Here is a 121896-nt window from a genome sequence, read left to right on the forward strand (position 1 = left end):
CAATGTTTGATAGTATAGTAGGAAACTTATAGTTAATAATAATTTATTATATATTTCAAAATAGCTAGAAGAGAAGAACTGTAACATTCCCAACACAGAGAAAAGGTAAATATTTGAGGTAATGGATATATCAATTATCTCAATTTGATCATTGTACATTATAAATAGGTATCAAAATATCATGTCACCCCAAAATATGTATAATTATAATATATTAAATAAATAAATAAATAATGGTTACGATGGTTAAATTTTGTTATGTATATTTTACCATGATAAAAAATAATACATTTTAAAAATAATAATTTGTTAGAAAATCAAGGAAATGTAAACACTGGTTAGCTTTTTGATGATATTCAGAAATTACCATAAAATTTTTTACAAGTGGTAATATGACTGTAATTACACTAAAAAATATTCTTTCCCTGGTAGTCTTGGTGGTTAGGATAAAATTTTTAAAAATTCTTTATAACTTAAAGATGCATACTAAAGTATTATAGATGAAATTATATCTGAAATTTGTTTCAAAATAATCTGGTTGGGGTAAGGAGAGAAAGTAGCTGTGGTATGAAGAAATAAAATGAGCTGTGTGTTGATATGTGTGGGTACACAGGGGTTCACTATGTTCATCTCTCTGGTTTTATATGTGTTTGAAAATTGCATAATAAAAACTTTAAAATTTATTTTAAGATACAGATTGCCCTAGAAGAAAGCTGAAGAGGAAGTGATTATGGTAGAACTACACCAACTCCATAAATAAAGTCTTGCCTAATTCAGAAATGTGCTAGCCACCTGCCAGCTGCCGTTGTAGAGTAAGAGGAAAGGACCAGTGACTAAGCAAGGAGAATTGTTCTATCTTATACTATTGAGGTATGTCCTGGGCCTGTGCTAGGTGCTTTGTATGCATTTAACTCAAATGTTTTTTTTTTTCAGAGATGAGGTCTGGCTGTGTTCCCAGGCTGGACTCAAACTCCTGGGCTCAGGGGATCTTCCTGCCTCAGCTTCCCAAATAGTTGGGATTATAGGTACACGCCACCATGCCTGGTTGCATTTAAATCATTTAATTCTGGCAATAACCATATAAGATTGATACTATTATGATAATATCCACTTTACAAATGGAAAAACTGAGGTTCAGATAGCCACTCATTTGATAAGCAGCAAAGATAGGCTTTGAACCATGTGGTCTGGCTCTGGACCCCATTCTACTAATAAGAGCAACATAAACAGCTCTTAGTAGATGCCAACCCTTTTTTAAGTGCGGTCTATTAATTCATTTATTGTTCACAACAATAACTCTATGAGGAAAATACTCATATGAGACCCATTTTACAGACGAGAAAATTGAGAAACAGATGGGTGAAGTGACCATATAGGACCACACAGCTGGCAAGTGGTAGAGCCAGCCTTTAAGCTGGGGGCTCAGGCTCCAGCCCATCCTGCCATCTCTCACATTATTAACCTCTGGGCTACCTGGGAGCTATCTGTGCAGGCCCCTGCCTTCCTTGTTTAATGAACACTTATTGAACACGTGTAAGAGGCAGTCCCTGTTAGAGATGCTGGGAAATGATGATGAATAAGACACGTTTCGGTTAGCCTTCCAGTAACTTACAGTCTCCTAGCCCCTGAATCTCTGAGGAGCTATTTGGGAGACGAAGCATAAACTCAGAAGCTCATGCTACCTTGTTGGTACTTCCTTGTTTAAAGTTGAATTGGAAAGAGCACTGCACCATCAGCCCAGGAAGGGGGCTTCTGGACCTGAAAACTTCAGAGGAAAGGCTCTGAAGGAAGCTGCCTGTGGATCCTATTGTTCCACCACTGGGGCCAGTTGGTCCGTTGCCTTCAGGATACCATGCTCATTCCTGCTCTAGAATCTTCTCTCTTTCCTGCTGGCTTCTGTTCAACCTTCACCTCATCTCTGCTTCACTCCTCTGAAATCTCAGCACTGTTACTGGTTGCACTAATCTATTTAGTACATAATTATGTATAAAGCTCAATTGTTACCTAACAATTTTACTTTGTATATCTTGCCTCTTCACTTAAATTTTAAATATTTGCAAGACAGAGACTAAGTCTTTTTTTTTTTTTTTTTTTTTTTTGAGACAGAGTCTCACTTTGTTGTCCAGGCTAGAGTGAGTGCCATGGCGTCAGCCTACCTCACAGCAACCTCAAACTCCTGGGCTCAAGCAATCCTCCTGCCTCAGCCTCCCGAGTAGCTGGGACTACAGGCATGCGCCACCATGCCCGGCTAATTTTTATATATATATATCAGTTGGCCAATTAATTTCTTTCTATTTTATAGTAGAGACGGGGTCTCGCTCTTGCTCAGGCTGGTTTTGAACTCCTGACCTTGAGCAATCCGCCCGCCTCGGCCTCCCAAGAGCTAGGATTACAGGCGTGAGCCACAGCGCCCGGCCGAGACTAAGTCTTATATGCCATTGATATTCCCCCAGCAAGCCCCAAAGCATGATGTGGGTGCTCACTAAAAATTCTTTGAATGAATAAATTGCGTTTATAATAATACAGCGTAAGTTAGATGGCAATACACAGAATGAGTTAGAGCGGGCCAGGCGAGGTGGCTCACGCCTGTAATCCTAGCACTCTGGGAGGCCGAGGTGGGCAGATTGCTCAAGGTCGGGAGTTCGAAACCAGCCTGAGCAAGAGTGAGACCCCGTCTCTACTAAAAATAGAAAGAGATTAATTGGCCAACTAACATATACAGAAAAAACAAGCCGGGCATGGTGGCACATGCCTGTAGTTCCAGCTACTCGGGAGGCTGAGGCAGGAGGATTGCTTGAGCCCAGGAGTTTGAGTTTGCTGTGGGCTAGGCTGACGCCACGGCACTCACTCTAGCCTGGGCAACAAAGTGAGACTCTGTCTCAAAAAAAAAAAAAAAAAAAAAGAATAAGTCAGAGCTTCGCGTGCCACAAGCAAGGTATTTACACTCTTTATGCCTTAGTTTTCTCATCTGTAAAGTAGGGATAACTGTTTCTTTCTTTCTTTCTTTCTTTCTTTTTTTTTTTTTTTGAGACAGAGTCTGGCTCTGTTGCCCTGGGCTAGAGTGCGGTGGCATCAACCTGACTCACAGCAACCTCAGTCTCCTGGGCTCAAGCGATTCTCCTGCTTCAGCCTCCCTAGTAGCTGGGACTACAGGCATGTGCTACCATGCCCGGCTTGTTTTTTCTATATATATTTTTAGTTGTCCAGCTAATTTCTTTCTACATTTATTTATTTATTTTTAAATTCTTTTATTTTTTTTTGTTGGTCAATTAATTTATTTCTATTTTTAGTAGGGGGGGGCAGGGGCATCTCGCTCAGGTTGGTTTCGAACTCCCCACCTCAAGCAATCCAGCCACCTCGGCCTCCCAGAGTGCTAGGATTACAGGTGTGAGCCACCAGGCCCGGCCCTCTTTCTATTTTTAGTAGAGAGGGGGTCTCACTCTTGCTGAGGCTGGTTTCTAACTCCTGACCTTGAGCGATTCTCCAGCCTGGGCCTCCCAGAGTGCTAGGATTATAGGTGTGAGCCACAGCACCCGGTTAAATTTAATTTTAATGTTAAAGAGTTGAAGTTTAATGCCGGGCGCGGTGGCTCACGCCTGTAATCCTAGCTCTCTGGGAGGCCGAGGTGGGCGGATTGCTCGAGGTCAGGAGTTCGAAACCAGCCTGAGCAAGAGCGAGACCCCGTCTCTACTATAAATAGAAAGAAATTAATTGGCCAACTAATATATATAGAAAAAATTAGCCGGGCATGGTGGCGAATGCCTGTAGTCCCAGCTACTTGGGAGGCTGAGGCAGAAGGATTGCTTGAGCCCAGGAGTTTGAGGTTGCTGTGAGCTAGGCTGACGCCACGGCACTCACTCTAGCCTGGGCAACAAAGCGAGACTCTGTCTCAAAAAAAAAAAAAAAAAAGAGTTGAAGTTTATACATTACTTTAGAGTCATTAGAGGTGTGATGAAAAACAGCGATTTCCTGCCTTACCTCCCCAATCCAGGGCCTGAGGCAACCACAATCAGCTAGAACAACCTCTTGGTTATTTGAATCTACTTCTTTCCTTTTGCGAAGGATAATTCCTAACACTTGCTCCACCATGTTCCCCCCATTTTCCCTAGTCATATCACAGTTTTTGTTAAATCAATATTTAGCATTTATGTCATATGACTGTGTAAATATAGTTCGCAGCTAATTATGCTTTTCTTCCTATATGGTTTTCTGTTTTTCCTAATGTTTTTTAACTTTTAATATTTAATGTTTTTATACTATGCAGTTTTTTATGCAAAAAAATTTAATGTTTTTTAATTTAATGTTTTAAAATGTGTTTTTCCTAGTTCATAATTGTCTCACTTTTTCATTTACTTCATTGTTTTGGGGTACTTACTACTAAATCAACCCCAAACGTTTCAATAAACATATAAACTGATCAAATACATTAAACAACCTATTGGTTTTATTTTTTTCTTGGACACGTTCTTACCAGAACCCTCTTCTTCCTGTTCTAACCTGGGTGAGTTGTTCTCTGAACTCACCACACTCCTGTGTCTTTGGGTTTTTCTTTACCAATAAGTTGGAAATTTTCTTGAACTCTTTTCTATGTGGGATTTCCTATCTCCAGTATCTCATATTTTCATCTTTCTTGGTTTATCCTTGTTTTTTTTGGGGGGGGGGTGGTGTACACCTTCCAGTACTTGCTGAGAAAAAGCATGGAACAAATAAAATTTTTGCTGTCCAAAAGCATAGCAGAAAATGTTTTTATTTTACTTTCTTCTATAGGCTGGGGTTGTGATTTTAGTTTTAAAACTATGTTTCTTCTGAATTTTAAAGGCATCTCTCAATTTCTTCTGTGGAAAAAAACAATGCTAGGGCCAAAGGGATGGCATTTCCCAGCTGGGTGGGCCCCCTTAATTTCCCCTTTTATCATCTACCCAAGTGCAAGACAAGCTGGAAAAGGTATTCTTTTACTTGGGAATGTTACTGCCCAGATTAAAAGCAGGGTTCTGCCTATAAGGAAAAGGGGGAACGTGGATATTGGGTAGGCAGTCTCCATCAGAGTTGTCAACATTTTGCAAATAAGAAATTTTCACATAGAAATCTGGGATTTTAGCTTTTCTTGTAAAATTCAGAAGATGGAGCTGACATTTGGGACCAGGGAGAAGGGAAGGTTCAGTTGGGTTGGAAGCAAAAGCTACCTGAAATGGACAAGGCTCCTGAAATCTGGGCTGAGGAGGGAGCAGGGAGTTAATGTCGAAGGACTGAAGGAGTGATTTGGGAGTTTGCATTCTACTCTGATAAAATTAATGTTTTGAAAGGACTACTCTAGTGGAGGATGAGTTGAACAAGGGAAGACAGAAAGAACAGGTAGAGCACGATTACAGAGATCTGGGCAACAATGAGCAGGGTCCAGACCAGCAATGTCAGTAGAAATATAACATGAGCCACAGATGTCGTCTAAAACTTTTTAGTAGCTACATTTTAAAAAGGAAAATGAAACAGGTAAAATTAATTGTAATAATATATTTTATTTACCCATTATATCTGAAATATCATTCCAATATGTAATCAGTATAGAAAGTTATCAACAAGATATTTTACATTCCTCATTTTACTGTCATTGAAATCCACTGTATGTGGTATTATTTTACACATACAGCACCTCTGAATTCAGATGTTCACTTTTCATCAGAAATATTCGATCTGGGCCCAGGCATGGTAGCTCACGCCTGTAATCCTAGCACTCTGGGAGGCCGAGGCAGACGGATTGCTCGAGGTCAGGAGTTCAAAACCAGCCTGAGCAAGAGCCAGACCCCATCTCTACTATAAATAGAAAGAGATTAATTGGCCAACTAATATATATATAGAAAAAATTAGCCAGGCATGGTGGCACATGCCTGTAGTCCCAGCAACTTGGGAGGCTGAGGCAGGAGGATTGCTTGAGCCCAGGAGTTTGAGGTTACTGTGAGCTAGGCTGACGCCATGGCAGTCACTCTAGCCTGGACAACAAAGTGAGACTTTGTCTCAAAAAAAAAAAAAAAAAAAAAAATACTCGATCTGTATTTAGATGGCATAAAATTTATAGTTGAAAAAGTAGATTCACATTACCAAGTTATTCTGTACATACTAAAAAATTTTCCAACAACTGAGTCGAGTATATTGTGTATGTCTATTTTAAAATTTAAGTTAAAACGAAATTTAAAATTCCATTCCTCAATAACACTTATCACATTCCCAGTGCTCAGTAGCCACATGTGGCCAGTGGCTTCCATATTGGGCAGCACGTTCCCGACGGGGAATGAAGACAGAAATAAAGGACCCAGTTTGAGGCATATGGCGCATACAAGACGCTCGTCAGATGGAGCACTTCTGACAAAACCTGTCTTAATCACTGTCTCAGAACAGCACGGCATTTATCCCACTTGCCACATTCCCTAGACCTGCCAGATCCTTTTACACCTCCTGTCCCTTTGCCTCAAATGCTTTCCCTCTTCTTTTTGCACCCAGAAAATGTCAACTTACCTTTCAAGTCACCATTCAGATATCACGTCCATGAAACCCACCCCAGGCCCCTTTGGCCTGGTTCATTGCCCCCAACTCTTTGCTCTATTTCAGGTTTTCATAGATCTGAAATGTCTCTGAGCTTGAGGACAATGTCTTAATTGTCTCTGAGTCCCTGGAACATGGCCTGCTGCCCTATAGGTCCTCAGCCACAGGTATTTGTTTTTTTTTTTTGAGACAGAGTCTCGTTTTGTTGCCCAAGCTAGAGTGAGTGAGTGCCATGGCATCAGACTAGCTCACAGCAACCTCAGACTCCTGGGCTCAAGCAATTCTGCTGCCTCAGCTTCCCAAGTAGCTGGGACTACAGGCATGCACCACCATGCCCAGCTAATTTTTTCTATATATATTAGTTGGCCAATTAATTTCTTTCTATTTATAGTAGAGACGGGGTCTCACTCTTGCTCAGGCTGGTTTCAAACTCCTGACCTCGAGCAATCTGCCCGCCTCGGCCTCCCAGAGTGCTAGGATTACAGGCGCGAGCCACCTCGCCTGGCAGGCAGCGACATTTAAAAAGGATATACTGAGCCTTTGGAATTCAATTTTTGCTTTGTCTATTTGAGTGACACTAGATGTGGCCCTTCCAAATAGCAGAGTTCAAGGATGGCTTTTAACTTTCAGCCTCCATACATAAAATCTGCCTGGCGCAGGTTTGTATAAAATATTCATCTTCTTGGCCGGGCGCTGTGGCTCACGCCTGTAATCCTAGCTCTTGGGAGGCCGAGGCGGGCGGATTGCTCAAGGTCAGGAGTTCAAAACCAGCCTGAGCAAGAGCGAGACCCCGTCTCTACTATAAATAGAAAGAAATTAATTGGCCAACTGATATATATATAGAAAATTAGCCGGGCATGGTGGCGCATGCCTGTAGTCCCAGCTACTCGGGAGGCTGAGGCAGGAGGATTGCTTGAGCCCAGGAGATTGAGGTTGCTGTGAGCTAGGCTGACGCCACGGCACTCACTCTAGCCTGGACAACAAAGTGAGACTCTGTCTCAAAAAAAAAAAAAAAAAAAAAAAAATGTTCATCTTCTTTAGGCTTGATATCAGTGCATACTACAGCACTAAGACATACATTTGAAATTTATACGTGTGTCTTTTTTACTGTTGCCTTTTATGAGGACTGACACCAGCATATAGCAGTTCTTGAATGACAACCACAAGGACCTCTCAAAATGCATTAGTATAAGGTATTCATTCCATGGTTACTTACTTGAGCAAGGCGCTGTAAAACTGAGTGAGAGCACGACAAGACACACCTTCACTTCCCAGGTGATGAGGAATAGATTATTATAGGTTATTAACTTGTGCACAGTCAACTTCACAGTGATGGAGTGACTGATCCTCAGTGTAGCCAAATCCACATTGGTTACAGTCTCTAGATGGCAAGAAGTGAAGTGAGGCTTAGATTATCTCAAGTGGGAGGGAGGCAGTTTGACAACATCTATTAAAATTGTAAGTACACATTTTCTTTGATCCTCCAAATTTCTCTTTTAGGAATTTATTATATAGAATGTTTGTATAAATACATAAATGTGTGGAAAAGGTTGACCTTTTGTATCGTTGGTTGTTATCTTGAAAAGTTGAAATAGCCTTCATATTCATCACTATCAGATTGGTTAAGTAAAATATGGTATATCCATACAGTGGAATAGTATGCAGATGTTGCAAAGAATAATTTATATATATGTATCTCTATGATTTATTGCTGAATGAACATAGCAAGTTACAGAACATACTGTATTAAAATAAACATGCCAGAATATTAAGCCAAAAGTTTTAATAGTTAGTGGTTATCTTTGAAATATCAAAATGGAGGAAAAGATGGACTTTCACTTATTTTTAAAAATTTTGTTTAGAGTCAGAGTCTTACTCTGTCACCCAGGCTGGAGAGCAGTGGTGCAATCATAGCTCACTGCGTCCTCCAACTTCTGGACTCAAGTGATCATCTTATCTTGCCTCAGCCCCCACGTAGCTGGGACTACAGTCACACACCACTGTGAGGCTGGTGGCGGCCCCCTCCCTTCCCTGGATCAAAAAAGAAAAGGCTCGTGAGACCAGACCCGCCAAGGACAAAACTGCCAGGCCCCGCTGAGAGGATCCACACCCAGATGTCCACCTGGATAAGAACGTTTCGGCTCTTGGATTCCACAAATACCTCCAGCCCCTCGTAAAATCCCCAGCTCTTCCTGTCAAAAGTCCCTAGCCAAACCCAAAGGGAATAAAAGGCCTCAACCCCTTCAAACAGCGGCGACTTCCGGGGCCCCCCTCTCTTGGGGCCCCAGAACCTCGTCCATGATTGTATAATAAAGCCACGTGGTTTGGCCCCCACTCTTTCTCTCTCTGTGTCTGTCTTTTCTTTTCGCCGCCGCCGAAAAACCTTACAACCACCATGTCCAGTTAATTTTTCTTGATTTTTTTTTTTTTTTTTTTTTGAGACAGAGTCTCGCTTTGTTGCCCAGGCTAGAGTGAGTGCCGTGGCGTCAGCCTAGCTCACAGCAACCTCAAACTCCTGGGCTCGAGTGATCCTTCTGCCTCAGCCTCCCGGGTACCTGGGACTACAGGCATGTGCCACCATGCCCGGCTAATTTTTTATATATATATCAGTTGGCCAATTAATTTCTTTCTATTTATAGTAGAGACGGGGTCTCGCTCAGGCTGGTTTTGAACTCCTGACCTTGAGCAATCCGCCCGCCTCGGCCTCCCAAGAGCTAGGATTACAGGCGTGAGCCACAGCGCCCGGCCTTTTCTTGATTTTTGTAGAGATGGGTCTTGCTGTGTTACTCAGGCTGGTCTTGAACTCCTGGCCTCAAGCAATTATCCCTTCTCAGCCTTCCAAAGAGTTGGGATTACAGGTGTGAGCCACCACACCCGGCTCTAGACTTAAACTTATACCAACATAAGTTTCTTTATTGACATTTGTTAAATAAGTATGTATCATATTTATAATTTTCAAATTATATTTTTAAATACATAAAAATATCAGGAAAATAAAGAAACAAGAAAATGCCTCAGCAGCAGAAAATCCAGGCTTCATAGAAAACAGTAATTCCAAGCAATGCTTTGTATGAAGCAGTGGCAGTTCAGTGACCTGGCCATCTCATTCTGTCCTCTGAAGCAGAAGCCTTCTGTACCCTGCCTTAGTGTCATGCCCATACTGCTAACTCATTTTCTCAGATTCAGTTTCCAACGCCTTCTCTCTGGTTCATATTCAGAATTTCCCAAGATAAGGGACCTGCTCAGCTTGGCTCCTCATCATTCAGTCTGAATTACTCCTACAGAGGAGGGTTCTTACACCAGGCCACCTCATGGGCTGATATCTGCTTTTTACAGCTCATTGGCATTGGTAAGGTTGCTTCACAGTACAGTCCATGTGGCGAAGCAAGGTGACATGCACAAAGAACACTCACATCTCAGAAGGAAAATATGGGCAGGGCATACATGTAGCATGACCTAAACCATCTACTCTTTTCTCTATCTGGTTTTACACATCTAAAAAGAAAGATGGAGAACAGAATCAACATTCATCTAACAGTTATTTTGTCATTAAGAAATCCAGCCAAGAACCTCTTTTAGTTTTTTTTTTTTTCTTTTTTACCCAGAGTGTACATTGGCATGGACAAGAACCTCTCTTAAAGATGTCCTTTTCAGTGACATTTTCCAGGTGGGTCAGTTGGGGTTCCCCAGATCACCAGTTTGTACCATGCATGCTTGAGATAAACAGTAGAATCTAGAAGCAACTTTTCTACAATACTCGAAGTTTTCTTTTCACCGAAAGATTAATTGATCGAGGAAACAAAACGGTGCTATTACTTTTGAAATGATGACAAAAGTCACAGTATTTGTAAAGAAGAAAATGCAGCTAAAATTTTTATAGAATCTGGGATTCCTGTGATGCTGGATTCTTGAAATATTTCAAAGCATAGTCTGGGCACCTATTTTTAAACCTTAAAAGGTAGGTCATTCAACCCCTACAGAAGGAAGGGAAGAAAGCAAAAGAATAGGTGCACCCAAAAGTTCTGAGAGGATGAAAATGTCCTTTAATACATTTAATTTAAAAGTAGATATCTACAGGCAACTAGGAATATTGTTAGTCTTTTCTTGCTGACAAAGGGGCCATCTGTTTTTGAAAACCTATATAAGATGTGTATACATTTGCAACACTTCCAAGCAAGATAAGGTCCCTCTTTCCTGTGGAAAGTAGTGCCAATATGGAAGGCAACCTATGACATCATTCATTTTTCTGTGCCTCAAAGCTGGAAGACCAATTCACTATGGTATGTCTGGTTGAGCTGTTGGGTCATTGAAGCCTTATTATTATGCAAAGACTGTACACATCTTTTGTTCTCAGTGTACCCCTCTCAGTGTCTAATGTGATATTATGTACTAAGATTTCAATTTACATTAAGCATATAGATATTGAATATCTATCTTGTGCCAAGCACAGTGTTAAGCACTAGAATATCAAACTTAGTAAGATATATTCCCTACCCTAAATTTACTCTTATCTATTGGGGAAAGCAACCCTGATAATAACCAACTATAATGCAAGTACAATATGTGTTTATCAGAGATATGCACAGCCTGCCACCTAAATCCAGTTAAGGGAAGGATTACCTTATTTCATCTATTCTTAAATGCACACGAATGTCTTTGAAATCTGGATGCATCTCATTATTATTGGCATGTTTTTTCCTTAATAATGGATAAAATAATGGTGCATCTTACAATCAATGATATTTCAATTAAACATGTTGATTGTATATCAGGGTCACACACAAAATAGGGGAGATTCATAGAGAAAGAGATTCTTGAGGCTTGGTCTCTGAAGAATGAGCAGGAGTTTTGCTAGGTGAAAAAGTAATGTTCTACGGTGGAATCCATCGCCTATATGCCTGTAACCTAAATCCTAACCTCAGAGACTTTGGGCTGTTTTTTGCTTACCAGTGGGAGTGTTGTGAGGACAAATAGCAGCTAACACTTATTTTGTGTATACTGCATGTCTGGCAATGTATTAACCGTTTAAACTTAAAAACAACCCTGGGAAATAATATGCCATTATTATCTCCATTTTAAAGATGAGGAACCTATAGAGGTTAAAGTGTCTATGGTTTCATAGCAAATAAGTGGTGAATTAAAACGTAGGAGTCTGGCTATAGCTCTTAATCACTGACGTGAATCTTCTAAAATGAGTATTTATAGGAAAGCCTCTCTTTGTGAATTGCAATGCATTGCACAAAGGTTAGCTCTTATTTTATGCAAGGAAGAAGGCATTTCAGGTTAAGGGAACAGTATGAGAAAAGCCCCAAGAATTTAAAGCATTAAGGAATTTCTTTTCACTAAAGATTTTGAGGGAGAGGAAGGGTTGAGGCAGGGCAGGAGTACATGAGTCAGGAAGCTAGAAAGTTATATTGATACCGGATTATAAAATGCAGTATAAAGCATTTTGGATTTCAGACTTCATCTATAGGTTATAGAGAACTGTCAAACATTTTTGAACTGGGAAGTGATTCAGTCATGTCTGTGATTTAGAAAGATGATACGCAGCAGTGGGGAAGATGGGTTCAAGTGGAGCAAGACTACAGGCAGGGTGACCAGTTAGGAGGCTGACTCTTCAATGCAGGTCAGACAACAGAAGCATGAATTTGGGCTGCAGTAGAGGGGATGAAGAATAGGGGGTTCATACTCAAAAGACATTTTAGGTGGCGATCCAAGCCAACTCAGATGAAGACAAAAGTACCTTTCCTCCAGTAGCTCAGGTGAGGGATGGAAGCGTGACTTCAGAGGCAGTTCAACCAGCCAATACGGGAGTACAGGGCAGGGATTTGACATCCATGGACTGCCAGATAAACGACAATCCCATGGAGATTGTTACTGTGGTTGTTGTTACCAAATACGCACAGCAATGGTTTAATCGTGAGCACGTGTTGCCTGTGTCTTTTGCATGCTAGCTAGAGTGGCCATGACAATCTTGTGGCTAGGAGATGGCCTGGAAATTATGGAGTGGAGTGGCCTAGGTTGGGGGCAAAGACCTCAATTTCCAGAGGAGTCTGATGAGAATAGGTTCCACTGACAGCCAATAGTAATTGAATGTCTGCAGTGCCACACAATGGGGACCCGTTTAAAGAACTGAGAGAAAAAGGTAAGCTCCTCAGTCAGCTGGGAGAGCGGAACATGATCACTTAGTTAAGTACTTTAAATAGCTGTGAGCTAGGCTGACGCCATGGGCAACAGAGTGAGACTCTGTGTCGAAAAATAAAAACTAAAAAACACCCCCAAAACACTAGAGAGCCCTTCCTTTACCATCTGACCCCATGGGGCAGTGAGATGGTGCCTTTTTTTGTGTGTGTGAGAAAGTCTCCTTCTGTCACCCTGGGTAGAGTGCAGTGGCGTCATCGTAGCTCACTGTAACCTCAAACTCCTGGGCTCAAAGGATCCTCCTGCCTCAGCCTCCTGAGTAGCAGGGACTACAGGCACGCGCCACCACACCCGGCTAATTTTTTCTATTTTTAGTAGAGAAGACAGGGTCTCACTCTTCTTCAGGCTGGTCTTGAACTCCTTGCCTCAAGCGATCCTCCCGCCTCAGCTTCCCAGAGTGCTAGGATTACAGGCGTCAGCACCACGCCCAGCCGAGATTGTGCCATTCTGTAACACCCTGAACGTGCCCCGTGGATCCTAAGGGAGGCTTTAGCGGTGTCCCCTCAGTGACATACCACGAAACTCCAGGTGAAGGACACCGGTCGGGCAGGGGGGAACTAAATGGGACGGAGACTCCAGGTAGTGCTGGGCAGACTCCCAGGAAGGGATGACCTGTTCACTCCCTGGGGAGCTCTTTATATTATTACATGTAAACACACTCTTCCTCATTCGTCACAAGTGGTTTGTTAGAATCAGAAACCAAACAAGATGTATGCATTATATCGGGCTGTTATATCTCTTAAGTTTCTTTTAGTCTAGAGTCCTTCCTTCCTCCTCACCTGGATTTTAATGCCATAGACATAGGGAAGATGCTAGTTTAGTTGTCCTATATTAGTATCCTACATTCTGGATTTGCCTGTTTGCTTCCGGCTGGTGTCATTTAACTTGTTCCTCCTTTACTTCCCCTGCCCTGACCTTTTGTAAATGACAGTTAGCTCCAGAAGCTTGATTAGATTCAGGGTCAATTTCTTTGGCTGGAACAGTTCATGGTGGTATAGCTATTGGTAATTTAAGAGAACTTCCTACAAAATGCAAGCAGTGTTGGCTTATTCCAGGAAGCATTTGAGATCTCTCCCAAAGATTCACCATGATAGGGAGTAAAAATAGTTCAAGAGTCCAGTTACCAGCTTACTAGCTTCAACCTTTTTTCTACTCGTTGCTAATATCAGCCAGCACTGATTACCTATTTTTGTCATTGTCCAAAGCAGAGATAATAAACTGAGGGCCTAGCTGAATATGGGATGTGCACTAAGGCAGTGGTCACCATCCTTTTTGGCACCAGGGACCGACTGTCTCATGGAAGACAATTTTTCCACGGGCAGGACGGGAGTGAGGGGCCGCAGTGTGCAGAGGCGGGGATCCATGGCGACGCAGGAGCTGGGGAGCAGCTGTAGAGATGAAGCTTCACTCACTCCGGCCTGCTCACCTCCTGCTGTGAGCACCGCCCTTCCTAAGTTTTATGGAAGACAAGTTTCCCACGGATGGGCGTGGTGGGGGTGGGGGCCGAGGGGATGGGGGTGGGAGGGCAGGGAGTTCAGGCGGTGATGCGTTGCCGGCTTCTTAACAGGCCACAGATCGGTACCAGGCTGCAGCCTAGGGTTTGGGGACCTCAGCACTAAGGAGCAAGTAGATATGTATCATTCTGGTTCTTTGCTGCAAGCAACAGAAATGAACTGCCTAACTTATTATTGAAAGTACTGTATTAAAAAAAAGGCTGGGCCGGGCGCGGTGGCTCACGCCTGTAATCCTAGCACTCTGGGAGGCCGAGGCGGGCGGATTGCTCGAGGTCAGGAGTTCAAAACCAGCCTGAGCAAGAGTGAGACCCCGTCTCTACTATAAATACAAAGAAATTAATTGGCCAAATAATATATAGGAAAAATTAGCCGGGCATGGTGGCACATGCCTGTAGTCCCAGCTACTTGGGAGGCTGAGGCAGGAGGATCCCTTGAGCCCAGGAGTTTGAGGTTGCTGTGAGCTAGGCTGACGCCACGACACTCACTCTAGCCTGGGCAACAAAGCAAGACTCTGTCTAAAAAAAAAAAAAAAAAAAAGGCTGGGTGCAGTGGCTCACACCAGGAATCCTAACACCTTGGTGGCAGAGGTGGGAGGATTGCTTGAGGCCAGGACAACATAGCCTGGGCAACATAGCAGCACCCAGTTTCTGAAAAAAAATACTCTATTAAAAGGATATAGGATGGATTGTAGAATATATGGGTAGGCTGGAGAACCAGGTTCAGAAAGGAACAGAAAGCTCAGGAAGCTATTCAGTAGATACCAAGGTCACCCCACAGGAGCCTACTGGATGGGAAGCTGCTTCCACCACCAACATCAGACACTCTTGCTTTTTGCTGCTCCAGAACATGCTTCTTGAAGGAATTATAAGTAACCCTTTATCTTTGTGTTACTTGCTCAAGATCCAGAATTCTAGGCAGGAGCAACTAATCTGCCAGCGTGGCCACATGTCCACATCCTGCTCCAAGAAGGTTGGAAGAGGGGGTATGTAGACCTTTTGGCAACTGTAGTGGGACACTTGGCCTCCCCTTAAGGCTCATAAAAGGGGGAATCAACCCTAATACGAAGGGCATTTGAATGCTGTGTAGCCAAAAACCTGGACAAATATGCATGGGGTGAATTGAATTATTGGTTGGGCCAATTCAAAGGACATGTGAATAGGAATCAATGAGGAGAAGGTAGGTTTACAAACATAATTGCAATCAAGATTTTAGGTTAAACACCTGCATCTGATGATCTATAATGGTTCTCAAACTTTGGCATGTGTCAGAATCACCTGGAGGGCTTTTCTGATTCTGTGGATCCAGGGTGGGGTCCAAAAGTTTTGTATTAATATTTCTAACAAGATCATCCCGGGTAATTCTGATGCTGCTGCCCTTGGGGCCATTGATGACCACCATTAATCTAGGTTCAGATCAACAGCTCTGTTACAAATCCGATTGAGATATGTGTGGAAGTTATAAGTGTAATTCAAGATGCAGATGGGGGAGGGGGTGAGATAACCTCTGAGCATTCTTCAAGTCCTGTGAGTCTACAGTCCAGCACTATCCTGTAAATATAATCTCTTTTCTGTATGCCATTCAGGTTCTCAAAGATAACTATTGTGCTTCCCCAAATTAGTTTTCTCTGAACTAAAATTCGTAGTTCCATCAACTATTCTTCATGGGTCATGGATTAATTCCACCCATCACCCTTGTCACTTTCCTATGGATTCTGCACTGATCATTGTTGTTCCTGTTAACACATGGGGCCCAGAGTTTGAAATCTGTGCCAGATGGAGTCTAACTATTGCAGAGCAAATATGAGGAATTTCCTCCCTTATTTTGTTTCCTAGTTGTCTACGAATTTCATTCAGAAGCTGTATCATATTATTGGCCTCATATTGAGGTTCTTATCCATTAAAATACAAAGCTGGCTTTCCTTCTACTTCCCTGTCTCCCTCCCTTCTTTTCTCTTTTTCTTCCTTCCTTCCACACTTCAAGCCTTAATGCACATATCTTCTCATTGTACAATTGATTATGGAAGCTTATGTTTAGGATTTAACATTCATCCCTGTTACATTTCATTGCTTTAGACTTGGCCTATCATATTGCCTATTATAATTTTTTAATCTTAAATTTCTTATTTGCTATAATTATTGTGGCTTGAAACTTAATGACAGCTAGAAGATATGATCAGCACAATACAAATATCTTTATTCATTCATTTATTCAATAAGTATTTATAAATCTTACCATATTATGGTCACTACTCTGGTACCAAGCACAAATAAAACAGTGACCAGCACAAGACTAAGAACAGAGGCCTATTGCATTTACTTCCAGAAATACTTTGGCTGCTAACTGACACTTTGGAGAATATGGTTATTTTATCCGTTATCACTTCACCTGAATCTATTTTCACCTAGCATCCTTGGCTCCATTTTGTTTAGGAATGTGTCTTCAGGCTTTTGGCACATGCCTTGATAAAATCGGATCCACATTGTCAAGCATCCCACCTTTTTCTAGACTAGGAGATTCTGTGTTTCAAATAACACTGTGGGCCATGATGTGGGTCATCCGAGTTGGGCGTGCATCCCGGCTTTGCACTGATTCCTCTGAGCCTGTGGCAGGTCACTTCAACTCTCAGAGCTTTAGTTCCCTCCTCTCCAAGAGGGCAACAAACCCAATCTTGCAAAGTTGTTATAAGGATTAGATATAATATATTTAACTTATTCAGTACATACTACTTTTTGAATTTGCATATGAAAAAATATTGGGAAGAGTAGGATTTCCTTTTAGGGGAAATTAGATACTTTTTCAAATCCTATATAAATTCATGAGAGTTTTACTTCAGGCATTGACAACTCAGAGAAAAAGCATATGCAGAAATGATTATCAAATAATTTTTCAAATATTTTATTATTATTTTTAACCTCAATGAAACTAGTTTTCTTCTTATTTAAAATACACTATAGAGCCATTGTAGTTATTTCCTTCATAATCTGTAGCACAGTTTACTGTCATTATTGTATTAATATGCAATAGAACACTTTCCCAAGGCTCAGAGAAAATGAGCAGATTTTATTTTCTCTGGGCTTCATATGTAAAATAAGGACTTTGTATAGGATTCCAGAATGATTATATGCTATGCCATTTTTCTAGTTATTTTAAAAAGAAGGTAACCAGACACTCTCAAAGAATTTAAATATTGGCATGTGGTTTTTAAAAAGTAGAGGGAAAAAACCCTGATAACTGTATCTAGAGGGGGCTATTAGGTAAGTGTGGGGTAAGGGAGGGAGGCTATCTTTTCACTGTATGGCCTTTGTATCTTTGAGTCTTGTATTATGTGCATATATTACTGATTCAAAAAATAGTTAATCCTTTTTAAGTAGTGGAAAAAGAATTTTAAATAACACTATCCTTTTCACTGAAAGCTTCTTTTTATAAAATCTCAAAGCCTTGAATACAAAGAAGGCAAACTAAATTCCCTGAGAAGTCTCATTCACGTCTGATAATATATGAGTTAAACCAGTTAAATGAACCACATGAAAATAGATTCACTTCATAACAATTTCTAAACTCTGCCTGCTGAGCATTCAAATGAAAACTAAATTGTTTCTACAAAGGTGTCCAATTCATTGCAAAAACTTTACTGAGAACACCACATTTTTAAACAAGAACACTTTTTAAATTTTTTTATTTTTATTTTTTGAGACAAAGTCTCACTCTGTTGCCTGGACTAGAGTGTCATGGCATCAGCCCAGCTCACAGCAACCTCAAACTCCTGGGCTCAAGCAATCCTCCTGCCTCAGCCTCCCGAGTAGCTGGGACTACAAGCATGCACCACTATGCCTGGCTAATTTTTTCTATATATTTTTAATTGGCCAATGAATTTCTTTCTATTTTTAGTAGAGATGGGGTCTCGCTCTTGCTCAGGCTGGTTTCAAACTCCTGACCTTGAGCAATCCGCCTGCCTTGGCCTCCCAGAGTGCTAGGATTACAGGCGTGAGCCACCATGCCTGGCCTAAACATGGACACTTTTAAAGTACAATGAACTGGACAGTAAACTAGATTTAGATATTAAAATATCAAAATCTATTTTAAAAAAACATAGGCCCGGCGCGAGGCGCAGTGGCTCAACGCCTGTAATCCTAGCACTCTGGGAAGCCGAGGCAGGTGGATCATTTGAGCTCAGGAGTTCGAGAGGAGCCTGAGCAAGAGCAAGACCTGATCTCTACCAAGAAATAGAAAGAAATTAGCTGGACAACTAAAAAATATATATATATATAAAAAATTAGCCAGGCATGGTGGCGCATGCCTGTAGTCCCAGCTACTCGGGAGGCTGAGGCAGAAGGATCGCTTGAGCCCAGGAGTTTGAGGTTGCTGTGAGCTAGGCTGACGCCACGGCACTATAGCCCAGGCAAAGAGTAAGACTCTATCTCAAAAAATATATATGTATATATATTTTGGGAAACTGTATACCTTTTGTGATTGTATACTTATTTGATTTTTGTTGACAAAATTGTATCATATGAACAATCAACAATTAACATAAATCCTGAAACAAGATTGTACACAAGAGAGACATTAAAAGTAACCATTTCTGAGGACTTCTTAGATTATTTAGTTTTACAATATTAAACAAGAGTCCTTCAGTTTGTAAAACTTCATGGAAATACTTAGGAAATGCTTAAGTCTTGAGGCATTACACAACACCGCAGCAGTTTTCATTGCTCCAGCAACTGCTGTGGAGCGGACACTATGACAGAGATTATATTAGGTGATTTGAGAAATGTCAGAAAACTTAAAGCCAAAATCCTTGCCTTGAGGAGTGAATAAATACCTGAGCATCTTGGGAGGCAGAGGCGGGCGGATTGCTCGAGGTCAGGAGTTCGAAACCAGACTGAGCAAGAGCGAGACCCCGTCTCTATTAAAAATAGAAATAAATTAATTGGCCAACTAATATATATAGAAAAAAATTAGCCGGGCATGGTGGCACATGCCTGTAGTCCCAGCTACTCAGGAGGCTGAGGCAGGAGGATCACTTGAGCCCAGGAGTTTGAGGTTGCTGTGAGCTAGGCTGATGCCATGGCACTCACTCTAGCCTGGGCAACAAAGAGAGATTCTGTCTCAAAAAAAAAAACAAAAAAAAAAACTGAGCATATAATAATACTTGAGAAAGTCCATAAGAACCTGCAATGTACTAGAACCAGAAATTTGAATCACTTTCTGCAAATATTTCTTTTTTTTTTTTTTGGGCTTAAGCAATCCTACTGCCTCAGCCTCCCGAGTAGCTGGGACTACAGGCACCTGCCACCATGCCCGGCTAATTTTTATATATATATATATTAGTTGGCCAATTAATTTCTTTCTATTTTTTATAGTAGAGACGGGGTCTCGCTCAGGCTGGTTTTTGAACTCCTGACCTTGAGCAATCCGCCCACCTCGGCCTCCCAGAGTGCTAGGATTACAAGCGTGAGCCACCGCGACCGGCCTAATATTTCTTAAATATAATGAATAGACATGGATTATGAGCAGACACTTAATGGAAAATGACTTATGATTTTTTTTTATTTTGTTCATATGCCCAGAAGAAAATGATTTTTTTCTTGTAATATTCATATAAACCAATTTTCTTTTATGAGATTTAATGCTAAGCAAATATAGTTGCCCATCCCTCTGCCCATCACACTCACAATTTACTTGGTGTAATGCTATTATAATACCTCCTTTGTGAAGTTCCTGACACAATAGTGGGTACTCAGCAAATATCAGATCTCTTCCTCCTTCCTCACCAACCTCAGCAACCAAGGTTTCCTCACTCCTGCCCTGAAACTGAAGAAACTATATCAGTGTCTCCTAATATGGCAGTTCAATAGCAGACATTAGAGAAGACTGTACTTAGAGAGCCACTTGAGTAGTAGGAGGTGGGCCAAATCTGTTATATATTTTGGCATTCAGGGAAAACTCAAAGTCATAGGCATAACCTCAGACCACCCAGAAAAGCTCTATGGGCCCTTGATCCAGAAAGCAACCAGGTGGTCTCCCAAACATGGCAAGGGTTCTGAAATCATTACAAGTGGTTTTAACCCAGATCAGTTGGATATAGATGTAAGAGCCAAGGACTTCCCCTGTAGGTGTATGGGAAGGTGCTTCCTTATAAGCCGTGTTGAGATTAAGCAGGCAAAGACACACCTGTTCAAAGCTAATATTCTGTTAAACAACAACCAGAGATCACTCATGAGTTTCCAGCAGATGTCTGAGGACTCCCAGGGGCAAAAGGCCCCAACTGAAAGGCCTGGCAGTTGTTCAAATGCCGCATTGGGTTATTGCAGCAACTTCCAGCCGCTCACATTGAAGCAGCCCAAGTCAAAGAGTTCTAGGGGCAGTGAAGTGATCCTTTAACTAACATGCTTCTTCCAAACTCCTTGGAATTTTTTTTTTCCAGGACATGAAAAAACTCAGAATAATAAAAAATAACAGTAACTACCTTTTACTGTGGGCTGCTTGTACCAGACACTGTAGAAGTGCCTAATAAGCTACATCAACTCACTTAATATTTCTTCATAATAATCTGCAAGGAAGTATTATTGTTGTCATTTTACAAATGAAAAAACTGAAACTCAGAGAGGTTAGGTAATTTGCTCAAGTTCACATAGCTAACAAGTGGCAAACAAAGGATTTAAATTCAGGACTGATTGACATGAATACCCATGATCTTTGCACTCAGCACACAGCTTATATTCAGGGTTATAATGTGCTTGGTAAGGCAAGAAATCTTTACTGACACAGGATTTTTTTGAGGATTAACTAAGAAAACACATGTAAACACACGGCCTGTTGCCTGACATACAGTAGGACCTCAGCAAATACTTATTTAAATCATTATTTTATATCCTGGAACATGTGCAGTAGAATGGGACAGGCGCACAATGGTTTTCTATAGTGTTTTTAGTGGGTTCTAGGGACAACTATTATATATTTAAAAATAGCAACACTCACATGGTTCCATAGTAAATCAGTTGGCCAAGTTAAAAATAGATTCTAAACATAGCAAGAGCAGAAACTCAATCTAAGCTACCAAGTCATGGAAAGCGATGACAGTGGTTGCAGCAGCAGCAAAAAAAAAAAAAGAGCATTCATAAACTGATTATGCATTTGGATAAAATTATCCACCTCCATTTCAGGTTCACTCTATTCCTTTTCTACAGCAGAAAACACACATATGCATGTATACATGCACATAGGTATGCAAATAAACAAACTAAGATGATATATTCCTATTTGTCTGCAATAACATCATTTACAAACCTATTAATTTTGAGGCTTAGGTACTTATTAACACATACTAGATACACTACAACAATGTGCAGTTCCTTAAAATCTTTAGGTGGAATATTTGGGGTGAACACATGCCTAGACAGGTGGATAACTAGAAAAGATGGGGGACCAAGCTACATTCATAACTGCTCCCTCTGTGCTCTGTAAATTTACAGTGGCAGCCTTAGAAAGTTGGGTTAACGCTCTGTCATTCTGTCATTTGAAACCCCAGAATGCAAGATAAAAACTCCAATCACAGTGGCAAGGACACTTTCCCCAGAATCACAAGTGGCTCTCAGGAAAAGGCATGGAGCTGAGGTTCTCCTTTAGTTTTCTACTTTTAAAATGTTGTTTGGAGCACACAATTACTTTTCTCTCAGTTGCCAGGGTGCTTCAGCTGTGGGCATGATTATTTAGGGAGGAAGCCATGAGATATGTATCCTTAAATCACATAATCTAATTCCATGTACATCAAGAAGGGAATGACAGATGAGTGTGTACTGTAACTTGAAGTAATGCCATATAACATCAAACAAACCTTTCCATAAAAATACAAATATAAAAGCAGATATATTTGAGGAATAAATTTTTTGGGTACCATATAAAGAATGTTTTAAAAAAAACTACAGTGCTCACTTCAGTAGAACATATTGTTACACACAAAATTGGAATGAAGCTGGGTGTGGTGGCTCATGCCTGTAATCCCAGCCATTTGGGAGGCTGTGGTGAGAGGATCACTTGAGGCCAGGAGTTTGAAACCAGCCTGAGCAACATAGGGAGACCCTGCCTCTTAAAAAAATTATAAAATGAAAGACTGTGGTTACACTAATGCAAGATGTTAATAGATAGGGGAAACTGGGAGGTGCTGAAAGGAGGTATATGGGAATTCTACTTCTTGCTTAATCTTTCTGTAAACATAAAACTGCTCTAAAAAATAAATTCTAATAGTAAAAACAAAGAAAGATATTGAGACATAGTACTGTTTAAAAATTGGATCATATCTATCTGAGATCTCTCTCATCCACTCTATTTTAGCACAAGTGTTTTGCTAGGGGCTATTAAGAAGCATTAAAGGCCAGGACAGCTCAAGGTTGGAAAGTCTGGCACATTTATGATTTTGTACAGAGATGAGCTTACAACAGACTTGGAGGGCATATAGGTGTATAAGCTTTGGATTGAAAATAAAATTTGTCTTTAACATTATCAAGATAGTGATCCTATTTTACATATTTTGATCCTCAAATTCCATTAGATCCTCAAATTCTATTTAATCCTCAAATTCTATCACTTATTAGGTAAGTGATAATCATGGAAAAGATTACAATTATCATCCTAAGCTTTCAAAGCATAAATATTAAGTGGTAAAAATGTTATACCCATTTTAAAGAAATGGAGGTATACAGGTCTAACATTCCTAAATGATACCAAAGCAAAAATAGAAATAAAATCCAGGAATCTAAAACCTTGGCTTTCCAATCATGCTGTTCATTATTAAAGAGATCATTTTAAAAAAAGATAACTAGGTCTGGCGTGGTGGTTCACGCCTGTAATCCTAGCACTCTGGGAGGCCGAGGCGGGAGGATTGCTCAAGATCAGGAGTTCGAAACCAGCCTGAGCAAGAGCCAGACCCCGTCTCTACTAAAAATAGAAAGAAATTAATTGATCAACTAAAAATATATAGAAAAAACAAGCCAGGCATGGTGGTGCATGCCTGTAGTCCCAGCTACTTGGGAGGCTGAGGCAGAAGGATCTCTTGAACCCAGGAATTTGAGGTTGCTGTGAGCTAGGCTGATGCCACGGCACTCTAGCCCGGGCAACAGAGTGAGACTCTGTGTCAAAAAATAAATAAATAAATAATAATAAAATAACTAATATGAAGTAGGAGTTATTCTGCCTCAGCCTCCCAAGTAGCTGGGACTACAGGGATGCACCACATGCCCAGCTTGTTTTTTCTATGTATTTTTAGGTGGCCAATTAATTTCTTTCTATTTTTAGTAGAGACGGGGGTCTTGCTCTTGCTCGGGCTGGTTTCGAACTCCTGACCTTAAGCAATCCACCCGCCTCAGCCTCCCAGAGTGCTAGGATTACTCACATTTTAAAGAGAAGGGCATTAAGAAGTACATAAACCTTAATTCTGTATAGGCATAGTTATTTATGATTCAGTGAAGGTTTTATTCCCATTACCATTAATTTTAAAAGTATTTATTAAATTTTTGGTTGCACTTTTTTAAAAAAAATTGTATTTCCCTGATCATACAACAGCATGAAAAACATTGTATGATCAGGGTAAATACAATAACTAGTACTAAATTTAGTTATTTATTCTGAAATAAGACCTAATAGTACTAAGTTTCTAGTTAATATTTTTAGTTAAAGGTCTATGAATTCAAAAGCCATCAGACCCACTTAAGGCACTGAAATAAAGCAATGTGGCAAAAAAACTTAGTCAAATTGCTTAAATCCCTTACTCTTTACAAATAGGTGTAACCCACCACATGTTTCCTGGGAAAGATAACATTTGTCTATTTTAATGACACACTTCTATGGAGTTCTGGATTGCCAGTTTTTATTTTTTCACAAATTGTTGATACAACCATTGCTGGGTACGCTGTGGCCATGGCCAGGGTATAGTATACATTGTATGCCATTTGAAGGAGAGAATGCAGCTTTGGTGGGTTGAGTATTTCAGTTTGTGGGTCATTGATTTGGTAAACTTTGGAACAAAAGGGGATGAGTGACAAAAACCAAAACAAAACAGAAACTGTTAGCTGAAAACTACCAGCTCTAAAAGTATCTCAGCAAATACAGAGCAGCTATCATGTCTGTGTACCCTGTTGTACCTAACAGAATGCCTGGCACTTAGTAGGTGCACCATAAAAATTTACTGAATGCTGAGTGATCCTTCTAAGAGTGGAGACTGAGGCTGCAATGAACAAGTGTCCCCCAGGAGTTTGTGGCTGCCTTCCTTTTATTACTTGGGGAGGAAGGATTACAAATATGTAAGAGGAATGAGAGGGACTAGAGAATTAGGTAAATCCTTCACCAGTTAACCAGTTTTTTTTTTTTTTTTTTTGAGACAGAGTCTTGCTTGTTGCCCAGGCTAGAGTGAGTGCTGTGGCGTCAGCCTAGCTCACAGCAACCTCAAACTCCTGGGCTCAAGGGATCCTGCTGCCTCAGCCTCTCGAGTAGCTGGGACTACAGGCATGTGCCACCATGCCCGGCTAATTTTATATATATATTAGTTGGCCAATTAATTTTTTTCTATTTTTATAGTAGAGACGGGGTCTCGCTCTTGCTCAGGCTGGTTTCCAACTCCTGACCTCGAGCAATCCGCCCACCTCAGCCTCCCAGAGTGCTAGGATTACAGGCGTGAGCCACCGCGCCCGGCTTAGTTTTTTTTTTTTTTCTTTTCTTTTTTTTGAGACAGAGTCTCACTCTGTTGCCCAGGCTAGAGTGCGATGGCATCAGCCTACCTCACAGCAACCAAATTCCTGGGCTCAAGAGATCCTCCTGCCTCAGCCTCCTGAGTAGCTGGGACTACAGGCATGTGCCACCATGCCTGGCTAATTTTTTCTATATATTTTTAGTTGGTCAATTAATTTCTTTTTATTTGTTTCGTAGAGGTGGGGTCTCACTCTTGCTAAGGCTAGTGTCCAACTCCTGACCTTGAGCGATCCTCCTGCCTTGGCCTCCCATTTAAATTTTTTTATTTCAGGAAATTATGAGAGTACAAATATTTTGGTTACATTTTATATCTTTGCCTCTTCTTGGCAAGGGTTAGAGGCATGCCCTCCCCCTCTATAATACACAGCCAAGGAAACTATCATTAGAACGAATAGACAGCCTACAGTATGGGAGAAAATATTTGCTCTCGACACTCCGATAAAGGTCTGATAACAAGAATCTATCTAGAACTTAAAAGAATCAACAAGAAAAAATAAAACAGCTCCATCAATAAATGGGCAACGAAAATTAACAGAAACTTTTCAAAAGAAGACAGAATAATGGCCAGTTAACCAGTTTTGCATTGGCTTTCCCCTCCTACTCCCAAGCCCCGAGTGCAACTCACTTTTCCCTTCCCATCCAAGCCTTCCTAAAAATAACTTCTTTTTCTAACCTCTCCCTCCTGTCACCGCTATTCATTTCCAATTTCACACCTTCCCCTACCTCCTTGAAAATATAGCTGACCTGAAAAAAAAAAGCAGCAGGGGTGGGAGTTGGGTGGGAGGTGGGAGAATAGGAAGAAAAACCCAGCAAAACCTTGAAGATTTTTTACCTCTTTGTATTTGTTATTGCTCAGTGACATTCTCGTTGGCAATGGGGTTGCAGATTCTTGCTCTAGGGCAGTGACTTGGTAATGTGGAACTTTATCAAGGAGTTAGCTTCCAATTCACACACATGTTTAGTCTCAACTGTCTGTTATTCTTAGGCATTTTATTAAGTGGAAGTGGCCATAATCATAGGCCAGGCCTACATAGTCGAGGTCAGGCACAGCACTGAGTCATTTTCTGATCAATTTAAAAACTGAAAATGGGGGCCGGGCGCGGTGGCTCACGCCTGTAATCCTAGCACTTTGGGAGGCCGAGGCGGGCGGATCGCTCAAGGTCAGGAGTTCGAAACCAGCCTGAGCGAGACCCCGTCTCTACCAAAAATAGAAAGAAACTAATTGACCAACTAAAAATATATATACAAAAAATTAGCTGGGCATGGTGGCGCATGCCTGTAGTCCCAGCTACTCGGGAGGCTGAGGCAGTAGGATCGCTGAGCCCAGGAGATTGAGGTTGCTGTGAGCCAGGCTGACGCCACGGCACTCACTCTAGCCTGGGAGACTCTGTCTCAAAAAAAAAAAAAAAAAAAAACTGAAAATGGTATTGGAATTGTCTATAATATGAAATATAGTACAAATTCACTTTTTAGTATCTATCTGTTGATTATATACAGTAATTTAAAAATCCATATACTGAATACTTGTAACTATAACTATTTATTTATTCATCCCCAGGCTATGTTTACTTTGTCCTGTAAGAACCGCGTGGACTACCATTCATCTATGGAAACTCTGCGAAGGAAAATTAATTATGGAGGAGACACATGTGCCACATGCTAGGCACCCTCTCTTATCATCTCAGAGAGTCAAGAACTTTCTGAATCAGGGACCAGTTCTGCAAAAATTTTCTAAGATTCCATAATCTTTAAAACATTTCCATTTGCTAATTTTATTATTCTATCTCTTTCTCCATAGATCAGCAGTAAAACTCTTCAAATTTTAAAAATGCCTACATGATTGCCTTCAAGGGTAGCAAAGAAAGTGGGTGCTAGGAAGGGGGTGATCCAGCCTCCTTCACAGCACCCCTCGTTACCCCATTGGATGGTCAATGCCTCCTTCTAGAGGGTAGAGAACAGGCCAAGTCCCTGGGACTTGATACAAGGAGAAAAAGAAAAACCCAGTACGATTCTCAAGGAGAACCTCAGGGGAGGCTCTAGGGGCTGAGCAGTAGAGAGGTTTCTCTTCCCAGACAAGGAATTTTAGGATCTTAACTGTTGGTTTCCTCATCTTCAACATGAGAATATTAGTATATTTCTTTTAGGGCTAGCGTGACGATTACATGAGATAGTCCATGCAAAATGCTTGGCATATTTCTGTCAATGGAAAAAAGCCAAACTCTGTAAAATAATTTTTTTTTGAGACAGTCTCACTCTGTTGCCCCGGCTAGAGTGCTGTGGCGTCAGCCTAGCTCACAGCAACCTCAAACTCCTGGGCTCAAGCAATCTTTATGCCTCAGCCTCCCGAGTGAGCACTACAGGCATGTGCCACCATGCCCGGCTAATTTTTTCTATTTTTGGTAGAGACGGAGTGTCACTCTTGCTCAGGCTGGTTTTGAACTCCTTACCTTGGGCAATTCACCTGCCTCCCAGAGTGCTAGAATTACAAGCGTGAGCCACCGCACCCAGCCTCTGTAAAATAATTTTAAAGAGACTTATTCTGGGCCAGGCGTGGTGGCTCACACCTATAATCCTAGCACTCTGGGAGGCCGAGGCGGGCGGATTGCTTGAGGTCAAGAGTTTGAAGCCAGCCTGAGCGAGACCCCATCTCTACTAAAAATAGAAAGAAATTAATTGACCAACCAAAAATATATATAGAAAAAATTAGCCAGGCAGGGTGGCTCATGCCTGTAGTCCCAGCTACTTGAGAGGCTGAGGCAGGAGGATTGCTTGAGCCCAGGAGATTGAGGTTGCTGTGAGCTAGGCTGATGCCACGGCACTCACTCTAGCCTGGGCAACAAAGTGAGACTGTCTCAAAAAAAAAAAAAAAAAAAAAGATTTATTCTGAGCCAACCTAAATTTGAGGACCATGACCTGGAGCCACTCCCAAGAAGCCTTGAGCAAGTGGACTCCTTGTGGCTGGGTTACGGGTTGGTTTTATACATTTCAGGGAGATAGGGTTTACGGGTAAAGTCATCAATCAATATGTGGGAGGCATACATTGGTTTGGTCCCCAAGAGGCGGGCCATCTTGAAGGGTGGGAGCTTACAAGTTATAGGTAGGTTTAAAGATTCTTTGGCTTATAATTGGTTAAAGACATGAAGCTTTGTCTAAAGGCTTGGAATGTTTCAACATAAGGAGCTGTTATCAGAGATAAGCCACCAGACATAGATTTGTTAGGCCTGTTAATGGGTGACAAAGGATGTCCCAAAGAAGAGAGGGGGACATAACACATGTCTGACCTCCTTCCTCCTGGCAGGCAATTTAGTTTCAGGATATTCCTTTGGCTACAAGGGGGTCCATTTAGTGGGCTGGTTGGGGGGTAAGCCTTAAAACTTTATTTTATTTCACATTTCCTAAGACATATTTGTATTTACTAATACTCCAAATATTACCATCATTGGTCCTAGAGTCATTAAAGAGTCACCTGGACATAGTTCAAAGAAATTAAATCAGGCTGCAAATCAAGGGATAACCACAGATCACCTCCATATCCAAAATGGTGAATCATGTCTTTACCTTCATCTTACCTATGGGGAAACTGAAGTTACAGAGAAGAAGTAACACATTCAAAGTCATATAGCTAATGAGTAGTGGACTGAGATTCAACCCTGAGACTTCACCTCCTAAGACCATGTACTTGTTCTGTACAGCATCATCTCCTGATGTAAATGTTAACATAAATGAAACCTAATTTCAAAGACTTATTTTTGGAGCTGGAACCAACAAAACATTCTGAAGTCAATTAACAGCATAATTTTACACTTTTCTTGTGTTTTCCATTTGAGGGGGAAGACACTGGGTGAGCAATCATAAACAATTACTGAAGCCTTGGGTCAGCTGTCATCCTTCACCTTTAAGGTCTTGTTTAATGAATCGAGAACAGAGACTTAGCAAAAGTTGCTCGGCAATGCGTGTCCCTGAAAAGTGCTGCTGAGGACAGGAAGCGTTTAAGTAATGAATCAAATAGTGACTTGCTGTGTCAATGTGTGTTTTAAAGAGAAACAGAAAGAAACACGCTTTTGAGAGAAACAGGGGTGGGGTGTGATTTTTCCAAATGCTTTAAGAGCTGTGGTTTCAGGTAAGAGTTACTTGCAAGCTGCCCACAAGTGCTGCTGTCTGGCTTCCTGCAAAGGGTCTCCCAGGAAGGCCCAAAGGAGCTCTGGCACTGAACATGCTCCTGCCCAGGGCCAAGAATTTAACACAATTCGCCCTCCCGACTGAGAGGCCTGAGACCTCAAACTGCAGAAAGGCAGGAAGGAAAGAGAGGTGATAAGGCGAAAAAGCCTGCTAGATCATAGCAGGAGGGTAAGTTTCACCTCCTCCACTGCCATCCAAGAGTCAGTATCTGGCCGGGCATTTAGTTTAACTCTTTGTCCAGACAAGGACAAGGTGCATGCAATTATCTGGTTTCTTTAAAGACTCTAACAGTCTCTGCCAGATGCTTTGGTTGATGTTTTGAAGTAGTTAAAACAAAACAAAACAAAACAAAACAGAGAGGGAGGTGACTAATTCTGTGGAGAATTTTTGCCCTTAACATTCTATGATAAATATGCATTATAGTTAGAAAGAAGCGGTAAAGCACAGTGACTGCAATCAGAGCTATAATAGAGTTCTAGCCAGTTCTCTTGCCGGCTGTGAAAACTTAGCAAGCCATTTATGTGAAGATGTAGTTTTTTTCATCTGTAAAACAGGACTACTAGTATCAACCTCATAAGGATTAAAAGAGATAATGTATACAAAGTACCTCATGTAACTTAATAAAGAAGAGCTATTTTATTATCATAACTGTAATGAAACCATATCCTTATTCTGCTGTATTCTGATAAGGTTTTCCTTTTAAGATCACAGGGTCGGGCTACTCACCTAAGGGGAGGACTGGTGTCTTCCTTGAAGGGCTGGACATTCGAATGTTGATCACCCAGGGAAGGGGTGTGCCCTCAGGAAACGGATTAGACCAGAGAAGTAACTGCCTCCCTCTCATTGTCAAGGAATCTAGATACACCTCAAGGCCTCTCCTGCCTGATAAGGTTTAAAAACAAGGTGGAAACAACAAACTGAAGATGGTAAACTATGTCATTAGTCCTAAATTTGCTAAATATCCATGAGCGGGATCAAAAATAATTGTCTGATTCTGAATTTTTAAAAATCACTGTGAGAGGCCAGTCATAGTAGCTCAGGCCTGTAATCCTAGCACTCTGGGAGGATTGCTCGAGGTCAGGAGTTCGAAACCAGCCTGAGCAAGAGGGAGACCCCGTCTCTACTATAAAACAGAAAGAATTTAATTGGCCAACAAATATATATAGAAAAAATGAGGCGGGCATGGTGGCGCATGCCTGTAGTCCCAGCTACTCGGGAGGCTGAGGCAGGAAGATTGCTTGAACCCAGGAGATTGAGGTTGCTGTGAGCTAGGCTGACGCCAGGCACTCACTCTAGCCTGGGCAACAAAGCAAGACTCTGTCTCAAAAAATAAATAAAAATAAATAAATAAAAAAAATCACTGTGAGATTCGTAAGTGAAAAAATGCCTTAGCAGCATACAATTTTACAAGTTACTCAAGCGATAGCTCAGAAACAAAATATATTCTAAGGGAAAAAAATGGTTGTAGTTAGTTTGCCAGGATCCAAAGCAAGCTAACAATATTTAAAAAGAGTTAAGGTGGGGCAACTTCTGGGGCCCCCCTCTCTTGGGGCCCCAGAACCTCGTCCAAAATAAAAAAAAATTAAAAAAGAGTTAAAGTGTAATATAATAATCAGCAGTCAAGTTTCCATAACCAGAGAAAATTGAAAGTCAAGTAAATAGCATAATGCAGATGATTCACTCATTGGTATCATGGGCCTTTGTTATTTGGATAATCATTTTCACCTTGTGGAAAGTTTTCCAGGATAGTTGTACACATTTATGTCTAATCAGTGAATTAGGCAGTTGAAAAGTATGAATAAGCACCCAATATGTGCCCCAATTATGTATTATGGGTATATATATATATATACAAAAAAGGGTATATAGAAGCAAAGGCTCCTACCTATCTTCAAACCAAGGGTGGGTGGGTGCATTAATTAATGTGTTAAATATTTTTATTTTACTCACCCAGACCTAGAGAAACATTACCTATAGTGTTTTAAATGTGCTGTAGGAGTTCAAAGAAATAGAGATTAATGTGGTTTGAAATAATTTAAGTAATAGAAAGCTTTGCTGAATAAAGTTAGTAAAAAAAAATATGGGGGAGGTTGCAGAGAAATCTGTTCAACTCTTAAAATAATAATTTAATTTTTATTTATAAATGTTTATGTAAGAATTTCATTTTATTAGCATGAACTACCGATAATTTTACTGAGACAAAAATATAATGTATAAGGAAAATCTGTCTTGCAATAAATCTGAATATGGGTCTTTTAAAAAAGTGTCATTGGGAAGACTAACTCTTGTCTTAGCTTTTTTCATTTTTTTGATGTCCTTTGAGTCATACGAATTTTTAAGATATATGTTATTTCAGAGAGAAAAATTTCTCCAGGCACTGGGAATATATGGATGAAAAAAGCAGATCCTGTCCTCAAGGACTTAAAGTTGGGTAGGTGGAAACAAGTGAGCAAAGTCTTTGCAAATCAATAGGAGAGGCTATACGAGTTATGGGGCCACAGAAGAAAAGGTTGAGAGAGAAAGCTTCAAGGTTTCTTGCAGGACAACCAGGAGGGGACAAATGTGTGTCTGTGGGAGGGTAAACCTTGGGACAAGGAGAGAGGAGGGAAAGGCATTCCAGAAAAAGGAAACTGTGAAAAGGCAGTGAGTGAACAGTAAGCCTGACAGCAGAGGTTTCCTACACTTCTTTCAAAGTCCTTCATTATCTATATGGAGAGAGGAAGTCTGTAAAAACAAGTAACTAGACCACATTGACTATGAAATTTAGATGAATGCTAATGATTACTTTTCTGTTATTTTTGGGTATTAAGGATTTACTGTACACAATGTATTCATTTTATATAAGTAGCTATCTTCTAACATGAGTCATTTTGTGATGGTTTAGTTGTTTACATTATTTCAAATAGAATGCTGGTCACATCACGAAATAAACTTCTCCTATATAAAGAATACTTTTTTTTTTTAATAAAGAGGAATATGTGGTCAGTTTGCTTTAGGGTTTTCTGAGAGATTATAGTACCATAATTAATAAAATAAATATTAAAAACACTGCTAATAACATCATTAAATACTATACCTTGTATTTCTGTTGACAATTTATACTTTTACATAACATCAAGTCGTTTCATTAGTACACGTGTGCACAAAAATGTCATTTAAGATTAGTTTTAAAAACACTTGTTTGAACCACATTAAGCATTAGTCAAAGCTCTTTAAAAAGAAAATATTCTAGTACAGTAAACGTGTCCTTAAAATAAGACAAAAATTTAACATCATGCCATAGCTGCAGTTTCAGGAATGGATTTAAAACTTCCAATGCAACTTTAACCGGAGGTCACGTCAAATTTCACAACTAAGAACATTTTAATATATATAAAACTGAACACAACATGGACACTTTTTTGTTGCTATGAGAACCTTCTATTTTGTATTAGAAATTGCAGCCTTGACGACGCAATGTTTGCGCCTGTTTTGCACATGCTTTTCTACAGCTATTCCTCCCTTTTAGTAATAATAGTCGAGTGGCTCCGGTTTCCTCTTGCACCCGGCCTAGTTTTTCCGTTTTAACTCCAGCTGTCCTAGGCTGTGCTGTCGCTTTCTCTGGGAGAGGGCGGCGAGGGCAGGACGGGAGCGAACCGGGAGGGCAGGAGCCGGGCAGGCGCCGCCTCTCTGCAGCAGCCCGGGCCGCTTCCCCGCGCGGGGCGGGCTGTGAATGGGACCGGGAAGGAGGCCGGCCTGCGGGCTGGCTCCATCCCCCACCCGGAGCCGAGCTCTTCACGTAGCTCTCCGGCTGCTTTTAAAAAATCTGCAGTTTAAAACAAAGATCAAGCAACGCCACGTCGTACAAACAGGATAGGAGGGGGTGAGGGGTGTGTGTGTGCTGTCCCCAAATGGATCACAAATAAGGGAAAGAGAGGCTCGGAACCTTGTTATTTTAGTATTCTCCCAGGCCTAGAGAAATCCTGGCTCAGGCCTCGGTGCTGGGGGGGAAAGGGCTGGCAGCCGGCCGCAGGAGGGGGCTTCGGGTCTTCCGCCCGCGGAAGGGCAGTGGCGGGAAGCGGGGACTGGGCGCGCGCTCGGAGCCTTCCCCGCCCCCCCCCCAGGGTCTTCCTCCCCCGGCGTTCGGAGCAGCCCCTCCTCCAGGCCAGGCTGTTCGCTGGGCCCGAGCGGGCAAGGACTACGCGACCGAGGTCAACGTTAGGCATCTCCCAGGCGACAAGATGGCGGATGACAGGGACAGGGAAGGTAAGGCAGGAGCGCCTGCCCTCGCCGCCTGCCGCGACCCCAGCTGCACGGGAAGCGCCGGGTGGGGCGAGTCAGCCTCCATCTTGCGCCCCCACCTCAGGGAGAGGGTTGACTGAGGAGGGGCCCACCCTGCAGAGGAGGCCGCCCTATCCCCGTCTCTGCAGCCCCGCCTCTCCCTCGTCTTCCCCCTCCCGCGGCATCCTCCTCCCCACCCCGCGCCTCGGAGGCCGAGCTTCAGCTCCGGCGCGGGCTGCGGCGGAGGCGCCGGCAGGGGGGCTGATAATGGCGTCCTTGTTCTCGGTCACAGGGGAGCGGCCGCCGCCCACACACTCTCGCTCGGGGTCTAGGTGCCGCCGGCGCCAAGCGGGCAGCTGTCCAGGCTGTAGGCCCCGGGGGGCGGCCTGGGTGTGGACAAGTTCTGGCCGTCAGAATCTGGCGGGTCTTCTCCGGTCGCGCCGAAGCCCCGCCCGGGCCCACCCTGACGGCGTTGGCGGCCACCATTTTGCCTCAGTGGGGACGCGGGAGGACGGCCTTGAGGTCACAGTCGCTCCCTCCACGTCTCTCAAGACTCCGAAATTCCTTCCCGGCTGCCGTCCCGCGCCCTACAATCTGTCTGGTGTCTTGTCTTTAAAAAAAAGGTTTTTTTTAATAAAGACGAAATGGCAAAACCGAGCGGAGACGTGTTGAGCCGCTGTGCGCCGGCGGGGCCTCTCCCGTGGTCCCCTGGGGCACCCGCGGGCCCCGCGGGTCGCCTCCCGCAGAGGGGCACTGCGCTGCGAGGCTTAAGGTCACCAGATCCGAAGGATTGAATCGTTGCTGGCGCGGAGATGCGAAAACCTGATTATCTGCTTTATTTGCAAGACCTTTACGTATGATTTGAATCCTGATCCGTGGTTACCATCCGCTTCGTTACTCAAAAATAATTGTTTGTGTTTGGTAATTGGCAGAGTCACCACAAAAACCATAAAAGCCATGAAACGGTAAAGATGAACATCTTAGAAACAAAAATAATATTCCTCCTTTGTTTTCTTTCTGGAGTGCTCAAAACACCCTAGGAACATACCATTTTTCTCAGCATGGGACAAACTGTGGTCTGGTTAACAACTACTATTTACAAGGGAAGAAAACAACCCTGAGATGTTTAGTCATTAAGGTGATAGCAAAATCAGTGGGGAGACACATGAAACTGTGCCAGCGATTTACCTATTGATAACAGGAATACTATTTTTATATAGTATTACTCATCTGAGAAGCCAGTATTATTTTACAGGTGTTATCTTTACTAAGATGTCTTTATAATTTTGTGGTGTTATTTTAAAAATAGAAGGCACATACTAAGAAAAGATTAATTTTAAAACTTCCCCAGAAAACTGACTTACTTTTATTAAGTTAATATTTATTTTCAAGAAAAAGGAAAATTATTAGGAGATAAACTAACAATTATGCACTTAAAAGGATTTGGTTAGGTCAACGTGAGAATAAATGCACTGGAGTTTGGTGCAAATACATATTTTTAAAAAAGTAGAGAGCTTTCCTGATTTTTCATCTTTTGAAAAATAACTTTCAATTTAAAATAAATTAGTTCAGGGGAAGATACAGTTCTATCTGAAACCAAAGAAGTAGTACAGACTGTTAAAAGCTGGATGGCATTCATTTAGTTGACACATATTTAATGCCTATCATTTACGGTATTCTGCTTAGAACTTTGGAAGATCCAAAGGTGAAAAAGACATTGTCTTTGCTTCCAAGAAAGGTGAGAACAGTAAGAGAAATAAGACATAGACAAATGGGAGGGAATATTTAACTGGGCTGAGAAGCCTTTGTGCCAGACATTGTGCTAGATGTGTTATTCACCCTTGTGGTCTGTGGACAGCAGCCTGAACATCACTGGGAGCTTATCAGAAAAGAATCTCAGATCCTGCCCTACTGAATCAGAGTCTTCATTTTGACATATCTGCTAGTGATCCTTATATACATTAAAGTCTGAGAATGTTATGTGGTATATCTTATTATTAACAATTTTATGAATTAACTATAAATGAAGTTTAAAGGGCATGATGAAATTAAAGGTATTTAGTCAGAGGATAAAGTAAATATTTTGGTGATAAGATTTTTGTGTGGACATATTATATTTCTGTATTTGATTCTAAGCTCTGAAGTTTCAGAAATTACACCTAACTATTAATCAGAATTGATCAATAGCTGGGTGCCGTGGCTTATGCCTATAATACCAGCATTCTGGGAGGATGAGGTGGGAGGATCACTTGAGGCCAGGAGTTTGAGACCAGCCTGAGCAAGAGTGAGATGCCATCTCCTCATCTATACAAAAAAAAAAAAAGAATTGACCTAGTTTGGGGATTCACTCAAGCTAACTAAAATCATGAAAGACTGATCTACAAACCTGAATGATTTATTAATTTAAATAGGAATATGTTGACACATTGACTAGAAAGCTGATTTTGGCAATGTAATATACTATTTTATGAATATTAAGCTTTGGGGGAATCTGAATTTATATTTCAGAAATTGCTTGATAAGCATGAAGTCACACAAAAGAGAGGATAGTTTTGAAAACTATATCCATTACTCTGTAAGGTCCAAAAAGGCAAGGACACTTACACCAAGTATCTTGCAAAGTGTTTAGCCCATGGTACTAAATAAATATTTGTCGAATTCAGAACATTTTGAATTAATCAAAGACAGTTTTTGTTTTAGCCAAAACATTTCTAGCTAGTTCCCCAAAATCTATTCTATACCTAAAAGTTAAGTTGTAGTTTTGTGTACTACAAAACTAGTTTTAGGTCTTTTCCCCTTTTACCTTACAGGTAAATTATATATTTCTATTTCATCTGGCTCAACAAAACATTTTTTCACAATGCCAAGGTATTGACTGGCATGTCTTTAAAAAACAACAACTTTGCTATGTCTTCTACCTGCTACAAAAAAAAGTAATGAAATGAAAATAGAAAAAAAATTAAAAGAAAAAATTAAAAAATAAATAAAAATAAAAAACAACTACTAAAAAACCTCTTTGTATTAATACACATATGTTTTAAATGGTTCACCTTAACATTGAGATTTTTTTAAAGTTGTAAAGGAGGAATAAGTTTCTGAGTAGCCATCATATCCAGCTCCTCTCTTAACATTTAGGGATTAACTTTGATACAAGTATTGAGAATATTGGTAAGAAAAATTAACTAAATCTATTAGAGGGGCTACTATGCTCTGTTTACAAAATTTTCCATAAGATTATATACATTGAAGTCGTTATTTGTAGCATTTTTGTGCTCAGAGACAGTCTCCCTCTGTCATCCAGGCTGGAGTGTAGTGGTATGGTCATAAAGTTACCTCAGCCAGAACATTTTTTGTTTTTTCTTTCTTTTCCGTTTGTTTAAATGGAAGATTGATGCAGTTATTGATTCTTTAATCCTTAAATCTTATTATTTCTGTCTCCTAGAGGATTTTATATAGGATTGGGAGGATCTTCTGTTTGTAATTAGAATCACATCTAGGAAACAAACTGCTTAGGTATAAAATTCTAACTTTTGGCAGGCAAATGAGCTTTGGAAAGTATGTCAACTTTTTTAGTAAGCTGCAGATATTCAAAGCCACTCTAGGATTTACTATTTTTGTTTCTATTAAAATGTTCTTTGTTACATTGCATGCATTTTTTTTGTTTTTGGAGACAGAGGTTGAGCTCTGTCCCTGAGGCTGGAATGCAGTAGCACCATCATAGTATGCTGCAAACCCAAACTCCTTGAACTCCTTGGCTCAAGTGATCATCTGACCTCAGCCTCCCAAGTAGCTAGGACTTCAGCTGTGTGCCACCACACCGAGCAATTTCCTTTTAGAGATGGGGTCTCACTGTGTTGCCTACAGTGGTCTCAAACTCCTGGGCTCAAGGGATCCTTCCACCTCCCAAAGTGTTGGAATTACGGGCATGAGCTACTGTACCTGGCATAGTATTATACTCTTATATTATTAATATCCCACCCTCCCACTTCCTCAACCCTGCAAATATAATTATATCAAAATGTTGGTTAAGCCAATTACCTTATTATTACTATTTAAATCTTGTTCACTGTTGAGCTAAGTAATGCATTCCCATTATAATCCCTCTCTTATACTATTAATATTTAATTTCTCCTTTGCTCAATTTCCCATGTCATTATTACTATTTCTTTTCACATTCTCCAACTGAATTGCAAAACCTCCTGCACACAATTTTATACGTGGTCAAATACAGCAATTAGTTTACCTATAGGTGTCCTTTTTCCCTGGACACTGTCCCTGTCCCCCACCGCCCCCCACTACCATGGAGCCTTTGGCCCCGGTTCCTTTCTGGACCAGCACTCCAGGTACAGCTGCTGTCCTGAGGCTCCTTTCGCCTCTCTCCTGTGACAGATCCCTTTCTCCCTGACTCTGACATCCTACCCTTTCTTGGGTTACTCTCTCATTTTGGTGGAGCACAATCTCCAGTGGCTCCAGAGTCAGAGTGGCCAGGAAGTGAAATGTCTTTACTCTATCATTTGATTAATAGTTTGGTAAGGTAGAGAATTCTAGGTTGAAAAATTGTTTTTCCTCGAAATACTGAAGGCCTTGCTCCATTGTCTGCCAGTTTCCAATGCTGTTCCTGGGAATCCCACTGCCATTCTGATTCCAGAGTCTTTATATGCGAGACTTATTTTTTCCTTCTATAGTAACTTTCAGCATTTTCTCTTTATCTCTGGTGTTCTGAGATATTATGAAAATATGACTTAGCATAGATCTTTTCATTGATTTTTTTGGGTAGGCCCTTTGAATACAGAGGCCTGCCTTCCTATTCTGGGATTTTTTTTTTTCTATTAGTCCAGATAATTTTTAATTTTTTTTTTTTTTTGAGACAGAGTCTCACTTTGTTGCCCAGGCTAGAGTGAGTGCAGTGGCGTCAGCCTAGCTCACAGCAACCTCAATCTCCTGGGCTCAAGCAATCCTACTGCTTTAGCCTCCTGAGTATCTGGGACTACAGGCATGCGCCACTATGCCTGGCTAATTTTTTCTATATATATATTTTTAGTTGGTCAATTAATTTCTTTCGATTTTTAGTAGAGATGGGGTCTCGCTCAGGCTGGTTTCGAACTCCTGACCTCGAGTGATCCCCCCCTCGGCCTCCCAGAGTGCTAGGATTACAGGTGTGAGTCACCGCGCCTGGCCTAATTTTAAAATTTTTTTGTAGAGATCTTGCTATGTTGCTCAGGTTGGTCTTGAATTCCTGGTCTCAAGAGATCTTCCTGCCTTGACCTCCCAAAGATCTGGTATTAGAGGCATGAGCCACTGTGCCCGGCTTGGGGCATTTATTTTTATATATTTATTTATTTATTTATTTATTATTTATTTAATTATTTTGAATAAAGGCATTCATTTCATGGTCAACCTGTTCTTCACTTACAATGAATGTTAAAACAAGATATAGTAATAGGTTATCTCAGTGATATTATATAAATACAACTGTTAACCTCAATAGAAACAGAAACATAGAGAACAAAAACATGTCCCCTAACAATTATTTGTATACTGATTTAAGATTTTATAATTATATAGTAATTTAAAAGAAAAATGTAGCACCTTACAGAACTGAAGCTATTCTAAGTAACAGGTTGACGATATTCTTTTATGAATATCCTCCCTTAATGGCCTACTCACACTAGAACATGCTCTTAAAAAACATACACATGTATTACTTCTCAGTGGAATCCTTCCCTCCATATCCACTTTCCCAGCAGTCACCAACCTTTTTGGCACCAGGGACTGGTTTCATGGAAGACAATTTTTCCACAGACTGAGTTTGGGAAGGGGGGGTCGTTTCGGGATGATTCAAACGCATTACATTTATTGTGCAGTCAAGCCTCTCTGCTAATGATCATCTGTATTTGCAGCTGCTCCCCAGCGCTAGGATCACCACCTCAGCTCCATCTCAGATCATCAGGCATTAGATTCTCATAAGGTGCACACAACCTAGATGCCTCGCATGCACGGTTTACAGTAGGGTTCGTGCTCCTATGAGAATCTAATGCTGCTGCTGATCTGACAGAAGGGGAGCTTATGCGGTGATGTGAGATATGGGAAATGGCTGTAAATACAGATGGAGCCCTGCCGCTCACCTCCTGCTGTGCCGCTTGGTTCTTAACAGGCCATGGACTGATACTTGTCTGTGGCCTCGTGGTTGGGGACCTTAGTGCTTCCCTATTTTTAAAGGTCTTGGCCTTGGTGGTTCACACCTGTAATCCTAGCACTCTCGGGGCTAGGTGGGCAGATTGTTTGAGCTCAGGAGTTTGAGACCAGCCTGAGCAAGAGCAAGACCCCATCTCTACTTAAAAAAAAATATATATATATAATATATATTATAATATATTATATATTAAGATATTATATTATTATATATTAATATTATATAATATATATTAGATAATATATAACAATATATTAATTATATATTTATTATATATTAATTATACATTATATTATATATAATATATTATAATATCACATTATATTATAATATTATATATTACTATATATTATATATATTTATATTGATATAATATATTATAATATATTATATATTATATATAAATATATAAATATTTATATAATATATATATTATATATATATATAAATTTAGCCGGTCATGGTGGCACATGTTTGTAGTCCCAGCTACTTGGGAGGCTGAGGCAGGAGGATCGCTTGAGCCCAGGAGTTTGAGGTTGCTGTGAGCTAGGCTGATGCCATGGCACTCTACTCACGGTTAACAGAGCGAGACTCTGTCTCAAAAAAGTCTCATCATTTTAATGTCACTTCTACAAAACATTTAAAACGTATTTAGTATGAGAATTACAAATAATTCTTATTCATTTTCAAAAACATGTTTATCAGATCCTGTACTTGATAATACTTTGTAAATATCTAGTATAAATTGTGTAGATATTAAGAGTGTAATAAGTAATTTATGTTTTAAATACAGTAATAAATTTTAGAGTCTAAAGATGTGGGCTAGAATTTATACACTGCCTTTTTTTCAGATTGTAGTTGTTCATGTCACTTAATTTCTCTGAACTTTGGTTCAAAGAATTTTCTTCTAATGATGAAGACAGGCAGCTAAGTAGATAATGGTATAACAACGTGAGAAGTGCTGTGATGGTTGCATGTATACAATGATTGAGTGCCCTGGGAGAGTTACCTGATTCACACACCTCCTTTTTAAATTATAGCCTCCTTTTATTCCCTCATAGCTGTTTTTATTCTCTCTTCACATTGTAATTTGTAATTACCCGTGTGTGTTGTTTAATGTCTGTTTCTCCTTGTAGACTCTTATGTTCCAAGATGATAGGGATCATGCTTTTGTTTGCTTTTATATAACCAGAGCGTGGCACATAGGAGCTCAGTAAGTATTTGCTGAATGTTCAGTAAATGTTGGCTTTCTGAAGGAGATGACTCTTAAGCTTATAAGGTTTAATAGTGGGCCCAGGGAACAAGTAGGAAAAGGATATTTCAGGAATAGAAGAAATAGCATGCTTGAAAACATGAAGATGAGTTCTGATAATTGCAGAGACATTCAATATAGTTGGAATTTAGGGTTAGTTATGAAATGTGGTAGGATTTTTAATTTTTTTTTTGAGACAGAGTCTCGCTTTGTTGTCCAGGCTAGAGTGAGTGCCGTGGCGTCATATTAGTTATTTTATTATTATTATTTATTTATTTTTTGACACAGAGTCTCACTCTGTTGTCCGGGCTAGAGTGCCGTGGCATCAGCCTAGCTCACAGCAACCTCTAACTCCTGGGCTCAAGTGATCCTTCTGCCTCAGCCTCCCAAGTAGCTGGGACTACAGGCATGCGACACCATGCCCGGCTAATTTTTTGTATATATATTAGTTGGCCAGTTAATTTCTTTCTATTTATAGTAGAGACAGGGTCTCGCTCTTGCTCAGGGTGGTTTCGAACTCCTGACCTCGACACTCCTCCCGCCTCGGCCTCCCAGAGTGCTAGGATTACAGGCGTGAGCCACCACGCCCGGCCATGGTAAGATTTTTAATTTTATTCTTAATACACTGGTGTGGGATTAAAAGATTTTTAACAAGAGAAACAACATGTTTGTTATTTTAGAAAAATTACTTGAGTGAGTATGTTGAATGGATTACAGTGGGACAAAATTGGAATCCCAATATAGTGGTCCAGAAAGATAAGATCCCAAACCAAAGTAATGGAAGTCAGGAATAAAAAAAGGAGACAGAGGCTAGAGAGAGTTGATAGAGAGAATTGGTAGATTTTATTGGATATGAATGTTGAGTCAGGTCAGAGAAAGAATGAGACTCAGGTTTCTTGCTTGGGTAACTGAGAAAGGGGAAAAGCTAAAAAAACACTTGTGAAGGTCACAGTACAGAGACACAGGCCCACTAAAAAACTGAGATTTAATCATAAGATTATAGAATATTTCTCCTTACCTACACCCTGTCACCACATCAACAGGGATGTAGTACAAAAACAGTGGATTACAGCTGCCTGACCTGCAAGATGCAGACTTTATTTAAGGACAAGTTCTTAGGGAAGCCCACAGACAATAGGGAGACAAAAATAAGGATACTAGAGGAATCTGGCACCTACAGCAAACATTAAACGCAGCCCTACTCCTAGCCAGATTGATATAAAGCCTCACATTGATGGTTATGTTAGCTCAGTTCCTATTACCTGATGCATCGTATCTGGCTTCCAACAAAAAATTACAAGGCAAGAAAAACACAGTCTAAAGAGACAAAGCAAGCTTCAGAACTAGACTTATAAGATACATATTTTGTAATTATCAGGGGATTTAAAGAACGATGATTAATAGTTAGGGGCTCTAGGCTGGGCGTGGTGGTTCATACCTGTAATCCTAACCCTCTGGGAGGCCGAGGCGGGAGGATAGTTTGAGCTCAGGAGTTTGAGACCAGCCTGAGCAAGAATGAGACCCTGCTTCTACTAAAAAAAAAATAGAAAGAAATTAGCTGGATAACTAAATATATATATAATTAGCCAGGCATAGTGGTGCATGCCTGTAATCCCATCTACTTGAGAGGCCCAGGAAGTAGGGTTGCTTAAATCCAGGAGTTTGAGGTTTTTGTGAGCTAGGCTGATGCCACTGCACTCTATCTAGCCCAGGCAACAGAGCTACAGAGCTTTGTCTCAAAAAAAAAAAAAGAATGCCTTTGATGGGCCCATCAATATACTCAACATAGCTGAAGAAAGAATCACTGAGCTGGAAGAAGATATGTCAATAGAAACTTTACAAACTGAAATGCAAAGTGAAAAAGGAATGAACAAAACAGAGCATCCAAGAACCCTGGGACAAATTCAAAAGGTGTGAAATACCTACCATTAGCATACCAGAAGGAAAAGAAGTTAAGAATGGAGCAGAAGAAATATTTTAAGAAATGATGGCTAAGAATTTTCTAAAAGATAGGTAAAGCAATTTGACCACAGGTACATAGCTACTAAGTGTTTGTGAAGCATAGACTCACTTTCAGGTCTGCCTGACTTCAAAGCCAAGGCATCCTCTATGTTTCACACAGAAGTCAAGTGGAAATTTACATAAGGAAGAAAATAAAATTCACCCATGATCTTATTATTGAGAGCAATAGTTCTGAAACTTTAGTGTGCATTAGAATCACCTGGAGAGATTTTTAAAACATAGCTTCCTGAGTCCCTCCCCCAGTAGATCTGCAGTAGGGGTCTGAGACTTTGCATTTCTGACAAGCTACCATAAGATGAAGATGCTGTTAAAAAACATTGACCTAGTATCTAAAGTAAATTTTGCCATCTTAGTATATTTCTTTCCAGGCTTTTTTGAGGCAGATTTGTATTTTGTTTTGTTTTACAGATTTGAGATTATATTGGATATAGTTTTATCTTTGGCTTTTTTCACTTACTATTATAAAATTTTTTTCATGTAAGTATTTCTTGTTTTTTTTTTTCTTGAGACAGAGTCTCACTCTGTTGCCCAGGCTAGAGTGAGTGCCGTGGCACCAGCCTAGCTCACAGCAACCTCAATCTCCTGGGCTCAAGCAATCCTCCTGCCTCAGCCTCCTGAGTAGCTGGGACTACAGTCATACGCCACCATGCCCAGCTAATTTTTTCTATGTATTTTTAGTTGGCCAATGAATTTCTTTCTATTTTTAGAACAGATGGGGTCTTGCTCTTGCTCAGGCTGGTTTCGAACTCCTGAACTTGAGCGATCCGCCCATCGGCCTCCCAGAGTGCTAGGATTACAGGCACTGTGCCCGGCCTCATGTAAGTATTTCTTAAAAACATCACATATAATAGCTACATTCATTTTATGGACTATGATTTGTTTAAGCTTTCTTTAACTATTGGATATTTAGATTGTTTCTAAATTTTCTATATTATAAATAATGCTGCAATGGATATTCTTATAGAAGGATCTTTTGACCAACTGTGATTCCCCATCCTCTATTCTCTTTGGAAAAATAATTTAATTTAATCTTATCTCTGTTGGCTCATAGTAGTTACAGAGGATAATCTAATTTCCAAGTTCTGTAAGTACCTGTGATCCTTTTGTACTAATTACACTAATTCCTTTCCAATTTTTAGAAAGTAATCAAAGACATACATATTTGCCAATCAGAGCTTATGATAGTGTAAGATACATATTTGCTTATTGTCTGTCCTTTTATAGTGGAAACTCCATGAAAGCAGAGACTTGGTTTCATTTATTGCTAAATTCCTGTAATTTAGAAAATGTGTAGGATATAGTAATCACTATAAATATTTGTTGAAAGAATAACACATTGAGTAAAGAAATTGTCACCCTGTATGGTCTAATTATGGGTAAATGTAATTTTCTATTACTTTAAAAATACTGAAAAAAGCTCAGAGTTAACCCCATTACATTTGCAGATGCACTCAAATTGGAAATCACATATTTAATCCAACCTCATTATTTAAAAAGCTAGGCTGGGTGTGGTGGTTTATGCCTGTAATCCTAGCACTCTTGGAAGAGTGAGGCAGGAGAATCTCTGGAACCCAAGAGTTTGAGGCTGCAGTGAGCTATGATGACACCACTGTACTCTAGCCTGGGTGACAGAGCAAGGCTCTGTCTCAAAAAAAAATCCTAAAATGGCACTTCCATTTCAACATGGTGATTGGGCACACACGTTAGTTTTTACCCTTCCTGAAACCCTCCTAAAATGACAGTAAAGAAGGAATGAAAAAGGAATAGACATACAGGTACAAAGTGAATAAGAGAGGAGATAATAGTGGTTTGTAAAAAGACAAAGAGAGAACATACTACATATATATTAGGTCATTACATATGAAATGTCTGATTTCAAATCAAAAGTTTAGTTTATCATATCTCCAACAAGAAGCAGTGCAATTAATTAAAGTATGTGCCTAAACTATTGACACAGTTTTGCCATCTTAATGGTAGCTTATTTATGCCAGCAGCAAAGAAGCCTGGAGAGTGAGTGTCGATGAAATCTCAAAAGGTGTTTTTCCGAGCTTTTTAAGATGGAATATTTTTCCTTGCAAGGATTGGTCCAAAGCCTGGGAGAAGTGGCAGTCAGTTGGTGAAAGGTCTGGTGAACACAGTGTATGACAGAGTTTCCAAGTCCAGCCTCTGTAGTTTGAGCGGTGTGTTTATGCAACATGTAGTTGAGTGTTGTCTTGCAAGAGAATTGGCTTGTCTCTATTGACCAATCTTGGCTGCTTAATCAGAGGCAGCCTCATCATTTCATCCAATTGGTTGCAGTACACATCCACTGTAATTGACCAGGTTTCATGAGCTGTAGTGGGTAATACCAGTGCTGGACCACCAAACAGACACCATTAGCTTTTTTCGATGAATATTCGGTTTTGGACTGTGTTTTGGCACTTTATTCAACTGTTGTGCCAAACATTTGCAATTGTCAAAAAGAATCCATTTTTCATCACACGTAACAATATGGTGTAGAAATGCTTTGCCTTTTTGTCGTGATAGCAAAGAAAGGCAAGCTTGGAGACGATTTCTGTTCTGATGCTCATTTAATTCATGCGGAACCCATCTATCCAGCTTCTTTACATTGCTGATTTGTTTCAAATAGTCCAATATTGTTGGAATAGTAACATTAAACCTTGCTGCTAATTCATGCATAGGTTGAGATGGATTCGCTTCCACTACAGCTTTCAGCTTATTATCCACCTTGGTCTCAGGTCACCCACATGGCTCACTTTCAAGATTAAAATCACTAGAACGGGATGGAACTTCTTAATCAATCAACATACTGTGGGCTCATTAGCCACATCCTCCCGAATCCTCCTGAAACACTTTGTTGATATTTCAAGCTGTCTGTACTGCATTGGTTCCACGACAGAACTCATACTCTAAAGTAACACGAATTTTTGACTTATCCATGGCTTGACAAAAATTGCTCTAAAAATTTTTTGAAAGATAATCAGAAGCCAAATGATGCTTTTGAAAGAATGAGGATGTACCTTCACAATAAAAATAAAACAAAAAGTGTCAAAGTGAATTGTCAGAGATATCAGCAGTCTTAATAATTAAGGAAATTGGACATTTCATAGCTAATAACCTAATAAATGGATAGACTAGGGACAACTAACCTGGCAGAACCAAAGAAAATAAATGTAAGCCTGAGGAGGAGAGAGCCAACAAGAAACAAACCAATTTTAGCTTCTAAAACCCTTGAAAGGCTCAGGATTAGAGGCAGCAGGCATCTCTGAAGGCATGCATGTAAAGTGAGGCTAAATATAGGTTTCGATTAAAGTCGTAAGGCAAATGGTTCTCTCTCTCATCCCCTGGAGTAACCAGGTGACCACCCCCTTCCATCCATGCAGAAGACTGGAGGTTTACTTTCTGAGTCTTTTATTTTTATTTTATTTTATTTTATTTTATTTTTTTATTTTATTTTATTTTATTTTATTTTTTTTTATTTTTTTTATTTTATTTTATTTTATTTTAACAGAGTCTTGCTTTGTTGCCCAGGCTAGAGTGAGTGCCGTGGTGTCAGCCTAGCTCACAGCAACCTCACACTCCTGGGCTCAAGAGATCCTCCTGTCTCAGCCTCCCGAGTAGCTGGGACTACAGGCATGTACCACCATGCCCGGCTAATTTTTTTTTTTTGTATATATATTAGTTGGCCAATTAATTTCTTTCTATTTATAGTAGAGGCAGGGTCTCGCTCTTGCTCAGGCTGGTTTCGAACTCCTGACCTCGAGTAATCTGCCCGCCTTGGCCTCCCAGAGAGCTAGGATTACAGGCGTGAACCACCGCGCCTACTTTCTGAGTCTTTTAAATCGCAGAGCCTCAGGACATAGGGATGGATCCTTGGCACAGCTGATGGTGGCGATGATGTGTCATTATTATTATTACTGTCTTTAATGTAGTAGCTGAAATATTGTTAAAATTTGTATGAAACTCAGTATTATCACACAGATTACATATTCTGAGTAGGACTCAAGAAATAAATCTGAAAAATGGTAGTATGTCTTAATAGATGTCAGAGTAATGGAGATTTGAAATTCTCTCATTTAAGATCTTATAAGTAATGAGGAAGAGTAGCTATGTACCTCTTTAATTGGTTTGTTGGTTTACACTGATAACTAAAGTATAAAATAGTTATAAACACTAAATGCCTCAAGAGAAAATTGAAAAGGAATTTAGAGATTACAAATTTTTAGGTGAAATCAGTAAATAAAGTGAAACTTCATATGCAACTATGCTATATAATGAAATGAGAAGAAAACTAAAATGTGGCCTCAATTTCAATGACTTCTCTATTACATTTAAGCCACCCACTTCCATGGCCAAACCGTGGATATTGCCATCATTTAGGATTGTGCCACCTCCAAAATCTTAAATTCAGATGTTCCATTCTCAGCTATAACCTTATTCAACATTTATCAATTTAAATAATTTTAATAAGTATGTGAAATAATTTTAACTTTACAGAAAAATTGCAAGAATAGTATGTACAGATAATTCCCACATTTCTTTTATCCGAATTCTTTAATTTTAACCTTCTGCCACATTTTTTAATCATTCTTTTTTTCTACTTCTATATATAACTATATATTTATCAGTTTTCCCCTTGAACTAGTTGAGAGTATGTTACATACAATCATGCCACTTCATCCTTAATACTTTGGTGTATATTTCCTAAGAACAAAGATAATCTCTTATGTAAAGTATCTATGCACTTTACCATAGATAATATATTTTTATTTAGTTCTACAGTCTATATTCCAATTTTGTCAGTTGTCCCAATTGTCAATAATGTCTTTTACAGCATTTCCTCCTCTAATACACATTTCAGTCCAGCATCACATATTGCATTTAGGTCATGTCTGTATAGTCTTCTGTAATCTAGAGCACTACTTTAGTCTTTCTTTGTCTATCATGACATTTAACATTGATTCAAAAAGGGTTTGGATCACTTGTACAAATTCATGATCTGCTCATACCTCTAAATGGAGAGGAATCACCTCTCCATTCACTCTGGGTAAACCTCTTATTATATGGCAGAGAAAATATAAGCCATACAAACTCCTTCAATTTCCTGACATATATACATTCATTTGTATCTACTGGATTATTGCAAAAGCCTCTTAACTGGTCTCCTTGTTTTCATTTATCTTGCTGAAAATATGGTTATCTGGTTATGAATTCTCTACCTAAAACCCTTTAGTGTTTCCCCATTACCCTTAGGAGAGTCCAAACTCTAACAAAACAAACTAGGATATCTTATTTCTTCAGGATATTTTTTTCTGATCACATGTTTAGTATCACCTTCCATGCATTCTATTCTTACTCTTAGTGAACAGTTTACTTCTTGTTCTCATAACAAAAGTGCCAGCCTGTGCATAATTTGTTTCCTCATCCCGAGTTTCATTTAGTATTGCTTAATGGTTAAGAACATGAAATCAGTAGTAAATCCTCATGGGTTCAGATTCTAGCTCTGCTACTTTAATAGCTGGATAACTTTAAGTGAGGTACCTAACTGTAACAGTTTCTTCACATGTCAAATGAGGAGTATAGCAGAATCTGTCTCATATGGTAGCAGAGAAGCACGTAGCAGAGAACTTCATGTATATTAAGAGCTCTGTAAATGTTATCAATCATTACTTTTTGTGTTAGGTACTGTGCTAGATATTGTGGAATAAAACAGATTTGGGTCCTGCCTTCTTAGAGATTACTTATGCTAGAGGAGAGAGCCATTAAAAATTGTCATATCTATTTAACTACACCTGGGATGAATAGTTCACTAAAGTTTGGAGTTCCAGAAGAGGACATCTGATTTAATTTTTTCTTGCTTCAATGGCTTTAAGCATGGCATTCCCTCTGCTGAAAACCTACTAGTTTTTGGCAGAGGAAACTGCATGTTCAAGAGCCTAAAGCAAGAAAAAAACATGGCTCATTAGAGGAACTGAGTGAGGGCCAGTGTGGCTGGAATGGAAAGGTTAGGGTGGGAAGAGCTGTATAAAATGAGGTTAGGGGGGCTGACCTCTATCCAAGAGCAAGAGGAAGCCATTAAACAGGGAGATAATACAGTTCATTTTATGTCTTTAAGAGGTCACTTGGCTGGGCATGGAGTCCACCTGGAGTCCCAGCTATTTGGGAGGCTGAGGCAGGAGAATCACTTTAGGCCAGGAGTTCAAGGCTACAATGTGCTATGATCGCACCTGTGAATAGTCACTGCACTCCAGCCTAGGTAACATAGTGAGACCCTGTCTCAAGAAAAAAAAAAGGAGGAGTGTCACTTGGTTGCACTGTGGAAGATTGGAGCAGGACACAAGCAAATGATTATTGTGGTGTCTTAGATTAGGTGGCAGCAGAGGAAATGACAGAGAAGGTTTTATTTATTTATTTATTTATTTATTTTTTATTTCGGCATATTATGGGGGTACAGATTTTAAGGTTTCAATAAATGCCCATTCCCCCCCCCCCAGAGAAGGTTTTAGAGTGTAGAGATTCTAAACTTTTTTTGTGACTGGATGTGGGGATTTGGAAGAGAGAGTAAGGGATGAATTAACACTTCCAGTCCAACTTCTGACTCTTTCTTCTGGTCTTTATCTAAGTCCCATCCTCAAGCCTGAGGTGGATGCTACTCTTGGGCTTCTATAGTACTATCTACATACCTCACTGAGTTTTAGCACTGATCTGTTATAATTTGCTATAGCTGGTTTATTTTCCTTTTAAATTAAAACATATTTATAGTAGATGATCAATTAACAATATGATAAATGACAGCACAAATTAATGTAAAACTAGTTGATGATTGAATATAGTATTTCATTTTAAGTCTAGTGTTTTGGTAGTGTATTGTCTTTGGATCAAGTTGTTTATGGTATAAGAATACACTAAGAACTACCCTCCTCCCTCAAAATATAGACAAGAATTAGGTTCTTGACTATTTTTTTTTAAGAACGTATGTCTGAAATACCAAGTTTGCATTACTTGGGTCAAACAGAATAATAACATTTGTTTGTACTTCCAGTTAATTAACCTTGAGGGCATTTCTTTATCTTCTTTGTTGTATGCTTTAAACAGTTCTCATGGTAAATATTCCTCTAGGGGCTTATTATTTTATCTTAATTTCTGTAGGTGGGGTTTTGAGCACCTAGTTAAATGTTTACATATACAGATTATGTCACTTTAGAAAAAACTCAGCTGCACTATTTGTTTGAAAACTTCTCTTATATCCTTAGGTGATTTCACTTTTATTTAGGTTATGAATTCTCCTTGTGTATTTATTATCATTAATTTCTTCTTTTGAAGTTAAGTTTTTTTCCTTTTTATGGTTTGATTTTAACTTAGTACAATACCTAATTTTTAGCCTTCTTAGCATTTATGTTGCCAAAAAACAAATACAGTGTGAAATTGTTGGCTTTGATATACCTAACAGTACCTTGTATGGAATTAGAGAGAAAGGGATTTTTTTTTTTTTAATAGACAAGGTCTTGCGGGCTTAAGCAATTCTCCCACCTCAGCTTCCCAAGTAGCTAAAAAATTATTCTATAATGGTATAACTTGCGTCAACTGGGATTTCATCAATTAAAAGACATTTTATTATTATGTTGACCTATTCAGTTATGTTTATTTTATAATAAGCAACTCTGCTGTATATTTTTTGTGGCCTAATAGAGTAGAAACAACTAAAAATTAGATGAGGAATATATTTTTAAAGGATTATGAAATATACAATTTTATTGACTATTTTTAGAAAAGACAATTTATATATATATCCCAATATAAAAATTATAGTAATTACCAGTTCAAAAATATTACTAGTGAAATGTCAGCAGATTCCAGTAAAAGTAACTTCATGAAAGCTAATGCTGTAACACTAAGTGTGTGACATTAGACTTTTTTTTTTTTTTTTTTTTTTTTTTTTTGAGACAGAGTCTCGCTTTGTTGCCCAGGCTAGAATGAGTGCCGTGGCGTCAGCCTAGCTCACAGCAACCTCAAACTCCTGGCTCAAGCAATCCTCCTGCCTCAGCCTCCCAAGTAGCTGGGACTACAGGCATTCGCCACCATGCCCGGCTAATTTTTTGTATATATTAGTTGGCCAATTAATTTCTTTCTATTTATAGTAGAGACGGGGTCTCGCTCTTGCTCAGGCTGGTTTCGAACTCCTGACCTCAAGCAATCCGCCCGCCTCGGCCTCCCAGAGAGCTAGGATTACAGGCTTGAGCCACCGCGCCCGGCCTAGACTTTTATTTTCTCTTTCTGTATATGCTTCATGTGAGTGAGTAAAAGTTATATTCTCTCAATCAAGTCTATATAACTTAACTTCCCTGAGATACTAAGCCACTTCCCCAAACTAGAGAAAATTAGTAATGATAATGGGTAGTTTAGGTAGTATCCCTCAAAACAACCTTGTCAGATACTGTTGATATTGTCCTTTTTAGAGATGATAAAAATGGACTATCTGAGCAGTTAAGTAACTTGTCCAAAAGATTACAGAGTTAGTAAGTGATGAATCTGATCTTTGAACCCAGGTGGTCTGGCTCTAGAGTCTGTGATCTTAACCATTATACTTATTGCAACCTAGAAATGGTGACAAAATTTGTTCAAAGATGTTAATAAAGTAATCATTAAAATTAACTAAAGTTCATAATTTATCCAGATTTTCTAAATTTTTACCTAATGCGCTTTTTCTGTTCCAGGATCCCATTAAGGATACTATGTTATATTTAGTTGTCATGTCTCCTTAGGCTCCTCTTGGCTGTGACAGTTTCTTAGACTTTCCTTGTTTTTGATAACCTCCTTGACAGTTTTGAGGAGTACTGGTCAAAATGCCCCTCTATTAGAATTTGATGTTTATCTCATGATTAGACTGGTAGAAAGGGATTTTAGGAGGAAGACCACAGAGGTCAAGTGCCATTTTCATCACATCATATCAAGCATATATACTATCAATATAGTTTATCACTGTTGATGTTAACCTTGATCACCTGACTGAGGCAGTGCTTGTCCGGTTTCTCTGACAAACAAAGTTATTCTGTTTCCCCATTCCATACTGTAGTCTTTGGAAGGAAGTCATTATGTGCAGCCCACACTTAAGGAGTGTGGAATTATGTTCCCAATCCTTGAGGGTATAATATCTACATGAATTAAATGGAAATCTTCTGCACAGGAGGTTTGTCTCTTCTCTGCTATTTATTTGTTACAGTCATACCCCCATATTCGTGGTTGACTTTGGATGGTTTGAATTACCTGAGTTCAACAGAGGTCTGAAAATATTAAATGGAAAATCCCAGAAATAATTCTTAAATTTTAAATTGCATGCTCTTCTGAGTATTGTGATGAAATCTCCCTATGTCCCACCCAGCACATGTGGCATCCCTTAGTCCATCTTATCCACACTATATATGCTACCTGCCCTTAGTCATTGATATCATCCGCTCCTGGCATCCAGCCATGAACATCTGCATGGCTTGATGATCCAGGAGCACCCAAAACAGATGATTCTTCTGCCATATCTCAGAAGTTCCATAGTGGCCGAATGCTACGTCACAATACCTATGTATTCACCTCACTTCATCTCATCTCATACATATCATATCATTTCACATCATTACTAAAAGAAGGGTGAGTACAATAAGATATTTTGAGAGAGACAGAAAGACTACATTCATATAACTTTTATTACAGTATATTGTAATCCTATTTTATTATTAGTGATTGTTGCTAATCTTTTAATATGCCTAATTTATAAATTAAATTTCATCATAGGTTTGTATATGTAGGGAAAAACATAGTATACATAGGTTTGTTATTATATTAACACGAGGTTTCAGACATCCACTGGGGGTCTTAGAACATATCCCTTGTGAATATGGGGGCACTATAGTCAATCATTTATTTCTGTGAGTATGGTCTTATGGATATTTATTTTATACTTTGGGTTGTAATTCAGTACTATTTTATTTTGTTTAAATTATTCCAGCTTTGGTCATTGGGAACTCTTTCAGTTGGCTCCTGTGTCCCTTTGACATAGCCCCATTAATGTGGGTTTTTTTTTTTAAAGCACTTTTACTGCTGCTACCACTAGGATCTGTTTTTACTCACAGTACTTCTGACACCACAAATCTGTGGGTTTTCCACACCAAATAATTTTCCAGTTTTCTGTGTATTCCAACTGGGTGTCCTACAATTTAACTCAATTCTGACATCAACTACCTGTAGTTAGTGCAGACCCACAAGTTAAGGGCTCAGTCCTACCAGACTGCTCCCCATGCAGGTACACTATTTGTGTCAGTCGAAAGTAGTAGATCCCTTGGCTGGGCTTGGTGGCTCACGCCTGTAATCCTAGCACTCTGGGAGGTCGAGGAGGTGGGCGGATCGCTAGAGGTCAGGAGTTCGAAAGTAGTAGATGCCAGCTGGGCGTGGTGGCATGTGCCTGTAATCTCAGCTACTCAGGAAGCTAAGACAGGAGGATCATTTGAGCCCAGGAGTTCGAGGCTGCAGTATACTATAATTATGTCTATGAATAGCCACTGTACTCCAGCCTAGGTGACAGATGAGACCCTGTCTCTGAAAAAAAAAAAGATAAAGTAATAGGCCAGTGGGAGGCAGGGCCTGTTTGGTCAGCATTTGGTTGTTACCTGCTTTTTAAACTCTTATATTAACAGTTCCAAATTTCTGGAAAATCATGTATAGATCTTGACATTTATTTAAAATCAGGAAACAAATATTCATAAGGAAACTATGTTTTTTCTTGACATTCAATACCTTTCAAGTAAGTCATTTTTATGTGGTTTGAACCTTTTAAAAAGAGTTTTTTGGGGTTTTCATAGTATAGAAATTAAAAGCTGTTAATCAGTCCAGACTTTCTGAACTGATTAATTTAAAAAGAAATCAGCTGGTTTCTAGAAGGTCTTTAACATTTTGTGCCTGTATGTATTGTTTTTGTTTTTGTTTTTTTTTTTTGAGACAGAGTCTCACTTTGTTGCCCAGGCTAGAGTGAGTGCCGTGGCGTCAGCCTGGCTCACAGCAACCTCAAACTCCTGGTCTCAAATGATCCTGCTGCCTCAGCCTCCCGAGTAGCTGGGACTACAGGCATGTACCACCATGCCCAGCTAATTTTTTCTATATATATATGTTGGCCAATTAATTTCTTTCTATTTATAGTAGAGACAGGGTTTCGCCCTTGCCCAGGCTGCATCTGCATGTGTTTTAAACCACTCAAAAACCATAGATGGGAAGAGCTGGAAACTGCAATAAGCTTTCTAAACTATAAAATGCAGATGACAGACATCTTTTTATAGACATATCTGTGATTACATACTGTTTTTAGGCTTGATAACTTTTTCAGCAAGGAAAACCTTTCCTTCAAATTTGTAAAAGCTGTTTACAGGAAAATAGCAAACTATGAGAAGACGGAAACCTACCCTGCTCATTTTAAAGCTAAGTTGTACCACATTTTCCTTAAAGTATAGACAACAGCAACAGTGAACACAAGTATATGGTTAGTGAGGAAAAGTTCTTTTATATTACCTCCAAAATAACTTTTCAAACCTTGAATTCTTTATAAAATTGAGAAAGTGATGAGTTCGGGTGATAGAAGGGAAAGAAAAATTAATCCTATTTAGCAAAACTTGTTAAACAACTAGGATTGCAGAAGTAGAAAAATGAATTTGATATAGTCCCTGTATTAACTATTATTGTGTAACAAATTACCCTCAAACCTAGCAGCTTAAAACCATAAATTTTTATTATCTCCCATAATTTCTGGGTATAGCTTTATTTGTTGATTCTGGCTCAGGTTCTCTCACAAGTCTAGGGTTCGCTCACATGGCTATTGGCAGGAAGCCTTGGTTCTTTACTGGTTGTTGGTTAGAGGCCTCAGTTTCTTGACAAATGGCCACTTGAGCGTTCTTACAACATTGCATCTGGTATCCCACAGAGTAAGAGATAGAGAGAAATCAAGACAGAAGCCACAGCATCTTTTATAACCTAATCTCAGAAATGACAAACTATTACTTTTGCTGTATCCTACTGGTGACATAAACTAACCTTGGTGTAATATTGGAGAGGACTACACAATGATGTGAATGCCAAGAGGTGGAGGTCATTGAGAGGCATCTTGGAGACTGGCTACCACAGTCGGCCCTCTGGTGTCCAGTGATTCACATCCCTCCCTCATGTAGAATACACTCACCCTCTCCCAAGGTCCACCAAAATGGGCTTTCCATCTATTTACAGCATCAGCTCAAAATCCAAAATGTCATATCTAAATCAAGCCCAGGTGTAGATGAGGTTCCTTGGCTATAGTTACTTAAGTATAGCTCCTTGAATACAGCTTCTCTCGATCTATAGACCTTTGAACTAAAGGGACGTTATTTGCCCCTCACCATCCAATGTACAGTGGCAAAGGACAATATCCAAGACACTTTCATTAAAGAGGAGGATGTCTTTGTTTTGTGCTACTGTAACAGATTACCACAGGTTAGGTAATTTATAAAGTACAGGAATTAATTTCTCACGGTTCTAGAGACTGGAAAGTTCAAGATTAAGGGGTTGGTACACCATGAGGGCCTTCTTGCTGCATCATAACATGGCAGAAGGCATCATATGGGGGGAGAAGGGGGCTGAATTCATCCTTTATAAGATACACAGTCCCACTATAACATACCCACTCCTGAGATGATGGCATAAATCCATTCACGAGGGCAGAGCCTGAGGCAGGAGGATCGCTTGAGCCCAGGAGTTTGAGGTTGCAGTGAGCTAGGAGGAGATGACTGACACCACAGCAGTCTAGCCTGGGGACAAAGTGAGACTCTGTCTCAAAAAAAAAAAAAAAAAAAAAAGTCCCTCTCCCTTCTCTCCCTCCCTTCCTTCCTTTCTTCCTCCCTCCCTCCCTCCCTTCCTCCCTTTCTTCCTTCCTCCCTCCCTCCCTTTCTTCCTCCCTCCCTCCCTTCCTTTCTTCCTTCCTCCCTCCCTCCCTTCTTTTCTTCCTTCCTCCCTCCCTTCCTTCCTCCCTCCTTCCCTTCTTCCCTTCCTTTCTTCCTCCCTCCCTTTCTTCCTTCTTACCTTCCTCCCTCCCTCCCTCCCTTCGTTCCTTTCTTTCTTTTCTTGCCAGGGTCTTTACTCTGTTGCCTGGGCTAGAGTGCAGTGGCATCATCATAGCTCACCACAACCTCCAATACCTGGGCTCAAGTGATCCTTCTGCCTCCGCTTCCCAAGTAGCTAGTACTACAGGTGACTACCTGACTACGTGACTACCGCCACGCCCATGCCCAGCTAGTTTAAAATTTTTTGTAGAAATGGGGTCTCACTATGTTGCCCAGGCTTATATCGAGTAATCATCCTGCCCTGGCGGGATGCCTAGAGTGCCGGGATGACAGGTGTGAGCCACTGTGCCAGGGCCCATATCTATTATTTTTAAATGTGTGTGCATGGGAGATCTTCCTGAGTTTTAAAAAAGTAAATAGGAGTGAAGATTTTATTTTTACCTCTTTTTATATAGAGAAGGTAGTATACTATACATACAGTTTTATATCCTGATTTTATTCACTTAATTTTTTGGATTTTTTTCCTATTATTTGTATATAGAGGATACCACAATTTTTTCTTTTAAAAAAATAACTACATAATATTCTATTTTTTGTCTGTACCATGAACTATTTAGTCTTTTCTTGAGATACATTGGATTATTTCCAATCTCTTTCTGGTATAAACAAAACTGGAGTGAATAAACTTGTATACATGCTATTTGGTACCCGTGTAGGTATATGTATAAAATAAATTCCAAGAAGCAGAATTGAGGGGGGAAAGCATGTATTCTTTGGCAGTTCTGCCAGCTGTGGACGAGTTGCCCTCCCGAGGAGCTGTACCAGTTTGCACCCCACCGGGCAGCCTGTGGCTGACATGCAGACTCAGCCTAATCATTTCTTCTCAACTCACTTTGACTGGGGTCTTCAGTGTGACAAGCCTGGAGCTGTGTCTGATGGAGACAGCAGGCCAGTCAGGGACCTCACCCTCCCTGGCCTTAGGCACTGGTTTCAGAAACCTTCATTTTTGGTTTTATGGGTGAGAGTGCCCCTACGTGAGCCGGGTGCAGAGCCTTCCAAAAATAAAAACATAAAAAGAAAAAAACTAAAAAATAAATAAATAAAATAAAAATAAAAAAAACAAAAAAAAAATAAATAAAACAAAAAGAAAACAAAAAGATTTCTAGTTTGGTTATTGAAATTTTTGTTTTGAATTCAAAATTAAAGGAAAATAATTTTTATTTACTTTGTCTTTTGTAGAGGCTGTAGTAGCAGAATTGCACAAAAAAATCAAAGACGCATTTGAAGTGTTTGACCATGAGTCGAATAATACAGTGGATGTGAGGTTTGGAAATACTTCTTTTGTTACAATTGTAAATTGCTGATACCACTCATAAAATAGAAGAGGGCTCTTTTATTCTTATATTGTACTTTGGATTTATTATGCTATTTACAGTATTTATTTTCCTGTGCCCTGTAAAAGATCTTTGCTAACTATTGCTTCAGATAAATACTGTTTCTTATTCTTCATAGCTTGGTGGAAAGAATATACTGTATTTGTATTGGCCATTCCGACCTATAGATTGTAAACTCTGTGAGTGAGAAGAACTCTACTGTAGTTTTAGTGCTTGGCACATAGTTGGCATTTAGTAAATATTTGTCGAGTGAATGAATAGAGTTTGCATTTTAAAATACATAAATATGTTTTATCAAGTCATGAATGGGGTATTACAAAGAATGATTAATAATGCTTAAACAATGGTACACTCCCCCAATAAAATAGCAAAAAGAACCCAAACAGAAGAAGATAAAAAGATGAGAGAAAGACATGAATACTGGTAGATCTGTAATGGAGGACAAGAGACAAAGAATAGCTTGAGACTTAAAAAAAAAAAAGGCAAAAGGTAGAGGAGATTAGAGTCTATAGGAATTGTAGGATCTGTGCCACACAGATCAAAGAAATGAAACCATCTTCTAGGAGACCAGGCTAAATGAATATTATTTGATGGGATTACAATCTCGAGACTTAGTATCTAGTACAGAGGTCAGCAAAGCAGTGGGAAGTGATTTAAAACTGGTAATGGAAGCCAGGCATGGTGAAACATGCTTGTAGTCCCAGCTACTCAGGAGGCTGAGGTGGGAAGATCACTTGAGCCCAGGAGTTTGAGGCTAACCTGGGTAATATAGCAAGACTCCATCTCTTAAAAAAAAAAAAGAGAAAGAAATGGTACTGGAAAGGAATTGTTTGATGCTTATAAACCAGTACCATCACTTCCACACTAGTCAGGGGACTAAATGCTTTAAACTTGAGCAAAACTGAATGAACAATAAGAGATTTTATTTATGACAATTTGTAACTATTAACATATGTATTCCTTAGTTCCTCACACCTGAAGGTACAAGACTGATAAGTACAATTGGTTTTATTACCTTATAGTATTAATCACACCTTGTAAAATTTTGTTGTATACCCCAACTGTGTTTATGGGCCGTACTGCAGTGGTTAAGGACAGTGGGGTTAAGTCCATCTTTCCAGCGCCTTCATTGTAGTATGCCTTATGTGAGCCTTGGCTCAGCCTTTGCCAAGGAAGAGTGAGGGCGACATGCCCAGCGGCAGCGCTGTTCAGCTCCAGGCGGCTCTGGTCACGTTGCATACAGTGGGAGCGACACTGTATGGAGCAGGAAGCCTCACTGTGAGTATCCTAGCAGGAAAATGGGTGGGTGGGGTGGGGGTGGTGGTGATAAGGTCTGGGAGCAGGTGCAGAGCATGCAGCTCTGGCCTGGAATTTGAATGACTAAATATATGAGTGTCATCTGTAAAGTGGGAATAGTAACAAGAAAAAGAAAAAAAAATATGAAGGGCAAGTGCCTTGACCTCAGACTTCTCATTGAAGGGTGGTTTCTCCCGGGGCAGGAGGGAGAAGTATTATTAGAGAAGTGAGGTAAAGTGTGGCTTTATGAGAGAGGAGGAGACAGAGAAAAAGCAACCATCATTTACTTAAGGCTCACTATCTGACAAACTACCTTTGGTTGGGCACTCTGGCCCTGTGTTTGCTACCTCATTTTAATCTTATGTGTGTACTATGTGTTGGCATCTCTAGTTTCTGGAGATAAGGGGAAGGTAAATAGTTCCCTCCAAGTCCTATCTGGGTTTTTCTAATTCCAAATCTTTTGTTGTGCTACTCCCCACCCTCCTCACCCCAATTTTTCAAGGACATCTTCTGCCTTTAGGCTTCCTGACCGTAGCAGTGAAAAGAAAATCTCCCAAATCCCTTAGAGCAGTGATGCCAGGCCTTTTTTGGTAAAAGGGCCAATTGGGGGAAAATAAACATGTTTATGGGCTGCATCTTTTTTCCATTCAAAATTAAAATAACTTCACTTAGGCCCTGAGGGAAAGTGTATGTTTTTACAACTTAAATGGTCTACTTTATTAAATAAATATGGTTACTGAGAAAATTAGCATTATTTTTAACATTAAAATATTGATGCTAAGCATTTTTGAGGAGTAGCAACATGGACGAATGTGATTTTTAAATCTGTATTCTGTATATTAATTTGTATAGATAGCACTTTAAAGGTTATGAGTGTTCTCAAGCTGCTGATATCGTTGCCATCCACTCTAGAAATTGGAAATTAAGGACAGAGAAGTGAAAGCATTTGCCCAAGATTGTACAGTAGGTTAGCAGCAAAGGTGTAACTCAAATGAATTTCTTTTTTAGGGGCAGACTGTGTACCCGTGTTTCCAGGGGAGGCCCTCTGAACATAGTGAGTGAGGGCTGTTCCTGCTTTTCCCAGCCTCAGCTCTGTCTCCGTTTGTAAAAGCAGTTATTTATTTATTTTTTTTAGACAGAGTCTCACTCTGTTGCCTGGGCTAGAGTGCCGTGGCATCAGCCTATCTCACAGCAACCTCAAACTCCTGGGCTCAAGCAATCCTGATGCCTCAGCCTCCTGAGTAGATGGGACTACAAGCATGCACCACCATGCCCGGCTAATTTTTTCTATATATATCAGTTGGCCAATTAATTTTCTTTCTATTTTTCTTTTTTAGTAGAGACAGGGTCTCGCTCTTGCTCAGGCTGGTTTCGTACTCCTGACCTTGAGCAATCCACCAGCCTTGGCCTCCCAGAAGGCTAGGATTACAGGCGTGAGCCACCATGCCTGGCCAAAAGAGGTTATTGTATCTGGAATTTACTTTGGTTTATTATTAAAAGTAAATGTCTAAATAGACTTTTTTCCCCCAAATTACTAAACAGTTTATTTATTTATTTTTTGAATAGTTAGGCTTTCTTTATAGTACGTTATGTTTTATATAACAATCTAATCAGGGTTGTATTATGATGTATTGCTTTACCTTTCCATCTTATACTAGTTTAACACTGTATTAACTGCTATCAGTTTATAAAATGCTTTAATATCTGACAGCACTCTGGGAGGCCGAGGCGGGCAGATCACTCAAGGTCAGGAGTTCGAGACCAGCCTGAGCAAGAGTGAGACCCCGTTTCTACTAAAAATAGAAACAAATTAATTGGCCAACTAAAAATATATAGAAAAAATTAGCTGGGCATGGTGGTGCATGCCTGTAGTCCCAGCTACTCAGGAGGCTGAGGCAGTAAGATCGCTTGAGCCCAGGAGTTTGAGGTTGCTGTGAGCTAGGCTGACGCCACGGCACTCTAGCCTGGGCAACAGAGTGAGAGTGAGACTCTGTCTAAAAAAAAAGACAAGACTGAGTGGTGTACATAAAAAAGAATGAAATCCTGTCATTCATGGCGACATGGATAAGCCTGCAGGACATGACAATGAGTGAAATAAGTCAGGCACAGAAAGATAAATGCCTCATGTTCTCACTCACATGTGGGAGCTAAAAAGAATTTGAGCTCATGGAAATAGAGAATAGAATTGTGGGTATTAGAGGCTGGGAAGGGTAGGAGGGGGAAGGGAGGATGGGGAAAGGTTAATTAACAGATATAAAATTATTAATACAACTAGATAGGAATGAGTTCTGGCATTCTGTAGCACTATAGGGTGAATACGGTTAACTATAATTTACTGCATATTTTCAAAAAGCTAGAAGAGAGGATTTTGAATGTTCATAACACAAAGAAATGATGAATGTGTGTGGTGATGGATATGCTAATTACCCTGATTTGATAATATACATGTATTGAAATATCACTCTGGATCCCATAAATATGTACAGTTATATTATGTGTCAACTCAAAAGGAAAAAACAAAAGGTTGAGTGGTGCAAAGAAGTGTCTTTCAATGGAGTGAGTGTGCCAGAGAGGTACACAATGGCATGTGTGGGCAGGGAAGAGAGCTGTTTGGTGAGAGGCTCCAAGGCATTGGCTGCTCCTCCCCAGTGTGCTTTATCTTGCAGGTGGAGGTATGGTGTTACTTCCCTTGTAGAGCCCCTTAGAGGTCTAGGTCTCAACCTATTCTCCCTTCCCCATATCTCTGTTTTGCACAAGTTGAAAGATTTAATTTGAAATTTTATCACATTAGGTAGAGGGGAGGTCTGGTATCGTGGCTGCTGGGCAACCACCCATAGGTTGCACACCACCATCTGAAACATGAGATGGGCTCCTGTTTTCCTCGGACCTCTGAGGAGTAGGCCTGAGGTCTGGAGTCAGACTTCCTGGGTTCCCATCCCAGCTCTTTGACTCTGAATAACTTATTTCTTCTCTTTGTGCCTCCATTTTTACATTTGCCTCATCAGATTGGTTGTAAGTAGTTCTCAAAGTGTGATTTAAAGACCCCAGTGTGTCCCCAAGACCTTTTTAGGGGATCTGTCAAGTCAAAACTATTTTCTTTCTTGTCTCGTCTCCTCTCCCCTCTCTGCCCCTCTTCCCTCTCCCTCCTTTATCTCTTCTTTCCTTCCTCCATTTCTTCTTTCCTTCCCAGAGTCTTATTCTGTCTCGGGCTGCAGTGCAGTAGCCTCATCATAGCTCACTTCAACCTGGAACTTCTGGCCTCAAAGGATTCCCCTGCCTCAGCCTCCCAAGTAACTGGGACTACAGGTGTGCAGCACCATGCCCAGCTAATTTTTCTATTTTTTGTAGAGATGGGGTCTTGCTCTTGCTCAAGCTGGTCTCAAACTCCTGGTCTCAAACAGTCATCGTGCCTTGGCCTCCCAGAGTGCTGGGCATCAGCCACTGTGCCTGGCCTATTTTCATAGTAAATCTAAGATGGTACTGGCTATTTTTGTTCTCATTTTTTCTAGGAGTGTATATTGGAGTTTTTCAAAGTCTGCATGATGTGCAATATTACAACACATTGAAGGCAGAACTAGAAATGAGAATTCAGCTGTCTTCTGCTAAGTCAAAAACTACAGACATTTGTAAATATGTCAAACAATGTCATTCTTCTAAATTTATTTTTTGTTTTAGAAAATATAGTTATTTTCAATAAAATTATGTTAAAGTTTAATTTCTAATACGATAAATACAGATCCATATAACTCATATAAACAAAAGCTCTTTGAGGGCCTTGATAATTTTCAAGAGTGTAAAAGAAATTCTGAGACCAAGATGTTTGAGAGCCACTTTTGTCAGTGGACATTTTTAAAGCTCTTTAAAGTACCATATTACCTTGGAACAAATTAGCTTGGGATTTCAAGCTTAGAACAATATTAGCTATTATAATTATTCCACTTTATATACTTGAATTATATAATTCAGACTTACCTTTCCTCTCTTTAATCTGTATAGGCAACATTATATTGTATATATACAGTAAGAATTTTTTCTTTCTTTCTTTCTTTTCTTTTTTGAGACAGGCTCTTGCTCTGTTGCCTGGGCTAGTGTGTAGTGGTGTTAACACAGCTAACTGCAACCTCAAACTCCTGGGCTCAAGTGATCCTTCTGCCTCAGCCTCCTAAGTAGCTGAGACTCCAGGTGTGTGCCACCACACTTGGCTAATTTTTCTATTTTTTATAGAGACAGGGTCTTGCTATGTTGCTCAGGCCATGTTGTTGTTTTTATAATAGCTACACTAATGGGTGCAAATTGGTGTCTCATTGGGGTTTTGATTTGAATTCCCTTATGATTAGTACTGTTGAGCATCTTTTCATGTACTTATTGGCCATTTATACATCTTTTTTGGAGAAATGTCTACTTTAGTCTTTGCTTGTTTTTAAAATCAGTTTGTTTGTTTCCTTGTTGAGTTGTAAGATATGTGTGTATTTTTAACACAAGCGGTGAGATACTATATAAACTGTTCTACAGTCTTCTTTTTTCACTAATCAATGTATCTTGGTGATTATTCTTTAGTGTATAAAGATTTTCCTAATTTCACTCATTTCATTGTGTGGATGAACAATAATATATTGAATTCATCTGCTGATGGACATTAAGGTTGTTTCTAGGTTTTTGCTATTATAGTCCACGCTGCAGAGAATATCTTAGTATGCATGTCATTTTGCAAAAGTGAAAATTTTTCTCTAGGATAAATTCTTGGAAATATGTCAAAGTGCATGAATATTTTTGGGAGATGTTGCTATCTTGACAATATAGTCTCTCTCATTATAGGAGAGTACCTGTTTCCTCAGTCTTTCTTTTCTTTTTTTTTAAGGTTTCAAAGAATCTTTAATTTATGAAAGTTGAACTCTTAAATTTCTTTTGCTATATAAATCGTAAAATTTTCTTGAAGGTAACAAAATTTTTAATCCTCAGTCTTTCTTAAATAAAGTTTAATTATAAACTTTAGGGTTTTTCCTAATTTGATATTTGAAAACCAGAAACTCAGTGTTAATTTTTATTGTTTGAATTATGAACATCTTTCATATCTCTAAAACCTATTTGTGTTTCATTTGAACTGACAATTCATGACCTTTCCCTGTTTTTCCCATTGAATTATTTATTTCCTTATATATTAAAGTTATTAGCCTTAGTCTTTGATATGTATGTCATGCGTCTTTTCACTCTATTTTTACTTTCTGGCATTCAGAGATTTTTTTTAAAGAGACTTGGGGTTTTGGTACATTGCCCAGGCTGAACTTCTGGGCTCAAGACATCCTCCAGCCTTAACCTCCCAAGGAACTGGGATCACTGTGCCCAGCTTCACTACGATATATTTTTAAGAATATGCCCACATACATAGCTTAACACTGCTACAGCCTATAAACAACTAGCAACTGAGAAAACCACCACACTAAGAATATCTATTATCAAGGCATCTATCCAGAACCTAGAATACCATCAAAGCACCCACAAGCAAAGCCAAAGGTTCTTACCCAACAAATGCTTCAGACACAATCATAGGAGTATGTGTGTGGGAAGCCCCATCTAAACAAAAGAAAATCCAAAAACAAGAGTGACAGCTGCTCCAGATGAGAAGGAATTAGTGAAAGCACTCCATAAGTATGAAAAATCAGAGTGAAAGGACCCCCCTAAAAGGGAACACCAGCTCTCCAGCAATGGATACCAATCAAAATGAATTACCGAAATGACAGATAAAGAATACCAAATATGGATTGTAAGGAAGTTCAATGAAATCCAAGAGAAAATGGAAAGTCAACTCAAACCAGAAAAATAATCCAGGAAATGGATGAAAAATTTACTAATGAGATCAACATATTAAAAACAAAAACAAATAGAACTTCTGGAAATGAAAAATTCATTTAAGGAAATATAAAACAGTGGAAAGTTATAAGAATAGACTAGGCAGAAGAAAGAATCTCAGAGCTTGAAAACAACTCTTTGGAATTAACTCAGTCAGTTAAAAATAAAGAACAGAGAATTAAGAGGAATGAACAAAGCCTATAAGAAGTACAGGATTATATAAAACTCCCAAATATAAGAATCATAGGCATCTCTGAGGGTGAAGAAGAAACCACACAAGGGCTAGAAAATTTATTTGAGGGAATAGTTGAGGAAAACTTCTGTGGTCTTGCTAGAGATTTAGACATCCAGGTACAAGAAGCTCAACAAATACCTAGAGGAATCATTGTAAAGAGACAATCACCAAGACATGTCATCAAACTGAACAAAGTCAACATGAAGGAGGAACTCCTGTGAGCTGTGAGGTGAAAATATCAAGTTACTTACAAACGAAAACCCACCAGGCTAACTGCAGACTTCTTAATTGAGACCTTACAAGCCAGAAGGGATTGGGGCCCCATTATCAGTTTTCTTAAACAGAACAACTGCCAGCCTAGAATTTCATAAGCTCAATCAGAAATGAAAAGGGAGATTTTACAACTGATACCGCAGAAATACAAAATATCATCTGTGAATACTATGAAAATCTCTGTGCACATAAACTCGAAAATGTAGAGGAAATGGACAAATTTCTGGAGATACACAACCTTCCCAAGACTAAAATCAGGAAGAAATAGAACTCTGGAACAGACCAGTAAAGAGCAATGAGATTGAAGCAGTAATAAAAAAAATCTTCCAATAGAAAAAAGCTCCAGAACAGATGGATTCACAGCTGAATTTTACCAGACCTACAAAGAAGAGCTGGTACACATACTGCAGAAACTATTTCATAACATTGAGAAGGAGAGAATCCTCCCCAATTCATTCTACAAAGCCAGTATCACCCTGACACCAAAGCCAGGAAAGGACACAACAAAAAAAGAAAAAAGAAAACTACAGACCAATATCCTTTATGAATATAGAGGCAAAAATACTTACTAAGATACTAGCAGGCCAGGCGTGGTGGCTCATGCCTGTAATCCTAGCACTCTGGGAGGCCAAGGCGGGCGGATTGCTTGAGTTCAGGAGTTCGAAACCAGTCTGAGCAAGAGCGAGACCCTGTCTCTACTATAAATAGAAAGAAATTAATTGGCCAACTGATATATATAGAAAAAATTAGCCGAGCATGGTGGCACATGCCTATGGTCCCAGCTATTCGGGAGGCTGAGGCAGAAGGATTGCTTGAGCCCAGGAGTTTGAGATTGCTGTGAGCTAGGCTGACACCACGGCACTCACTCTAGCCTGGGCAACAAAGTGAGACTCTGTCTCAAAATAAATAAATAAATAAATAAATAAATAAATACATAAATAAATACATAAATAAAAAAAATAAAATACTAGCAAACTGAATTCAACAGCACATCAAAAAAATAATCCACCAGGACCAAGTGGGCTTCATTCCAGGGATGCAGGGATGTGCACATAAATCAATAAATTGTGATTTACCACATAAACAGAAGCAAAAACAAAGACCTATTATATTTTAACTATTCTTTTGTTTCTTGGAATTGGATCAAATGTCCTGAATCAGATCTTTACTTTGGGATGTTTTGACCTTAGACTGCCCTTAAACTGAAGGCTCACAGCCTAGCTCTAGCCTAGCTCAATGGCACTGGCTCCACCTTGTGTCAGGAACGTGATACTACACCTACTGAATACCAACCTGTGAAGAACCAGTCTTCACCCTGTCAAACATTTTAAGTGGTCCAAATGCTGTATATAATTAAATGATGATGCCACTGTTGGGCTACCTTACTGTGACTCATTTGTTCAGAAATAATTGTACACCCATATCCACTATTCCATATATGGTGCAGGTGCAGAAACAAATTCTTTTTTTTTTTTTTGAGACAGAGTCTCACTCTGTTGCCCAGGCTAGAGTGCCGTGGCATCAGCCTAGCTCACAGCCACCTCAAACTCCTGGGCTCAAGCAATCCTTCTGCCTCAGCCTCCTGAGTAGCTGGGACTACGGGTATGTGCCACCATGGCTGGCTAATTTTTTCTATATATTTTTACCTGGCCGATTAATTCTTTCTATTTATAGTAGAGATGGGGTCTCGCTCTTGCTCAGGCTGGTTTTGAACTCCTGACCTTGAGCAATCCTCCCGTCTCAGCCTCCCAGAGTGCTATCAGCCTCCCAGAGTGCTAGGATTATAGGTGTGAGCCACCACGCCCTGCTCAGAAACAAATTCTTATACTTAAACCATAATGGCTTTTAGAGTTACTTTGTAGTTCTTATCAATATGACATCTACTTTGACAAAATAAATGAAATGTCTCTGCATATTTTAAAGATTTTATATGAAACAGTTGATTTTCATTTTCTCTGAAAACCCTACCAAAATTGAGGAGTTGGCAATTTTTAAAAAATTTCATTAAATTGATTTAAAAGGAAGAAAATAATTTTCCAAAAGAAAAAAAGTTTGTTATTATTGTTTTTTTTTTTTTTTTTTTTTTACAAAAGTTATATTCAATTTCTGTTTTGTATGCATGGTAGAATACTAAGTGAGTTGGTCCTAACCACTCTGGTTGTTGAAGAGATGAACCTGTATAGATTCAACCTGGGAGAGGCTACTTTAACTGTCTGAATGGAGTGATTGTGACTCACAATATCAGTGGTGTGCTATAGCCAGCTTGTGCTGACTTGTACTAGCTCACAAGAGCTGATTGTTAAATTTCCAGGAATTCTACAGCCATTGTTAAAACCTAGTTTATATTAAGAAATAAATCATATAAACTGAATTGAATTTTATAAAAAACAAAGGTGCTTTCTTCAGCAGCACTTATACTGAAACCAGAGCAACATAGAGAAAATTATCATGGCCCCTGCACAAGGTTGACACATAAACTTGTGGACCATTCCATATTTTTTTCAGGTTATTCTGTATGAAATGTAAAATAAATGTTTTTATTAACAGTGAAAAAAAGGTAAAAAATATTCAAAATTTATCATTTCCTAATTACTTTATTACATTTTACTCTTATTTATACTCTTGAGGTTATTTATGTCTAGTGTATGTTGGCAGATATACCCGATGATGTCATCTGTCGTGCATCTCTTCCAGACTCCACCTTTACTGACCTTAACTGGTAGTTGGTGGCTTGAAATTGGCCATCGGGGATGTACTTACACAGTGGAAATCAACAAATACTACAAATCAGAGCTTTTTCCCCTTTGAGAAGCCACTTGATAACCAGCACGTTACTGTATGCAAATGAATTTATGTCTTTTCTCTCTATCCCAAAAACTTGACAAAAATAAGCAATTATTAAACTTTAGAAAACTTTTGGCCAGGCGCGGTGGGTCATGCCTGTAATCCTAGCACTCTGGGAGGCTGAGGCAGGTGGATTGCTTGAGCCCAGGAGTTTGAGGTTGCTGTGAGCTAGGCTGATGCCACGGCACTCACTCTAGCCTAGGCAACAAAGTGAGACTCTGTCTCAAAAAAATAAATAAATAAATAAATAAATAAATAAAATTTCAAACTTATAAATTGTAAGAGTGGTATACTGAACTCCTGTCTGCTTTTACCTAGATTCACCAATTATTAATAATTTGCTATTTGGCTTTTGCTTGCTCTCTCTCTCTCTCTCTCTCTCTCCCTCCTTCCCTTTTTCTCTGTCTCTGTCTCTCCATATATATAATGCACACACATACATATTTATATATTTTATTATTATTATCATCATCATCTCCATTTTGCTGGACTATTTGATAGTAAGCTTATAAACATTGTAACCTTTTACTCAAATGCTCTAGTGTGGATCTTCTTTCTTTTTTTTTAGAGACAGGGTCTTACCATGTTGCCCAGTCTGGACTCAAACTCCTGGGCCCCAGTGATCCTCTCATCTCCACTTCCCCATTAGCTGGGACTACAGATGCACACCACTGTGCCTGGCACAGTGTGGATCTTCTAAAAATAAGAACATTCTTTTATATAAGCCACAGGTTTAGTGTCTATGTGTGTTCTTAAAAATAATCTTAAAGAGTCAGAACACTTGGGTTAAGATGTCATTTGGCTCATTCCCCTTCTTCTTGCAGGTAAATTCCTAAGTGGCACAAAACTCGTATTTTACAGGAGTGATAAACACAAATTCTTATGGGGACTAGCCTGTAATATAAATGTGTGAATCAGAGAGAGTACAGGACAGTACTCATGCCTGTATGTATGCCCTAGATTAAACAAAACATTATCTGGGGGCCATATTTGCCCGTTGAGTAATCAGTTTGTGACTCCTGAGTCTGTCTTCAAAGCTCCCATGGTGTGGAATATCCACAGCTTTCTTTGGAGGCACCTTGTTACAGTCAAGAAGTTCTCCTTTAAGTCTAAGTAAGTGCCCGATTGAGATTTGTGACACTCAACAGTTGCAGTGGTTAGTAGCATGGATTCTAGAATGTGTGTGTTTGAATCCCATTTCTGCTATTTATTAGTGTTATGGTTTTGGAAAAACTTCTTAACATTTATGTGGTTTAGGTTTTTTTGAGACAGAGTCTCACTTTGTTGCCCAGGCTAGAGTGAGTGCTATGGCATCAGCCTCGCTCACAGCAACCTCAAACTCCTGGGCTCAAGCGATCCTCCTGCCTCAGCCTCCCGAGTAGCTGGGACTACAGGCATGCGCCACCATGCCCGGCTAATTTTTTCTATATATATTAGTTGGCCAATTAATTTTTTTTCTATTTATAGTAGAGACGGGGTCTCGCTCTTGCTCAGGCTCTTTTCCAACTCCTGACCTCGAGCAATCCGCCCGCCTCGGCCTCCCAGAGTGCTAGGATTACAGGCGTGAGCAGCCTCTGTGGTTTAGTTTTTCTCATCTGTAAAATAATAGTACCTATCACACAGAGCTTTTGTGAGGAATAAGTGAATAAGAATATTTAAAGCACTTTAAAATAAGCCTGGTGCACATAATAAAACATTACAGAACTATATTCTACTAATACTAACCTGATAGCCAGAAGATGTTTTTTTCACATCCACACAGATCATGATAATGTTATAAGGGATATGAGACATGTGAGGACTATTTATTCTTAGAAGCCTTAGAGGAGATGTCCTTTCCCAAGGCAGAGAGCTGATTAATCTACTTTCCTCACATTGTGAGCAACTTTGTTTCTGTTCTCATCTCCATTTTCTTTTTCTTAGGCAGTGTTTCGCTCTGTTCCCCCGGCTAGACTGTGGTGGTAAGATCATAGCTCACTGTAGCCTAGGCTCAAGCCTTCCTCCTGCCTCAGCCTCCCAACCATCTGGGACTATGGGTGCATACCACCACGTCTGGCTAATTTTTTTTTCTCTCTCTGTTGCCCAGGCTGGCCTCAAGTGATCCTCCTGCCTTGGCCTCCCAAAGCACAGGGATTATAGGTGTGAGCCACTACGTCCAGCCACTCATCCTCATTTCCTATTCATTCCTCTTGTCAGACTTCTTCCCAGCTCTTACTTTAGATTTCCCTAGTCCTGAGGAAGTCATCTTTTAAAATATATTGACTACATGGGATCCTGGGCAAGTTATTTAACATCTTTGGGCTTTAGTTTTCTCATCTGTAAAATGGGGATAATAGTAATACTGCCTCATCGGTTGTTGTGAGGATTCAATGAGTTAATATATGTACTGTGCTAGAATGGTGCCTAGCATGTAGTAAGTGCTATGTAACTATTAGCTCTTGGCTATGATGTGTATACTTTTTATAAGCCATATTCCTAAATGGTGTATTCTATACTTGTGATTTAAATTTTCTTACCACTGGAACTTTGGGGTTTTTCCTCTCCTCTCCTCTGCAAGTACTCTTATTAGGGTGACCACTGATATTCTTTTTGTCTGCTTATTCCCTAGCCTTCTGTAATATTTTAAACCATAGAGATCATCTTGCAAGCAGGGGTATGGAGTAGGGGGCAGTGAGGGGGTTATAGGAGGAAGAGAGGGAGATGGAGATGAGGAAGGAAAGGAGGGGTTGAGAGGGAGACATGGACTGATTCGTTGACTAGTGGAGAGTTAGTGACGGCAGGATTCTGCAAAGGGGTTAGGCCTATGGTGGATGAGTGGAAAATGGAATTTTCCGTATCTTGTAACTTATCCAGTTACAATACAAGTAATTTGGAAGAAAGGTATTGTGATTAGTGAAAGGAAGCAGGGGAATAGAATGGTTGGGGGTGGTGAAGCACCTAACAATTTTTTTTTTCTCAACATAAGGAAGATATCTAAAAATTTTAAGGCAAAAGCAGCTACTAAAGAAAAGAATGAAGATGCTGAGAGGGAAAAGCAAGCATGTTAAGAACAAGAGCCAGGACTGGAACCAAGGAAATCTAAGGGGCTTGCTTGATTTAGGAAGAGCACGTTTTATTCCTCCAAGGCTGGGAGCACATAACTCTAAAGTGGTACAAAGTCAGTGACTATAAAGGTGATATGACGATTAATCATCGTGCCCACTGATAGGCAGTTTGCATCTGAAGTAGGTGATAAGGACTCTGCTGGGATGAAGTGAGTCAGTGTTTTGGAGCTTGTGACAAGACATGATCCAGAATGGCTGTTGTGGGGGGAGTCTGCTAGGCAATCATTAGCAGGAGATGAGTGAAAGGATTGTTACGCTGCATCCAGGATATATTTGATATTGGATTGCATGAATTTGTAGTAGGTCATGTTTTTTTCTGTTAACTGTTTTCTTCCAGAGCAGTGCTTTAAGGAAGAAAGGAAATGAAAATTAAAGATGTTCAGGGTTATAGATTAACAGAGCAGGCAGGATGGAAGGTGAAGGGACCCAGAGTTCAGGATGGTGATAATGGCAGTTTTAAAGGGCTGACTATAGAGTACTGAGCAACTGTATAAGGGTAATTAACTGCTAAACATAACTCCATGAGTGAGCCTAGGCAAAACCAATGAGGAACCTCTCAGTCAACCCACAGAATCATGAAAAACAATACATCATTGTTGAATAGGCCACTTGGTTTTGGACAGCTTGTTATGCAGCAATGGAAGACTGCAAAGCTATGTTTGCGTTAAGTGCAGCAGGGAGCCTGAGGCAAGGGAGCCTGATGCAACAGTAGGGGTTCGTCCCTTGGGGAAACTGCAAGATGGAGAGGAACGGAGGGCACAGAAAATACCCGGCACATGAGGAAGGGCAGGTTTTAGAATGTGAGAGCAAGGATGGGGCTTGCCATCTTGACATATATGTGCCTGGAGAGGCAAGCCCTGGCAATGGTAAGCGGTGGAGAGAGCCCGGAGACAGCTAAGACTTCTCTTTTCTCCTTTCCCATTCACTGTTAGCAGAGCACCTTGCCTTGTACTACACAGAGGAAAGCGAAGTCTTCATATGCAAGTTTCTTCGTTATCCTGTTTCCAGAGCACACACTAGGGATGCAGATAAGAACTACACGATTAGATTTGAGGTAACAGATTAGTTACATTCTTTACTTTCTGAGTCCAATCAAATCCCATTCCCCTACTGTCTCATGATCCCACTCACCGGCAGGGCCTTTGTATATGCTATTCCTCTGCTTGAAACATTTGTCTATTTAAGCTTTAAGTAGTTTAAAAGTTAATTGCGATGGAAGCTTTCCCTGGCCCCATAATCCCAGTCTAGTTTAGTGCCTCTTCTTCATGTGCCCATGACATCCTTTACCATCCTCTGCCCACCTCCCCTGCAATTTATCTCCTTTATTATAATCGTTTGTTCATCATTCTCTCTTAGATCATAAATTCCATGAGTGCAAGGATAATTTTTAGCTTATTCATTACTATATCCTTAGCACCTAGCATGCTCTATGGCACATAGTAGGCACTCATATTTGTTTTGTTGAATGAATGGGATCTGGCATCATTTTAACTTTAGTGCTTCCACTTACTAGCTGTGCAACTGTGGGCAAGTCATTTATCCTCTCTAAGTTTCAGTGTATTTACCTGTGAATTGGAATAATAATATGTAGGTAACTAGGACAGGGCTGCTGTGAAAAGTAAGATGGCATATGTGAAAGTACTTTCCAAATATTATGCAAATAAAGTATTAAGCAAATATCAGGCATGGAAATTTGTATTATAATCTCATATACAGCACTTAAATAACCCAAATACAAAATGGCTATCTTGGGTCCAGTATTAACATTAGAGAAAAACTATAATCCAATATCCCCAAAACATTAAAAAACAATTTAAATATTGTTTCAGGTTTCTTGGAGAGGCTCAAGGCAGTTAATATTGCTGACAGAGCACCATGTCATTCTAATTTTCTCTTTATCTGCCTCTCTTCTCAGAATCTGACTCATGATGGTATCTATTTCCTATGAATAGGTTTTAAAAGAAAAACTTTAGATAAATTAAATTTAACAGAATTTAATTAAGCAAAAAATGATCTGAGGCTGGGCACGGTGGCTCACGCCTATAATCCTAGCACTCTGGGAGGCCAAGGCCGGTGGATCACTCAAGGTCAGGAGTTCAAAACCAGCCTGAGCAAAGAGCAAGACCCCATCTCTACTAAAAACAGAAAGAAATTAATTGGCCAACTAAAAATACATAGAACAAAAAATTAGCCTGGCATGGTGGCACATGCCTGTAGTCCCAGCTACTTGGGAGGCTGAGGCAGAAGGATTGCTCGAGCCCAGGAGTTTGAGGTTGCTGTGAGCTAGGCTGACGCCATGGCACTCACTCTAGCCTGGGCAACAAGGTGGGACTCTGTCTCAAAAAAAAAAAAAAAAAAAATGATTTGAGAATGGGGCAGGCCCCTGAACCACAACAAGTTCAGAGTGACTCCAAAGCTGCCACATGGTCAGATATTTACGGAAAAAGGAAAGTGATATACAGAGAACATAAATGAGGTACAGAAACAGCTAGATTCATTACAGCTTGGCATTTGCCTTATTTGAATACAGTTTGAACAGTTGGCCGCCTATGATTGGCTGAAACTGCGATTGGTACAAGCCTAGGTTACAGTCTGTTTACACAGTTACAATCCATTGTAACAGTCAAGTTACAATTCAGTACATAGGGAGAACCTTAGGTGGAACTTAAAATATATAAGGAGGCAGCTTTAAGCTAAACTTAATTCAACCCAGGTAAAATTAATTTTAACAATATGTATTATTTAACCCAATATGTCTAAAATATTATCCTTTCAACATATAATCAATATTCTAAATTATTAATGAGCTATTTACATTTTTTCCATATTAAGTTTTTGGAATCAGTGAGTATTTTTACACTTACTGCACACTTCGATTCAGACTAATCCCATTTCAGATGCTTAATAGCCAGATATGGTTAGTTTATAGTTACTGTACTAGATAGCACAGGTCTAGAATTGCTCTTTTCCCCATCTCACATCCTTCAAAATTCTTTTTTAAATATATTTTTTATTGCCATATCATAGTTGTACATATTTTTGGAGTACATGTGCTATTTTGATACAGGTATACAACATATAAAGATCAAGTCAGGGTAATTGGGGTATCCGTCACCCCAGACATTTATCTTTTCTTTGTGTTGAAAATATAACAGTTCTTCTCTTCTAGCTATTTTGAAGCACACCATAAATTATTGTTAGCCATACTTTCCCTACGGTACTGTTGAAGAGAACCTGCTCCTTTTATCTGACTGCATTTTACACTCATTGACCAGCTTCTCTTCATCTCCCCTCCTTCCCTCCCAGCCTCTGGTAGCCACCATCTACCCTACCTCCATGAGAGCTCCCTTCTTAGCTCCCACATAGGAATGCAATATTTGTCCTACTCTCCTTCAAAATTCTTGCTTGCAAATACCTCCTTCCCTTCTTCCCTTTCCTGCTCTCCCTTTTGTTATGTTAACACAACTTTTATCCCTGTTTCTTTGATTCTGGTGTTTAAGCAGTTTTCTGATTTGAATACCAAAAGGCTTAGAATGTTGTGGAGGATATAAATCCATGAATACTTATCAAATCATACTTTTTGTCCATGCCTCATTAATTATTTCTTCCAGTGTATACAATAGCCAGTCTGGTGTTATAATAACGAATTTACTACATTGGTGTTATTCGATTTCATGGGATACCTCTAGGGACTTTTTGAGAGAAAGTAAAAAAATCTTATAAAATGTTTTTAGTTTCTATTAATAGTAACACTATCATGTTCAGATCTTGCCTAAATAAGAGATATGGTCATGAAAAACAATGTCAAGTCTAAGCTACTCAGGGAGGTATGAAATATGGGTGACATGAAGACATTACATATTTTTTGTACCTTCATTTATGATGAAGGAAAATCAATAAATGAGAAGTAAGAATCCTGTTTTCCACAGTTCTTAACTTTAGGCTTTTCTTTTAAGTCGATACTCATCCTGCAACCTCTTTAAGTGAAGAATTTAAAAATTCTTATTTAAAATGCTTTCATAGGGAATAAACATAATTCTAGTAAACTTATCCAGAATGGTAAATAATTAAATATTCTACTTAAGTGAATTTTTGTGAAATTAAATTAACATGCAAATATTACAACTTTAATTTTAATAATTTTGAATGGAAATATTTAATAATCTATTATAAATCCCTGGTCTTAGTATCCAGGGTGTATTGAATAGAATGTATACTTTTAGGTTATTTGTTGGAGTGAACTACATTATTAGGGAGCAGGGCGAGTTGAATAACTAATATTTATTGAGTGGCTACTCTGCCAAGAATTATGCTTTACATTACTATAGCTCTTCTTATTTGACTCTTAGTGTGTCCCCCAGTCCAGTTGTAAGTGTTTCCTACCAGGTAGTCTTATGTACACAGAATTAGGTAGGTTAACCTGCCCAATGTAGCTAGTCACAGAGCTGGGATTTGAACCCTACCAGTTTGGCATTAGAGGCCATGCTTTTATTTTTTTTTTTTTTTATTTTTTATTTTTTTTTGAGACAGAGTCTCACTTTGTTGCCCAGGCTAGAGTGAGTGCTGTGGTGTCAGCCTAGCTCACAGCAACCTCAAACTCCTGGGCTCAAGCAATCCTCCTGCCTCAGCCTCCCGAGTAGCTGGGACTACAGGCACGAGCCACCATGCCCGGCTGATTTTTATGTTATATATATTAGTTGGCCAATTAATTTCTTTCTATTTTTATGGTAGAGACGAGGTCTCGCTCAGGCTGGTTTTGAACTCCTGACCTTGAGCAATCCGCCCGCCTCAGCCTCCCAGAGTGCTAGGATTACAGGCGTGAGCCACCGCGCCCGCCCTAGAGGCCATGCTTTTAAAGCACCGTGATACTAATGTAAACTTCACCTCAAAACCCCTGAGTATTTCCATTGGAAGTGAGGAGAAAAAAAAAAAAGAGAAAAACAAAACAAACAAACAAAAAAACCCTGAGTAGACATCAATCATGCCCATTTTACAGATGTGAAATCTGAGGTTCAAAAGAGTTAAGCAACATTTAAAATCAGCTGGTCAGTGGCTGACATTTCTTTTTTTACTCCCCACCTCTCCTTTCTATTCCTTTTCTAAAACTTTTTGATTTTGGCCCAGGCAGGGCTTGCATTTGCCAGTCATTGAAAACATTTCTTTCATCTGTCTTTGGTTCACTTGCCTGCTTTTTTCTTTTCCCAGAAATCTTTTATAATCATGAGGCAATATCTGAGTGATTTGGTTGCTATGTTATAATACATATGCTCTGAAATAATTTAGAGAAATATAGCACTTACCTTTTCAGAGTTTATATTCTAAAACTATTGACAACGTTTTTTTCCCAGAGAGATTGGAACAATTATGAGGTCATTAGGATGCTGTCCCAGTGAAGGAGAGCTACATGATCTGATTGCAGAGGTAAGTAGGGCGAAGAAAGTTTCTTTCAGAAGACTATCTATGTGACAGCTACTCTTTGTAATTAAAAATGATCCTTCCCTGAAACTAAAAATACCCTAAAATTACTAAATGTGCTCAGTGAAGACATTAGGACAGCTGTACCCCTGTGCATATTAGCCAACCAGTAGGATCTGAAAGAATTAAGATCAGATCTTGAAGAAATAACTATGAACAAGTAACACAATTGATCAGATAAAGACCCCATGTTAGAAAGTATCCTTTCTTTAAAATTAGTTGAAGAAAGGCCAGTAGACACAAGGACTGACCATATGCAGAAAGGGATGAAAAGGATGAAAGGAATATAGTAGATAATGTCATTTCAAAGGGGATAGAAAGACTGTAAGGAATTTATATTTATTTGAGGAAATAAAAGTAACTTTCAGAACAAGTAGTAAACAGAATGTAATAACCAGAATTAACTTTATATTGACCAGACAATCTAATAATTTTTAGAAATGATTTATAATGATGTAGATGAGTCCATGGAGAGAATTCCATAAAGCAGTGGATGAGCAGCCCAAGAGAAGAGAGCTTCATTCCCTATTTGGCTTTTCAGAAAGGTCTCTAATCTAATTTCAAATGTAGCTTTCATTTTAACAAAACAGAGACCTTAAGGGGAAAAAGCTACCTGGACCACCACTAGGAGAAGCATCTTTTCAGAATTGCTTATCTAGGCTCATAGGTTTTAGTGGAGGCCAGGGATTAACAAAGAGGATAAGGGAGAAAGGCAAGGGATTGGGATTTTAATTATCTTATTACCTGCACCTAGCACAGTACTTGCTTGTTGAATGTTAAGTTGAAGAGAAGGAATTGTGACTTTGAGCGAGTCACTTAACCTTTGTTGAATATAGGTTTCTCTATAATCCTCCCTATTTCAAAGTTTGCTTCAAAGATAAATGAGATAATATACTAGAAGACATGTTATTGGTTTGTTTTTGTTTTTAGAGACAGGGTCTTGCTCTGTTGCCCAGGCTGGAAAGCAGTGGCATGATCATAGCTCAGTGCAGCCTCAAACTCTTGGGCTCAAGCAATCCTTCTGTATTAGCCATCCACATAGTTGGGACTATGGGCATGTGCCACCACACCTGGCTAATTTCTTTTTAAATTTTCTGTAGAGATGAGGTCTCACTATGTTGTCAAGGTTGGAATCCTGGCCTCAAGCCATCCTCCCACCCTGGCCTCTGAAAGTGCTGGGATTATAGGCATGAGCTACTGTGCCTGGCCTCTAGAAGACATGTTTTGAATCCTAAAGCACTGTATAAAATTTAGGAATGGAAATTAGAAAGATGACTCTGAAAATATTTGTTAAAGGAATCTAAAGTTGTAAGAATACATTGTTTTTACACTTTGAGATTGAATAAAGCTGTTTTCACCAAGTGTAGGGAGAAGAGCTTATTTTTTCTGAATTGGTACTGATGTTAAAAAAGTTACTGATCACTGCCTTAAAGTGTTTAACCACAACACTAGAATTGGTGGTAGGGAGAGGCAGGCTGGCACTGAGGAATAGATAGGAACTGGAAGATGAATTTACAGTGAAATCATAATTATTGCATGTTCAGTAGAGTGAGCAGAGCAGTAATGAAGGTCAGAAAAGGAGAGTCTTTAGAGCGTAGTCACTTTGTGATTTGTTTGTATGTTTTAGCTATATCAAAGGTCAGCAAATCATGGCCCCTGGCCAAATTAAGCCCACCACCTGTGTTTGGAAATGAAGCTTTATTGGAACACAATTAAACTCTTATTTATGTATTATCTCTGGCTGTTTTCTCACTACAAGGGCAGAGGTGAATAGTTGCGACAGAGACCATAAAGCTTACAAAGCTTTAAAATATGTACTCTCTGGCCCTTTACAGGAAAAGTTTGCCAACTCTTGATCTATAGGTTTCTATGCCAAAGTAGAACAAATACTGCATGTAGTATTAGAAGATCTGGGTTCAAACCCAACAGCTAACACTTATTGCTATCTCTTGATGAGCTGCTTAATCCTTCAAAGCCTAGTTCCACATCTGCAAAAGAAGTGTAATAATATCAAGTGTTTTGTGCGGATTAAATTTAATAACTGTGAGGAATCAACTGTTACTTGGTGGGCACTGCAGGTGGCTCTTGACTGAAATAACCCACTGGTTCGGGCACTTAGCCACAGTGGATGCTTAGGTCCCAAAGTTTCACTTTATTTTATCCTTTTCTTTGGCACATTAATGCAACCTGTGAAAATTACAGATATTTAGAACAGTTATGGACCAATGGGGATCACTGAGCTGTTAAGTTAAGCTCTGCAAATTTTTTCTGTATTTGTATACCAACACAATTTATTCTCCTTAAATTCTAGCAATATACTTAAATAGCTTTGAATGTGACTACCCTTTTTGAACTTTCCCAAATAAATGAGAGAAAAGCATACATATTTGTATTTATCAGGTTTGTAGTGATACATACAAATCTGTATTTGTACATATTTAAGTACATTTAATATTTAATGCATTTAGGCTAGGTGCAGGGGCTCACACCTGTAATCCTAGCACTTTGGGAGGCCGAGGCGGGAGGATCACTCAAGGTCAGGAGTTCAAGACCAGCTTGAGCAAGAGCGAGACCCTGTCTCTACTAAAAATAGAAATAAATTAATTGGCCAAATAAAAATATTAGCTGGGCATGGTGGTGCATGCCTGTAGTCCCAGCTACTTGGGAGGCTAAGGCAGAAGGATTGCTTGAGCCCAGGAGTTTGAGGTTGCTGTGAGCTAGGCTGACACCACGGCACTCTAGCCTGGGTGACAGAGTGAGACTCTGTCTCAAAAAAAAAAAAAAAAAAAAGTTCGAGACCAGCCTGATGAAGAGTGAGACCCCTATCTCTACTAAATTTAGAACAAATTAGCTGCGTGTGGTGGCACAGGCCTGTAGTCCCAGCTACTCTGGAGGCTGAGGCAGGAGGATCACTTGAGCCCAGGAGTTTGAGGTTGCAGTGAGCTATGATCATGACACTGCACTCTAGCTGGAGTGACAGAGTGAGACTGTCTCAAAAAAAAATTTTTTTTAATACATTTAGAAATTCAAAGCTCCATGATAGTAAACATCTAAGGGTAAATGTCACATTGCTAAATGTTCAGTAATAGTCTCAGATATCAAACTATTTAAATGTATGTTTGGGCGGGTCACAGTCCCGGTGTGGGCTGGCATGAGCGCCAAGCCCAGGGCCGTGGGGTGGAAGCCTGGCGGGGATACGTGCACTGTGCCCTCCGTGCTCGTCAGCTCCCAGAGCCTCATCGAGGTGGGCCCCATCATAGTGGGCGATGAGCCCCGCCACAGCAGGTGATGAGCAGTGGGTTACGGAGCTGAGGCAGCATCTAGGAGCCTCAAAGCAAAGCTTCTTGGGAAACAAATTTTGTGAGTACTGTGTCAACGACCTTCCTCACACAGTCCTAGAGAAACTGGAATGGAGAGGCTTCTGTATGTTGGGCATGACGGGTGGACCAGATGCTGGTGTGGTGCCTGCACAAGGAGTGACCTTCTCACAATGATTTGTGGACAAGGCCCCCCTTCTTTGGAGGGGCTGCTGTAGGTCCTTCCTCCAAGTCCCTGCCTCACTGACTGCCTTGCCCCTCTCTTCCCAGATTATCGCTGCCCCTGGCCCAGCCCCAGTAGGTAGTTAATGTTCTTCTCTGCCACCCTGCATGGCCAATGGGGAGACAGGGCCCTTGCCCTGGTGCTCCTAGCTGTCCTCCTGCTTTAGGCCTGACCCAGGGCCTTCTATGGGCAGGCTGCCCCTAGCCCAGCCCTGGACACTCCAGTGGAGGATGGCCCCAGGACTGGGTAGGTGGGTCCTACATAGGTGGTCTAAGCTAAAGGGCTGTGATGAGTGGTTGCTCCTCTGCTCTTGCTTATACCTGGACTCTCACCATGTGGATTGTTTCCCTGGGGTTCTGCCCGTTCCTAGGGAGCCCCAGGCCTGGGAGGAGCTCTCTGAGGCACAGCCCAGCATCCTTTACGTAGGTAAAGATCTCCATCCTTTGAAGTTCAAAGCTAAGCGGAATTAAGGAGAATTTAAACTAATTACAAAGGAGAACTAAAAGATCTTTGGAAAATAAGACCTATGTTGGGAAGATGTTGACTCAGGCTTAGGAACTACGCAAGGATTATGACTTCTGTTGCCATGACCATTTGCAGCCTCTGCTCCCCCATTCTTAACCTTTTTTGGTTGTAGACATTAAGCAGTATCCTTGTTAGCTACCCATCTGTTTTGCTCCTAAATATGCTGTGTTCTGTTAACCATCTCCACGATTCCCCTTGGCTCCTTCTGCAATTTTACTTGTTATTGTATGAGGCCTCTTAGCTTCTATGGTTAAACAAGTCTGCCTGGCTTTTATTACTTGGGTCGGGGGCAGTTGGCTGGCAAATCATTCCATGGATTTAACAAGCACAGATCTGTGATTACCTAATCTAGTCAACCATGGCCTGCAGAGGACATCATCAAGAACTTAGTGATGCTAGTACTTTTCTTACCAGCACGCGCCTGATGCTGTTAGAGTGCATTTTCTAAGCCCTCCCATGGAACATAATCCTCTGGTGGGTTTTCTGACTCAAATTCATTCCAGCCTGCCCACTTCTACAAGCTCAGCTTTTCTGCTTCACTTACTGTTTGATGTTACTTGTTCCAGGTTTCTAAGAGTCACCCTAGCAGTAGTGTGCCCTATCTTCTAGGGTCCTTGCCAGATTATTAGGTTTTATGTCCTGAGAAAGTACCTGAAGTTGATGATTTTTTGCTTATCCAGTCTCATATTCTAGCCCTCTTGGTCAACCACTCTAATCCTATCTCAGGGATACTGCCTCAGCTGACTGAGTCCATGCTAGCTAATTCCTTTGCTATGTCAGTGTATAGTCTTTCTTCCCTCATCTGGCCCAGCATTTCTCCAGCTGGATTAATCTGGGATTTAACCCTCAGTTATTGGCTGGGAGAAGCCCATGGGAAGTATGGCCTTGGCTCAAACATGATGGCTGGGGACGTCATTCAATAATGTTTCCTGCCTTTGGAGATTTAAGAGGTGCATTGCCGTGGCTGCCATAGTTGTCATCTGAAAGAGCTGTAATGTGAACCAGGTATTGAATGTCCAGTGGAATAGGACCAAAAAGTTGACTGCTCTGTATCTTTTTTTTTTTTTTTTTGAGACACAGTCTCACTTTGTTGCCCAAGCTAGAGTGAGTGCTATGGCGTCAGCCTTGCTCACAGCAACCTCAAACTCCTGGGCTCAAGCGATCCTGCTGCCTCAGCCTCCCGAGTAGCTGGGACTAAAGGCATGTACCACCATGCCCGGCTAATTTTTTCTCTATATATTAATTGGCCAATCCATTTCTTTTTAATTTATAGTAGAGATGGGGTCTCCCTCTTGCTCAGGCTGGTTTGGAACTCCTGACCTTGAGTGATCCACCCGCCTCGGCCTCCCAGAGTGCTAGGATTACAGGCATGAGCCACCACGCCCGGCCTATATCTTTTATTTCTAAGCTCACCATGGCCTGCTCCTAGCTTTCAGGATTAGATCAAAGCAGAAAACTACTTAAGAATGAAATGAAAGTCCTCATCTGATCCAAGAAGCGGGGCATGGAGAGTGAGCAAAAACTTTACCAGCACATGGAAAAGAGAGGTCAGTGATAGATAAGAGCTGTGCCAGCATGTCCTAGATTGCTGTTCTTTTTTTTTTTTTTTTGAGACAGAGTCTCACTTTGTTGCCCAGGCTAGGGCGAGTGCCGTGGCGTCAGCCTAGCTCACAGCAACCTCAATCTCCTGGGCTCAAGCGATCCTCCTGTCTCAGCCTCCCGAGTAGCTGGGACTACAGGCATGCACCACCATGCCCGGCTAATTTTTTGTATATATATATTTTTAGTTGGTCAATTAATTTCTTTCTATTTTTAGTAGAGACAGGGTCTCACTCAGGCTGGTTTTGAACTCCTGACCTTGAGCAATCCTCCCGCCTCGGCCTCCTAGAGTGCTAGGATTACAGGCGTGAGCCACAACCACAACGCCTGGCCAGTAGATAAAAGGATAGATAAAAGGATACCCTTAGATAAAAGGATACCCTGGCAGGGAGATCATGGTAATGATAGTCCTCAACATAAAAACTCTTTAGTCAACCAATTTCAATATGGGACAGTTGATCTCTATTATCTGGTGCACAGATATCATTCTGGGATCTCTATGATATTCCTGGGAATCACTGTTTTCCAAAACTCTTGTGAGTTGGATTTCTTCATATCCCAAGTTTTCCTCTTTCTAGTTCCTCTAGCATTTTGGCACATTCATAGCTTCTTGAAAAAGAGTGCCTTGGAGGTAAAATTTTTGAGATTTTGTATATTTGAAAGTGATTATGCTAGTCTTTGCCTGGGAATAGAATTCTACATTCAATGTATTTTTCTATATTCAATGGGTTTAGATTTTTTTTTTTTTTTCAGGCCAGTGACAAAAGTGTAGGGTTTAGATTTTTTAAAGGTCTTTATTAGAGTTTTATTTATTTATTTGAGACAGAGTCTCACTCTTGCCTGGGCTAGAGTGCCGTGGCATCAGCCTAGCTCACAGCAACTTCAAACTCCTGGGCTCAAGCAATCCTTCTGTCTCAGCCTCCCAAGTAGCTGGGACTACAGGCATGTACCACTATGCCCGGCTAATATATATATTAGTTGGCCAATTGATTTCTTTCTAGTTATAGTAGAGGCGGGGTCTCGCTGTTGCTCAGGTTGGTTTTGAACTCCTGACCTTGAGTGATCTGCCTGCCTCGGCCTCCCAGAATGCTAGGATTACAGGCGTGAGCCACTGTGCCCAACCTTCATTAGAGTTTTAAAGGCATTCCTCCTTATCTCCATGTTCCTGGTGATGCTATTGAAATAGTGCCAATCCATTCTGATTCCCAACTCTTTGTATGTAACCTTTAAAAAAAATATTTTTTTCTTTTCTGGAAGCCTAGACAGTCTTTTTTCTCCAGTGTTTGTAATTTCACAATGATTTACCTTGGTGTGGACCCATATCTAATGTGTTAGGTATCTGATGGGCCTTTTCAGACTTGGCATCTTATGTCTTTTGATTCTAGGAAATTTTCTTGCAATTATTTTGTTGGTGATTGTTAACTACCTACTCATTTTCTTTGTTCTCTCTTTTAGAATTCCTATTGTCCTTTGTGTGTTTCCAGACTAGTCTCCTAATGTTCTTATTTTTTGCTATTCTATTTTCCATCTCTATCTTTTTGTTCTCTTTGGTAGATTACTTGAACTTTCTCTTCTGATGTTTTTATTGAGTTTCTCATTTCTGTTGTGCATTTAACATCCAGTACCTTGTTTTTGTTCTTTGAATGTTTCTTTCTAAATGGCACCCTGTTCTTGTTTCCTATCTCTGAAAGTATTAGTGGTAGTTAATTTGAATTTTTCTTTTCTTTGCATAATCTGTTTTCTCCAAGTTAATGTGAGTTCATTTGTTTTGGTCTTTTGTTTTGTTAGTAGCTTTCCTTAAAACCTTGCCTGCCAGCTCATAACACACATGCATGGAGCTTGTCAACTTGAAACTTCACTGTTGAATAAACCAGGAATCACCAGTATCAGAGTCTTTGAGATTTTCTCTTGCACAGTGTTGATTCCCCAGCATAGAGTCTTCCTCTCCTGCCTGGGAGGCAAAAGCATCTAGCTGCCAGCCCACACAGCTGTTTTACACTCTCCAGAGGGTAAATCTCTAGACTCCTGCTTGGGAGGAAAGAGGCAGCCATCCAGTGGGGAAAACTGAGAGGGGATTTACAGCTTTACTTATCAAACATATTTTACCCTCGTGCTCCTAGTTTTAATTCTTACTTCCTTACCCTCAGTTCCAGAAGTAATTGATGCTTTTTGAGGATTCTTTACTGCTGTCTTGGGGTTCAGTTTTCTGGGTCTGCTAGCTCATTGCCACTCATCCATCTGCTTCCCAGCTTCCAAAATTTTATTCCTACTGTATCTTTTCCTATTGTCCATGTCTAAGTAGGTTTATGATTGTTTTAAAAAATATTTATTTGCTGCGATGAGGTTTGAGAGAGAGGGCAGAAGGGATGAATAAGAGGAGCAGTAAAACTACTCTGTATGATACTATAATGATGTAAACATGTGATTGTACATACGTCCAAACCCATAGAATGTACAATACCAAGAGTGCAAACTGTGGATTTTCAGTGATAAAGATGTGTCAATGTAGCTTCATTGATTTTAACAAATGTACCACTCTGGTGGGGAGGCAGGGGGAGGGGGCAGGGGGGGCAGAATGGGGTATATGGGAATTCTCTGAACTGTCCATTCAATTTTGCTGTGACCCTAAAACTGCTCTAAAAACTAAAATTTATTAATAAAAAAAGACTAATTGGCTTGGCAAGATGTGCATAATTTTTTTATTTTTAAGAGACAGGTTCTTTCTTGGTCACCCAGGCTGGAGTGCAGTGATATGATCATAGCTCACTGTAGCCTTGAACTTCTGGGCTCAAGTGATCCTCCCACCTCAGCCTCCCGAGTAGCTGGGACTGCAGGCATGTGCTACCAGGCCTGGCTAATTTTTAAACTTTTTCTTTTTCTTTTTTTTTTCAGAGAAACAGATCTCACTCGTCTCAAACTCCTGGTCTCAAGTGGTCTTCCCACTTCTTTGCTTCTTTGCTTAAACTAATCTTAACCCAGAATAAAGCTTTTTCTTCAACATTATTGCAACACAATTTTAAACAATTGTTTTTAGTGTGAATGGAATTGAGGGGTACCTTAGTGGGATGATTGCTCTTCAAATACAAGAGAACTCTCCTGGGTGGGGAGCGGCACTCACATTTAGGCAGAGAGAAGCTGAAGCTGAAGGGGGTAAAATGATTAGTGTAGGTGGCACCCCTTGATCCCCAGGAGGATTAAAATGGGGACATTAATAGCCTGACAGGTGCTGATTCAACCTTCCCCCCACCCTACCTCTTGGAATTGTAGAAACACAGTTGGAATGGACCTTACCAATTACCTGGTTTAGCCACCTGTTGACTTTTGGAATCTCTGATCATCCAACCCAACCAAGAGATGATTCAATCTAATTTTAGTACTTCTAGTAATAGAAATGGAATTTATAATCCAGAAGAATCATATATCCTATTTTGCACAACAGCCTCTGGAAACTTTAGAGTAAATATTAACAATTTCTCTAAAGTACGGGGCTTTAAAAATTTTTGTTTGTAAAGATAACCTTTTTGTTAAATGCCAATGAGTTTTTGTTATTCTATCCAAGGTGGAAAAATATTTTCTAAATTGTATTTATGTTTTGGTTTTGAAACGTGCTTTGTGTCAAAATTTGTATATATACTATTTAGAGCCTAACATGAAATATCTCATGATTTTTATATATTTTTTACTACAAATAGTTAAAAAAATTAATTGTGTATATCTTATTTGGTGACCTGGAACTAGTTGAAATGTAGATGCTTTATAAAGCATCTTAACTAGTGATATTATCTTGTTTTTTGTGAAGCATGAAATAGTTCAATTTATTGACTGATTGTTATGTCACTGGGGAGAAATGAATTTTCACTGTGTGTTTTACTATGCCTATTCAGTGGGCTCAGCATTAAAATAAATAATGCTGTAATGAGAAGAGATACGGCCTAGTGATTTCTCTATAGGAATGGAGTGAAGATCTCTGGGCTGTGATCTTATCAAAACACCTGACTGACTTTGACAACCTCAAAGAAGCGCTTAACCTCCCTGTGCCTATATTTCCTCACATTCAAAATAGATGAAGGAAATTAACTTATACCAAAGTAGAGTGAGAAACAGTATTTACTACATGCTTTGAGACTTAGATAAATGTCGATATTTTTAAAATATTCCAGTGATTATGTATTTATTGAGACCTCTCCACTGATGAAGAGGTGCAGAGAGACTGTGGCGTGCCCGAAGGCCTGTGGTAGCCTTGAGAATGTGGGGCCCGTTTGTGTGGCAGTGAAGACAGGGTATTTTCTTTAGGTGCCCTGCTTCACCATAATTCTTTGGAGGAGGAGAAGCCAGGTCATCAGGGCCTTGGTCATCTAAGCGGACATCTGCTGGCACACTATTAAGATGAATTCACTGGAAACGGTACTTCTAGTAGGCTACACATGGGAGATCTTCTCACAAAGAGGTTTTATTCCCTTAACAGTTCATAAATGCTGCCTAGGTTACCGTCAAATTATTACCTCCTTTTCAGCACACTGGCCCTCTTCTTAGAAGAAACAAAGTAGATTTAATTTACTTTCCCTCATTCATGTTTGCAGTAACAGGATATATTTGTTTTGCTTTCACCTTTTGAAGAGGAGGGATGTGGAGTTTGGTGGATGTCTGTTATTCTCCTTCTTTTTTCAGTCCGAAGAGGCATTCAGGGAAGCAGCAGAGTTAGAGGCATCACTGCTTGTCCACATGCCCTGTCCTCTAGACATGCGGCAAGGAAACAAGGGGTGAGGGCAAGGTATTATATGTGCCTAGCAATTGAATACATTATCTTATTTAATTGCCACATTCCACATGCCATTTTACAACTAGGTGGCACGGCCAAACTTCTGTATAAACAGTTAGGTTAGATGGTGGGACAAGCCTGAAATTTCAGTCCCAGAGATTGATTCTTTTAGGAAGAAGAATCATTACATGTCGTATAACTAGAAGAGTGTACACTACTGGTAAAAACATCATCATCGTCATAATACATTCTCATGGTTAACAAAGCATGTACTTCTCATGCAACCTTCACAAACACCCTATAAGGGAGGTATTCTAAATGAGGATGCTGAAGCTAGAGGATAAATTTTTAAAATTTTTAGAAATTTTTTATAGGGAATAAATTTTAATACGAATATTTTTAACTGTTCACAGTCTAACATGGGGAATATATTGTGATATCTTTCTATGAGAAAGGCAATGTCTATTTTTTAAAGACCCTAACCAATACAGAAAGAAGTCAAGTGGAATTTTCCAGTATGACTTTGCTGTAAGCGAAGAAATGGCAGTGGTGTCATAGTCTTTTCAAACATATCTGATATAATTTAGGGAATCTTTCTTGAATTCATTTCATTATAAATTGGTTAATTGAGTTTTCTGGAGAAAGTAGTTCTAGACTGCACCATTTTTTCTGTATCAACTCTGAAATACATTTCTGAATTTTGAATATCTGTTCTGCTAATCTCCAATTTATAGATGTGAGAACATCTGCTTGATGATAGTGAATTAGTATTTGGATAAAAATATATCAAATGTTTGCTAGAGCTGCTACTTTAACAGTATACCACAAACCAAGTGGCTTAAACAATAGACATGTATTATCTCACAGTTGTGAAGACTGAAAGTTCAAGATCAAGATGCCAGCAGGATTAGTTCGTTCTGAGGGCTGTGAGGGAAAGATCTATTCCAGACCTTCCTCCTTGGCTTATAGATGGCCATGTTCATGTTCACCTGCCATTCTCCCTGTATGCATGCCTGTGTCCAAATTTTCCCTTTTTATAAGGATGCCAGTCACTTGATTTAGGGCCTACCCCAATGACCTCATTTTAACTTGATTACCTCTGTAAATACCCTGTCTCCAAATAAGATCACGGTCTGAAGTACTAGAGGTTAGGACTTCAACATATAAATTTTGGAGGAAGTTACAATTCAACCCATAATGTGCTCGCTCGCTCGCTCTCTCTCTCTCTCTCTCTCTCTCTCTCTCTCTCTCTCTCTCTCTCTCTCTCTCTCTCTCTCTCATACACACACACACACACACACATACACACACACACACACACAGAGTATGGTTTAATATTTGATATATTTTTATTAAATCCTAAAGGCATTTAAATTCATGGATTTAAATAATCATTAAGCCATCACTGCAAACCATTTTTTAGTGTTGTCTTTTTTTACAAAGTTACCTAGATTGTCCTGTACCAGAAATAATAGAACCACCTCCTATTCTCTCCAGAATCCTAGAAGTGCTATTCTACCCTATTCTTCTTGTTTCTCCCCCCCTTCTCTCTTTCTCTCTCTTTATAAAGAGACAGGGTCTTATGCCATCACTCAGGCCAGAGTACAATGGCCTAATCATAGCTCACTGCAGCCTTGAACTCCTAGGCTCAAGTGATCCTCTTGCCTCAGCCTCTAGAGTAGCTGGGACTACAGGTACACACCACCATGCTTGGCTAATATTTTAATTTTTGTAGAGACAGGGTCTCACTATGTTCCCTAGGTTGGTCTCAAACTCCTAGCCTCAAGTGATCCTCCTACCTCAGCCTCCCAAAGTGCTGGGATTACAGGCTTGCACTACCTCATCTGGCTTGTTTCTGTTTTATGACAGAGGATATACTATATTTTAAGAAAGGGGGCCGGGCGCGGTGGCTCACGCCTGTAATCCTAGCTCTCTGGGAGGCCGAGGCGGGCGGATTACTCGAGGTCGGGAGTTCGAAACCAGCCTGAGCAAGAGTGAGACCCCGTCTCTACTATAAAAATAGAAAGAAACTAATTGGCCAACTAATATATATATAGAAAAAATTAGCCGGGCATTGTGGCACATGCCTGTAGTCCCAGCTACTTGGGAGGCTGAGACAGAAGGATCGCTTGAGCCCAGGAGTTTGAGGTTGCTGTGAGCTAGGCTGACGCCACGGCACTCACTCTAGCCTAGGCAACAAAGCAAGACTCTGTCTCAAAAAAAAAAAGAAAAAAAGAAAGGGCCAGTTTGGATTCAGTTGAGGGACTGCACTTGAGGATCTGGAGGACCACATGTGGCCTTGAGGCTGCAGATGACACCAAAAGCATAGGCAACAAAAGCAAAAATAAACAAGTGGGACTACATCAAACTAAAAGTTTCTGCACAGCAGAAGAAACAATCAATAGAATGAAATGGCAACCTATGAAATGGGAGAAATATTTGCAAACCATACATTTGATAAGGGGTCAGTATCCAAGATATATAAGGAACTCACACAATTCAATTGCACAACCAAAAGCAACCCAGTTAAAAAATGGGCAAAGAAAAAAATGGGCAAAGGACCTGACATTTTTTCAAAGAAGACATACTAATGGCGAAAAGGTATATGGAAATGTGCTCAAATCACTAATCATCAGGGAACTGCAAATCAAACCCACAATGAGATACTACCTCATACCTGTTAGGATGGCTGTTATCAAAAAAGTCACAAGGTAATAAGTAGTGGGGATGATGTGGAGAAAAAGGAAACTTTAGGCACTGTTGGTGGGAAAATAAATTGGTACAGCCATTATGGAAAATAGAGGTTCCTCAAAAAACTAAAAATAGAATTACCATAAGATTCAGCAATACCACTCTGGGTACATATGCCAAAGGAAATGAAATTAGACTCTCAAAGAGTTATCTGCATTGCCACATTCATTGCAGCAGTATTCATAATAGTCATGATATGTCAAGATATGTAAACTACATGTCTGTCAACAGATGAATGGATAAAGAAAATGTGGTATGTACACACACACACACACACACACTCTCTCTCACACACTCACACACACCTTGAATGGAATATCATTCAGTCTTTAAAAAAAAGGAAATCCTGCTATTTGAGACATGTATGAACCTGGAGAACATTATGCAAAATGAAATAAGTCAGTCACAGAAAGACAAATACTGCATGATTTTTATAAGTAGACTCTAAAAAAGTTGAACTAAGGCTGGGGGTGGTGGCTCACGCCTGCAATCCTAGCACTCTGGGAGGCTGAGTCGGGAGGATTGCTCAAGGTCAGGAGTTAGAAACCAGCCTGAGCAAGAGCAAGACCCCATCTCTACTATAAATAGAAAGAAATTAATTGGCCAACTAAAAATATATAGAAAAAATTAGCCAGGCATAGTGGCACATGCCTGTAGTCCCAGCTACTCGGAGGCTGAGGCAGGAGGATCGCTTGAGCCCAGGAGTTTGAGGTTGCTGTGAGCTAGGCTGATGCCATGGCACTCTAGCCCGGGCAACAGAATGAGACTCTGTCTAAAAAAGAAAATAATAAAATAAAATAAAAAAGTTGAACTAATAGAAACAGAGTGGTTATCAGGGGCTAGGGTTGGGGGGATATGCGGAAGTATTGGTCCATGGCTACAAACTTTCACTTATAAAATGAATAGTTTTGGACACCTAATGTACACTATGGTAACCATAGTTAATATGATAATTTTTGTGTACTTGAAATTTGCTAAGAGTAGATCTTTTTATTTTTATTTTTTATTTTAGCGTATTATGGGGGTGTAAGTGTTAAGGTTATATATATTGCCCCTGTCCCCCCTCCCCCTCAAGTAAGAGCTTCAAGCGTGTCCATCCCCCAAACGTTGCACATCTTACTCGTTGTGGTTGTATATAACCATCCTCTCCTCCCCCCTCCTACTCTCCCAACACTGGTAAATGTTACTCCTGTACGTCCACTTAGGTGTTGGTCCGTTAATACCAATTTGCTGGTGAGTACGTGTGGTGCTTGTTTTTCCATTCTTGAGATACTTCACTTAATAGAATGGGTTCCAGCTGTATCCAGGAATATACAAGAGGTGCTATATCACCATTGTTTCTTAAAGCTGAGTAGTACTCCATGGTATACATATACCACATTTTATTAATCCATTCATGAATTGATGGGCACTTGGGTTGTTTCTACAGCTTTGTAATTGTGAATTGTGCTGCTATAAACATTTGAGTGCAGGTGTCTTTTTCATAAAGTGACTTTTGATCTTTTGGGTAGATGCCCAGTAGTGGAATTGCTGGATCAAATGGTAGATCTACTTGTATCACTTTGAGGTATCTCCATATTGCTTTCCACAGAGCTTGAACTAGTTTGCAGTCCCACCAGCAGTGTAGGAGTGTTCCTCTCTCTCTGCATCCACGCCAGCATTTATTGTTTGGGGACTTTTTTTTTTTTTTTTGAGTCAGAATTTGACATGGGTAAGTTTGGGGACTTTTTGATAGATGCCATTCTCACTGGAGTTAAGGGATATCTCATTGTGGTTTTGATTTGCATTTCCCTGATGATTAGAGATGTTGAACATTTTTTCCTATGTTTGTTGGCCACTATTGTATCTTCTTTTGAGACGTTTCTGTTCATGCCCTTTGCCCATTTTTTGATAGGGTTGTTTGATTTTTTCTTGCTGATTTTCCTGAGTTCTAAATAGATTCTAGTTATCAGCCCTTTATCAGATGTGGAGCTTGCAAAAATTTTCTCCCATTCTGTGGGTTGTCTGTTTGTTCTCTTGACAGTTTCTTTGGCTGTGCAGAAGCTTTTTTATTTGATCAGGTCCCATTTATTTATTTTTGTTGCTGTTGTGATTGCCTTTGGGGTCTTCTTCATAAATTCTTTGCCTAGGCCAATGTCTAGAAGGGTATTTCCAACATTTTCCTCTAGAATTCTAATAGTTTCACACCTAATGTTCAAGTCTGTTACCCAGCATGAGTTGATTTTTGTGAGAGGTGAGTTGATTTTTGTGAGAAGTGAAAAGTGTGGGTCTTGTTTCAGTCTTCTACATGTTGCTATCCAGTTTTCCCAGCACCATTTATTGAATATGGATTCTTTTCCCCAGTGTATGTTTTTGTCTGTTTTGTCGAAGATTAGTTGGCTATATGAGGATAGTTTCATATCTGGGTTCTCGGTTCTATTCCACTGGTCAATGTCCCTGTTCTTGTGCCAGTCCCAAGCTGTTTTAATGACTATAGCCTTGTAGTATAGTTTGAAGTCTGGTAAATGGATACCTCCTATTTTGTTTTTATTGCCTAGGATTGATTTTGCTATATGGGGTCTTCTCTGGTTCCATACGAAGCGTAAAATTATTTTTTCTATATCTGTGAAAAATGATGATGGTATTTTGATAGGCATTGCGTTGACTCTGTAGATCACTTTGGGTAGTATAGACATTTTAACAATGTTGATTCTGCCGACCCATGAGCATGGTATATTCTTCCATCTGTTTACGTCCTCTGCTATTTCCTTCTTCAGTGTTTCATAGTTCTCCCTGTAGAGGTCTTTTATCTCCTTAGTTAAATATATTCCAAGATACTTTATTTTCTTTGTTGCTATTTTGAAGGGAATTGAGTCTTTGATTTGGTTCTCACTTGTACTGTTGTTGGCGTATATGAATGCCTCTGATTTCTGTGTATTGATTTTGTATCCTGAGACTTTACCAAATTCATTTATCAATTCAAGGAGTCTCTTGGTTGAATCCTTGGGGTTTTCTAGGTATAATATCATGTCATCAGCAAAAAGTGAGAGTTTGATCTCTTCTGCTCCCATTTGGACGCCCTTAATTCCACTCTCTTGTCTGATTGCTGTAGCGAGGAGTTCTAGCACTATGTTGAACAGAAGTGGAGATAGTGGGCAACCTTGTCTTGTTCAAGTTCTAAGTGGGAGTGCTTTCAATTTTTCCCCATTCAGTATGATACTGGCTATGGGTTTGTCATATATGGCTTGTATCATTTTTAGGTAAGCTCCATCTATGCCTATTTTGTTGAGCGTTCTTATCATAAAAGGGTATTGAATTTTGTCAAATGCTTTTTCTGCGTCTATTGAGAGGATCATATGGTCTTTGTTTTTGCTTCTGTTAATATGGTGAATTACATTTATAGATTTGCAGTATGTTGAACCATCCCTGCATCCCTGGGCTGAAGCCCACTTGGTTGTGATGGATTATTTTCTTGACAAGCACCTGGATTTGATTGGCTAGGATTTTGTTGAGAATTTTTGCATCTATATTCGTAAGGGATATTGGTCTGTAGTTTTCTTTTTTTGTTGAATCCTTTCCTGGTTTTGGTATCAAGGTTATGTTCGCTTCATAAAATGTGTTGGGGAGAATTCCATCCTTCTCTATGTTGTGGAATAATTTCTTCAGGATAGGCACCAGTTCTTCTTTGTAGGTGTGGTAAAATTTGGGTGTGAAACCATCTGGTCCAGAACTCTTCTTTTTTGGAAGGATTTTTATTGCTGTTTCAATTTTAGTACTTGATATTGGTCTGTTCAGGAATTCTATTTCTTCCTGCTTGAGCCTAGGGAGGCTGTGTGTTTCTAAGAAATTGTCCATTTCCTCCACATTTTCCAGTTTGTGTGCATAGAGGTTTTTGTAGTATTCATAAATTATATTTTGTATCTCTGTGGCATCAGTTGTAATTTCTCCTTTATTGTTCCTGATGGAGCTTATTAGAGATTTTTCTTTTCTGCTTTTCATTAGTGTAGCCAATGGTGTGTCAATTTTGTTTATTTTTTCAAAGAACCAACATTTTGTTTTATTAATCTTCCATATAGTTTCCCTGTTGTCAATTTCGTTTAGTTCTGATTTGATCTTAATGATTTCACTTCTTCTGCTGGGTTTGGGGTTGGTCTGTTCTTCTTTTTCCAGCTCTTTGAGACGATTCATTAGGTTGTCTATTTGTGATCTTTTCGACTTTTGGATATAGGCATTTATGGAAATAAACTTTCTTCTCAGGACTGCTTTAGCTGTGTCCCACAGGTTTTGGTAACTTGTGTCACCTTTGTCTTTTAGTTCAAAGAATCTTTTGATTTCCATCTTGATTTCCTCATTTATGAAGTGATCATTCAGCAGAAGGTTGTTTAGTTTCCATGACTTTGTGTAGAAATAAGAACTCCCATTAGGGTTGATTTTTACATTTATTCCATTGTGGTCTGAAAAGATACATGGTATAATTTCTATTTTTTAAAATTGTTTGAGACGTGCTTTGTGTCCTAGGATATGGTCAATCTTAGAGGATGACCCATGAGCTGATGAGAAGAACGTATATTCAGTGGTTTTGGGGTAGAATGTCCTGTAAATGTCATTCAGGCCCCTTTGTTGTTCTAGAGTTCTGTTTAAGTCCATTATTTCTTTGTTGATTTTCTGTTTGGATGATCTGTCCTGTGCTGGCTAAGAGTAGATCTTAAGTGTTCTCACCACACATACAAAAAAGGTAACAAGTAAGGTGATGGATATGTTAATTAGCTTGATTGTGGTAATCATTTCTCAATTTATATTAAAACATCATGCAGTATACCTTAAATATGTAGAATTTTTATCCATCAATCATACCTCACTAAAACTGGGCAAAAAATAGGGGAAACTGGGTGGGGAGGTATACAGGGGCACTGTGCTATCTTTGCAACTTTTCTGTATATCTAGAACTATTCTAAAAAAGGTTATTTAAATATAAAAATCCTTTTATAATATAAGATAGTGTCTGGTACATATTAAACATCCCATGAGGCCGGGCGTGGTGTCTCACGCCTATAATCCTAGCACTCTGGGAGGCCGAGGTGGGCGGATAGCTCAAGGTCAGGAGTTCAAAACCAGCATGAGCAAAGAGCAAGACCCCTTCTCTACTAATAATAGAAAGAAATTAGCTGGACAACTAAAAATATATATAGAAAAAATTAGCCGGGTATGGTGATGCATGCCTATAGTTCCAGCTGCTCGGGAGGGTGAGGCAGAAGGATTGCTTGAGCCCAGGAGTTTGAGGTTGCTGTGAGCTAGGCTGACGCCACGGCACTCTAGCCCAGGCATCACAGCGAGACTCTGTATCAAAAAAATAAATAAATAAAAATCCCATGAATGCTATATTTAGAATTATATATTATTTTTAATGCCATTGCATATAGATGTTTTTGTAGAAATGAACAGATTAGATGCAGCCAATAGAGGGCAGTGTTGAGTCATAGAAAGAGTTTTACAATTTCTACCTACGTTGAAGATGGACTTAACCATTTTTCTTACTTTTTAACCATAGGCTTCTGTTTATTCATCATCCCTCTTTTAGAAAATGTCAAATAAAATTTATGCCTCTTCTGTTATTTTGATTAGTTAGATATCTTGTTTTAATTTATTTTCGTGTAATTTTGGCTCCACAAAGATCTATTAGGGAAGAATGATCAGCAGTTTTCCCCATCGTGTTAGCATCAATGAAGATTTGTGAGTTGTGAGGGAACCAGGGAAGCAATATGTGGCACACATACGTGTCATTTGTGAGTTCTTACATGATGGAGACAGAATTATAGAGCTGTCTATAACCATTTATAACTAGAGCTGTCTAGTTTTCCTTTGGAAAAACTAAAAGCAGTTTTAGATTGATGAAGATGCTCGTAAGATAAAGAGGGGTTTTGACCTTTTACAGGTTGAGACTGTCTGCTCTGTGGTGGTTTGCTGGGGTGGAGGAAGGGGAAGCAACTATTGCTCATGCTTCTGGAGCAAATTTCTGCAGTAATCAGAATAGCAACTTACGATTTTAATTTTAAAATGATCACTCCATAGGTAACCTCATGAGATTGACATTTGATTTGTAAGAGGCTCCCGGGGTCGGGAGTTGCAGAGAGCTACTCAAGTGCATCAGAGCCGTATGAATGTTAATTTGCAAAATGCTCACCTTGGACCTAGGGGTACCTGAAGACAATTGTTCAAGCTTTGGTGGGCTCAGAAATTCCAGAACACATCATTCTGTCATTAAATGGATTAAATTTTCTCTGCTGAGGGCTCCAGTCACACTAGTTGTGAATCTAGTATAAACATTAAAAAATAGTTGTCATTTGGATGACAGTGTGTTCCACTTAGCAGCATCCTATAGATTTCTTATTTTTTTGCTCAAAAAATAAATCTGTTAAAAGCTCATCCATTGAATTGGGATCTATGAGTCTTTTAATAGGATTTTTGAAAGGGAGTGGAAAATTTATAGCTCCTTATAAATAGCCTGACTTAAAAGTTAAGGTCAATGGTGTTTTGTTCAGCTTTTCCATCAAAGTTAAACCCATGGGCAGGGATCTGTTTCATTCTCTTCTAATAATGCCAAGTGCCAAAAATTCTCTGTCTCAGGTACAGTGTTCTCTTAATTTAGTGCTGGTGAACAGAGTTCCATTTACCATGTAGGTATTAAATAACTATTATGATTTCAGATATAGTTTGGTCCTTGAGATGGTGACCTGATTGGTCCCCTAACCAGGTCCTTGATTCAGTGTTTCTCATCTCAGGGAAAGGTATCACCTTATCCCAGTGGTGCAAGTCACAGTCCCAGGAGTCATCCTTGACACCACTCTTTTCCTCATCCTTACCCATAATGGATGCAGCACCAGTCCTATCAATTTTACTTCTGAAATCTTTCTTGAAACCATCCACTTCTCTCTTCATGGCCACCGCTCCAATCCAAGCCCTCATATCTGCTTAGAATGCTGAAGAAGCTGCCTCACCTCAGCCGTTGCGATCTTCCAAAGCACACATCTCTGAGACCTTCAGTGATTTCCCATAAGATAACAACCAAAGTTACTTTCATGGTTGATAAGGCCATCCAAGGTCTGGTCCCTGTGTGTCCGTCCAGCCTCGCCTTGAAACGTCCTCCTCCTTGCTCCCTGCGCTCCAGCCTCGGAGCCTCCTGTGCGCCCCGCAGTCTCAGCACACGGGATTTCTCCTGCCAGACAGTCTCCCTGCTCTCGTGTCTCCTCACCTTTTGCTCATCCTTTATAAACCAGCTCGAGTGCTGTTTCCTCATGAATGACTTCCCTGATCTCCTGGTCTAAAAAGTTTCCTTTCTTTTTTTTTCTTTTTAAGACACTCTGTTGTCTCACTCTGTTGTCCTGGCTACAGTGCCATGGCGTCAGCCTAGCTCACAGCAACCTCAAACTCCTGGCTCAAGCGATCCTCCTGCCTCAGCCTCCCAAGTAGCTGGGACTACAGGCACGTGCCACTATGCCCAGATAATTTTTTCTATATATTTTTAGTTGGCTAATTAATTTCTTTCTATTTTTAGTAGAGACAGGATCTCGCTCTTGCTCAGGCTGATTTTGAACTCCTGATCTTGAGCAATCCTCCCCGCCTCAGCCTCCCAGAGTGCTAGGATTATAGGCGTGAGTCACCTCGCCCTGCCAACTTTCCTTTCTTATGTCCTCATAGACTCTTGCTCCTTTACTTCATTGTGCTTGCATACATTTATAGTCTGTCTGCCTTGTTGTTTCCTGAGTACTACCGTATTTCCCCGAAAATAAGACCTACCCATAAAATAAGCCCTAGCAGGATTTCTAAACATTTGTGCAATATAAGCCCTACCAGGAAAATAAGACCTAGTGATGGGCGTGGCTACGCAGTGTATCTGCACAACCCATGCATTTCGTTGCTGAGCGGTAAAGATGAGCAGCCCTTCTCATCTGCCCCATGAGAGCTCTATGGCTTGACATGAGAGATTGGGGCCAATGGTTCTAAAGGAAATAGAGTTGCAAGGAAGTCAGGATGGAATTCAGGGTTTGGAGAGTTATGATGATGTTCCAGAAGAAGACGACTTAACTACGTTTGAATAAATGTAGATTGTTATACTGTACTTAAAAAAATAACACATGCCTGAAAATAAGCCCTAGGGTGTCTTCTTGAGGAAAAATAAATATAAGACCCTGTCTTATTTTCAGGGAAACGTGGTAGTACGGTATGCCTCCCCTACCAGAACATAAGCTCTGCAAGCAGGGATCATGCCCAAGTGTGCTCACCAGCAAATGCCCAGCACTTGGCACAGTGCTTGGAAAAAGTAGTTGCATTTGTTGAAAGAATAAATGGCTATTTATTTATTGAATATTTAGGTGGAGGATGAAGAACCCACTGGATATATTCGATTCGAAAAATTTCTTCCAGTGATGACTGAAATACTACTACAAAGGAGGTAACTAAGTAAATGCATTTTTTTTTTTTTTTTAAATTTTGAGACAGTCTTGCTGTGTCGTCCAGGCTAGAGTGCCGTGGCATCAGCCTGGCTTAAGGCAACCTCACACTCCTGGGCTCAAGGGAGCCTCCTGCTCCAGTCTCCCGACTACAGGTGCAAGCCATCATGCCAGCCTAATTTTTTCTATTTTTAGTAGAGACAGGGTCTCTTGCTGAGGCTAGTCTTGAACTCCTGATCTCATCCTCTTGCCTCAGCCTCCCAGAGTGCTAGGATTACAGTTGTGAGCCACCATGCCTGGCCAATAAATGCAATTATTAAGACAAAGTAATAATCAAGATTACATTAATTTCAAAACATTGGGCTTTTCACTTTGTATATTATATTTAACCAATAAATCTTAGGGTAGCTTCCTTCTAACTTTTCAGTATACTTCTGAACTACCAGGTGGCATGTGCTTAGAAATACAACCACATTATTATTAATCCAAGCAAAGCATGATTAAAGGGCAGATAAGCTACAAATATCATAAATCAATTCTTATTCTGTTTTGAATTATCAATGATAAATAAGAATCCTAATTATTTTTCTAGCAAAAGTATAGCCTCAGTTTACCATAGTTGGTTTATTGTAGAGGTTTTGTGCCCAGATAAATTGATTTCCAAAAAGCTTGTAGACAGCATTAAACATGTCAGTGATTTTGCGCTAAGTATCTCCTGTAGGGGTGTGGTACTTTCAACATTCATGTCTAGAAATCCAAAAAGATTTCAGTGAGGGAAGTGTTATCACCCCATTATGTTAGCAACTTTTATTTTGTTTTAGGTGGTCATTTATTATGTAAAGACTGAGGTAAATACTATGGCATTTACTCATTTTATTGCATGATTATAGATACAGACCAGTTCCAGAAGATATCCTCCTTCGAGCTTTTGAAGTATGTAAGCTCCAGATTATATATATATATTTATGTGAAAAATTCATCATGTAGAACTTATTCACCAAACAAAAAATATAGTATCTATCTTTTCTTTCCCCTTAGGTTTTAGATTCAACTAAACGTGGGTTTCTTACTAAGGAAGAACTGGTCAAGTATATGACTGAAGAAGGTAAGAGTGATTTATTACTTACAACAGTGACTTATGTAAAGGAATTAATAATTTTTAATAATTGTGCAAAACTTAAAGAGGATACTTTAAAATCAGTCATTCTGGTTCAAAAGAGTTATTTACTCTTCGTATTCTTTTTTTTTTTTTTTTGAGACAGAGTCTCACTTTGTTGCCCAGACTAGAGTGAGTGCCGTGGCGTCAGCCTGGCTCACAGCAACCTCAATCTCCGGGGCTCAGCGATCCTACTTCCTCAGCCTCCCGAGTAGCTGGGACTACAGGAATGCGCCACCATGCCCGGCTAATTTTTTTTTTTTGTATATATATTTTTAGTTGGTCAATTAATTTATTTCTATTTTTGGTAGAGACAGTGTCTCGCTTAGGCTGGTTTCGAACTCCTGACCTTGAGCAATCCGCCTGCCTCGGCCTCCCAAAGTGCTAGGATTACAGGCGTGAGCCACCACGCCCGGCCCGTATTCTTTTTTTGTTTCAGCCACCCATGTGGATGAAACTCTTCCTATTATTTTGGTTTGGGGATGGTTTCTGTTTTGTGGGAGTTGAGAATACAATGGGTAAAGTAAGGGGAGAGGGATTTTGCTTCATAGGGTTTTGTAAAGTGTAAGGATGACTTCTATAAACTGCAGTCATTCCATTCAAGGTGTCTCCAGAATAAAAGGTACGCAACCTGGAAAACATGAACTATCAGTCACCATAAATTAATGTCTGTTACTAGATTGAACATTTCCATTGGAGTATATAAAAATTCCTTTTTTAGAAAAATTCCTTTTTAAAGAGTTTTCCAGTTGGTGAAGTTACAGATAAAACAGCCTCAATTGAATATGAAGTCATACAAAAAATTTTTATATTAATGGAACCATATATATTTGCTGTGAACATGGAATATACACACATGCACACGCATAGTACCTGCACACTTGTATTTCCTTTAGGAATTCTCTCTGCTTAGGCTGATGTTTAAATTTGTTTTCCCTGAAGGTCAGTAGCCTGGTGGGTAGTCTCTTGAAACCATCCTCATACTGGTCACTGTTCCTCCTCCCATACAACATTAGAGTTCTGCCTCCTTTCTTCATTTCACTGGCTTACAAATTAAGTCCTGAAGGATTCAGAGTCACTGAACACTTGAGACAGAATTTAAGAGCGAGTAGTTTTGAGTAGGGATGACTAAGACTGCATCTACATGCATAACTGGTTTGACCATTTTTACTTGATCCACCATTAGATGAGAATACAGGTAGTGAGAGTAAGAATGACATGACAATCAGAGCTGCCTCCCAAGAACTCTTAAGCCATTGTTAAAACTATCTTAGGGATTAATGTTGATGGGAATGTTATGACTTTCAAAGCATCAGCCTCTTAATCCTAAGGATTAATTTAACTTTAAAGGAAGTAAATCCAAGGTTATATTAAGCAACATGAATTTTGTCAAAATGGCCAAAACAGTTCAATTTCATTAATATTGTGTACCTACTGTATGTTTAGCATTTAGTAAGTATAGTAAGGTATAATGATACTGAAATCTGCTTCTCCCTCAAGGATGTTACAATCTTTTTGGGGAAATAAAACTTATTTATAAAACAATTCACAGTAGAAGACAATAAAAAAATAAATATCAGAAGATCAATGCAGTCTGGACCATCCTGGAAAGCTTGGTCTGGGAAGACTTAGAGAAAATATGTTTCTTAACATGGTGGAATTTACATGGCGAGTTGTTCTGGGCAGGGGTGAAATCTAATGCATTATATTACTCTCACACATAGTAGATCTCAACAAATGTTTGTCGAATTAAGTGATGAATGAATTGATGAAGGAAGACTAGGTGAAGGAGCTGCTGAAAGGGAGGCATTATAGATGGGTAAAACAGTATGAACAAAAACTGGGAGGTAGGAATGAGCCTGATATTTTAGAAGCCTGTGAGAAGACAGGCCCAGCTCATCCAGAGGGTAATGCCGGCAAACAGTAGGAAATTAATTTAGATAGATTTACTGGGACTAAATTGTGGAAGCTTGGGCTCAGGACTTTGGAATTCATCTTATGGGCAATGGAGAAGTGCCGTAGGATTTTGAGCAGATGAGTCACAAGGTGCAAGAGTGGTTGTGGGAAGGCTGTTCTGGTGCTGGTAGGTTTGCTAGATGAGGGAGAAAGAGGTTAGACAAGGGAGACCTCTTAGAAGGCTATTTCAGCATTTTGAAGGTATGCTAATAAGGACAATGGAAATGGAAAGAAAGGATTGATATAGTGGGACTGTCTACATCAGGATCCATGGGTTATGATGGGTAACAAAGTGCTGGGGACAAAGATGGGAGCTGAGTCAAAAGTCACAAGGCTTTGACTTGGATGGCAGGAATTATAGTAATGGTACTGCCTAAAATGGGGAAATGAGGAATAGACTGCAATGTATACAGAGATGATACAGTCATGTGGTTGCTTGGAGGTGCTGTGTGATAATTTCCAAAAAGGTATATTTACAGAGTTAAAGTATTAATACTTAAAGATCAACTATTGGGTATCTCAGTGGACTAAGCATAGAACAATTATTTTCAGATAAGAATATACATGGTTTCAATCATTGAACAAATATGACTAAATGTCTTCCATATTATATGAACTGGTATGTTTGATAGTGATATATAAGATGTAAAGTACTATAGAATTATTTAATATAACAGACCCATCAGCTAAGTGTAATTGTAGTTGACTAGTCTAGTTAAATAGTCTGGTAAGGCCAAGGTGGGAGGATTGCTTGAGCTCAGGAGTTCGAGACCAGCCTGAGCAAGAGCTTGACCCATCTCTACTATAAATAGAAAGAAATTAGCCAAGCAACTAAAAATAGAAAAAATTAGCCAGGTGTGGTGACGCGTGCCTGTAGTACGAACTTCTCAGGAAGCTGAGGCAGGAGGATGGCTTGAGCCCAGGAGTTTGAGGTTGCTGTAAGGTAGGCTGATGCCACAGTACTCTAGCCCAGGCAACAAAGTGAGACTCTGTCTCAAAAATAAAAAAGGCTGGTAAGAATTGGTGCTTTGAGATTCTCAGAATTCCACAAAGTGTTTTTGAATATATCTATGCTTTATAACAATATGGATTAAAGTTACTTGCACAGTCTTTTCACAGTCTCTACAGAGCATCAGACACATTAATCAGTTTGAGAATATGCATTCTAAATGCCCAGATGTCATATGATAAACATAAATCACACTGAGTCAAGTTCCTACAAGATAGAAGTCCACATGTGTCTAGGAATATGTATTGCATCAGATAGTATTTAGCAATAGGAAGAGCTCAAAATTTTTAAAATTATTTATGTATTTATTTAGACAGAGTCTCACTCTGTTGCCCTGGCTAGAGTGCCATGGCATTAGCCTAGCTCAGAACAACTTCAAACTCCTGGGCTCAAGCCCATCCTCTTGCCTCAGCCTCGCAAGTAGCTGGGACTACAGATGCGGGCCACCATGCCTGGCTAATTTTTTTTTTCTATCTGGCTAATATTTTCTATTTTTAGTAGAGACAGGGTCTTGCTGTTACTCACGCTTCTCCTAAACTGCTGAGCTCAAACAATCCTCCTGCTTTGGTCTCCCAGAGTGGTAGGAGTACAGGTATGAGCCACTGTGCCTGGCACTCAAAAATATTTTTTTGTTGTTGTTGTTGCCCTGGCTAGACTGAGTGCTGTGGCGTCAGCCTAGCTAACAGCAACCTCAACCTCCTGGGCTCAAGCGATACTTCTGCCTCAGCCTCCCAAGTAGCTGGGACTACAGGCATGCGCCACCATGCCTGGCTAATTTTTTCTATATATATTAGTTGGCCAATTAATTTCTTTCTATTTATAGTAGAGACGGGGTCTCACCCTTGTTCAGGCTGGTTTCTAACTCCTGACCTTGAGCGATCCGCCCGCCTTGGCCTCCCAGAGTGCTAGGATTATAAGTGTGAGCCACTGTGCCTGGCCCCAAAATATTTTTTTTTTTTTTTTTTTTTGAGACAGAGTCTCACTTGTTGCCCAGGCTAGAGTGAGTGCCGTGGCGTCAGCCTAGCTCACAGCAACCTCAAACTCCTGGGCTCAAGCGATCCTCCTGCCTCAGCCTCCTGAGTAGCTGGGACTACAGGCATGCGCCACCATGCCCGGCTAATTTTTTCTATATATATTAGTTGGCCAATTAATTTCTTTCTATTTATAGTAGAGATGAGGTCTCGCTCTTGCTCAGGCTGGTTTCTTTTTTTTTTTTTTTTTTATTTATTAGAGACGGGGTCTCGCTATGTTGCCCAGGCTGGAGTGCAGTGGCTATTCACAGGCGCGATCCCACTACTGATCAGCACGGGAGTTTTTGTTTTTTTTTTTTTTTTGAGACAGAGTCTCGCTTTGTTGTCCAGGCTAGAGTGAGTACCGTGGCGTCAGCCTAGCTCACAGCAACCTCAAACTCCTGGGCTCGAGTGATCCTTCTGCCTCAGCCTCCCGAGTAGCTGGGACTACAGGCATGCGCCACCATGCCCGGCTAATTTTTTATATATATATCAGTTGGCCAATTAATTTCTTTCTATTTATAGTAGAGACGGGGTCTCGCTCAGGCTGGTTTTGAACTCCTGACCTTGAGCAATCCGCCCGCCTCGGCCTCCCAAGAGCTAGGATTACAGGCGTGAGCCACAGCGCTCGGCCAACATGGGAGTTTTGACCTGCTCCGTTTCCGACCTGGGCCGGTTCACCCCTCCTTAGGCAACCTGGTGGTCCCCCACTCCCGGGAGGTCACCATATTGATGCCGAACTTAGTGCGGACACCCGATCGGCATAGCGCACTACAGCCCAGAACTCCTGGACTCAAGCGATCCTCCTGCCTCAGCCTCCCGGGTAGCTGGGACTACAGGCGCGCGCCACCGCGTCCGGCTCTCAGGCTGGTTTCGAACTCCTGACCTTGAGCAATCCGCCCGTCTCGGCCTCCCAGAGTGCTAGGATTACAGGCGTGAGCCACTGCACCCAGCCCCCAAATATTTTTAAAACAAACATTTATATGTTGCTACTTATGTGCCAGGCATTGTTCTAAGTGCTATTCAAATAGTAACACAGTTGATCCTCCTAACAATGCTATGCTATGGGTAGCATTATTATCATCTCCTTTTTATGGACAGGTAAACTGAGGCATAGAGTGGTTAAGTGACTTGCTCAAGATCTTAAAGCTATTTAATAGTAAGAGACAGTCAGCACTGAACCCAAGCAGACTGGCTTCCCAAACTTGTGCTTTTAACCATTAAGCTATTTTCCTCCCATTCTTAATCAAATACCACTTATTTCTTTCCTTGCTCAAGGAAGCAGTGTGATTATATTTTACTACAAGCAAGGTCTTGTGTAGTGGGCTATGGCAGTTTAGCTCATGGACCATGAGAGGGACAGCTGGCTTTCAGAGCCCAGTTCCACCACTTACTCACTGGAGCGGGCTGCCTTGTTTCTTTGTGTGCTGGTGTCCTCAGCTGTAAATGGGGATAATAGCAGTTCCTGCCTTTCATTAGGTGGTTGGGAGATTAACTTAGTTAATGTATGTGAGGCATTTAGGCCAGTGCCTGGCATATAGTAGTGCTCAATGAATTTTTGCTATTAGTGTTCTTTAAGGATTTACATAGAAGCTCATTTGGCAGTAGATTTAGTATTTAACAATCAGGTGTAAGAAAGATTCAGAATTTGTCTTTTTAGCATTTTAGGGATTCTTTCTCTTTTTTTTGGTTGTAAGCATGATTACAAAGAGCTCTGCACATTCCCTTGTTTGATAGCACTATCTTCAGTGTCATCAAAATCCCTGTTTGAATCATTTCCATATTAGTAACTGAATTCTAATTTAGAAAGCATTGTTTGCAGTGGCAGGTGACTTAGGGTAGGTAGGCCTCAAGCCTTGGTAACTCACCTGCTTAAATAAGACTCTTTTGGGAGAAGATGATGATTTGGCTATTTCTCTATTTTGTTTAATGTAGGGACAAAGTTCTAACCTAAATAGTCTACAGCCTTTCCAACAGTCTTCCTGAGTTTGCTTCTCATCTTAATGAAACCAATTCCAAGATGGCCCTCAGCTATTATCTGAACCAAACTAAATCCCACAGATTTTCTATCCACCTTTTGGTTTCACTGGACACCAACACTAAGCCAAATCGTAACAAAGAGGAGTTTTGAAACAGTTGATGAGTGGTATCTCTCACTGTTCAGCTGGCATCATTAGGTTGGCCAGACCTGGTTAAGAAATATCCAGAGATATTGGCCAGGCATGGTGGCTCACGCCTGTAATCCTAGCACTCTGGGAGGCTGAGAGGGAGAATTGCTTGAGCTCAGGAGTTTGAGACCACCCTGAGCAAGAGTGAGACCCTGTCTCTACTAAAAATAGAAAAATTAGCTGGGCATCGTGATCCGCACCTGTAGTCCCAGCTACTCGGGAGACTGAGGCAGAATTGCTTGAGCCCAGGAGTTTGAAGTTGCTGTGAGCTAGGCTGATGCCACAACACTCTACTCAGGGCAACAGAGTAAGACTCTGTCTCAAAAAAAAAAAACAAAACAACAAAAAAACCCCAGAGATACAATCGTTACATTTTTGAGTCTCTGTTATCTGCTCTTAGGAAATTTTGCATAGCAGCAACCATTCATTGTCTCTTCAAATTCTTACTATCCATAAGGATTAGATCCCCTATAAAACTGGGACTAAAGGTTAATCCTTTGATAATTTCAATAGTTTTAATTTAAATAAATAAACAATTTTGTTCATGATGTGTTTATGTACTCCTGCTGTTTTGGTGCAAATGAGGGATTCTGTTAATATAAGTTGCTTGATCTATGATTTCTGCAGGGTAAAATAAATCCAAAATCTTCCGGGGTATACAACAGAATGCTCTTAAAAAAATTTATTTTTTATTTTAATTATTATGGGTACATAATAGTTGTATATATTTATAGGGTACATGTGATGTTTTGATACAGGTATACAATGTGAATTAATCAGATCAGGATAATTGGGGTGTCTTATCACCTCAGGCATTTATCATTTTTTTGTATTAGGAACATTCCAATTTTACTCTTTTAGTTATTTTAAACCATACTTATTGACTATAGTCACTTTTTATTTTTTTTTTTTTGGAAACACCCAGGCTAGAGTGCCATGGCATCAGCATAGCTCACAGCAACCTCAAACTCCTGGGCTCAGGTGATCCTCCTGCCTCAGCCTCCTGAGTAGCTGGGACTACAGGCATGTGCCACCACACCTGACTAATTTTTTCTATTTTTAGTAGAGATGGGGGTCTGGCGTTTGCTCAGGCTGGTCTCGAACTCCTGAGCTCAAACCATCCTCCTGCCTTGGCCTCCCAGAGTGATAGGATTACAGACATGAACCACCGTGCCTGGCCAGACTATAGTCACTTTGTTGTGCTATTAACAGCATGCTTTTTGAATGTCTGGACTATCATGATATGATGGCTGTACAGCTCCAGGGAGGGTAAATAGTGACACAGTTACTAGTTACTGTTTCTAGCCTGTGTGGCTCTGTGGCCATTAAGCTAGTGGAAAGAGAAAGAAAAAAAAAAAAAGAATAAGATGATTGTAAGTGGCCAGGTGCGGTGGCTCACACCTGTAATCCTAGCACTCTGGGAGGCCGAGGCAAAGTGGATCCCTGAAGGTTGGGAGTTCGAAACCAGACTGAGCAAGAGCAAGACCCCGTCTCTACTAAAAATAGAAAGAAATTAACTGGCCAACTAAAAATATATAGAAAAAATTAGCCGGGCATGGTGGTGCATGCCTGTAGTCCCAGCTACTTGGGAGGCTGAGGCAGGAGGATCGCTTGAGCCCAGGAGTTCGAGGTTGCTGTGAGCTAGGCTGATGCCACGGCACTCTAGCCCGGGCAACAGAGTGAGACTCTGTGTCAAAAAAAAAAGATGATTGTAAGTGATAATTTTCCCTTCGTGTCCCTCTAGGTGAGCCTTTTTCTCAAGAGGAAATGGAAGAAATGTTATCTGCTGCAATTGATCCAGACTCGAATTCAATTCATTACAGGGACTACATAACAATGATGGTGATAGATGAACATTAAATGTTCTAATTTCTAATTGGAAGGATAATTTAAAAAATTTCTTGTCCTTACTAATTTCACATTTTATCTTGCAATTTCTATATCTGATATTTAATACTTTGTGATGTAACTATTTCAAGATATTTTGTTTTTTAAAGATAATCATAACAATTTAAAACATAAAATTTTAGTATGTCTAGACTTATGGAGTGACAGATTTGACAAATTGCTATTTATTTAAAAACTATTTTAAAAACATTTTAACATGAAAATGGATTGTTATTTATTTTCTACAATAAAACTCATGTGACCTTCAAATTGATTAAACTGACAAAATGAAGAATGACTGTAATGACCCAAGGTTTGACATATAAAGATCTTGAGGGAGGCAGAATGACCACAAATTGAAAATGAGTAGTGATATGACAAAGGCTTCTTTTTTAAACAACAACAAACTCTTCAGCAATTTGAATGTGGAAGGAGAGTTATTGAAATGCCTATTAATAATTGATTCCTTAAGAGCCAATTACAAATCTCATTTGAGATTATAACAACTGAGTGTAAAAATTTTAATTTGCTGATTCAGCTTGTCCATGTTACCATTTATGCAACAGCTAAAGGAGTTGAGATAATTGAATCTAGAGAAAAGAAGACTGAATGGAAATTGATGTGTGCGGTAGTGGCAACTCTCTCTTGGTCTTTAGAAGTCTCACCTATTCGGAATATCTGTCCTTACTGAGTAAGAATATTGAGAAATTTTATGGTGTACAGGAGGTACAGCTGTTGAGAGAACAGAATAAACTTATCTGTGCACAAGAGAGTTGGACACATGCGTCTGGGTCAGGGGAGGGGTCAGGGCTGAAGATAGGAGCCTAGGAGCCACCAGTGTAGGGATGACACTCGGAGGCATGAGCCTGGTGAGACCGCCAGAGCGGATGGAGAAGAGAGGAAGACTGAGAGATGGCGCCCCGTGTTTCAGAGGGTGGGGAGAAGGGACAGACCCCATGAGGGAGGGAGTGCACAGTGTTGGGGAGGAAAGGCATGTCAGAAGATAACAGCACCTGACGCCTGGTGACAGCTTTATAAATATGAGCTGGTCGTCTTTTTATTAACGTCATTGCTGGGAAGAGGGGCAAGCAGGGAGTGTGGTGAACAGCAGCTGAATCTTCCTGCACCACAGCAAGGTACAGAGCTGATGTCTCAAATGTTTCTATCAGAAACAGCAGGGTAAGGCCATTTGGAAAAATGAAAGTAAATACCTCAAAAAGTTCAAAACAGTCACTTCAGAGGAGAGGGACACGGTGGGTTGGGGAGGGGATGGCTGGGACAGGGGTTGAAAAAAATAAGCCTTTTGATATTATTTGATTTTTAAACTATTGCACATGTATTTCTTTGATAAAGAAATTTTAAAGGACACAAAAAGAGGACTTTTGTGCACACACACATACCTGTCCAAGGTGATTTATGAATGGCGTTTGGGGGTGGTAGCAGAGCCCTGCGAGGCCATTTAATGACATTTTATATGTGCTGCTAGAACATCTTATTCTTCATTCACCAATCTCTTTTCTAGCTTGGGGAGAGAAAACCCAGGGGCCCTCGAAGGCTGTAGGGGAAGAAAAGAGGGCAGGAAGGGAGTAATTAGAAATCTCTTCTTTCCCCTAAGTTGTCTCCTCTGCTCACTCCCTGCCGCTAAGGGTCGCTTGAAAATGGGGTGACACGTTCCTGGCCCATCCTTGTCACACTGTAATCTCCCCTAGCACATCAGCTCCTGCACCAGCCAGGCTGAGGGAAGATGACATGGCCTTTCTCCTTTAGAAAATGAGAATTCTCAGGAAAGCAAGAGAAAAGCATGTAGAAAATGTCTGAAATTACTGGGTATCAGGAGAGATGATGACCCAAATGACGGTGGTGGTGAGGGGGCCCAGGCTGGAAGCGGGCTAAGACTCAGTAATGACATGATGTGCAGTTATTTGCTTATTTTCTGTGGCTTTTGCTTCAAATGAGAGGTTCCTGCTCTCCCACGGTGAAGTGTGAAGCATAAAAAGCATAAACCCAGCCTTCATCATGGAGAACTCGGGGTGGGGGTGGCACGGGGTGCCCCACTCCCGGCATGCTGAGGGGAGGCTGGGAGAGAGAAGCAGGAAGAAAAGAGAAAGGGACCAGAAGGGGGGGGGTGCGAGAGGAAAGCCCAGCAAGAGGAGGGAAAGGGAAGGGCCTGAGAAGTGAGTTAGGGTGCCGTTTTGTGGACTGAGGCAATGTGTTAACACATTAGTTTCCAGGACAAGGTATGACAAACTTGATGGTTCAGAACAGAAGAAATTTATTTTCTCACAGTTCTGGAGGCCAGAAGTCCAAAACCAAGGTGACGGCAGGGCCAGGCTCTCTCCAAAGGTTCCAGGGAGGATCCTTCCTTGCCTCTCCCAGCTTCTGCGAGCCCCAGGCTCGTGGCGGCGGCACTAATCTCCACCCCCTCTTCACCTGGCCCTCCCTCCTGAGTGTCTCTGTGCCTGTGTCTCAGATCGCCCTCTCCCTTCTCTTAGACACTAGTCACTAGATTTAGGGACCACCCTAAGTCCAGGATGATCTTATCTCCAGATTCTTAACTCAGTTACATCTAAAAACCCTATTTCCAAATAAAGTCACATTCACAGGTTCCAGGGGTGCAATGTACTGAATGTTTGTTCCCTCCACCCCAAATTCATAAGTTGAAATCCTAATCCCAATGTGACAGTATTTGGAGGTGGGGCTGTTGGGAGGTGATTAGGCCATGAGGGGGGCTCCCTCATGCAAGGGATTAGTGCCCTTACAAGAAGAGGCCAGAGACCCAGCCGGCTCTTCCTGCCACGGGAGGATACAGGACGCTAGTCGTGCACAACCTAAAAGCGGGCCCTCACCAGGACTTGATAGTGCTGGCACCTGATCTTGCTTTCAGCCTCCCGGCTGTGAGAAATAAATGTTCTGCTGTTTCAGCCCTCAGTCTGTGGTATTTGTGATAGCAGCCCAAACCAATGAAGACAGAGGGTTAGGGCCTGGGTCTATCATTTTGGGTGCCACTATTCAACTCACTACAGGAACCTACGCTTGTTTTAACTTAGATGACGTTTTCTAGAGGGAGAATTTTCTAGGACTATTGGACAAAATTTAAAGGTTTTTGTTTTGTTTTGCAAAAAGAAAAAAGAAAAATGAATAAGCCAATGAGAACGTATTAAAAATCTGTAGCACGACTGAGAAAACACGGGGCGAACGAGAACCTGAGAGTTCATAGAAACCTGTGAGAGAAGCGAAGATGCGTTTTCCTGTTGTCGTCTCGTTGGACTCTGCATGTGATTACACAAATGGGATGCAGCAAGCAAATAGCAAGGAAAGAAATAGGACCCTGATTATTTTCAGGAACCCTCATGCTAAATGATTGCTGTATGTTTGACTACAATAAACAGTTGTCTCGTCTGTTCATTGATTTAACAAACCCTGGAGCCTAAAGGACATGCGTCAGGCCCTGTGAGGGCCCCCAGTGGGAATGCACCCACATGGGAGGCATCCTTGGGGAGTTCACGGTCCGATCGGAGAGAAGGATCTTCTCACAGGAAATCACAGCCACAAGAAAGAGGCCCACACAAGTTGGCTGTGGGGATTCAGGGAAAAGGGCAGGGCATGCAGAGGGAGGAATCAGAGAGGGCTTCCTGGAGGAGGTAGCATTGGAGCTGAGCATTGTAGGAGGGAGGATCCGAATATGTGGCGGTAGGAGGAAGGCCATTCTAGGCAAAGGCAAAACGGAGGAGCAGGTGAGTGATCTCACTGGGAATAACGAGTAGTTCAATTTGGTTGGATGTTAGAGTCTGTGGGGAAAAGTTGTGGAGGTTAAGCTTGGTGAGGTTAGCTTGGGGCTGGCTCAGGGAGGGCCTTAAGGGTCATGCAAAGTTTATTCTGCAGACCCATGATTCTTAGATGGGGAGAGAAGGCACAGGCTAGGGAGAATCTCCAGGGGGTGGGTGTCATTGGAAAGGCCGCCTCCAAAGGTCTAATGTGCCCCCGGGCCATCCCCCCAACTGACGCCCTAGACAACGGCAACCGGTGATGCTCTGAGCAGGGCCGGGCACCGCCAGGCCGGGCTCCGGGAAGATTCGCCTGCAGTTCCGTGTACGACCTAACAGGGTGGGGCCAGACCAGAGGCGGGGACACTACTGCCATCACTGCAGTTACGGGAGAGGACTGCGGGTCAAAGGGCAATGGCTGTGGGCAGAGGCAAGAGGCGAAAGCAGCTGGCTCTGAGATCTGGTTTGCGGAGCAGGGTCGGAACCGCCGCCGGGGCTGGACTCGCGAGGGAGCTCTTCCGGCGGGCGCTCTTCCGGCGTAGGCCAAGATCACGCGCGCTTCTCCGCCTCGGCCGCGCGGTTCTCAGCGCACCGCCGACTGAGGGTGCGCAGGTGGGGACCGACACTCACCGTCCTCCGACGTTACTCTTCCCTCAGGCTGCTTCCTGCCTCACTCGCGGGGGCAGGGAGGATGAATACCCAGAGCCCCTGGCTGACGCATTTGGCCGAGGGAAGGTTGGACCTGAGGGCCTCTCCGCGGCCAGCCTAACCTGGACCGCCCCTGGCTGGCGCGGGCACCGCGGCCCAGGGCGCCCGCGAGAGCGGGCACGGGCGGACCACCCGCCAGAGGCAGGAAACGTCCACCCTGTGTTCTCTCTCCTGCTTTTCCCCGTTACACCTTTTTGGTGGAAAATGACTTTCTCCAAGAAAGAGATCAGTGACCTAGACTGATTTCAGGGATTAAGGTCTGTCAGATTTCAGTGTCCCCAAGTGGTGGGAATGTCTGCCTCCAATCACCAAAAGATAAGGATTACAGCTGAAAATTCTTTTTCCAAATGTGCAGGTGCTGGACTTCATAGCTGAAATTTTATCAAACTATACTGAGTGCCAAGCTTAGTCCTCAAGAGGCAAGTGTTATGATTCATCCCCATTTTATAGACGAGGAGAGAGAACACGGAGGCTAAGTAACGCCCCCAAGGCTGCATAGCTAGAAAGCTGTCAGCCAGAATTTGAACCCAGGTTGTCTGACTTTGGAGCTCAGGTTCTTAAACGTTAGATTATGTTGCCCTCCACCCCCAAGGAGTGGAAACACCAGTTCTGGGGATCTCAGCTATATGAATGTGCAAGAGGGAAGAGTTTAATAAATCTATGTATCTTTGTCAATAACATGAAAATAAAGATTATCTGCATGTAATGCTTGGAGTAGGTCTATGGGTCAGGAAATCCTATATCAGTAACATTATTACATGCTCATCGTTAGCAAAGATAGAGGTAAGAAGCGAGATGTGTGCTTTGCAGTTTGGAATTCTAACCTTTTCCTAACCCTTTCCTTGCCATGTTAATGTCTTTTGTGGTGTTGGGCATATCATTTAGCCTTTTGGTGTTTTGGGGTTCCTCAGAGTGATAAGTGAAATAATTATGTTAACTTTACCCACAGAATAGGGGGAAATCCTAATCACTTAGTATAAATTATTCTGAAGACCCAACTGCCGAAGAATGTTCTATGCTGGTAGAGAATTGAATACTGCAGTAGAGGATCTTCCAGGTGTCATTTGAAATTCAACAGTGATGGGCTTGCCTCCAATAACTAAAGAAGATGACTTCACAGTCTGCTAGATTTTTACAGTCATTATTTTTACCTTGAAAGCTTGCCTACACTTTCTTAACTTTAATTTAACCCCATCACTCCTTTTTAATCTCCTAAACTAGATATGTTTCTGTCTTTGTTCTCACCCCTAGAAATGGACTTACTGAAAAGAGTCTTGTTGTACCATAGTTATTTTTAGATTTTATACATATTCGAATTGCTTCAGTCTTCACATTTAAGCCATCCCTTCTAAGTTCTTTAATTACTGTGATCATACACTACATTTATCTTTTGGGCTATAAGATGTTCAGAACAGAATGCAATATTTTAGATTGAGTTTCAACTGAGCGATTTTGTATGAAAAGCAAAGCACTGGAATCATAATACACATAGATTTCCTCCATATACATGTAATAAAAGTCACACCCAGTGCTATGCTGTTAGGGACATAAAAATTAAGGACCTATTCAGGGAGCTCACAGTTTAATGGGGATTGTGCATATAATTTTGTGCCATTAAGTGGACATCTCAAATCTTAAGTCAGAGCTCTGTAATTAATAATCATTTTGCACCTTAGCATTGTACACTGGCTTTAGAACTCTTTAGGAATGATATGGTTTGGATATTTGGCCCTTCCACATCTCATGTTGAAATTTAAAAGATTTTTTTTTTTTTTTGAGACAGTCTCCCTCTGTCACCCGAGCTAGAGTGCCGTGGCATCATCACAGCTCACTGCAACCTTAAATTCCTGGGCTCAAGTGATCCTCCTGCCTTAGCCTCCTCACCTATAGCTGGGATTACAGGCACGTGCCACCACACCCAGCTAATTTTTTCTATTTTTAGTATAGATGGGGTCTCACTTTTGCTCAGGTTGGTCTCAAACTCCTGACGCCATGCAACCCTCCCCTCTCAGCCTCCCAGAGTGCTAGGATTACAGGTGGGAGCCACTGTGCCTGGCCTTCATGTTTAAATTTGACCCCCAATGTTGGAGATGGAGCCTAGGTGGGCGGTGTTTGGGTCACGGGGGCAGATCCCTCATGGATGGCTTGGCGCCTCCCCCGGTAATGAGTGAGTTTTCTTTATTAACTCACATTAGTTTTGATCCTGAGGCTTCATGAAGCATATGTAACTCACACGTCTCTTCACCTTGGGAGTTGAGAGAATTATTTTTTCAAGCTGCATATAACTCATGCGCAGAAAACAGTAGAAAATAACAAATCTTTCATTACATCAGAAAGGAATGCTTGGTTTTTGAAGTTTTTGTTATATTTTCATAATAAAACACCATGGCCCCAAGGAAAACAATTTTTTTTTCTAGTGTGGCAGTCACTGTGTTAAAAGAGCCTGGCACCTCCTTTTCTCCTTCTCTAGCCACGTGACACACCTGCTCCCCTTCGCCTCTGCCTTGAGTGGAAGCTCCCTGCAGCCCCCACCAGAAGCGGATCTGGCGCCATGTTTCCTATACAATCTGCAGAACTGTGAGCCAAATAAACCTCTTTTCTTCATAAATTACCTAGCTCAGGTATTTCCTTTATAGCAACACAAACCTGACTAACACCCGGAATCATCGATTTTGTAGAGAAAAGAGGGCAAATGAGACCAGCTCCATGGGCAGCTCAAACACAGCTGTGGTGTTACTGGGACGGTAAGACTGCAGGCCCTGAGGGATCGTGGAGATCTTTACGGATACATGGGACTAATTGGAAGAAGCTGCCTGTAGGAAGTGGGCCTGCCTTAACGTAGCAAAAGTTTGCATTAATTCTGAGCCTATCATCTCTTGCTGTCTTTGGGGAGACCTGCTTTCTAAACGTGCACCGTGCAGAAGCCGAGGTTCAGAAGCTGTCTCCTTGATGTAGCAAGTTTGATGTTTTTGGCTTGCCTTTGTGCTTTTGATTCTTTGGTACCTTTGAGACTCTGATTTTCACACTTTATTTTACTTTCTGCAGGAGTGTTGCCAACACCTCTCAATTTAGCTCATCTCTGCATTTCATCTGTTGCTCTCTACTTCTCCTTAAAGATCCTTCGTTAAGATGAGAGATGAGGCCAGAGCCACCGCTGGCCTCAGGTCCCCACGCCTTGGGACTGTGGGCCACATGTCACAATTTGTGGCGTGGAGCCTTTGGTTGTGCTTTTAATCCATGCACCTATGGTCTTCAGAGAGATGAGATTTGCTAAGATTCTCTACAATAAAAGCTTCATCAAATAAATCTCTCTCGGCTTGGGTGGGGTCTTTTTATTTGTCAAATAAGTGAAACTACCTGAAGGTGATCTGGTCTGCGAGGCACAGCTTCTTTTCTGTAGCCCTTAGGTATGTGCTGCTCCTCCTCCTTCTGAACCAGGGCGAACTTCCCCCTTCTCTTTCAGTGCACGTTCAGGCCTGTGTAGGCAGTGAAGCTGGCTACGTGAGAACACAGTTGAACCAAGGCCACAGGGTATTTCTTCTCGTCCCCTCTTCATCTCTTCTTGCACACTCAGAACTTTGAGCCCTCTGGTTTTTATTATTGTTTCTTTAGTTGCCTGTGACTTGGTCTTCATTGGCAGGGGCTTGGCAAGAATGCACTAGCAGAATAGGTACACGGCAGGATTTGATGATGATTAGTTTTCGCAACCCTGCGAGGGATATTCCTCCTGCAGCCTGTGGTTACGGGGCGGGTCAGATTAGCTGGCTAGTCCTGTGGCCAAGGGTTCTCTGGGTGGATCCTTATTCTCCTGGGACTTTGTTTCCCCAGCCTTAACGTGGGAGTGAGAAGGCTGCCTCCCTCACAGGTGGCTGTGAGGAATTATAAACCAATAAAGTGATTGCTTAGCATATGGCTGAAAGTCAAGGGCAACATAAATGCTTAATTTCCTTTATTTCATAGTAGTTGGGTGGTCACATGAATGTTGCTGTGGAAACCATAACTCCTGAATTCCCTGACACTTATTTATGCTGTTTTTAAATGAGGCTTTACATTTACATCTTGTGATTATTTTTTTTAAATATTAGAAAAGTAACAAGAAGGATCACAACTTGACCGGCATCTCAGTCTTTTTGTAAGAAACTGTGAGCAGTTGCCGTTCCTCATCCAGGAACACCCGATCCCCTATTTTTTTTTTTTTTTGGAGACAGAGTCTAACTCTGTCACCCAGGCTAGAGTGCCGTGGCATCAGCCTAGCTCACAGCAACCTCAAATTCCTGGGCTCAAGCGATCCTCCTGCCTCAGCCTCCCGAGTAGCTAGGACTACAGGCATGTGCCACCATGCCCGGCTAATTTTTTCTGTTTTTAGTTGTCTAATTTCTTTCTATTAATAGTAGAGATGGGGTCTTGCTCTTGCTCAGGCTGGTTTCGAACTCCTGATCTCAAGCAATCCGCCTGCCTCAGCCTCTCAGAATGCTAGGATTACAGGCATGAGCCACTGCGACCGGCTAATTTTTTTTGTTTTTAGTTGTCTAAGTTCTTTCTATAGTAGAGACTGGGTCTTGCTCTTGCTCAGGCTGGTCTCGAACTCTCCTGAGCTCAAGCGATCCTCCCGCCTTAGCCTCCTAGAGTGTTAGGATTACAAGCGGGAGCCATCACGCCCGCCCCATCTCTTTATTTTCCCCCCAAGGCCATGCGTCTTCCATCCAGATACACTGCATCTCCAACTCCTGAGCTGAAGGAGCCCAACACGACTAGATCAGAACTGTTAATTTTCTAGTGAAGGTTTAGAACCGAGAGGACTTCTTTGGGTGCTGGAGATGTGCCAGCAGATCTTGCACAGCTGGGGCATCAAGGGGTAGGTGACCAAGGGCGTTTTGCTGCAGTGACGGTGGAGGCTTTAGCAATTCAGAGGGGCACCAGAGGCCTCTGGCAGCACACAGCTGTGAGACGGCAGTCACTGGTGTGCACAACAACAGCTCTGCTTTAAAAAATAGGTCTTGACTGTAAGCCCACACTGCAGGAATTCCTGGACTCCTACAGCCCTGCAAACCCCTCTCTACCTTGAACAGGGCCTTGGGTGGCTCCCGCGTCTCCACCAGGCCTTCGAAGCGCTCCCTTGGGCTGCATGTACCGCTCTGCCCGTCACGCCCACAGCTGGCTCTGGAGGGTCTGACTCGGCGGTTGCTCCCGGGCAGCCCTGTCTTGTGACACCCTTCCCAGTGTCGGGGTTCACTCTCCCAAGACGCTCTGCTCAGCATGAAGAGAGACCCATGGGATCCATCCTGGCTGGACGTGCTGGGATTCCTCAAAGGGGCACACGGTTGACTCACTCTGGGACTTTTGCGTCAGAGGGAAAAACTACTTGGGTATCTTTTCCCAAGATACTGTACCTTTTCTAAATCAAACACATCTCGGTCATCCCCATTTTCTCATAGGAGACGCGATTTCCGTGTCCCTCACCCAGCTCACATGCCCACGGTCAGCCCTGCCTGCTCCCACCCTCCCCCGCGCCCAGGCTGCAGGCCCCCTGGCCGAGTGCCATGGCTCTCGAACGACCACTTGCTCCCACCCTCTCTTGTGCCGCTCCCATCTCTTTTTAAAAGCAGCTTTAGTGACATATTTTACCTGTGATAACATTTACCCTATTCAAGTACACAGTTCAATATGTTTTGGTAAATTTACCGAGTGGTGCAGCCATCACCATCAATCAGTTTCGGAACATTTTCATCACCCCAATAAAGATGCCATGCCCATGCCCATGCCGGTTAAACCCCATTCCCACCTCCAGCCCCAGACGACCACAAACCTACTTTCTATCTCTACGGATATGCCTTTCCCAAATATTTCCTTTTTTTTTTTTTGAGACTAAGTCTCACTCTGTCACCTGGGCTAGAGTGCTGTGGCATCAGCCTAGCTCACAGCAACCTCAAACTCCTGGGCTCAGGCGATCCTCCTGCCTCAGCCTCCCGAATAGTTGGAACAATAGGCAAGTGCCACCACGTCTGGTTAATTTTTCTGTTTTCAGTAGAGATAGGGTCTCGCTTTTGCTTAGGCTGGTCTTGAACTCCTGAGCTCAAGCAATCCACCCGCCTCGACCACATTTTGTCTGTCCATTCACCAGCTGAGGGACATTTAGGCTGTTTCCACTTTTTTGGCTATTTATAAATAATACTACTATGAACTTTTGTGTGCAAGTCTTTGTGTGAACATATGTTTTTCTTTCTCTTGGGTAGATACTTAGGCGTGGAGTTGATGGATGGTACAATCATTTTATATTTACCTTCTTGAGAAACTGCCAAATTGTTTTCCAAAGTGGCTGCATCATTTTACATTGCCACCAGCAATGTACGAGGGTTCCCATTTCTCCACATCCTCAACAATGTTGTTATTGTCTTTTTGATAATGGTTGTTCTAGTGGGTATGAGGTGGTATTCCAGTGTGGTTTTAATTTTCATTTCCCTAATGACTAATGGCATGGAGCATTGTTTAATGTGCTTACTAGCCAAGTGTATGGCTACTCTGATAAAATATTTGTTCACATCTCTGGCCCATTTTTTGATTAGGTTGTTTCTAATTATTGTAAGGCTGTCATATTAAACATCCCCATCACTTTTTAGCTTCTACCTGGTATGCCTACTTTTCTATACTACTGCTTCAACCTTTCTTACAAACTGCTACCAGACCGATGTTACACATGCCTTGGCGCTGACCCTCACTTATTCAAAACCCCCTGGTCTTCTCTACTGCCTAAAATTCAAACTCCTGAACTTGACATTCAAAATATGTGACATGGTTCCATCCCTCTCTATTTTCCCGTTGGCACGCTGATATCTGGAAAAATGGCTCACTTTTGACCTCCCTGTGCTTTTTTTCTGTTACTGTTTCTTGTGTCCTTCATACCCTAGCCTCAATCTCCATCCTATCCTGCAAGGCTTAGCTCAAAGCTACTTCCCCAAGCGTCCTTCCCTGGCCCTTCCACTGGGAATATTTCACCTTCCTCTGATCTCCCATATCTTTTTGTCTTTTTCCTTTGTTCTGGTGGCCTATTTACTTGACTGGTAAGCTGAGTGCTGTTTTAGAAGTTTTAAATAAAAATGTTTCCAGGCACCACCCCAGAGAATGATATTCTGGTCTAGTTCTTTTGTAAGTTCATTGGAGCAGTCATAACCAGATGTGTAGCGATTTTGTTTTATTTTATGTCCTGGACTTTCAAACTTTCTATGCCCTGCCTGCCACCCATATGTCCTGCACCTCTGATCTTGAGACTATGTGTGGTTCCTGCCTGGGGACCAAGGAAGAGTCTTTGTTTCCCTTGGCACTCTCCCTGGCTGTCTTTAGGCAAGCCACCCAGCCTCTAAAGAGCTCTGGGGTTCCTTCCTAACTCCAAATTTTGTAAGTTATAAAGATAAACAGTATTATTATTACTATTTGGAAAATGCTTTGAAATCCTATTTTATTGTAAAATATTTATTTTAATCACCAACATTCTCTACTCAACTCCCTCTCCAGCTTTGCTTGTTTGTGCTCTGGCTTTGGCGAGGTTTACAGGCATGCGTGTGCATGTGCATGCAAGTGTTTATGTGTGTCTGGACATGCCTGGTCATGGATGCTTTGTGGAACACACACATCCTTTACCCTCTAGCTCCTTGGGATCCCCTTCCAAAAAGCTGAAACTTGCTTTAATTCCCTGTTTTACGTTAGTAACCTTTTTCTTATAATAGTATTAAATTTGTCTTAGAAAACACAGAACTAGCAACTTCCCCCAGAGAAGTGTTATACTCTTAATATTTTGATGTTAAATTCTAGTATTTTTTTCCTGATGCATATAAAATTTTATTTTGGTTTTACTGAATTATCATCATACCATACATCCTTTTTTATTTTCCATTTTTTTACTTACCACTAATATATCATCAATATGTTTCCATTCCATTCTTTTATGAAAACATTTTTTAGGGCTTCATGGTATTCCACCATATGATTAGGCTATAAGTTACTATATCAGTTATTATTATTATATTTTTAGAGATGGGTCTCATTATGTTGCCCAGGCTTGAGTGCAGTGGTTATTCATAGGTGTGATCATAGAGTACTACAGTCTTGAAATCCTGAGCTCATGTGATCATCTTGCCCTAGCCTCCCAAGTAGCTGGGACTACAGGTACGCACCACCTGCCTGGCTTTGACTGTAAGTTATTAAATCCACCCCCTACTGTTGCACATGTAGGTTTTCTTCCTTCACTAATATAAAAGGTGACATATAGGATGTTGTGGTCCCTTTCAAGGCAGGTTACTTCCTGTGATAAATGGCAGCACAGCTCAAGGTTGCCCAAGATCAGTGGGCTAAGCATTCATTGTCTGATCCTCCTCACTCTTTTCAATAACTAGTCTTTTCTCCCCAACCCCAAAGCAAAATAACCAAAAAAATGTATCAATTTATCACTCTGGCCACACAAATTTGATTCACACTCTTTCTTTTTTTTATTAATATATCTTTATCATCTGAACTGTCAATTTTGGACTAAAACCAAGACTTGGAATTTAGCATGAAAGGAATTTATAAGGATAAAATGATTGAAATGATATTCCAAGAGTGGAAAGCCCTGCTCAGCTTGCAGGATAACAACCTTCCTCTACCGTAGTGACCAAGCGCACAGATTAAAGTTATCAGCTCACTGCTGACTCTTTGGCAGCCCGAGCATGATCATATGGTCCCCAGAACACCAGTAGATCTAATGCAAATATCGTCTGCATATTCATCGAGATACCACATGGCCAGTGTAAGCTGCTTTAATTATCTTTCAAGGAGAAACACAGCCGCTTCTAGCACATGCACTACTGGCTTCGCTGGCATGTTGGTGCCTAAACTGTATGAAAATTATTTCCAAAGAAAAATATTAAAGAGGAGTGGAATCTGTTATATTTTGCGTTCTGCTTAGCAATTAGAAGTTACCAGCCTGATTTTGGTTTTTTATTTCTGATTTATACTTTTAGACTGTCAAACAAAATGATGTAATATGCTTTAGCTATAAAACTTATCAGCTATTCACCTCTGAGGTACAAATAATGGGGAATGCTAAATTGAATTATCTGAAAATGTAAAAGTTCCATGAGACATTGCTAAAGAAGTTAAGTCTATTTAATAATTAAGCAACAAGGAATATGGAGTAAGAATTTTATTCTTATCCAGGCAATGAACATTAATGTTTTTTGCACTTTGTGTTCATTAGTATACCAGAGAGACCAGAGAGATACTGTTTCTCACCCAGGGCTATCAATAAATTGGTATTCTTAGATGTTCTGGGCTTTTAGAAGCCAATAAATAATTTTTTCATTCATTCATTCATTCATTCATTCATTTTTTTTCCCCCTAACAGAGTCTTGCTCCATTGCCCAGCTAGAGTGCATGGTGTCATCGTAGCTCATGGCATCCTCTAACTCCTGGGCTCAAATGACCCTCCTGCCTCAGCCTCCTGATTAGCTGGGACTACTGGTGTACATGCCACCACATCTGGCCAATTTTTCTATTTTTTGTAGAGACAGTGTCTTGCTTTTGCTCAGACTGGTCTCCAGCTCCTGAGCTCAAGCAATCCTCTGGCCTTGGCCTCCCAGAGTGCAAGGATTACAGGTGTGAGCCACCACGCTCTGCCTTTTTTCTTTTTTAGAGATGGGTTTTGCTCTGCTCTGTCACCCAGGCTGGCTTACTATAACCTTGAACTCCTGGGGTTAAGCAATTCTCCCACCTTAGCTTCCTGAGTAGCTGGGACTACAAACACATGCTACAATGCCCACCTATTTTTTTTTTTTAATTTTTAAAAACTTTTTGAAGAGATGGGATCTTGCTTTGTTGTGTAGGCTGGTCTTGAACTCCTGGCCTCAAGCAATCCTCCCACCTTGGCCTCCCAAAGTGCTGGGATTACAGGTATGAGCCACCATACCTGGCCTAATTTTTTCATTCTTTTTATTTTTTGTTATTAAAAAACTTTTTCTAATTTTTTCATTCTTAAAATGAGTGGTTTTTCTTCACCTAAATCTTGAGGTAAGGCTGCTACAAAACTTATCAGCTATTAGCGAAGACATTTTCAAATAAGCACAATCTGTGAAGAAGTGAGAAATACATCTATATTTATAATCTATATCACCCATCTACCTACCTGTCAGTGAAGGTTTCAGTTACATCACTGGAATTTTCCAGTCTCATAGAAAATG

The 121896-nt window shown here is 40.5% G+C and overlaps 1 protein-coding gene, 1 long non-coding RNA gene and 1 other non-coding gene across 4 annotated transcripts; all 3 read left to right on the top strand.

Annotated features, from left to right (window-relative positions):
- Window positions 1-32860: 32860 nt before the first annotated feature.
- DRC8 (dynein regulatory complex subunit 8) lies at window positions 32861-107486 on the top strand. Of its 2 annotated transcripts, XM_075995535.1 has the most exons (9): window positions 32861-33416; window positions 43606-43716; window positions 57202-57286; window positions 71891-72009; window positions 76304-76376; window positions 97953-98032; window positions 98921-98963; window positions 99069-99135; window positions 107074-107486. In XM_075995535.1, exons 4-9 carry the CDS (start codon window positions 71978-71980, stop codon window positions 107187-107189), a joined length of 411 nt encoding a protein of 136 aa, XP_075851650.1. In that variant the 5' UTR covers window positions 32861-33416; window positions 43606-43716; window positions 57202-57286; window positions 71891-71977; the 3' UTR covers window positions 107190-107486. The 2 variants fall into 2 exon arrangements, with proteins under 2 accessions (XP_075851650.1, XP_075851649.1); XM_075995534.1 differs by lacking the exons at window positions 43606-43716; window positions 71891-72009 and having other exon boundaries at window positions 32865-33416.
- On the top strand, window positions 67401-67507 carry LOC142862475 (U6 spliceosomal RNA). The gene has a single exon (XR_012913568.1). It is a non-coding gene; the product is annotated as a U6 spliceosomal RNA (small nuclear RNA).
- A 4023-nt stretch (window positions 107487-111509) lies between the features above and the next one.
- LOC142862465 (uncharacterized) lies at window positions 111510-112393 on the top strand. Its single transcript, XR_012913560.1, has 2 exons — window positions 111510-111945; window positions 112044-112393. It is a non-coding gene; the product is annotated as an uncharacterized LOC142862465 (long non-coding RNA).
- Window positions 112394-121896: the final 9503 nt, after the last annotated feature.

Source organism: Microcebus murinus, chromosome 19 (genome assembly GCF_040939455.1).
Source record: "Microcebus murinus isolate Inina chromosome 19, M.murinus_Inina_mat1.0, whole genome shotgun sequence".
NCBI lineage: Eukaryota > Metazoa > Chordata > Mammalia > Primates > Cheirogaleidae > Microcebus > Microcebus murinus.

What these genes read in the sequence shown, in the direction of transcription:
- DRC8 (XM_075995534.1), top strand. Translation starts at nt 33,392, where the DNA reads ATGGCGGATGACAGGGACAGGGAAG. An exon ending in AATAATACAGTGGATGTGAG is followed by an intron (nt 57,287 to 76,303) that starts GTTTGGAAATAC and finishes TTTTTTTCCCAG; the next exon opens with AGAGATTGGAACAATTATGA. An exon ending in GAAATACTACTACAAAGGAG is followed by an intron (nt 98,033 to 98,920) that starts GTAACTAAGTAA and finishes GCATGATTATAG; the next exon opens with ATACAGACCAGTTCCAGAAG.